Source organism: Battus philenor, unplaced genomic scaffold (genome assembly GCF_028537555.1).
Source record: "Battus philenor isolate CCGP_79_NKW_IND1 unplaced genomic scaffold, ilBatPhil1.0.hap1 SCAF_16, whole genome shotgun sequence".
Taxonomy (NCBI): domain Eukaryota; kingdom Metazoa; phylum Arthropoda; class Insecta; order Lepidoptera; family Papilionidae; genus Battus; species Battus philenor.
The window spans coordinates 9,222,913-9,344,808 of NW_027181678.1; the positions used below are offsets into that span (position 1 = coordinate 9,222,913).

Consider the following 121,896-nt stretch of genomic DNA (forward strand, 5'->3'; position numbering starts at 1 on the left):
CTAATACAACATCATTTTTAAAATGCTCAACACTCTTTGTTCATTATGATTTTATATTAAGGAATATTTTTCAAGTCAATATTCATATTCAGAAATTTGTTAGTGATAATACTTTAGGAATATGTTTAACCTTGAATATTCTGCAACAATTCAGTATTGTGCATAAAAAGTGTTAACATCGTTTCCCCTACTGGTTACGCTCTAGTGGCAATCAACATGTAACTCCATCGTCCATTTCTGAACGGAATGACCTAAATAATATCGAGACGAACAAAACAAAGAGAGAAAACAGGAAACTCAACAATGCCAAAAACTTTCGATTGTACCGTAGCATTTATATTCAAATTGTTACTCTCATCACAGAATTGCAGGTATTAAGGCTAAATAAATATTTGAAAGTTTGTCATTAAATCGAAAACTTTTAGTTTTACTACGTAATTATTTAATGGAGCATGAAAATGGTTTGGATAAGGTTTCTAGAAATAACTTTATTTCCGTTTTTAATACATTAGGCCAATCTATACAATAGACAGTGAATTTTCTTAAAGATATAAAATATGTATCTAATATTTAAAGCCCTTATATAGTATAAGAGTGCGTGTAACTGTTTATGTATCAAAATACATTCAAAAGGATGAACAGCTTTCTTTCCTCGTAATAATAAAAGAAAACAAGTTTAAATCTTATTGCGCCAAACCGTAACAAATCGATCGATGGCCCTTGCCGAAGAGTTCAACGCGTTGATGTCTTTGAAAATCAACTTGTATTCTAGATATTTTGAGTTCTGGACAATATATACTTTTTTATATCGTAGTATAAAAAACATAATAAGTATTTAAGGTAACAAAGGGCTGAGCCCGTAAACGTTAATCAAGATAAACGGAACATATTTCTTTAACAAAAGAACATGTAATGGTCCTACCATTTGTTCTCAAGGACCCACTCATTCCTTTTTAAAGCTTATCTTAGAAACCGCTTCAGGAATACAATGGAAGGGGGCGGGATTAGGCGCAAGTATTTACAACGCTACTGTAACTATTTCGCTCAACTTACATCCTTCTTAGTGATAGCTTCACTACCATTTAATGCACGTTGGAGATCTTAAAGCTAGATTTACGAACCACGTTAATTTAAGACATCGAAGTATTCTGTAAGCGTTGTTTACACCATTCTAAATAGCATGTTATTTCATTTAAATAAATATTGCATAAACGTGTAACATTATTAATAAGAACATGTCAGTACTTAATACTTAATAAATACTGGCTTCACAATTAATTAATAAATATATGTTTATGCACACATGTATATGTAATATAAACGTATATTAACAGAATTCCATAAATGCGCTACAATATTTTCTAAAATAAACACAATGTTATGAACTACATGGCAAAAAAATTGCTGGTAAAATAAAAAAACAGCATGCATCACATAAAATGTATTTGTAAACGAGCTGTGAACTGGAAAAACCGTTCTATAGAGAGCAACTACTAACCACTCAATTATTATTCAATGTAACAAGACGAGGAATTGAAGCGTGAATCACAGAACCGATTTGAATTGAATGATATGATGATGTAAATCGTTCGCAAGTCACGAAAGGATTTCGCTTATAAAGAATTAAAATAAGGCTAATGGATTCAGTGTTTGTTTCAACGAGTTTGGTGGAAGTCAAATAATTTAAGACTTTCTTATGGACGTTAAATAATTGCATCATAGACGCGGCGAGTGAAGGAGCGGCGCCTCGCCGACGGACGCAGCGGACACGCGGAGCCAAGATTCGGTGGCAACGCTCACACAGGAATTCATTTAGCTTCGAGAAGTGTCCGGTTTCAGTCTGGCACGACGAGCGTTCGTGTTGCATTTAGTATTTATCCATGTGTCGGGTGGGCGCAGGTTCTATCGGTGCGGGGTGAGGTGGATTCGGGCCGCGTTGTATGTGTGGGGGGAGGGAGGTAGACGGGAGGGAGGGGCATACTTACTACGTGATTAATCCGCTCCCCCCGGCCCGCGGGGCTGTCGCGCCGTACTCGCGCCGGGTTTCCTCGTCCCCGCGCCTCACGGCCACTCACTACGCACGGCGCTCCACGTAGTGCCGCCGTCAGTCGCGCTGCGACCCGCGCCGTCGTCGCATCGTGTTCGTGCTGCTCGTCCCCGACGCTGACCTATGATATCATTCATGCTAATCTCCGCCCGTTGATTTTCCTGCCGAGTGACCGCAGTGAGACAGCCGCGATATCGCGTGTGCCGAATGTACTCGGACGTCGCTCGTGTACTTTTCCATCGGATTCCGAGCGCGCCCACGAAACCAGTTCGGAGTGGCGGACGGCGCCTTCGGATGAGATCTCCGAGTGAGCGTCTGTGACCCGCGGCCTGAGATGCTGCGCCCGTGACCGTCTCGCGACAGTGCCACGAAACGTAAGGATCCTCGGACGGTTCGCGTTATATCCCCGGCCACCTTCCTATTTGCATGGCGCATACGAGTGAATTTTATTTTCGTCTGGCGGGTCGGCCGTGTGTGCGGCGGCGGTGTGCGCGGGCCGCGTGTGTGTGCGTTCCGCCCGCCGAGACGGCTATTCCCTGGCCCGCTTTATTTAGGTTGTTTCTGAGTGTGTCGGCAACATCGCCCGCCGCCCGTTCCATATTGTGATCACTACCTGCCAGCTACGTGTCGTTATTACCTAGGGCTGCCAGTGACAGACTACTGTACAAAAACAGGGCGGCTTTCGTGCCAGCTGTTTAATCATTTCCCTCATAAATTCATGTTGTTATACCTTACCATTTATAGTATTATTTTATTTATCAATTTAAACAAACATTATAATTTGTTATTGTTGTTTATAAGTTATATAAGCTTAACTTCAATCTGTAACCTTGATTTTAATAACAAATAATGTTAATGTGTATTTATTTTTTATAACATGATTAATAACAACGTACATATGAAAGGGTGTCTATGATTCGTATTAATAGAATACATGTTCATATCCATTGACACTATTTTACGTAAATAACTAACCTTCGAAACGTCCTTAGTGATTTGTTTGATAAGGAAACCGACAAGTATTCAAATTAGGCAAACAATTGAATGATAATGGCAGGTATTAGCCTACCGACTGCAAAAGTACGCCCAGAAGCATGCATTGACTAAACCACATCGCATGATGCGTTTGACAATCATGATTATTTATAAAAAAGTTCGTCATTCGTTCTTTACGTCATTGCTTCCAAACACAAAAAGCCTAGTTAAATTTTAATAACATCCATTTTTTTTTAAAATAAAACAATATTCTGAGTCTATTATGTTAAATTTTCATGATATTTTCATTACAATGATAATTTTGATATTAATTTCTGAACTGAAAAGAGACAACTCGATGATTTATAAACAGGCCAAACTTGTACAAAACATTGTTTCCAATAATTAATGTGATCAAATTATAACAAGGAAAAGCACAAAGACAATCGTCGGCGCATTCAGTTCGTCGCGATAAACTTCGACCCTAACGTACGCATGCCTAGGGTTACTGTGCTGAATTTTAAAAATGATGGAACCTCTATTTAAACTAGACGATTAAAAAAACGATTTGGCATTTTCCATTAAGTAATCTTTGGAAATATCACAATGTATTACAGCAGTGGGCATAAGTTTTTAACTATGCGTACTGCTGGTATCGTATAAGTTGCCGTATAAATAATAGGTCTGTTATGCGTTGTATAAAAATACATGAAATTTAAAATTAAAAAAAGAACATAAATATCCCGAAGGGTAATCGTATGTAAGAGCATCTGGTTTGCAACTTGCGTCAAAAATAACATATACATAAATAAATCAGACCAAAAATAAAACACTCATTCTTCTTGCCAATGTTAGCCATTTAAATAATGCATGTAAGGCTATGACTTTAGTTATTTGTAGTATACAAGCGTCTAGTAAAATGGGAAGACCACAAAAAATAATTGTTTCTAGAACAAACAAAACAGCATGGTCAACCTACACGCACTTGTTGAGACTTGTATCTTATATTGGCTCACGGTTCATTAGTTGCGGCATTTGTAGAAGACGTTTTGCTTTCATTTTCTTACTCACAGGAAATACCTTTACTCCTACATTTGTGATTAAAATATCTTTTTAGGCGATCCTCAAGAACTGTATTTAACATTTTTTTTAATAAATTGTCATATGATCGACGAACACACGCTATATTAAAAGAATATTCTCAGATTAATATCTGATGTGTAACACAAATGAAAAAGTTTTGAATCGTTCTCTTTTGAAATTTATATTCTCACTAATGTCACACCTGTTTTTTAAAGACCACAACTCATCGTATAACATTGTGCTTTGGAGTGTTATAGTATTTTCAATTTTCAATTTCAATCAAATTTTAATTTCAATAAGAAAATTAATGGTAATCGTCAAAATATCGAAATCATGCAAAGAGTGCAACTAGCAAAAGTCAAAAAATACGAAGAATGCAATTGAGGATTAAAAATATGGATACCGAACTGTCAGATGAATTTATAAAAGGAATATTTTCAGCAAGTACGAAATTAAAATTTTATGTCGGATCACAAAGTTATCAACGTAGCTCGTAGCCCCATCTGCCTCCCACCTCTCTTTTCATGACGCGGAACTTTCCATATGTTAATCCATTACGCCATTCAATATTTGACAGTTTATCGGATTATCGTTTACATCTCATATATAAAATATTTTATGAATCGATAGTACTTGTAAAACCGTATTCATTTTTATGTTATACAATATACAGGTGATTGAAAATAGGTGATAAAATCTTCAAAGGGGTGAAAGTATAACTTATTATCTGACAACAGGAACAATACATTCACCCATTAAAATATTTACCACTATTTCTAATCATCCTATATTAACTTAATTTATATTTCTATTTGTATGCGACAGGCCGGTAACTTCTGTAAGTGTAAAATCGACAAGGACAGATAATAAACAATAATTAACTTGAATATGTAGTAAACCGAATTTAGAAAACGCTTATTCTTACCATATTATCTATACACTTTTCAGGCGATAGACGCCCACAAGGCATTGGCCACATGCAAAGATATCTATATTTACCATAATTGCCACGTTTGGCAGACGGGTTGGCGATTGGGAGAGGTCGCTGATGCTGCCTATCCACTGGAAACTTGTGAACAGTGGCAAACTTACGTAATTAATGCATAAAGTGTAAATTCCATAAGATTGCATCTCGGGAATCGAACCCGTGGTCTATGATCATTACGTTATTTATTATTTTTAGCTTTTGATTTGTGTACATTCAATGATAGCTATACATTCATCCTTTTAAAGCTTTTACACCTATTTCCAATCAAACCATATAAATAACTAAAAAAGACGTAATCTTATCACAGACTTTATGTGTTAGTGGTTTAATGGATTAATTATGTTAACTGTAATTATTCATTACAAGATTTAAATATTAAATGCAAATGCACACGGCAAAGGATTGTTTCCGTAGCCGACTAGTACAGCTTAAACAGTTTTGCTTTGAACTGTGACATAACTTATTGGACATTATTGTGTATTATTCATGGTAAGATTTTAAATTCAAAAGTGACATTCACCGAAGCTTCGTTAGAGATTTGTGTTTCAATATTTTGTGCGGCATACAAAGTACGTATAGTGCTGATAAAATCCCTGCTCGATCTTATTATCTCCTTTTATATAAAACGTCTTGGAACCTGTTTATTTATTACGTAATTTTAATTAAATAACAATAATATTAAATGTTGCTAATTAATTACTTTACGTAGGTACTTAATTATTTCATATAAATACACATTCTCATTCCTATACTTTGCTAATTATAAAGGAAATAATTATTAATTAATTTAAGTTATTTTAACAAATAATTTAGCCTTTAAAAGTCGCATTAATTAATAACACAAAAAAGTATATAGCGGAAGACTAGCTATAAATATTGTTTAGTACCGCGCTGATGACCTCCGACATGGAAAATTATTAATATAATGAAAATTATCAGGATCGTCTGGATGCTTAACCATATCGAGACAACGGAACGAATCGCTACTTAGTCCATCTCGAACCGGTACTCTATTAATGCCTGTATTAAATCATATTATCATTAATATCTAAATAATTAAGTTAAAATGCAATTCTATTCGAATATAGGTAATATATATATATATATATATATATTGTTCACCCATTAAAAACTTTTACCACTATTTCTAATCATCCTGTATTAACTTAATTTATATTTAAATGCGACAGGCCGGTAACTTATATATATATATTTGACTAGACATTTACAGTCATTTCATATATAACAATAACGTAATGGTAATGAAGTAAGAAAAATCGTTTTCAAAATTACTATAAGAAGAAAGATCTCTAAGTATTTTAAAAACTTATGTATCGTATAACTCATAAAATCACTAGAGTTATTTTTATATAAGCTCTTGAGTCTATGTGTCTGTGAATACATCATTAGTTATGTTTTGATAATATTTTCATTCTTATTCATGTACACAAAAGAGATCAATTTTTTAACAGAGAAGAAAACACATAAGGGTAGGGTGGATAAGCTCCTAAACATTTTTGATGTTAGTATCCACGACATCTGTTATTGTAACATGTTACCAGTTCCATATATTAATTTACTTTGTACAAATATGTTCATTCAAAGAACTATTGCAAGGTATTGTTATCAGTTGATAAAATGTTTATTTTTGTGATATCAGGCTTGAAACCGATAAGAATAGATCGACATTGATAGTAAATCGCTAACCCAACACATATATAGTTTCTGTTTATGTAAGTTACAGATAATTCCTTTCGCCTTGTTTGCAGTTTTGAAGTAATCTATATCGAAACATGTTACAAATTGACGTTTGTTTAGGTCTATACGCAATTAAAGGAGTAATTTTAAAAATGCGTCATTAAATTTAGTTTTTGAGATGTATTTAGTTTCAAAAAATAATATTAGTTTACATTAGTTTCGTTGTACAAAGTACAAAATTATATATATTTGCCTTTTGTATAAGGCTGTTTACGCCCCTGGCTTTTTATTAAGCAATTTTATATCTAAACGTTCATAACTCAATAAAACAGAAAATAACATTAAACACCTTTCTAATTAATAATGAAACAAGGCACGATCAATTTTTATTTAGATTTTATGCTTTCGTCACATTGATGTTACCATATACAGTATATCGGTTATACATATACTTATTTGGAAAGCTATTTCTCTGATCTGCGTCGTACGTTTGGAACAATTATCATGTACTAATGGGAAAAACGTAAACATTGTACTTGAAACAAAAAAATATTTATTTCAGTCTACGACAAAACAAAATATTATGTTGGCAAAAAAATTACCATAGATTGAAAATTTACTGAGGACGTTAGTATCTAATCTTTGTTGTTTATGTGTTTTAAGCATACAAGCAATATTAGATAAGTTTTGGAATACAATGGCTTTGTAAATATACACGGTCACGCAATTTATCAATAAGATTACTTCTTGGTCATAACGGCTGTTTGTCGAGATAATTGTGTGCACAGCGTTACTAATTACTCCGAGTCATTTTGATTATATAACATTTATACCACACAAATATCTGCTATTTTTTTTACACTATTTTTACACTAATAATCGTAACAATTATTTAATTGATGTTATTACATCTTTACAATCTATTCCAAATATAAAATTTAGTTTTAGCTGCCCTAAGTAATGGGGCATTGTGACGTAATTCAAATTGGCTTAAATTTTAATTGTAAATTATATATTTTGTACTTTTGTCCAGTGTTACTGTTATTAAAGTGTAAAATAAGTAAAATATGTGTTATGATAAATTAAATAGAGGCTTTATTATGTATAGCTGTGAAGAAAATAAAAAGATGTATTGATTAATATCGATATTTCCGAAACAAATGAAAATGTTAAAAAAACTCACGTGAGTGTGCATTCATCGCACACATGTGGCCTCGGGTTATAACGGTTCGACTGTTATCAAGCATGCTACCGCCTACGTAGCGATATCTGGCTTTATCAGCGGCATTAGGCGCGATAATACTCGCATACCTGTATTTTTCAACTCGCGTATAATTTAACATACATGAATGAACGCTCCGCCCGACAATTGTTTTAAGGTATAAAAACACTTGAAACAATGTCATTAAGTAAATGAATATACTGGAGTGACGCAGTCAGCAGTTTCAACGACAAAACTTGAATGCACAAGAAAAAGTAAACATCAAATATATTGTTTTAGCAATGGAAACTATTAACTTTTATTAATTAAGTATAATAAGTAAAGGCGATACCTCGTTGTCAAAAAAATTTAAAATAAAATATTTTGAGGACATATAAATAAAAATTTCTACTATTAAATCAAGTTGAAGCTAAAAATTAATACAAATTTATTTACGTACACGTATTGTCGTTTTAAGAGTAAATTAAATTACATGATCATTACGCTCGTACAAACAATATGAGGAATGTTCATGAAGCCATTATGGAATTACGGTTCGGAACGTTGACTGACGAACAGCGGGTTGTAAGTTGCAAGATAAAAATAAAATACGATTACATTACGTCGAACATGCGATTCTTTGCAGCAGAACAAGCGTGTAACGTTCTCACGGCCAAAAGAACGGTATCCTATTGCAATGTGTCAACATTGAAAGTTCCGTAGTCGGCAGTTCACTGCTTCATATTACTGCAAATACAGGCGATGTTATCATTTTCCTTTCGACCCCACGCACACTCCGCTACATATTGATGAATACACGTAACCGGAGTGTACTTTAACCTTTGTCTCACATATTCAATTTCTAGCTTACAAAAATTTATTTATTTACTCTTATTACACATTATATACAAAGGTCTTTAATATAAAAAAAATGAAAAATAAATTAGAAGTATAAAAGTGTTGTCAAATGCGGACCGAATAACTATAAAACCAGTAATTACATCTATAAACATATGGTTTTTGACTACAGTCGCAGATACAACATAACATTGACTATTAATTTATAAAAGAACACATGACTATACATGGTCAAGTTCATGGGTTTGGACAAATCATACTCTATCAGACTAGTAATATACCTGAGAAATTCTATTGATTTATTAATTATAATAATGGTCGAAATTTTTGTACGATATAGCATCAGGAATGGTGTCAGTAAACGAACGAAAATAACTGATATAATCCAGCGGACTGGCAAGTTAAAGTGGAAGTAGGCAGACCTCATAGAGCGTAGATCTGATAGCCGCTGGAGTCTCAAGGTTCTGGAGTGGAGAATACAGACCGGCCAGTAGCATGTCCTCCCACAAGGTTATTGGATACACCTGTGGGGGAGGCCTGTATCTAACCATAGATGTGCTAGGACTAAAACGATACCAATGATAAACTCGTAATGCCTAAATTTTGTCTTCAAAAAGTTAACAAAGCCTTTATGGGTATATGGGTGTACGCATACACAATAAAGTTCCGCGAGATATCTCAGACCTCCCTTCTCAGTTTTAAATATAAAATTAAAATTATATTATTAAAAATGTTACTGCAGCGTTCAAGAGTTTTTAGTTGGTCGAAATGTGTGAAATTTGACTTGTTGATTCATTTACATGATTGATATTATAATGTATACAGGGAAAAAATTTTTTTAATCATCATTTAAAAGAGCAGCTGTTGAGTTTCTGTTCGACTCTTCTCAACAGATCAGCGTTCCGGACCGGTGATAGTTTGCTACTTATAGTGTTAAAATAATAGATTCAAAAGCACATGTAAATGCTACTTGAATAAATATGTTTTAAATTTTATTTTTACATTAACATAAAATAAGGTTCCACAGTTTTCAAGTTTTTATAGCTTTATTTCGTGACAGTTAATTCTGCCAAAGAAATGATTAATTTCTAAAGAAGCATAACGAACGAAGCTAGCTGTACGGAACTTAACAATTTTCTAGATCAATTCATATTTATAACTGTGACATTGTTGTTATAAACAATTACAGCTAGAAAGGACACCGTGTTTATCAACTCGGCCCTTAGACAGTAGGATGTTTGTATGACTCTTAGCTTCACTTCGTGTATAGGTTAATCAGACAAATAAACAAACAAATCTGAATCTTATGTCATGCTGTCAAAATTGTTACATAGACGCACAGAGTTTATATGTTTACAAGTAATGTTATGTAAATTACTGTGTGCTTTATTGGTTGCTAATATATTTGTCGCCTTTGATATTTATTATAAAAATATGTTTTTTCAAAATGATAATTATTTCATTTATATATCATACTTAAATATACCGTTAAAACGATACACTGAAAAGCTTTTTGGTGGCTATTAAAGTAAAAAAATTGTTAAGCTACGTATATCCTTTTTGAATATTTTTCAAGACTAATATTACATGTGATAAAATGAAGATTGAACGTATTTATGCACTGTTAACAAAACTAGGAAGAACATTTAGAATTCTAAAAGAATTTTTAAATGTTAATATAGTAAGTAGTACAAATAGCACAAGTGTAAAATAAAGGTTCCAAAAAATAAATTGTTAAAATTTCTTCAATCACTATTCTAGTGACATAAAAACAAACAGGTTGTTTAGAAGTTAGGTAATCCTGTAATAATGAACAATAATAGAATGGCTCTTGTAAACTGTTGCCGGTGAACGATTTCGAGTCTAAATGCTTTATCGCGAATTAAGAATAAGAATTGCTAGGATTAGGTAACAGTTTACATTCACGAGGCAGTCTAATCAATGGACTGCCTCGCCGGTGCGCTCGCGCATGTTACGTCACAGCTTTCGCAGCTATAATGTAGCGAGGTTTGCGAAACATCTTATGCAAGAAGAGTACAATACGCAAATTCGCAGCATGCTTGCTTGCTCTTTTTAATGACTGACTATCGGCAATGATTACTTATTTAAACTGGAATGTTTAAAAAAAGCTTTATTGGTTTATTTTCAATTTTGGCCTGAATATGTTCCAATATCATGTTTCTGTCAACATATTTAACGGTGGCCAATCAAAAATTATTAGTGTGATGTTTTCTATGTAACTACAATGTTATTTTGTTATTATCTGAACAAATATCTAGAAGGATTGACTAAATTCTACCTGACTTACACTTAATCTTATCACAAAGTTCACTTTTAGAGCATAATAGGTTAGGTCAAAGATAACCCAAAAGTTATGCATATTTTTTATTTATATATTATGAATAGAACAAATACTTAGCCATAATTAAATAATGAGAAATTTATTATATATTACATAAATTTAATATGTAAAAGGTTCTAGATTTTTAGAACAACACAATTGTTACGTTTCCTGATAGGTTTTATATTAAATTGATCATTTGTTCAATATTCCTATATACTTTTATTTTTTTGTTTTACTTTAGTTTAGCTAATGTCAATTATTATGGAACCTTAACGTTAACGTTAAGTTATAAAATAACTAATACAATCTTTATAAAAAAAAACTACAGTTATTACAAAAAAGTGCAACCCAATGTAACGTGTTGTTAGTAACGTTAAGAATAAAACAAATAATATAAACAAATGTTTTTTAAATAACACCATATTTTAAATAAGTAATGATTGAAAATAAGTAATAATGTATTAATTTATTCATCTTTTTTCTATGATATAACACAGTTATTGAAAGTGTAATTAATTCTAATATAACAAAAACAAAGTTTTTATTCTCTCTCTTTAATCATTAATTGTTATAATATTTGATAATTACTATATTTCGTCAGATCGTCATCATTTCAGCCCATAGGCGACCACTATAAGCCATAGGCCTCCCCCAAGGATATCTATGGGGTGAAAAATCACAATCGCCACGCTTGGCATTGGTTTTATGTCTTACATTTTTTCATATATCTTGCACATTTTACTTGGCATTATATCTATTCCATTTAATTTATAAAATCTCGGAGTTTTAATGGAAATTGCCTGGGACATTAACATTTTGGTCTGACCGAATTAAAATTTGATATTTATTATTTAATTTTAATGGTTTTTAATTAACCTATCAACTTTCAGTGGACATACGCAAGCTCCTCTAGTTGTTACGACAGTGTGCCGTTAGATAAACTTTAACCTTAGAAAGGTTGCTTCATGGAGTAAATAAGTGGCAAGTGGCAACACATTATCTACTTAACGTAAAGTGCATTGGCGTAATCCGATGCAGATTAGATAAATATCTTTTGATGTACATAATTTTTTTGTAAATTGATCAATGTGTTATGTTTATTATTCTGAAATCATGTGTCATTGTTATGTAACAATTTTTTTGACTCCATAAAAACAATAAATTTACCGACGAAAAGATATTTACGTAAATCATAATGTAATACTTTATACTGTATGGAAAAAAAGACAGACGAGATATAACTAAGTAAAGAAATTTATAGAGATCTCAACTGGAAAAATAGGTTAGTTTTTACCGCTGATAGCTAAAACATGTACGAGAAATGCCCGAAGGACTTGAATAGACAGTCGTCGTCTAAATCAAGTTGAATAATCATAAATTTATTATATTTACTGGAGGACTTATCAATAATCGTAATTTTAAAAAGTTTTGAAATCCACAGTTCATTATTATTATTTCGGCTATAGGACGTCAATTGCAGGTTATAAACGTCCCAATAGCTTTCGTAGATTGGTAGGCAGAAGCATTCAGCGTCGTTCGACGATCTTAGCTTTAAAGTTCACTTGACATATATACGAGTACATTGATAGTTGTCAAGCCCTTTTAAGTACATTGCTTACTATCAAATAAACTCTTGTACGCTTACTTATTTCTTTACATATTAAAACAAATGTTACCTCCTTTTGTTTAGAGATCATTGTTATATCGGTAGCAAGCTCCAGATTTCTTGTACCCCTGTAATCTAAATATATTGGAGACGATCGATATGTCTACTGGACTGCTCGGAACTCTGCATTTAGAATCGTTATATATGTAACTAGGTAATCCGAGTTACATTTATAACTGTGATCATACAGAGAAACCATGCAGACAGGTCGGATATTTAAAGATATATGAATATAACTTACGTGGTACATTGCCAGTTTAGTCTAGAGGCGAGGCCACTCAGTAATGGATTGAAATGTTATCTTTGGTTAATGGCCGACTAACGACGGTTCGGAATAAGCATCAACATTCTACTGAGTGTCCCAATATCGAATGTTTAACCTATACGCTTCTATAATAATAATCTCTCTTTTTTAGCCAAAATTGATAAATAAAGCAAATGATAACCTATATTAATATGCCCTAGATTTGTATTGTGACTATTTTCACGTGACAAATAGAAGATTTATAACATACAAATATTGAAAAATTTGCATTAAGAGTATGATAACATAGTACGTTAATGTATCCCTATATATATATATATATATATATATATATATATATATATATATATATATATATATTAATAACATTTGATAACTGAAAATTAATCCGCAAATTTATGTTTATTTCTTAGAGAATGTTAAATTCATCATCCTCATCATTATATGTTTTAATATCAGCCGATAGATGCCAACTGCAAGGAATAAGCGTCCTCCAAAAATCGCCAAGATGATCGGTCTAGAGCTGCCTGCATTCAGCGACCTTAGCTAAGTTGTCAATCCACTTAGTGGGGAACCAACCCACGCCGCGTCTACCGGTTTATGGCAGCTACTCGAGAACGGTATCAGCCATCGATTGTGTTAAATTAGTCAACAGTAATATTATTCTTACGTATTCAATATGTTCAAGGACCTACGATATACTTTAGAAAATAGTGAAATGTTACCAAAGGGGATAATCTTTTACGGTTTGTTTCGAGAAGCGAGGCGGCGTGGCCTTGCGGCGGTCGAGCGTCGCCCCGCGCCCGCACGTGTATGCGGTGACGTCACGAGCGCACGCACCGTTCAAGTTCAATGTTGCCTATTAATTCCACCGCACCAACCAGCACTAACTATATATATTCGTAAACATTCCTTTTCTAAATATCCAATAGCGAATGTTCTTTTTAATGAACCTCGCCCGTAAAAAATTCTTAGTTCCGCTACATAGTTATAAAATAATATTGAAACACATTGTTATTATTATTTTCTGTAACTATTTTGCGTTTGTTCATTATAAAAACGTAATAATTAATCAATAATCCAATATTTTAGCGTTATAATTTTAATCATCATTTTGGCTACAGGACGTCCACTAGTAATTGGACGTAGGCTCCGCCCAAATATTCCAATAAGACTGGGATGTGTCCTGCATTTAGCATCTTCTGAGGACCAAGTAGTCGTCGACTGTGCACCGTGTTGGCAGACTCACTACTTGCTTGCCAATCCGTAATCTCCAATGTAGAACGCGGTAACTGCCACTTCAACTAGCCAATCCGCTGGGCTTGGTCTGTTTGTTTAGTTTATCTACGGATCTCTTCATATCTAATTCGCATTTAATGCTAAGCATAATCCTCTACATGGCTTCTTGAGTAACCCTAAGTTTGTTTTTTTTGTAATGAAACACAAAGTGGGAGAATAGTTAATTTTAAACCTATTATTATATAGCAACGAAGAAAATCTTTTCATCATAATGAATTGTAATGTTATTAATTCATGTACCAAATTACAATAACAAATTTATTTCCACTACCCTTATGCTTATTTCCTTCCTTAATTGCGGTTATGTATTGTTTTTACGTATTAATATTAATTTAACATTTTGCTACTAGCGTTCTGGTTTTTCTATAGTACAAAGACCTCATCATCATATTTTTAGCCAGGCACTAGGAACTAAGTTAAGGATTGGCCCTCTTAGACGCCTTTATTTAGGAATGTGAAACGCATTTTGAGTAACAGCCCAAGCAGAGGTCACTCAAGTGATCTATGAGCTCGCGGCCGCCCAATCCGGTGATAAAGTAGTAAATAGTGACCCGAGCCGTGGCTCTTATATCCTAAACGACCATGCGCCTTTTACGCCCTGTCCCGCCAAACCCGCAGAATGTGTTAATACTAATAGAGCAAAACGGGCTATCCTTTACAAAAAAATCACACTTAATTTCTAAACTCAAAACATTGTATTTTTCTAGGACAGCCGTACCTAAAAATTAATTTAATTTTTTACATTAATATGCAGTTTCAAAAATATCGACAACGCTTGTTTATAAATAAATGCTGGTTCGTAAAATGGAGCAAAGTTAAAAGCTTGCTCTGTGTAGCAGTGATTTGTTTGATTTATAGTAAAATCTGCAACAAATCAAAGTCCAGGCGATAACTAAATAACATTAACAAACTGTTTATAAAGTTATACAATTTTACCCGAAAAACAATAACAATGACGTTATCTCTTAATTACGAAACTTGTTTACCTGCCGGTTACTGTTTTCTTGTGATAGAGGTGAAAATAGATTAAATTATGAAGCATACCGTTTTGTTAAATATAAATCACGTGATACATTGTTAATCTCTAAATCAGAGGTTCCTAGATTTTTTACTCAAAGATCGTTTAAAAAATTTCTCTATTTGCGGTGGACTCTCTAGATTTCTACCATATTTCCAAAACACGTCAAAAAATGTCAAAACTAGATCTGAATATAAAAAATTGCGTTGCGACTAAATTTCAACTAGAAATTATCGGTTTGCAAATACAGACACTACAAGTCCTATTTTGTCTCTTTACATGTCTAAAAAAGAATTGCCAATTTCGGCAGCGTTTTGCATGTTCTGACACGTTGTATTGAATATGGGATATGCAAGTTTTTACAAGTAACAGCCGCTGAGCTTCTTAAAATATTATTAGCTCATATTGATAGGTCCCAACAAAAACTTCAAGCCAACATTTTAGCATTAGGGGGACCGGAAAGTAATGTGGTTTCTGTAGACATATTTGACAGAAAAAACTATTGATTTTTACCGCTCCGGCATTGAAAATTTGTATACTGGATTTGATTGAAGGTTGTTGATAACGACGGTGGATAAGTAATTGATTAGAAATCAAAACTTTATAAAAATGTAGTCGTATGAATTTAACTTAAGAAAGCGGCATTACTTTCCGGTATTTCTAATACTTGACTATCGAAAACAAATAAACTTTCGTGGACCGCTTGCGCATCGCGAACTCCCATTATTTTGTCACGCCAACTTAGACCCTTGTCAGGACTCCCGTGAACCTCTGCGAGTCCACCTGGACCACTTGGGAATTAAGGCTCTTAATGTTTCCTATTTGACAAAAAATTTTTGTTTTATTCAATTTCTGGCAAAATCATATCGTCAAAATCATCATGAACTGTACTAGATGAGAAGGATGTAGGTATTGTTTAGAGGTATCTCTTCTTTGAAAGATACGTTTTGAAAACATTCGCATGCGTCTTCCTCGGGCCATTGACGGAGGCTTCCTCGAACCGCGCGTGCGCAACTGTCAACATACCAACATAAGTCAACTACGTCATGCTGTCTAGTTATGCGACAATTTTAAAATGGGGACTAATTTGGAATGTTGTTATTTTAGGTTTTATATTGAGTTTTTTTTATTGTATACAGAGTGATTGGATATAGATGTAAGAGCTAAAGAGATTATCACTCTGAAACTCTAACAAAATGCGACAGGTCCATAACTTCTGGCAGTGCAGTCTTCAGGGACAGATAATAATCCATTTTAATGTATAGTAATACGAATTTAGGAAACGATTTTTATACTTTACTATCCTAATGTTATTTCATCGTCACCATTATTTCAGACATAGACAGACCACTGGTCGGACGGACAGAGGCGTGTCCATAGATTTCAAATTATTATTATTATTATATCTGAAATCATTGATTTCTGTATAACGTAAATTGACAGCGAATGTAACTTTACACAGCTTTAAAGCTTTTACACCTACAATCAATGATCCTTTATAAAATTTACTAATTGTTATCCCTTTACATATTTTTTTTAAAGTATAATCATGTTTACTGAGATTTTGTGATTGAACATAGTTTTCAGCGTCCATGTTTACTTTCATACAGAGCTTATCCAAAAATAACCAATAACACGTCCCTGTGTGTGAAATGAATGTTACTTATTAATATTTAAATCCGGATTCCAATTCGGCAGCGCCGCAAGTCTGTTGCTAAAAGTAATCGAATTGGGCTCAATTTAGTGCAGGGGAATTTACAAATTTTACTACGTTGTATAAATAAATAAACTTCGCGAATACGAACTTTGCGAAATTGTAAAAAGAAAAAAAAAACAAATAAAACTGGCAAAGGCGCGGACGGCGTTGAGCCAGCGTTACACACCGCCGCCTGTGTTATTCCGAGTCCTAAATATTTATATTTGTTCCATCATTTATCAGTATACAATAGATACGTTTTAATTTTATTTCAAACTCCTTGCCGAACTACTATCTATATAAATATCATGCAGTTTTGTTAAAAACTCATTTTATACTTCGAAATTCGAAATTTACCACATGGGCTATTTTTTTTATCTTTATTAATTTTTTAAAATTTGTGTCAAATTGTAACGGTGCATGTTTCTTAATAACTTTATATGTTGTTAAATATTTCAAAATTAAAAAATTAATGAGACCTATTATAAAAAAATGACAAAGAGATTATTTATCAATGTTTATAAATAATTAACAAGTCTATGACATCTTAAGTTATCTCTTTTGGGAATTAAAGAAAATATAGTTAACAAATTATTTGAAATGTCTAAATAATGAAAACGTCGAAAAATGGTACCAGGAACCTATATGTACTATGAAATAAGTTGAGATGAGTAAAACAAATGTTTAGGAAAGGTAGTACCGTCAATAGAAACTAGGTTATCTTGAAATAGTTGGTATACCAAGATATATCTATTTAGGAAAATATACTAAATAAAAACATTTAATAATTGACACGCGTTACGAACGCTGCTAAAAATAGATTTATTTATACGTACCTAAAAAAACAAGTTTCTATAAGACGTGATCAGATTACGAATATTTTTTTTTTTAATTTTAAATGAACAGTTATCGTAACGAAAAGTATTTGTTGTATATTGGCTGTATAGCGCGCCGCTTCAAATCGCTGTGTACGTGACCAGTGATAACAGGAGCCGAGGTTTATCTTGCTAATATTTAATTACGAGTGGTTAGTATCAGGTCAGCCGGCGATAGGTTCAAGGATAATATTAGTTTTTCCAATACTGAATAGTATTGACTACTTAAGTGCACTGTTTATTTACACTTAAAACTTCAATAATAACTAAAGATTAGGTCCCCTCTTGGAATCCATGCACTTAGTAACCCCATGGAACATCCGTCTAACACGTTTTGCGATTTATAGTGCTACCGGAACCGCTGTACCGCGCGTTTGATACATGTGACGCGGCAGAGGAGATTTACGGCCGCTTCGTTCCGTCGCTTCTATTTTTTTCCTCGGACACCACCCTGCCGCTTTTTTCTAAGCATTATACTTAAGTTCACCGTGTATTTACATGTAAAACTAAAATGACAGCCCAAGATAAGACAGATCTGGCGTCCAATCCCTTCATAGAGCATACGAACTAAAAGTACAAAATTACCAAACAAATAAAATTATAATTGTAATGACCCGTACCAAACAGTCTTGTACCTAAAAGCATCTTTAATATTTAAAATAGTTTCCATAAAGCACTAATAAGTATGTTACGCTATTATTCCAACTTCTCGACTTCAAAGTTTTTTCTTAGCAACAAAAAATGATTTATTTACAGTTCCTGTTCTTTAATTACATTTAACCCGGGCCGTATCGTAACATAAACAGAGATAATACATATTGACTCGAATACTAATAAGCTATTTGACGGTAAGTATTTACTGATGTTTACATAACGATCGTATTAATGTAAATAATATATAATCGACTCTATACTTGGCACCAACATATTTACATTCAAAAGTTATCATCATACACGTGTCAGAGAAAACAAGTGGTCTATTATTAATTAAACGAATCTTCTCGTATTGATAATAGTGTTTGTATGCTTCGAAGTTAAACTCGTATCGGATAAATGTGTGATAACAAAGCAAAACAACTGTACGATTAATTTTGTTTTGTGCACTTGAAAAGTAAGTCATTAAATGAAAAACATTTCTATGGTATGAAGGTACAGGTCATCAAACGTTTAGTTGATACCTGCATCCCAAAAGGGTCTGCCGTCTGTGTCGGTAATAATACAGTGTTATAATGAAATTACACATTTAAAGTGACTTCTGCAGGCACAACACGGAATTCATCGCCGTTAAGAACAATTAAGGCTAAGGTGCGCATAAAATATCTGTTACCAATTGCGGTTTCATTAGCAAACTCAAATACGCTCCACAAGCCATAGAAAGGGCTATGGATCAGGAATAAGGTGATCCATAGATGATCCGTTGTAGTGGCAGTCGGCAGGCCACTAAGGGCACAGAGCTGATGCTCGCCGGGGCCTTAACTTACTGGAGTGAAACAACGGACCGACAAGCGCAGTGCAAAACGTCCGTTGACGACGTGAACAAGCGACCTTCTCAAGGTCATTGGAAGACGGTGCATGCACGTGGCTTCCATCCTGTTGTAAATGAAATTTGTGGCAGACCTATGTCCGGCAATAGAACTCCGACGACTGAAATGATGATGATGATTTAAATAATTTAAAAAATATAATTTTGAATCTAGATTTTCAAACATTTATTGGCTTTAGATAATCAATCTAAGTTCAAAACAAATATAAATCCAAAAATGTAACGGCTATAAAACACAATTCTTATATCATGCGAACTGGTATTATTTTCATTACGTAGGAATAATTTAGGTTATAAAACGATTTATTACAAAAAAAATGATAAGCAAAAGTCAATCTCAATAGGAACATTACAGAACCGGTTTCCATTTGAGATCTCTCCAATATATCAATGGCGGCGCAAGTGAGGCGTAATGATTGGTCGGATTAGCATACAATCGGTGGTAATTCCAGCAGGTGGGTTTCAGGTAGGCAGTCGCGGCGGCTTAGATCAGCACCTTAGTATTCTAGAGACGGCCTAGTCGCCTACGCGTGTCGCTGTCACCGGTCGAATCTAAATGGATACAATAACTGTTCACACGAGCACAACGACGATTTATTTGCAAATGCAATAAAATATAGCACGGTTTATATAGATAGCCTCCCCGCTTCTTCTAATAATAACATTCAAATCATATATAGAATACTAGTCCCCCGTCCGTTTCGCATAACCTGCACCGCGTTTTATTAGCGTAATTTCATAAAATCCATTCTTGGTAATTTTTTACAAGAACAAAAGGTTGAAAATATGCATTTTTTATGGATTCCACCTTACTTCCTTTTAGGTAAAATTTCGTCAATTCCGTTCTTAGGTGACCTCTGCTCGGCAAAAGGTATATTTCTACCAAGTTTTAAGTATCTAAGCCTTACAGTTTAAGAGATATCGTGGTGAGTCAATACATAGGTAGAAGTCTCAGTTAATTTTATATATCTTTACTATAAAAAGAGTTACGTATGCACAATGTTATTTCCGTTCGGTTTCTTTTTGTCAGACAAAAAAAACAACAGTCTGAAACGTCACTAATTATTATTCTTTCAATACCTAAAACTGACTGTTAGTACTCTATTATATATGATAAAAGTTTAACTAATTATGATTTAGTTTTTAATTGCCTTTTGTTAAAGTATTTTTAAAAGCGTTATTTCATTTATAAAACAATTCTAACATTGAGTATTACGTCCTGAACATTGGAAAACACTTCAACATTCATGATTAAAAATGTTCGCCGCCATGTTTTGAACATTGGCTATAATATTTCACATAAAACAACATCTAATCTTAAGCCGAAATAACAGTAAATAAAGGTAAATTTACCTTCGAAATTTTAAAAAAAAGGATTTTTTTTATTCTATTAAACTTTTCGCAGCAAAAAAAACTTTTTGGTATTGGTTGAATCTATGTACCATAGACTTCAAATCAATAAAATGAAGAGAGTGTACTGTAGCGAGCCAAGGTTATGCCAACGATGCTTTTACTAATTACAACTCTACGCAAACAGTGAACGATCAATCGGTCTCGTAAATAGACAGCGGCGAGCTTTGCCAAGTATTTCCCACGTCTCGCCAACCACGTTGCGTTCATTCTTTAACGCCGATCTCTTTCATTATGTCTAACAATAAGAGGTATGCTTTATGTACGAATGCTAAAAATATAATGATTATATTTATACTAATGGTAAATGTGCTCTTACACAATTCATATAAAATATATTAGTTGTAGTCTTTCACGATAAATTGGAAAAATTATGTTATTTTTATACAGAACACACTACACAAATAAACATTCTTTTTGTCAAAACAATTTGACTACATCATTATTGTATTTATTACACTAACGACATTAAATTGTAATTAATTTAATGTCGTTAGCGTTAAATTCGACATTACTCTACAACTTTTTACTTAATATATTTCCATTTCCAATACATATATATACGCATAACATTATCATAACATGTTAAATATTAATATTAATCTGTTATTTGCTACTCGTTAGCATTTTTTAATTGTCTAGGAATCTGTATTAGATTACTTCCCGTATATTAAAAAAAACTGATTATAAAAAAATAAAAACAAAAATTCAAATATGATTTATTAGTTAGTTATTCATTATCTTGGAGTATAATAATTTCTAATATAGATAAAATGATCAGTGTTAATATTTAAAAAATATTTAATCCTTTAATTTTAAGTACATTGGATATGCAGTAATTTCATAACATTGTATAATTAAAATGAGGTTAATTTTACAGTAGCTATTTTTAATGCTGGGCACTTGAATGCGTGGTTCACGGAGCGAGCAAGTGGTTTACGGTTCAATGTATTCATTTTAACGGTTATTAGACGGTCCAACGATAAAATAATTTTGTGTAAGCAGTTTTCCGTTTGATACCTTTCTTAAAATACGACACCGTGTTTAGATGAATTTGAATTAATTAAATTTAAGTGACTATATATACATAAATGAACTTTTACAGTGAACTATTTCGAAAAATTACTAAGATTATTACTATGACCGCGTGTTAAAGACCGCTTCAATAACGACAATATTAATAAAATGGCTGATGTATACATTTAAATTTAAATAAGAATTTATTATATATGTAAACGTTTAAATTTATAATGTAATAGGTGAAAAATTTAGTGTATCTAAATAATATTTTGTTGCTTTACGCTGTTAAAATATGATTAGTCGAAATTTTATTTTTAACAGCAAGTAATATGTAAATAAATTTTATTATACATAACTTATAATTTTTTTTTATGAAAATATATAATAAAGTCTTTAGCAATGCTAATTTTAACTGACGAATATTTTTATGGTGTCAATTTAACGATATATGTCGAACTTGCTATCTCTGACGTCATACCGAACATAACGAGGTATATTATCTTTAACAGCTTTCATTTACGTACCAGAGATATCTATGCTAGTACGCTATTCGTCATTTCCCATAAAAATTAAATAATGTGATACATTGGAAGTAGATTTTTAAACGTCTATTACTCCGTTCACAGTGCTTCGATGACGTTGAAAATTTTTAGAGTTGTTCGATATTTAAAAATGTAAGAATCGATCCAGTTTTTGTGTTTATGGCCAATTCGGTATAATGCAGTCACACTAAAATAGCATTCGTTTCACATCCAGCCGGCGTGGGCAGTCGCTGTCAGTTGCTTTGCACAGTTGCCTAAACTTTGTTTAATATATTTATTCTTGGTCTAAATAATTTATATTATTAATATCTAAAAACCAGCATTTAATAAGTGTAAAAGGAGTTTTGTTAAAATAGTCGTCTATAATGATATTTGTACTTTGTAGTATTGAAGACAATGTACCCCAGCTTTGTGCACATTTGTTATTAATTTTATCTTATTCAAATTATAACCCATTAACATTTAAACGAAGTCTTTGATTAGATGATCAATAAAATATATCGAATTGGGTTATTGATGTCGAATTCTTTATTTGAATTAATTGTTACGGATAATGTTTACGTGAATGAAAATATTATTTTACAGAAACAAATAATGTAGTTGACATTGTATTTTCTCGCGCTACGAGACCGGGGCCATGGAATCCGAGACTTCGGGCCAAGCCGCGTGGGTGTCGATAAGCCATTACGCCATACGCTCGATACTATGCAGCCGTAGTAATATCTCATGATTTATTGCTTACACTGACTATTTTGTAATTTGTCATTAATTGCACGAACCCAACTTATTGCACGTGTAAATTCGCGGATTTAGTCCATTGACCATTACACGAATTATACAACGTAAAAGCTGCAGCGTCATATACTTAGCGATGCATTACAATTAACTCGATTCAGGGGAATTAGCTAATAGCCATCGGTCAATGAACTCTTATTAATTTTAATGTAGTAAAAACTCGAATCTAATTCACATTATGCCAATAGGTCATTAAAGTATATTGAGGCTATTAAATTCATAATAAATATTATTATAATTATGCTATAATATCGGCTTTTGCTCTTCGCGATCGAATTAGGTATGAGAAGATCTGTAGACGAACCAAATAACCGAGATAGCCATGTGGATAGTCAAGCTGAAATGACAGTGCGCAGGCCAATTAGCACACATAACTAATGGCCGCTGGAGCCTTAATAGTCTGGAGCGGGGACCACGAAGCATCAAGTGCATCGAGAAACGTTTACCCACAATGTGCCTACATTGTGTCTTCCGACGACTTAAAAGTGTCGTCGGAAGACACTGAATGCCGGCCGCTTCAAACCAGTCCTAATGGAAATCTATTATAGAGGGCTCTTACTAAAAATGGATATCCTATGGCTGAAACAATGTTGAAATAATACATATCGGCTTTTAAGGAAAGAAAAACAAAGAAATCTTTACATTCTTTCTTCCAGCACTTTTGGTGTAAATCGTATATTTATTAACACTTATCATCTCACAATGCACAAAACTGTGAAACTTATGGGAGTATATGTTTCACACTTTTATGCATATGTAGATATAGGTATATCTACATATGGGCTTCCATAGACAATCATCTGATTGACCGACTAACAAATGTGCTGCATGTGTCGGCGTAGGCGGGGTTGTTTGCCTCGGCTCTCCTATTGCGTGATCCACTCAATAAAAGATGTTGTTAGATCTCAAATTAACCGTTTAGACGACTGCAATACCTTCTATAACTATTAAATAACGTGGACTCTGTGCAGATATCATTGTACATGTGTTTTAAAGATTTTTTTTTCTTTAAAGTTATTAACGTAAGAAACGATTCTATTTTTGCTATTAAAACTACATATAATAATGAGCACATCGTGGGAACAAGAAACCAATTGTGCACGTATTTTTTTTACACTTCTTTGGCAAGTTAAATAAAAGCAAGTGATATCTACGCGGTGTATATTATAAAGACTATTTACAATTATTGACCTAAACACATTAGCGGCGACTATTTGACAGCATCCGAATTCAAACCGGCGTTCGAATTTCAATTCGAACGAGCAATAATCAACACTAAAAAGTATCGATGACCGCAGTGGCCAGTAATATGGTGCATTTTCTCTTGAACACTACAACAGATGTTCAGAAAAACAACGATAGTTTTATCTTTAGACAATTCCAAGCTTAAATTTAAAGTGTTATTTATTTTGCTTTATATTAGAAAAAGAAAACATAACAAAACAGCAGTAATAATTTCATTACTGCAATACGATAATCACGTCATTAATCTTAATACTGCAAACAAGCAAGCTATGTGGCACTGTGGAAACTTTACGTAAGATCTGTCGCGTGACTTGAACGCCATTCATTCAGTCAATGCGAAGCTTGAAGTCGCTTCACAACTATTTATAAATGTAACATAATACATCAGCTGCGGCGAAAAACCTTGGTGTTTTCACTTTAATCGATCGAGAATTACCTATACTTGTCGTTATGTTTTTTTATCGCGTTCAATTAACACGAGGAAATAAAAGATTTCTTTTTTTAACTTCAACTAATTTTGTTCTAATATCGTTATAATCTATTACCATTTTCCTTATATTTTAAAATTCATTCGTTGTAATGTGCTTTGTAATGTGCCCAATACAATATTCTGACAAAGATCTACCTGTAGGAGCTATTTTGAAAATTTGCTTTGTTTGTAATAAACATTACTTTAATTAACCTACGCTCCGCGAAAGGAATATCCTTACCAAATTTCAAGTCTCTAAGCCATATTAGTTCTAGAGATATCGTGATGAATCAGTATATAGGTCGAATCTCTTCTATCTGTACATACAGGCTGGACTCAAAAATCCAATATACACTTAAAAATAACGTACGTATAAAATAATATCTGGTGTTTCATAAATAACATATTTTGGTATAAGTAGGCTAAATTTCAGTGCGAACACTTTCTATAGACGTCACTTATTTAGACAAGTACGCTAATTTATTGCATCTCACATTGAGACTTAAATTGAAGAAAATTGGCAAATTTAATGATAAATAAAAAAATGATTTATACAATATGTACGTTTCGAAATAATATTCAATAACGAAGAACTGTCTGTAAACAATTATAAAATAAAGTTAGAACAAGCCTTAAGTGATTTTAAACAGACTTTATATTTAAGTCCGGGGAAAGAAATGAAATATGAAATAAAGTGTTACCGCAGAAACGGACGCTTTGACCTGAACGTCCGTAGTAAATTCTGCGGCAGCTGAAAGTAACAGGTGCGGTTCTAATATCGCCAATGGTATCGTAACAATTTATCAACGAATATTTATATATTGGACTTTTATTTGAAAATATTACTTTCATATTATGCTTAAGGCGTTAGTTTATCATCTTTCTTTGTTATTCAATTTACTGCCGATGATCTTAACATTAAAAAAAATAGAATCGATAACTGTCCATCTGAGAATTGCATACATGCTTTGTAGTTATAGGTTTATACATGTAATTGCCAAAATAACCTGCGTTGCAAACCTCTTTCTCTGTTGTATCCCTAATGCTGAAGGTGGTAGCCTCAATCATGTTTTTATCATGTCTCTTGTGATGTTTCTCCATCTGTTTTGATTCTCCGCGACATGGATGGCCTCAAAAAAATTGACTGTTGAGACTGGTGCGGATTTAGTGAGACTGCCGATGAAAATAAGTTTTTCGAGACGATTGCTAGTTTTGTACTCAAAGAGCTCGAAGATCCTCCTCGAGCGAATGTTTGAGACGATATTTAACTACTGTATACATAATTAGTAAAAGCGCGTTTGGAACCTTGGTTCGGACCTGTTTGTTGTAGGTCCTCTATACAGTTCGATCTGATTTAAGTTTCTATCAAATTAGGCTCTTTTGGTATTCTTATAACGTCCACAAGTGGAATAAACGAGAGCTTGGTTTCTTATCCATTTTCTGGATTGCGCAGAAATTTCCACCAGTACCACGTGTCAAATGTGTCGATACGTTAGCGCCTTGAGCGTCCATGTCTTGGCACCGTACAAAAATGTGGAGAATACCAGGTTATTGACAAGTGCAATTTCCGTTGCGATATTTATATTTATAAATTAAATTAGTGAAATATGTTTCATAGTACTTGATTGTGAAAACTTGTTTGTTCGAGAACTATTGCAAAACACGCGGATGAAGAGCGTATAAATATACAAAACGTGAAACTTGAAGCCTTCGTGGAAGTTACACAAGTTGGAGTAGGGAACCGTGGCGTGAGGGCGCGGTGGGATGGGGCGATGGGGGCCGTAAGACGCGGCGTGAATGGCGGGGCAAGGTCACGGGCGCCGGAAGTGGGTTACGGGCGGCGCCATATCGACCGCCGCTCGCGCTTACCACCGACGAGCACCGGCCTACGGCTGACGTGTGTTTGTGCTACATTCTAATCTACTGCAAATACCTTAAATTTTTCTAAATGTATTTTGTAATAATTTGGAACGATACACGATAGTAGATCATACGTATTTTCTACAAAGTATGATTGGTTATAAATGTAAAAAGCTTAATACTGAATAGGACCGCTTGCACACACACACAAAAACACACGACATACACGTACTGTCTGTTTTTTATGAGTGTAATTTTTTTATCTACCTTATTTATACAGCATGCAATATAATTTGATATATTTTTATAGTACACTTTCTCCAAAAATCAATGCATTCAAGAATACAATAATGATTTATGCAATTACAATATAGTAGGAAAAAAGCGTTTAAAAAATTCGGATTACTATGTTACATTTAATTATTTTTTTGTTTGTGTCCCTGCAGCCTGCACTGCCAGAAGTTTACTAAACAGACTGTCGCATCTTAAGACAAAAATAAATCAATGTAACTTATGTTATACCTAAATTTTTTTGCTTATAAATAAGCTATTTATTTGCTCTTTTAAAAGCTTTTACACCTATCACCAATCATCTTATATAAGTAGACATTCATTGCCAAATGTGTTGCAAAAAAACTCAATTATAACTCAAATTCCTTATTATCAAGGGAAGATGCGTATTCAAAAAAATTAGGTAAAATGTGAGGAAAATATCTTTGAGTTAGTTAAGCAACCTGTAACCGGTTGTCAAATATTTGATGTCAATCAAAGCCTAAACCATGAATATAATACAACAAAAAATAAAGTCAAAGCAATGAAAATGACACCTTAGTTTTGTAGAAAAATAAAAAAGTTTTCTTTGGTAAATAATCCCGGATTATTAATTATTTATTAATAATTATATTATTAAGACATAGAATCATTTAAAGTGACCACTCTGAAATATGTTTTATTCTGTTGTTTTTTAGATTAGCCTGCCAAATAATTTTTGAAATGTTCACGTATGTCGGTGCTGTTAGTTTAATAAAAAAATGTGAAATATACATAAAATGCGATAATCGGTTTGATATGATCATAACAATTACTAAAATATCTTTTATTTACATTTGTCACCTACAATTAAATGGAGTGTAATTAATTTAAATTTAAAGATCTGTCCATTAATAGAACACAGAAACCCGAATACACATTTCTTACAATGACTTCTAAAGATGTATTAAAATTTCTTCTACTCTACTATAAAACCGAAAATAAGTGTAATCATAATATAAAGAGAGGACTTACTTTTTAATAAGTTTTATTTCTTTATTGTGCACATAACATCAGATAGAAAAACAGAGTTATAATGTCATAAAAAGGTACAATAGACGGTCTTATAACTCAAGGCAATTTCTTACAGACGTGTAGTCGATGTGTACTTTGTACGAGATAGTTTAGAATATTATAAATAAATAATACAGGCATATTTTCACCCAGACAGCAATGGGGAATGGTACATCATGGAGAATTAAAATTTAAGATAAGGAGTGAGAGTAAGTAATAAAGCATAGATAATATAAGATTATATCTTACATAAAAAATAAGTTACATAAAAATAAGAGGAATAACATGTGAACCCGTATTTCAGCGTAAATTAAAACAACTGAGGTCACATAGTATTTAATATATGAAAATTTGGTTTGTAACCATTCTTACCATTGAAGATGTGTGATGTCTTAATAAGCTCACAAAAGACATATTTTCCTTATGACATTTTAACTTGACACTGCCGCCATATTTGTTTTGGGCACTGCCTGCTTGCGCCGAACGATGTACGTTACCACGCAGTATGTCCGCGAATCTTGCCCGCCATTCATCAAGAATTTTTTTACCCGACAGACGGCGAACTCGCGGCCTTGCGCTGCCTACATCCCAACAATACAAGACAGTTCGTCTGACGCCAAACTTTCAAAATTAGAACATAATTAAATATAATTTTAGCTTACTTGTTACAAAACAAGTGTACTTCTTCGGGCCAATGGGACATAAATTTAATTAGTTGTTTCTCTGTCTGTAAATTTACGACTATGTACTTTATTTTTGATTAATTTAAAACATGTCTCAATGATATTAAATTTGAATTAATTTATCAAATTAAAAGATAGTATTAAGTTTGTTAAAGATGATTTTAATTAGACTCTTCTTTACCGTCAAGAATAAGGATAGTATTAAGTTTTCAAATTATTTCATTAAATCAAAGGAAGTGGAATAAATAACGCTTTTTAAGTTGTAGCAAAGGAAACGGAAGAAAATTATTCAGTCTGAATAATTAAAAGAAATTCAAAAGGATTTGAAACCTTAGGTGCCTATAGTAGAGGTATCTTTTCTTTATATCAATTTTAAGAAATAGGTAAATAAATGTTTATGTATAAGACGATAAATATAACAGTGAAGTTTCGTTGTATTTACTACAGTATGAAGGAGTTGAATGAAGTGATAATAAAGTTTGAAAATAAATTACTGTTATTGAATTGAGTTACAATTAACCATAAAAAAACTATATGTATGTTTTGTGCTCTTCTAAGATTTCGAAACCCTAACTTAACCTAACTTTAAATTGACAGATGCTATTACAGGAGAGCACGGTCTGATTCTATCGAGGTGGGCTTTTCTGGAATTCTTATGACGTATGCCACCAGTAAATTTGAATAATCATCAGTAGATAATATGATTTAATAAATAAAATAACTAAACCTTGGAATTAATTTAAAACAGTTGCGTTTTTTTTTTTTAAATACTCTTATTAGAAGCTATCTGGGAAAGCGACCATAATGTATTTTGATTTATGTGTCGCTATATTAAGTGAATGTTGCGTTGATTAGACCAATTTTTGTGTGTCCAGATGACAGGCACAGTCTTGTGCAAGACTTTGTATTTGAAAACGCTATTCCCTTCCACATTGTTATTAAAACCTTTATAGTTTAGACACAACAAATAATGTTCTAGCTGTTGTATGTTCATCTTTATGTTGTAGTACAAAAAGTTATGATCAACTAATCCTACACTGTTGTTCACTTGGCGAGTTCGTTTTGCTTTACAGGAGCAAAATAGCTTATCATTATTTTCCTTTGGGTACGCTTTTCAAATGAATATTGATGGATCATTATTTATTATCTTAAGTATTACATACTCCTCCCGTATAATTAATTACTGGAAATGTTACTTTTCCTAATCACATAAAATTTGTGAACATGTGTAAAAGAGACCGCTTTGATAAAACTGAATAATTGACTAAAATATTTTATCGCTTAGTCACTTTACAATCTCGACGTGCCTGATTCATGTATGCAAACATTAGAAGATATGCGCTGTGCATTAGGTTCTAGGTTATAAGATTCATAGCTTTTATATGCATTACAATGTAGTCATTACTATTCATAACTTTTTAGGAATACAAAATGTATTTACTCTTTTTAATTTAGGTTCTGTATAATCTGTATCACAATGTTACGCCATCGTCTGTCTAGTGCGTATAATTTAACATTTATGCATTAACGTGTTAGGCATTTCGTAAAGCAATTATATCGAGTGCTAATTAAATTAACGAAATTAGAGCATAAAAACTACAACAGTTAATGTAGCAAAACTTTTGCTCAAAGTAACGATCTATTAAATATGAACTGGATTAATGTTAATTATGATCGGTTTTTAATTGTATTGTATTATAAATGGCCGTTTACAAAATGACTCTCTACTTTATAATGTTAAATCGATTATTTTAGCCGTACAGATATTCGTACAATCTATGTTCTAGCAGTAAACAGGCCGGTCGATAAGAATCAGACATGCCCCACTTTAAGATTATTGACTACTGTTATCATCAAATAATTTGTTATAATCAAACATTCAATACAGTTTCACAGTGTAAAAGCTTATGTACCACGTATTCACAATAACTCTTACTTATTTTAGTTACTAAAATCTAATAGTTACCGTTATCTAAAAATCTACCGCAGAAGGAATATTTTTTAGTCACTGACACGAAGACGCAGTTAAATTACACATAGATTATCATCATTGAATTATATTACCTGATCCATAAAATACAGATAAACAAAGAAATTTGGCACGTGGAATTATCATCTGCATTGCTGTTTTTTGGATAGAATGCATTTTGTACAACTGATGTATTTATTACTCATTCAATGCACGACTTTTGTGTTCTATATTAAGAATCTGAAGTTTTTTCTGCTATAGCGTCTCAAATCCATAATAATCTCAGCCAGCATGCGGGATTTTCTGACCACTTTAAATTACGGTTACAGTATATTTGTTATACTTAAAAAGTCTAATAACTAGTATTACATGAACCAAATGTATCTGTAACTGGTCGTTGTTGTCGTTTCAGATCATAGACATCCACAGTAAGGCATAGGTCTGCCCCAAAGATATCTATGGGGGATATACTATAATCTTCACACTTGGCATGCGGGTGACTATCGCAGTGTGGTGTTATGGTACGCACAGGACGCTGCTGCCTAACGTCTGCAAACTTGTTTGTGAGCAGTGGCAATCCCATGACATTAAATGTGAGAATTATATAAGATTGTATCTCGGGAGTCGAAATGAAGTCTCTCTTCTGCAGCCATGCCACAACTAATCAGTAAGCTTACCAAACTCTGAAATGAAGAGACAAACCAGGCGTTCAACAATAAGCTATAAGATCTCGAACGACGCTGTCGAAGCGGTTGAAACACGAGAAACTACTTATACCTGGGTTTTTATTTACGGCTGTTGGACGCCTTATCTGCCTCGTAATTTTAGTACCACGTCGTCTTTCTACAGCTGTGGCGCCTAGGCCGTATCTTGCGAAAGTAACTATCCTTAAAGAATTCTTTAACGTAAACAGTAATAATAAAACAGTATTCAGCAGTCTTGATGTTTGACATGTAATGTGTGTGTATATATATATACACACGCATTACATGTTACACACACACACACACATATATATATATATATATATATATATATATATATATATATATATATATACATATATATACACTAATATATATATATATATATATATATATATATATATATATATATATATATATATATATATATATATTAGTGTACATTCTGCATGTGCTCCAACTCACTAACAGTAACGTCGTACTTTTGTCACGTAGCAACACCGCTTTTTGTGTTTGTAACATCCTGGATCCATACTACCTTTCAAATCAATGATTCACGTTTAAAATAGCATTACGAAACGATTGGTATTTTGTTCTTTATTCAACTAAGAAAGAGCTCATTTTTTTTGGTGAAATCAGCGTTACAATGAACTTCTAGTTAAATGCAACGAACCTAATAGATTTTTCACAGTTGATTAAAACGAAGGTCGCGGAGGCTCGTGTCTATCAATATTGAAAATACACCTCTATTGCAACATTACGATATCTAAAAGTATTTCTTACAATCTCAACTGATAAAGTTGCTTCATGACTCGTTCAGTGGTTGCGATATGGAAGATATCTACGGGTGTTTATTTTTTATATAATTGTGAATGAAATTAATTCCGTTTCCATATATACAACTTGCTTTAACATTTATCTACATTTATCCAGGTGAGTCCATTTGACATAGTATTTCTCACCTAAATCAATTATAGAATAAAAAAAACTATTCTTTTCTCTACTCGGCAAATTGCATTTTATTCCTTTACATAAAAGTTACTGATATGTACCAAAAAATGTATGCTCCTTCGAACCTTCACATAGAAGACACATGCTAATACGTAACATTGTGTCTGTCTGTTTGCGCAGGTGCCTCGGCGTATTCTTTGTTCTTAAAATTATCGCCTGCAGCACAAACATACACAATGTTGACTACCGCCACTATCGACTTTTTTTGAATTCCTTTCTAAAAAGTATTGACATTCCTATCACTATCTAAATGATAGGTTGAGTCACTTAGATGACCTCGTGGTGGGTTTGGGCCAAGGTCCTTTTGGTTTTTATTGTCTGCGTTATTTTGACACGTATGCTTGGAATATAAATAAACCCAATTTCATTTCTTATATCAATCACGTATATTTCGAAATGTAATCCCAATCTTACAAAATTACGGACATTTCGTATATTTTAACTACTTAAAAACATGTTTGTTTCTGTATTTTATGACAACATAATGTTATATAAGCAATTGGCATAGCATCTACAAAAATTCTAATTACCGTGTGATTGTTAATAACGTTTTACATCATCAACACGCGAACTAAACGCTCATATATGATAACGGCCACCTACGAAACATTTAGCCTTCGCCATAATAAATAATATTTAATAGAATATGTATTAATTAATCTAATTAATGACCAGGCGTGCTATTTATAACAATTTAGTTACTAATGTTATTTAATTTTATAGCGTGTCTTCAAAATGAATCGACATACGAAGATGCAATAAATGTTATTTAATATTAGACTTACAAGTCATTAACTACCACCCTTATCCTATTTCTTTTCAGTGAACCCTATTTCTTTTAAGTTTTTAAGAAATAAATACTGGTCAAAATCTTTACAAATCTGATTCCTGTGTAGTTTTTTTATAATAATGTCTAATAATAAATATCATAAATATAATATAATATGTTGCGTCTTGTCTTTAAAAACCGTCGTTGCGACGTTTTTAAAAAGGTTGATAAATATCTAGATATTAAATGCAAACATTACGTAATGAAATTTCTTAATATATCCTTAACGTGGGCGGATAACAAAGCCTTATAAGCAAGGCTCTCTTATCCTTGCTTATCGTCACGTTCCTTGATATGTTATATGTAAGTTAATTTCATTAAACCAATACAGGTACATAATCAATTTAATACAGTGCGCAAATGAAATGGACAATATTAAACATATGTCGACAAGAAGGCATTTATTAACTTTGCTAGATTTCATTTTTTTTTAAGTATGTTTATGTTCTAAGGGTCACCACAAATGATTTTATAAAAAATAGCAGACTTAGAGAATGATGTGTTCGTCATGAAACTATTTTAATTTTAATTAATAAACTAATTTTATGTTAATATATAAATAGTAGATCCGCTGAGTTTCGCTTGGTTTTTTTGGAGTCTAAGGTATTTGTTATCTGTTGATAGATTCATCTTGACGTCAATAAGAGTAGTAATTCACACTATGTTGAATAAAATAATTATTTAATTTGTACATAAATATAGATAAAAAAATATAAACACTCAAGAGCCTTGATACATACTCTCTACATAAATTGAATTATACAAATTACAAGTTGTAGATTTAAAAACTGCACAAGGTCATTTCTGTCAATCGGTCAGAAAAAAAATTGAGATCGATCAAAAAGCATTAACATATTCATTAAATACGACAGCCAGACTTTGAATGCTGTTCATAAGTTTAAAACTAAGGTTACATTTTGACATGTCAAAAAATATGCAATTTCTTTGGTCTAATACTAATCTGAAAGATGTAAACTAAATTGCCCATGTCCATTCGCTGGGACGTAGTGGGCATCATTAACAGACAAATAATTGTGTTTGAAATAAAAAACTGTATCGGATGCCCTCTTTTTATAACGGTCTTATTAATCATTATTCATTTATATCAAAGAATCTTAAAGAAAAAATGTTCGCAAAAATTAAAGGCTTGTTGGAGTCCAATAAGAAAAAAACGTATTTAAGAATGACCACTTTAATATCTAAATAATAAACAACAATTATAAACGTACAAAATAGAACTTGTATTACAAGACTTTAGTAATGATGTGAAGTTGTGTGGCCTTGGTTTGTAGGAAAAGAAAAAAAAATATTTATCCCGACATTTTTATCTGAAATAGGAAAAAAAAATTGTACCAATTAATACATTAGTTTGATGTCATTTAATATGAAAATTCGCCAAAAGAAAAAGAAGTGAAAAATAGCACAAAACAATTTTTTTATCTTAATTGTCTTACTTAACTGTCTGTGTGTAACAGCCAAATACAAATTGTACAGCCAAAGAAATTTTATTATAAATTTATACTAATTATGTATTTATATACATAAATACATTCACATACGTTTGCAGTATGTTAAGTAAAACAGGATGAAATGTTTCTAGCAATGAAACTTGTAATTTGAACGATGACAAGTGCGGCTTGTTTCTTTGTCGCGGTAACAGAGTCATTGCACTGCAGTTATCAATTTACTATCAGGTGAATTATGCGCCGTTTATCCTTTTAGGTTCCATAAAAATAATAATGGCCAGATGTCGTTCTTGTGTTACATTGAATATAGTAACCAGTTATGTTTAAAAACTTTTTTGTCTTTTATCCTTTGGGGTTGAGAAAATTGGACATTTCAATATACTATGACATTTAGTTTTTAGGTTACTTTTAAACTTGTTGACTGTCCAGAAACAGTCTTGATTTTGGACTAATAGTTTAAATAATTGTCTTCGTTTGTAAGTCGACTGCAAGAAATGTTCAAAAACAAAAAAAAAATCTCTACGAAATTTAACATTTAATTAAGAAATTACTATCCGTTGTAATATCAAATTTTTAAAAGTCAACCTGATCGAGAATACTGATCGGATGCAGTCTAGTTGCAACAAAGTCGAATGAGCCAGCCGTTTGATTTGTAATTAATCGAGTGTCCTAATACTCTATAATTGATTCATAGCAATGTCCTGCGGTTAATAAGGACTTGTTGTGTAATTCAACTTGCCAGACGTCCTTAGTTGAAGCAATCTCGTGCCACATACAAATCCGACATCTGCACTTCCTTGTGTGTGTAACTGTTGATCGGTGCATGCGTGTGTGCGATAAGAATGTAGGGCGACTACGTAAACTTTATAAATAGATTTTATTCTTAAACATAATCTACATGTAATTGGGTATACGCGCCGTCTGACAAGTTTAATTCCATTAAAAACACAGCGTAAACTAGATACGTAACACGTGTTCATTTTAAGCATATGTCGATAAACAGGCAGTGTTGTTGTGTTTAAATACAATAGGATTTATAGTATTTATAAAGATACATGTTCTACGCACAATTGTGTAAGCATAAATTTTCTAATTATTCTTTTAGCTTATAATGTACAATAAATGCTGTTCTCTTCAGAATTATCATGCTGACACATACAATATAATGTAATTCGTAATTGCTGAGGATTGAAAAAGATTTATCCGGTTTTGATATCAGTTTCATCATTTTCTACAACACTGCCAGTATCTTTAACACCCTACAAAAAAAAAATTAATTACTTTTCGTATATGTAAAAGTGATAATAACACAAAGATTCTGCACCATTACAAACTTATCTATTATTTTTTTCTCGTCGTCGTTTCAACCCATAGATGCCCACTACAAAGCAAAGGCGTCTCCCAAAGATATCTATAGGGGGATTTACATACCATAATTGCTACGCTTAGCAGGCGGGTTGGCGATCGCTGTGTGGTATTATTGTAGTGAACACTTCTGCCCATCCTCTGGTAACTTTTTTGTGAGCAGCGTGACCTATATAATTAACGCACTAAGTGTAAATTATATATGATTTTATTTTATGCACCACAGATGACCAAAATATCCTTTTTTTTTATTTAACCGAAATATAAACCTGTCACATAAATAAATGTATTTTATTATTGTTTTTGTTGGAAATTGTATGACAGATAATACATTTTTGGGTCCTTCAATTTGTTTATGTAGCACTATTCGCATAACAAATTCAACTTAATTAAAAGATTAACAATCCTTGCTATTACGTAGCTATAAATACCATCACAAGAGCTGTTAAATTGATCCTATTCACGAATTGAATTTATGAATAGCTTCTGATGAGAGTAATATTAATCAAACGCTTTTAGTAGTGTCTAACACTGTACGCCAATTTAAAGTCTAATTTAATATTTAATTTACTCTCCAAGACAGGCTGTGCCTAGTTGTGTTGTTTTATGCTCTTTTAATGTTAATTTTGGTTGTTGTGGAAACTAACTCGTGTATGTCTACTGCGATGTCTATGAAAATAAATAGTTATATTTACCGGAATCCCTTGTCTCAATTGAAACAAAATATTTATAACATTTTGATAAAGAAACTAATAATTCGTGAATAAAAAAATGATAAATAGATAATTACATTAAAATAATTACGGAATAACTTTCTTAAACTAGATTTAGGTATCTGGGTAAATAGATTTATCGAGTTGATTTTTTTTTCAAATATTCTTTTTTTGTTTAACTTGCGTATGTCGCAGTTGCTTGTTATTAAAACTGCACTTATTTCTTGTATTTTTATATTTCTTCGTCATTATTATTATCATCAGCCGATAGAAGCTTACTGCTAAGCATAGGCCTCGCCAAATAATCGCCACGATGACCTGCTTTGTGCTGCCTGTATCTACCGAGTACTCGTAACCTTAACTATGTCGGCGGGTCACCTGGTGGAGTAGCCGGTAGACGCGGCATAGATGATGTTCGCCACTCGAGAATCTTTCGGCTCTAATTGCTTTATATTTTCGTGCAATATTTTAAACTTTGACAATTTACAATGAATAATATTAAATAGAAAAAGATATTTATGATTATTTATAATTTTCCAGCGCATCCGATGATCTCGGCGAGCCACCCCGGTGAGGCGCTGGCCCAGCTGCAGTTGGGGCATCTGGGCCATCTGTACCCCGCGCCTCCGGCGGCCGCCATGACGCCTGAGTTCCTAACGCCGCCGCCGCGGCCCTACCCGCGGTACCCTGCGCGTCGGCCGCGGGAAACTCCAGCGCCGGCACCGTTCTCGGGCTATGCCCCTTTCCTCAACCACACGCCGTACGCGTACCTGTACGGTACGCGGCCACAACCGCCCGCTGCGTATCCGCTACGACCGCGCTCCTCTTCGGGCTTCGTCCCGCCCGCCCCCGCGCAATCGGCGCCCTTGGAACCGCCCGTGACCACGGTGGCGCCTGTGCCGCCCTCCATTGAGGTATACATACACACTTATTATAGAAATAATAACAATATACAACCAACTCTTTTATTACACCATCGTCCGTTCATTAGAAAAGTCATACGTCCGTTTATTAGAACAGAGTGCAAAAATATCATGTTAAAAAAACATGTGAAATATGGTTAATCGGGAAACATGTTCCACAGCTTCAAAAAATCTAGTTAAAAGAAAAAAATCCAATTTTTAGTACTACTAAAGCCGCGCAAAAGAGGAAATAATTAAATCATTTTACATAAGTGTTGTTCATAAAGCGAAAACAATAATCTTATTAGAGAAAATAATTAATTAGTGTATAATCAAAATTCAATCCATAAGAATAAAACATAAAAATACAAAATTTATAAGGAATTAAAATCTATTCTGTAACTATTTATTCATCGGTACTTGATAATAAGCATGCACGAACATTTATTACGAACTCTACCAAATATGTTATAAAGTACATAAAAATGCATAAAACAATACGATTATTATTATAATGAAAACAGGGAATAGTTGCTTGAATTAAAACAAAAGAAAACAGTTGTCACAAAAAAATCATAAAAATTGCAGGAGGCACCAATGTCACCGGAGCGAGGTGCGCCCGCACCGTACTTCTATCGCGGAGCGATGATCCGGCTCGAGGACGGGTCACTGAGACGCGTGGAGGAGATGAGGACAGAGGACTTCGTGAACAGCGCCAGCCGCAGTAGCGACCTCGCGCTCACCAAGTGCACGCTGCTGCGACTCGACGAGCGCGGCGACCAGCTCGCGCTTACGCTCACCTACGACAGAAACCGCACGCAGGTAATAACTTAGCTACACCAAAACAACCAAAACCCGCACATTTGAACCTATGCCAGAAAGAGCAGAGAAAATTAACTTTATGTTGTGCATTCATACGGGTCATATTAATCATAGTCATCATAACAGATACACGCCCACTATAAGCCAAGGACTCCCCCTAAGTTCGCAACGACGACCGGTCTCGCGCTGCGCATCTAGCGTCTTCCAATATAATTTAATTCGCCGTGTCAATACATGTCAAAATATTCTTGTATACTTATTGATCATAACTTCTTAAAACGTTCACTTATATGTTGTCTTTAACAGGACATTCACGTATGTGAAGTTAGTAAAGTTCCAATAGTTACCTTAAACCTTTTTTTTTTAGTTTTTTATTTAAAATTGTAAGTGTATTATTAATATAGTATTCCCGAGCTTTAAAAAAGAGCAACTAATGAGTATCTGAACGACTCTTCTCTACCTATCAGCAATCGGTACTTGACTACTTATTATATTAAAATATAATAATTGACGGATTAAATGTCCGTGTAAATGCCTACTTGAATAAAGGTATTTTGAATATTCAATACTCATATTGTGATGTTTTGCAACTGTGAACAAATAGTACGACCAATAATACAACCGACTTGTACATTCCAGGTGGAGTTAGATTGGACGGTCGACCGACCGTTCTTCGTGTACGGCAGAGGGTGGGCGTCGTGTAAACCGGAGCGTACGTTGGCGCGATATGGACTCCGAGTGCAGAGGCTGCAGGTTGGGGACGTGTGCGTGTCTCTTGTGGCGCGGAACCACGCTGCGGCGGTAAATGCAGGCGTCACCAGCAATCCGGTTGTTTCGAACAGCCTAAGTGTTACAAACAGTATAGGAGTCACGAGCAACCAGGGTGTGACAAGTTCCATCACCACCTGCCTGCCTGCACCACCACAAACACATCCCGAGAATCTAAGCGTGAAGGAAGATGCGCGCAAGCGACGCTGGTCCGCTTCCGATGTGAACGAAGACGACCGTCCGCCGCTGAAAAAACGTTGAGCGTTTTCAGCTTGAAATAGCTCGTTTGAAGAAGATCTAACTCGTGCGATTAATCTCTGTACGGACACTGACTTCGCGTTCCATTTGCAAGAGAATGGAGAAATTCTCTTACGTAAATGTATGGTGAGCTAGACTCATTGCATAGGTAATAGACCGCCCCAGTGAATGTCGCGCGTCTGTGCGTTTGATTCAAAAATGTAGTTTTCACAGCGACCGCTGTTTGTACGCTTATGTTCTATTGGGGAACTCCTGGTGCTTATTTCTATCGGGTGCTTCTATACGCGTTTGTGTATGATATTGTATATAGGATACATAAGTCTATTGTATGTTACACTCCATGACCAATGTTATGTCACAAAAGCGCTGGTAAATTCATATTACGAATGTACTTCGTAATGTGAAAACTTTCGACCACTTACAAAAACTTTAAAAAATATTTTAGTACAAAAAGGTCAGTTTCCTCTAAATCATAAAGTAACGTAACTCACAAAGAAATATTAGGCGGATGTATATAAGAGTAGAATTGAATATTGTTTATTAATAAGGCTTCTTCACATTAAGCATTAAAACATGGAGTATAAATTTTTTAAAGAGCACAAAATAACAACGCGTTAATTAATACCAGATCTTAAATGTAGGTTAGATATTGTGATAACTAATGAGATTTATATCGCCAGTCTACCGTGACACCTGGCAATGCTTGTTCTAAAGAAAAAGTTAAAGGTACAATGAATGTTAGTTAATAGTGCTGGGGTACCGTTCGCTTTTGGCTCGGAAAGATTATCAAAGATTCCGGGTTTCCGAATTACTGAGTTTGTTTCACGCGAGCAGTCTTCTATTTCATTCATCCCACATGGTTGTGACTGCGAACATATCCTGCGACGGCTTGTCGTATTAAATACGTTGCGTTAGATAAGGCGGGCGTTCATGTTAATCCATCTTCGCGCAACTTTCACCACACGGTAGATAATTATTCAGCGAGTACTTAGCGGAACAAATGTAAAACTCTTCTATGAAATAATTTGGTCATATATAATATAAAAGTTGTTGATACCTTTATTGTAAAATATTTATATATGTAATGGTCATGGTTATTAGATGCCATCTCTATTGGTTTTTGACGTCCATGTGTGATACACATAACTTTTCTATGAGAAGATGTATACATAATAAACACACCGTCTGTGATATTTTGTAGGTCAGAGTAGTATGAAGTATTGCTTGAATAAAGAAATATATGTTTTAGAATAATAAGTGCGTTATTGGTAAGAAGTTGTATAGTTACTTATACTCGGAAATAATACGCTGATAACAAAAGAAAAATTTAATACAAATTTAACAAGTAGCAACTGTGATTAATATACATATGTCGTTACGCAAATGACGACACGAGCATGGCCATATCAAAAGTAAATGATTTTTAAATATTATTAAGACATAAGAATGATCTTTAATTTGAAATTATACTTTAAACCTTTTTGTGAAAACGAAAACTGTAGACTCTTAATCGAATTATTATCAAATTAATATTGATTTTATCCACAATTTAATATTTTGCACATAAATTCAATTGGTAAAAGTATGCCATGTTTATGGCAAATGATATTTTTTAATGTAACTTTGAGAATTTTTAAAGTAATAGAATTATTTCACCTTTTGGAAATATGTAATGATCGCGTAGGTAAAAGTAATTGGGCGCGGATTGCACCTACCAAGTATTGTGATTAAACTTGCCAAACTCTAGTGCACTCAGCCCGGCCGATCACAGACACGACGCGGGAACGAACGTAGCTCGATTCGGAGAAGGTTGGTTTCATTGTACCGTAAAATGTTACATGCTTGTTAACTATGTGTTTAACAGTGAGCGACAATCGTGGAGTACGAAATCATCGCCGACGACGGACAGTGTTGTATAAAGTTAATAATTTGTTGTATAATGTATGTAATTCTAGTTTTATCGTTTTTATATTATTATTTGTAATTTTAATGAAAGATCTCATTTTATTAATCGGTATTTTCTAACAAGGCGCTTTCATTAGATCATGACTAAGCCTACCTCACAAACTTTAAGACTAGTGTCTCGCGGAACGACGCCAGGCCTCACGCTAGGCATCCTTCCCTTGAGCCGGTCTCAAACAAGTCGAAGCAAGATCTCAATTTGATGAAAATAAACTTTTGAAAAGACTGGGACGCTTTACTGAATGTTGTGGGATAGTAGTTTCTTCGAAGATATTACTTAAATTATGAGATAGGAGCATTTATTTTGTAAACGGATGCGAGCAGCTCCAGTTCGACAGGATGGACAATCGTTTAGTACAAAATTCGTTACAAAAAGTATTATTTCCCTAAATCCAAATTCAAAAAGTATTAATTTATTTTCGCCATTAAAGGCGATAAAATATTTTTGCGGAAGTTGTTCAAATGCAATAATAAATAGGATATTTTTCATATTATTAATCTTCTTTGCATCTTTATTTCAATAGTTGTTAGCGCAATCGACGATCTTCCGTGTTTTTGATATTAGGATAGATTAAAAATAAATTAAAATATATATATACTTGTCTTTATGACAACGAGATAGCATTTTTTAACTACGTTCTTTAATTGTACATTAATGTATTGTATCATTTCACTTATCTGTTTGGATAAAATTGGTTTTTACTCTAAACATTTTCAAGGGTATGAGAAAAAATTCACAGTGCACAGTTTTGGTACAATAAAGTGTACTTTTCATTATTACTATATTTTAAAGGAAATTTTGTATGAACGGGACATTTATAGTTGCAACATGTTTTACAATTTTCACATTTTCTTAATTTACATTATCGATTTACGACGTATCAATCAAGCAAAACTTAAACTTATATGCATGTTTTCTATTTTTAAAATGTTGAATATTTTATTGCACGTAATGTGGATGCGCGATACATGTTGTGAGTGACTGAAATAATTGCTTCGAATATAATTACATTAATAATAATACTTTGAATAAAGATTCACAATACGAGTATAATTGTTTTGATGTTGCCAATGTTAGGTACGGCCAGTTATGGTTTCCATAGTCCTTAATATTAGTTTACCAACACTAACATAATATACTTTGACACAAATGATTGTGCCATCCTTGCAAACGTCTAGGTAACATATAAGCGGTCAATGTTTATGGTAAGATACTTTATATAATCGCAACAGATTAAATAAGTTTTTCTGTTTGTTTGTATTCTGTATTTCATCATAAAGTAACTTTGATGCTATCTTGAAAACAGTTTTTTCCTATGGCTTCTCGTTTTAACGTATTTGATTCAATGGTTAACGCTGTTTTCAATATATAACCGCCGTAGTGAACAGGAAATGTTGTGTCATCTAATTAATAGATAAATAATTATAAAATTGTTATATGATTATATGACGAATATGGCAAATATATGTATATGTATATTTTATTGTATAGCGGAATGAGTAATATTTCCAAATAAATGTAAATGGAAAATGTGACCGAGATATGTTAAAACTAAGTTAACTGTTTGTAAAAAGAAAGAGAAAATATGTATAATGGAATATTTGCTACGTTATTGTTTTATTCACACTACCCATTTACTCCAAAAAAAAAATATAACGACGGGGGTTTTTCCCGGATAATTAAACTTTTCCAAGTGTTATAGTGATAGCCAGTGCTCATATCATCGGCACACAAATTCACACTTTGACACACGCACGTCTACTGCATTACATGAAGTAGCTTATTTGACAGCTAAGAGCGCCGCAATGCACTCTGCACCAGCGTACGCTTTATTCCCAGTGAGTTTCGTGAAGAGCGGAATCCGCGCAAAATACAACCGCATTTGGCAAGCTAGATACCAAAACTAAGCTAAAGATCGGCACACCAAAGGACTCTTTTAAAACATCTATTCATGATACGGGTACGGGTACTGTAAGTCGTAACTGCAGCGTGTTAAAATAATCGACAAAGACGCTACTCTTGTAACGCCACGACATTATTAGCTTTTTAATACTTACTTTCTTCCCGATTCGAAAAGAAAGACCACGTGGCTCTTTGCGAAAACCTAGTATTTACCACAGTTCAATCTATATGACCACCTCAAAAAAGAATCTAATTTGAATCTTTTGAAGAGCTAGCTCGGCACATTGTTTTAAACCTCAGCCAAAATGTATGAAATGTAATGTCAAATCAAAAGATATCAGTCCGATTAAGGATCGCGAAGTTCCCGTCAAAATATTCATCAAAAGCTAATGATTTTTTTGTCGAGTGGAAAGAATATGAACCATTTCAAGTTATCAGTACATATACTTCAAGTATACATTACTCTACCGTTATTCCCAACTTTTTAACTATAACCATACATAAATTTTATGACTACGACCCAGATTCTAATTACGACTGACTTTTTGGTAGCAACTTGCGTCAACAATTAGACTCAAAGGCAGGTATGGGAAACCAAAGTCTTACTACACAACTCGCCAGAACTCCCATAATTTATAGCTCTACTCGACAAAACGGTCATAATAAATTTAAACGACCTTTGGACTTCACACAGCCCCAATAATATGCCAATGAGCCGTGGATAACTTGCTGAGAGAATTAAGGGTTATATTGCCTGGCCTACCTTGACGATATTATTGTTTAATTAACAAGTCTAGAAGAACATTTACAAAAATTACGAATTGTTTTGGATAGACTCGGAAAAACAAATCTTAAAGTTACTTTAGACAATTGCGAATTTTTCAGAAAGGAAATACTTTTCTTTGGCCGTTTTAATTGTAAAAGGACTAAAATGTGATAACTATAAAATTAAATGTTCTAATTCCAAAACTTGCAACTGTAAAATTTTAAGGTTTTAGTTGGCTGTAACTGTAAATTTATTAAACATTTTGCTAAAATAACCCACCCATCCATTAACTATTTGTTTAATAAAACGAAGTAACACAATATTAACAGAGGAATACAAAAATGCAAAATATGTGAGGAACTCTTCGTTCTGTTTTACAGTTCAGGCTTAAAAAGCAACTCATACTTACTACCGACGCCTCTGACAACGCAATCGGAATGATCTTATCATAGGGTTCTCTGAAAAACGATAAGCCGGAGGCATAAACAAGTAGGACACTTAATGACGCAGCGTCTAGACATAGCACTATTGAAAAGGAGCCAGCAATAGCCAAGGCCGTTCCGTCTATTTATCTATTGGAGAGATTTTGTAATATATGCAGATCATCGCCCTTTGACATTGTTAAATAATATAAAAAATAGCAAATTACACTCACAAGAAGCTAAGACTTGCTGAGTATGATTAGATAGAATATAAAAATCGAAAACAAATCGTAGTTGCACTAGCCTATGCGAAATTAAATAACGTTTCAATAAAAGAAACCTTATTTCTGTATTATATATCTATTTCTATCAAATAGAGTTGCATATTGGTACTCCCCTTATCTCTGTGGGTATCGTAAAACGTCTCTATTCTACATTAATTGAAATTTATAGATAAACAAACTATAAAACAAGTATATAGACGCGGTTTTAGTTATAGCGTGCTCTCACGTATCATATAATCAAACAGTACATAGTACCACATGGTTAACACCTTTTGAAGCAGTATATGGTCATACCGAGGCAAATACTCCAATTAGCGTAAAATGTAATAAAGAATGTAAATAAAATTAGTTCAGGACCATAAAAAGCGTACCAAGTGTTAGATTAGTACATAACAAAAATAACTTTAGAAAAGAAAGAAAAACCTACGGGGTGAGAAGCACCTTAACATACAACTGCAAGATATGGCATATGTCAAGGACATAAATGAATTAAAAATGATGAATTAAATTAGCAAAGATAAACCACGGTTCGGGTTCGATCTAGTGATTCAGACATCAGCAGGCCTGGTCCTTCTACAATAAATTAACGAAAAGCAACAAGTGTCTCCTTAAACAGATTTACGCGGCCCGGCAAGCATTTCTAATCTTATTTTATCGACTTTCTTTCATTTTTTTCTCTCTCTCTCAACTCATTTTATTGAGTAATTAAACTAGTAAATACTAAGTAATTATCCTCGATAAAATGAATTCTAATTAAGGCTTCGGAGGAATCACTATTCAACAGACTTCTATACTTTAGTTTTTGAACTAAAAGGTTGGCTTGATTTCAACGGTATAGTCAGAAATTTTAAGAATCTCAGAGACTTACTTATTATTGCATATTTCATATTCAATGCGTGTACCGCCCTGCGAAGCACCGCCTCTGTACCCCGCAATAGCAAAGCGCAGCGAGGCGGGGCCAAGGAAAAACGAGCATAAACGCCACTGTAGAGTGTGTTGACGGAAAGGAGCGCCTGATACTCCCCCCGTCCCGCCGCGCAATTATCTAAGGCGCGGTATTGCTATCTCGGTAGCACTGTAGCACGTACCTGGATAAACTCACGTAATAGAATTTATCGACTGTCTTTCAGTTTAATTAAATAATGTTATTGTTTAATGACAGTGATATCAATTAAGTTTTAATTAAATAGCCTGTCCATGGCGTTCCATTCTTAAATATATATCCCTTATACTTACTGCATTACCTTTCAGTTAAGACATACATAGGAAAGAAATATATTCACGCGTGCCATAGAGATCGAGCGCTAACTTTTTTTTTATAGTTGTGGATTGTTTTTCATTATGAACATAATTATAACATTCTGTATTGGACTGCGCCTGGCTAATAACAGTTGACAGCGTAGTTTCAGCGTATTTCAGGGCAGTTAAAAATAAAAGGCACAAATGAAAGTAAACAAAAATTTATTATACCATGTGATCACAACATTGAATACTATTTAAATAAAGCCCTTTAGGCAAGTTTAGTGACGAATGTGAAAGCCCAAATCATCCCTTGTGCTATTATGAATTTCCGTAGTTCATATATCCGAGTTAAGATCGAGCATCACTTTTTCTCCTGGCTTGAAAGCTGGCATGCCAAGATACGGGCAGGTGGCACATCTAAACGCATCACCCAGGTAACACTGAAATTATTAAAAAAAAAGCACTTAAATAAGACATACTAGATTCAGCATATTTTTTTATTATTTTTCTACATAGATCTTGGATAGTTAATTTTTTTGCCAACATAACTTTTTTAACGTCAAATTATAATATCACGTATACAAGACAATGATGGTGTAGAAAAACTTGACTTAATAAAATTGTTCAAGAAACATTACATTTACTTAAACTATTGTTTTCCTACCGAGATGAAGAAAGGTCTAAAATTCACAGATAATCTAAAAATGTAATGTTATGATACACAATCGACAAGCTCTTTAGACTTTTACTATTTGTTTGATTGTGTTTGCAGTACCAATATAAAACATAACTTCTATGTGCACTTAAAGGCAACCGAAACATATTTTACTTTTTTTTTGTATTTAAGAAACAAAACATATCTAATTTACAATCCATTAACTTGATTTCTGTTAATTCCTTACAAGAAATAGTTTAATATACTTTCTCATAAAACGAAAATATTAACTCTAAATATAGCAGTATAAAATCCCTATGGATATTGCAATCCTTTACCGGACTTTTTCGTATTTACTTTACTTTGTTCCCTGGGACACAAATATACATCAAGCACACAAAACTAAGGTGAAAAATACTACAACCTGACCAACGAATTAAATAGGAATAAATTAATAGTGAATTTGTATGCTGCGGAGATAGAACTTCATTTCTTGACTTGGCTTTTAAACGAGCATTAGTAGGGTTATTCAAAATTTGGTTAAGTAGGGAAAGGAATTTGGTCGCCTAAGGTGAATACAATGAGATCTCCTTAAAACGGGATGGTTCCGACATTGGATATTAAGAAATTAAATCTTTCAAAAGGGAAACCTCATTTCAGAGATATAAATAGAATACGGATCGCAAAGCACCAACGTGAATCCAATCGGAAATTGTAGTCACATATTTTTTATATAAAAATCTATTATTACATTGTTCAGGGCACAGCTGATCGTTTATTTATTTGTTTATACTTTTTGCTACGCCATAGATAATAACTAAAAAAAAGAAAATTCATATAGGGGTACAAAAGTCGGTCTTATCGCTCGAAGCGATCTATACCAGACAACCTTTGGATGGAGATGAGAGACATGAAGGAGAGGGCATTTAAAACTTAAGGTCTCTAATCAGTGGGTAGCCGGTGATGGTATATGCGATCTGAGACGAGGTCGCTTACGACAGGCCTTATAAGAAGGCTCAAGGTGACCCAGAGCGTAATAGAACGGACTATGCACGGAGAAATCTAATCAGAAATGTGATCCGCAGAAGAACCAATGCCACCGATATGGCTCGAAGAAATGCTCGTTTGAAGCATGAAGCACATCGCTCGTAAAACCGATCGCCGTTGATTCAAACGGTTCTCGAGAGGCAACCACGACCCGGTACAGATAAGTTCTAGGGACGTCACAGGATGCGGGCAGCTCAAGACCGGTCATCGGGGCGATCTTGGAGGGGGGGGGGGGTTCAGTGGGCCTCTATCGCCTGATGATAACGATGAATGAAAATTCAATTCGTTGTAGAATAAATATATCACTCACGCTTCCGCAAGAAGATTTAGGTGTGTCTTTAGTTTCTCCTCTCAACTCTTCCGCCAGGCCGCAGCTGCAGTCCGCACACGCCTTTCGTTTCCCGGTTGTGGAGCAAACTGAAAAATACAATAATACACGTCCTTATTGTGGCGGTCCACTTTTTCATAATAAGTCCTTTAAAACATCAGGCCTGATACTGTAGATGTAAATCCTTTATAATCCTATGTAATCTTATATATTTAGGTGTAAAGCTATAAAATAGGTGAACGAATCGCTTATTTTGTGTCCATTAATTAATGGTACACCATATCCAAAAATCAATGTTCCAGAAATAACAAATAACGTTATTGAAATATAGAGTAGAAAAAACGGTTTAAAAATTAGTTATTATAAAATTATTTATTAAACATATTAAAATTAATTGTTGTTTACTGTGTTGCCGTGCAGATTTTGTACTGCCTGATGTTATGGACTTGCCGTATTCCAATAGAAATATTTCATATTGTATAGTGATCACTTTATAAAGAATGTAATGAAATAAATGTAAAAGTTTTTAAGCTTTTCGCTGACAATACCTATAAACACTCATCATATGAATTAATTATTTCGGTGTAGTAAAGCAGTACTAGTTAAAATGAATCCTTATGCATGCTTATTTTATGTATTTATTCAAAACCGTTACGTGACTCATTGTATTGTAGATAACAATGATACCAGGTTGTTACACGATTTTTAAACAGGTAATTATAATTAATGAAGCATTTAGTAAAGAGACAGGTATTTCAAAAATTTATTAAATCTATTTAAAATGTTATTACAAGAAATTTTAACACTTCTCATTTTACTTAAATATTGGTCGGCTACAAGCTTCAATTGACTTAAGTTAAAGTCAATATAGCTTTATTTTGTGATATCATTACAATCATGAAGAATTGTCTGCTTAAAATTAAGTTTACGTTAGTTCGCAAAGCGCCACCCACGGAGAGCTGAGATCTATATGGTGAACATACTTTGAAACAGAGTAATATGTCTCTTGGTTAAGCCTCTGCTTATAAATTTCTTAAATTTACTCACGACACCTGGGGGCTGTGTCAACCTAGCCGTCAGCAAGCGCGGGCGGTCAGGAGAAACCCGCGTCGCTCCCGACCGCCGAGTAGTCCTCGCTTCGCACAACTTACACTTCATTACAGTCACTACACTGTATACCTTACACGGGTACAGTCAGGGTACAGGGTACAGTCCCTCTTCACGCGTACGTCTGCGACGTATCTGGGATACGATCGCCTAGCTTAAATGTTTGACTCGCGGCCCTCCTATTTCCTCGGACTCAAAATCAATATAGCTGCACAAAACCTAAGCCGGCTACTAGCATAACGTCAATCACATCAAATGCAAATGATTGAGACACTTTATTGACCCTAATAGCGGGTAAAGCAAGTTTAATTTTATTCCTTAAATTACGTTGATGAAGATCAAAATTTCTTAATAATTTTTATGTACATGCATTGGGTATAAAGGTTACACGCACAATCAAGTTAAATTGTTCGGGGATTATTATCTTTCTTCTACTACTTCTCGTAATATGGTACGATTTGATGGAGAAAGATAATAATGGTTACTGGATATGTCGGGTAAAATATGACAACCATTAGTTTTTTTTTCTACGTATATTCAATCTTTAGTGATATCGGAATAAAAAAGCGCCGCGTAGGTCATGTACCCACAAGGTGGATCATCTACCCAGTTAAAATGGTCGAAAAAAGCGGTACGCAAGACGTTTCTAACCAGTCCTATCCAAAATCTATGGGAGAGGCCTAAGAGTGAACCTGCAACGGCAGGAATGATGGTATATAAGATGATCTATAATGAGCCAACACTTGAACTCTAGGCATCCGAACATCCGATACCTGCTTAACGTCTTTTATTGGTCATTATCGTCATAAATATTAGCAGCACCGAAACCAGTAAACAAAATGAACAATAAACTTAATAAAACAGTCAGTTAACGATGGCTTTAACCATATCAACGGCAGATATTATATCGCCCTGCGGTTGCGGTTAACAATTCGCCGGTTTCGGCCACAAACACCCACAACAAGGCATAGGCCTCCTCCAAAGATATATTATGGGGGATTATACTTTAATTGCCACACTCGACAGGCGGGTTGGCGATCAGTCTGGTATTATGAAACAAACAGGACACTCCGCTACCCATTGTCTAAAAACTTTTTAAAAAGCAGTGGCAACCCTATTTAATTAATGAACAAAATGTGAATTATATAAGTTTGTATCCTCGCAATCAAGCCCGCGACCTATGATCGCAAATCTCAATCCTTACCACTGCGCTGCCATTGCCATCATTAAATGAATAAATTTTAATAATAATATTTGTTATCACATTACATACTTAAAAGTTCGCATTAAAAATATAAACAATAGTTAGAAATATTATCTAGGTAAGTTTGGGCAAGAAGCTACTTTTTACTTTTAAGCAAAAAACATTACTCTTAAAACTCTAGTCGTAACTAATTATAAAAATGCAATTATAACGGCGAAAGAAAATAGTTCTGATTTCTATACACGCCATTATTTGAAACCACAGAGCACGCAATAGAGGCAAAGACGTTTAGCGACTATTATTCAATAAAGCCGTTGACCTTACACTGGCCACTGCCTCGTTCGTATTGGAACACAAAACCTTTACGTTCGCTACACAAAACGTCTAACTAAATAATAATCTAAAAAGGTGATATGACAAATACATTAAATGATAGCAATATAGATAGTGTAAAAATATGACAAATGTTATCTGCGCCAATGTTTTCTTAGTGTAAATTTTTTAATACGCTTTTAAATGTTACATTCATGACAAAATTAACAAAGTATTCCATAAATCAACGTCAAACCAAAATAATATGGTGAGTTTGATAATGGCAACCTCGGAAAATATAATTAATGAAAAAATCTTTAAACAACCATTTTTTTTAACAAAAAAAAAAAGAAATTGCTGAAGTCTAAAAATATTTTTCCTGAATGAGCAACTACTAGGTAGTATCATCATACTAAGGCCTGACATTGATTTATGGACAACTTACATTTATTAATAAACCATGTCATTCTTGGTATAAGAAATGAAAAAGAATAACAATTAGGATGCTTCACTCACCTCTTAGAGACTGCTTATCAGGTTTCTTTAAATCATCTTCATCTAAGAGTTGATCTGCATCAATAATGTCATCATCATTTGCTCCTGACCACACCTCTTCAACGGTGTCATCTAACTTCCAAACAGCTGGTTTTTGTCCAAGTTTAAGAGAGACTTTGGAACCCACCTGTAATGTAGCAAAATAATATTGTTATTATTTAGTTGTAAGAGTTGATTGAATATAGGTGTATTAGTTTTAAAGTGTATAATATATACCTTATTATTTAGTAAATAGTAAATTCCTGCTAACTAAATATTAAAATTAGATGTCATTTATTATCTTTCCCTGCAAATTTTGTACTGCCAGAAGTAATCGGCCCTTTGCATTCCAAAAAATAAATAAAATATTTATGAGTGAATATAGAATAATTTGAAATAGATACAAAATCTTTAAAGCTTTTTGCTGATAAATGCTATACCTTCAATCCTTCAAAGCCTTACACACATAAACAATCAGCCAGTATATGTACTATCAACTGAAAAGATAACTTTAAGCCTTTTATAGATTTATTATACTTATGGCCCTAAGGTTCCCAATGAAAAAACATTATTAAAGGCCATTAATATCTTAGAGAAAATAACAGATTAGAAAGGAAAATGTAGTGTGCAGTGTGTGTGTAGTGTGCATATTTTTCACTTATTTTTACTAATTGTCATGTTCCAACAGTGAAAATACACCACATACTTAATATCTTCAAGTTTATCAGAGTTAAAGTAACTAATGCTTAACTTGACAAGTAAAGCTCCTACTAGACTAGCCTACATAGACTTAACTTCTCCACATTTATCACAGAGAATACTTTCTTTGATGTCAAATAATACAACAGAATGACTACTTAAAAGAACTTTATCAAAAATACTATACACAGTTTTTTGAAATTACATACTTTATTTACCACTAACAATGGCGTACCTAGAACTTTTGCCGCCCGGGGCGATCTCCAGTTTGCCGCCCTTTCTGTTATAAGTCAATCAAATAGTGGTTTTTATAAATTAATAAACAAATAAATAATTTACACATAAATAAATTATTAAGTTATTTAATAAAAATTAATTAATACCAGAGTAAATTTTTTTGGACATATTTGTGTGCACTCGTAAATATATTTATATAATATCTACTCTTCTAGCTTTCATACTAGAAAAATCGAGTATAATGCTCTCAAAATTTATATTATTTGTAATTTCTTGTTCTATTGACAATATTACAAGATTTTGTAGTCTTAATTGACTCATTGTAGAACGAAGATAATTTTTTATCAACTTCAATTTTGAGAAGCTTCTTTCGCAACTAGCGACACTGATTAAAATTGTTAAAAAAATTCTTAACAAAATTACAATGTTGGGAACAGAATTTTCCAACCTATACTGCTGAATATATTTTAGCAGATCAAGAGGGCCCTTCTCACCGTTTTTCTAATGTTTTGCCTCTTTTTTTAGTGAAGGTACGGCCATAAAAACTGGATCCTTTTTCTTTCAATATGGAGCTGTTCTTTATCAATATAAATCAAGTCATTTATTTGACATTCAAATTCTTCATTTAGTACACATACACAAATATTTTCTTACAAGGCCATGCAACTGATCAAAGCGTTCTTTTATTTCCTTTATATTTCTGTCCATAGATGAAAACATTTCTCTTCGTACTTCTTCTTCTAAGGATAGCCCAACGTCTCGTGAATTTTCCCCACTCATATTTTTTCTCCTTCTAACTCGACGCTCAGTCGATATCTACAACTCTTACAAATTATTTTGGCTGCTATCATAGCGTTTTGTACCAGCGTATCTCTTTGTTCCATGAAATGTGTTTGCATAGAATTGAGTAATATTCCAGCATCTTATCTCGTTTTACTATTTTCTTCTTCTAATAATCATAATAATCATATATTATTCAAGAAAGAAAATAAATATGAAATGAATAAGTTGGTTTTTACAACTATAAGTAAATATAAAAAATGCCGCCCCTAGGTAAGTACCTCCCGGTGCGGACCCCCCCCCCCCCTAGGTACGCCACTGACCACTAATAAAGTTATCAATTATCACTACTCTGTTACGGGAAGTATTTAAAAAAAAATTCAATACCAATACAAAAAAAATTGTGAATCATCTAGACATTTGGAATGTATACACTTTTTATAGTGATATTTTTTTAAATGATTGCAATAATTAATGTGTAAACAATTTTATTTAAAAATTACATACCTCAAAATTAGGTTTGTCTGCAGTATATAGGTTGTCAGCGCCTTTTGTAACATTAACGAAACCATTGAGTTTTAATGCACTAGTGATGTCCAATTCGTCTTTTAAAATTAACCTACCACTGGGCTTTAAGATCTTTAAGAATTTGGCTAGTAAATTATCATTATGTGCGACTGAGTGTGGTGGAATAAAATTAGATAAAACAACATCAAGGGGTGACTTCGGACAGAAAGCTGAAACATAAAATGTTGTGTAATGTGCAAAATGATTGAAGAATCAACAATTTCTCATAGTTTTAAGTTATAACTTACAATCATTTATATTTGAGGAATCTTCATGAAATACATTCCCGTTTACAGTGAAAGTTTTAGTGTCGTTAACAAAATTTGTTATGTCATTTTCTTTACTGTGATTCGAAATTATTAAAACACAATCCCCCTTTTTTAAAAATTCCATGTTGAGGTTTTTTATTATTCCGCAATTATGAATCGTTATTAAGATAACTGCACAAACTAACTATCGAACAACAGTTTACACAACTGTGTACACACAAAACTTCACAATTAATGAATCACGGCACAGCAAAGAAAATTACAAGTTAATGAAGCGCAGTCTGCTGAAATAAGCAAAAATATGTCAGATTGACAACCTCCTTTAATAGACAATAAAGGATTTAAACACGGTTATTTTAAAGATAGTTACTTTTATTTATTATATAATTACAATACTTATCAATAAACCCTAATGTGTTTAATTTTATTTAATAGACTCTTTACAACATTTTTATTGTAAACATCAAGTAATATTTTTGTCATTCTGTGCACTGACATTTAAATTGGCATTGACATTGCATGATAAATTTTACAAAGATGATCTATTTCAAATGTATAATCTTTTGATTTGATTTCTAAATTTATAACACTTACAGCCATTTCGTATGTTTCTAAAAACTTATTAGATTTACAAAAATATGATATCTGAAGCTTTTGTAGCTGGCGTATGGGCGTCAATAGGCAGTTCCTTGGGTAAATTGTCTGGAACGCCAAATGTGGTAGTAAGTAACAAAAAAAAGAAACATAGTTTAAATTTGGTGCGGTGTTGTACACATCCAGTACTAATAGAATACCGTGAGATAAATCGAAAATATAGTCTGTAATATTTACATGCCGAGAAAGGGTAGGCTACGTTATCTACAGACAATTCGTTTCCTAGCAGTGTATATAACTGATCCACAAGTTTCAATAATAAATCTAGTTCTTTATAACCCCTAATGTACAGAACACAAAACTTCCATAATGTCCAAACAATTCTCATCTAGGCAAATAAAAGCACACTAATTTTTGAGACTGGGAAGCCCTACCCTTGACTTTAGAAAAGAACTATTTGTTTTCCTTTAACATGAACCTTGTTATGTTTATCTAATTTAGAAAATTAAGGATTATAACTTTCAAACCTTGAAAGTAAATTCATGAATTTTATTAGTTGAATAAAAAAAATAGAGTATGTCACTTTTCATATATATTCGCATATATTAAAAGGATTTTATAATAAAATACCGTTTAAACTTGAGATTAACTAGGTGATCAGTCACCATTATATCTTTACCTAATTCTTGTATTCCAACAGTATAATACAAGTATTAGGATATACAAGATGCATGAGCTAGAAGCTATTGATTATTGTTCTTATAAAGTGTACTAGCCAATATCTCAAGGTTAATAAACTAGTGGTACTTTAATATTGTGCACACTGGTTACTATTTATTTTTATATGAAACCTTGTAACAACTGCCTTAGACCCATAGCATTTAATATTTGTGTTAATTAAAAGAAACATGTCCCTTTCATATTTAAGATTTAAATAAATAGTACCAAAGCGAGTTTGTTTAAACTACAATATAAAGTCTAAAGCTCATCATAGTGACAATGCTAGTCATAGTCAAACCAAATCATACTTACATACAAACAATGATTTTAATGCATTTTTCTTTAGAAATTCTGAGTTTGTATTTATGTGATAAATAATAAATATTTAAAAGTGATCACTTTATTTACTGATTTATTATCTTAATAATATCATCTATTGGCTATAAAAAGAAGTTTTCTACACTGAAAGACTCAAAATGAATGTAGATTCATTGTAAAATATAACATGCTGGTAAAAAATATTTTATGTTTGTATATTTACAATAGCTAGACAAAGGTTAAAACTTACCTCATGATTTGTATAGGATAATTTTTCAAATCCTTTTTTTTCCCTTATAGAAAAAAGAGAACCCAATGATCATATTTTCATCATTTTGAAAAAAGTCTCCAAAAGTTTATTCTGTGCTTAGCAACACATTATGGCGATTATTTTTTATTTACACTATATATAGGTTGATTGGCTATAAATGTAAAACCGAAGATGTGAATCTATAGCTTATTTGCCATCAATTAAAGTATCGTAAAAACTTATGCAAGTATCATTGGTTTTAGAGACTGTATAACTTAATGATAATAAGGTAATAATTTGAATTTGAAGAATTGGAATTACTACACGTAAAAATTGATTATTGTTACTATATGTTTCTACAGACTGATAAAATAAAAGTAAATTAATGTAACTTGTGTGATCATTGAACAAATGTGTTACACATTCACCCCATTTCAAGTACATATAAGCAACCACCCTGTACGTAAATAAATTTAAATATGGGTATAAAATAGAACTTGTTCTGACTTGTTCAGGGTGACAGTTATGTGATATGGGCTTTGCTGCTAGTTGTAATGGTGATGTGCAACACAATGGGGGTGCCGTTATTATTTAAGATCTCTGGATGCATCCTCGAACTCTGTTGCGCCTACTGTCATATCATCAGCGACGAGCTACGTATTATCTGTAAGCATGAACTATAGTTTTGTTTTATTAATTGTTTAACGTTGTTAATGTAATACTTATGAAGTGAATTTATGTATTGTGTGTCACGTATTTTTTGTGCGTCTTTGTGGTTGCTATGAAACTCCAGAAATTACAGGCCTGTTGCTGTCCAATATCTATCATCTGTTTAATAATTTAAAGTCTACTATTTACTAGTGGTACTGGGCACATAGCGAGCAGAACAAAAGACCTTAAGGTTCTGAAGCGGAAACCACGGATCAGCAAGCGCAGCATAGGACGTCCTCCTCAAAAGTGAACAGACGTCCCTCTTAAGGTCGTCGGAAGTCCGCTTTCTACTGGTCCTATTGAAAATTGATGGAGAAAGCCATCAAATAGTAGACGTCATATAACTGAAATAATTAAGTAGATGATCCATAATAAGCAAGCATTTGAACTCTAGATATCTGAAGATCTTTACTTACCATCTTTCGTTGCTCATTTTTGATAAATGTATACAGCACCCAAATCCAACAACATCGTAAACAATAAACTAAAAAAAAACTTGATCAGATCGTTGGTAGACGCTGGATGCAGTGCGCTTCCAGCAGTGGACGTCCTACTAGCCTAGTAGAAAAGAACTGGTTTACGACTAAATATCGAAAGAATATGACCCTAACAAAACCGATGTCTTCTAGCCTATATAAGGTTGTGTGGTGTATATGACCACTGGGTTGTGGGTATGTACTGACTCACAGTGTGAAGAAGCTTACGTTTCAACAGTTGGAGTATTTCAAGGATAACAATAAATGTTTCATTTTGTATGTAAATATTAACGCAATGGTCCAGCTGGAACTGCAATATCTGACGTTGAGCACATGTAAATACTTTAAGCGCTGCATAACGGTTTCATCGAATTATAGCAGGATATATTGGTAAGAGTATTGAAATTGACAGACAAACAGTATACCCGAGTCACACAAACGCGCCACATAAAGTTCAATTGGCCCACGTGAACGGAGAGAACTGGTAGTGGGAGAATTTAACATTATAGCCAAGGCTAACAGCGCCAATGTCTAACAGATACTAGAGAGGATGAGTCTAGTAAAACCGAGCCCGGTAAAAGCAAAACATTGAGAATGTTTTTTTTTTCATTCTCCTCCGGGCAATACGGTATCTTGCGAAGATTAGATACCCTCGAATAACATAAAAAAAACACATTCAAATATTAATTATTAAAAACTTCATCTTCCGATTAAAACTGAAAACATAGTTTATAAAGTCCAACCCCGAAAGTTCCTGAAAGCATGTCTATCTTAAACTGTCTTTACTAATTGAAACATAGGGCTTGAAATAAGGAGCTGGAATGAGTAATATATATATATTTTTTATAAAACAAAATTTTCTTTCTGGTGACATGAAATACAAATAAATATATGCACTATACAAAAAGCATTGACCATACCGTAGACAGATAAAGTAATTATAGTGCTGCTGAAACCACCGTACCCCGCCTTACACTGACGCCGTTAGACGGCACGAATCCCTCCGTTTCGCCGCGCGCATACCTAAGGCGCGGCTCAGCGTTTTCGGTAACACTATATAAACTCACTTTGCCAATGTGAGAATTACCTTGCATTAAGGGGAGTACTTCAATTAATATAACCAGCATAGATAGTTTACAAAAATGTAACAAAATTTGAGGGAAACCTATTTTAAATTGTAGCGTAAATAAAATTAATGACGCAAATAACACGGAATTTTTTTCAGGGCGTCATTGGCGTTACTGTGTTCGACGAAGGCGCGACGATGCGGTGGTGGTTGGGTGTGTTTTTCATTGTGATGGGACTGGTATTAGTGGCACGCCCTCGCGGAAATAAAAAGCACGATGAATAATGAACGTATTTTTTAATATTAGTCAAGTGTTATTTGTAAATATTTAGATTATAATTTTAAAAATACCTTGTCCTGCTGAACGCCTTTCGCCTATTTTTTTTAAAGATCTGAGGCGTTTTATCCGAACAGAAAAAAACGCTTCAGACTTGATAAAAATCAACATTGACTCAACTGTCAATAAGAGAATTAAGTTGAATAAAGAAATATTGAATTTACTAACTCGCTGACTCGGCGAACTTCATTCCGCTTAGTAGTCAATGAATAAGTAGATTTCGAATTTAAAATTTAAACAAAATTTGTTCACGGTTCACAGTTTTGTACACGACTAGACTGTATTATTATGTTAAATTTTCTAATTGATGAACATCTAATTTTATATATTATAATATGTTATATGTATTTGTAGTCTTTATATCTAACTAAGCGAAAGTGTTAATAAAAATAAAATTTCTATTGTTAATAATGATAAATCACGGGGGAAAGAGGGTAATTCGAAATAAGACAAAACTTGTAAATGGTTAGGCCGTGGAATATCGGACGGGGATGTGATGTAACAGGTCTAAGATTAACTTCAATATTGTAATAATTTAATAAATAAATATATTTACGACTTAATTGCGATGTGATTAATTATTATGAATTTTAAACTAAGAAGACATCATCCGACAAAGGAGTCGCTAAAGTTATACGATATATAAGCCAAATAAAATACGTCTTACAGAAAATCTTATATGAATATCAAGGAATGTTGAGAATATAAATTTAAGAAGCTTATTTAAAAAATATTTACGTTTAAAAAAAAGTTATAAAAAACGTAAAAAGGCGTAGAGGTTTTAATTGATAACTGTGGAAATGAATTGCTTTACTACTGTATTATAAAATTATAAAAAATCCTTTTGAGTTTTTTGTTAATTCTTTCCAGATCTGGGCGCATTTGGAACCCTCGTAGATTTAAATTGGAAGAGGACAATATAGAGGAGCACAATCTGATTCTATTTTCTATTAAATTGGGCTTTCCTGACACTCTTTCATGATGTGTACAAATTCTCGCTGTAAACGATACTATGTGGGTAAAGATGTAAATAAATGACTTCAAGTCGAAGTCCCCCTGCATCACATGATGGTGCTTTCCGCTAAGTAATCTAATAATAATGCAGTAACATAAATAATTTAACGAGCCTAAAAAGCCCTCGAGCGTAGATACTTTAGAAACGTCAATACTCGGTGAAGTAGTCAAAACGTTCAAAGAGCATATTAATATAAAAGATGTAACAATACTATTTTTTTTCTTTACAATTACAACGTATGTGATAGACAAGAACTCCCAAGCATCTAAGACAAGTTAGGCTTAGTTTAGATACTACAGATAATACGATAAATTGTGGCCGAAAGTTTTGCGAGTGTCGAACACGAAAAGGTAGAACGCGGCGTGGGATTGCCCTCCACTAGGTAAATGGACGTCATCATCAATGTCGCTGGAAGTTGTTAGATGCGAGCATCGCAAAACCGATCATCGAGGCGATCTTTGGGGAAGGCCTTTACCTTACAGTGGACGTCTATCGGCTGACATATAATGATGATATAAGACGATAAAATAATACACGCTATTAGTATTTTATAACAGTAACAGCTAAGCTAGTATAATTGTCGTAATTTCAGCCCTTAGACGCCCAATGGGGTGCCTAGCATAATGCCTAATGCCTAGCATAGGCCTCCCCCAAAGATATGGAAGGGATTTACCATAATCGCCACAATTAGCTACGCAGAGAACAGAAGCGTTCTCCATCCTCTTGGAACTTGTTTGTAAATTTAGGCAAACCTATATAAATACATATAATATATATATATATACATAATTATAAACATATATATATATATATATACATATATATATTACGATCGCAAGTCTTAGTCCTCTACCGCTGGGATCCACACCATATAATATTTTTACAAAAAATATTTAGTTCTTCAAGAAATTTCAGTTGTATAAGTCAATTTCAACGCAACATTCATTTGTATATTTTTTGTTCTACCGTCATTAAATATCGATTCATTTTATCGAAAGTTTTTGTTAAAAATTAAGTATAAGATTGTCTTAGATATCAGAACCATAAGACCACCTTTTGTACCTGCCTCTGTATAAATGTTTAACTTTTTTTATTTTTTGGTATCACATTTCCTCTTCGATACTTTTTATTATCATTTTGATGTACAAGAAATATTAAATGAATCAATAGAGTTATTTGTTATATAGCATAAGTTGGAGGCAATAAAATAACTGTGAACTACATTTTTGTGTTTATTTTAAGAAAATTGCGAATTATGCCGGTCATGATCCATACACAGAATGTATTCATTTGTGGCAAGCGACGGCGTTCAGCGATAAGGCACGTGTTCCTAACACACAATAATCACTTGTTCAATAAAGTAGCAAAATGTATCATATCACCCGTTTGTTATTCTTATTCATGTATTTTAGTCAACTATGATTAACCTGTTTCAAAATAAATCTGAAAGATATGCAGACAATGTTTAAATACGATTTTACTAGCATCCCCCCTACCTTATTAAGTTTAAATACACATTCAAATACCTTTCTGCAGTTCTAATGCCGGACCCACGATAAATTAGTAGCGTCATCAATAAATATCGATTGTAATTTATCGACAATGTTGTCTTGTCTACAGAGTATAGGTATAATTTTAATTTTTAACAAAATGTTTAGATTATGGATTTTATTTTCATAATCTGTAACATATTTAATAAAGAAAAATGGATATTAATTGTAAAATATAAATAGTCGTATTTATAATTATTTAACAAATTTATTATATATAATTCATTTAAGAACATCGGTTGACGAATGTTAGTAACCGATTTAGCCCCGCGACTTGAAAAGACCAGCCCAGCGAAAAAAGCAGTAGGGCCTTAAGGTTCTGAAGTGGTCACTACGGATCGGTAAGCGCAGGGCAGGACGTCTATCGGCAAGCTGGAAAGATGATCTAGTTAAGGTTTCAGGACTGTATTCCAGATGATGCATCTGTTGTTAGCCGTGTAAGGCTGTTACAATTCCGTCGAATTCGCTAACATGATTTTCCTACTGCTACTACTTATAACTGGTTTCAGGACGATGAACTTTGCTGAATGTAGGCCGCTTCCAACCAGTCCTATTGGAAATCTATAGAGAGGTGGGGAGAGGGGCATGTCCAGCTGTGAAGGTCATACGCAGAAAATAATATATTATCTTTAATATCTAAGTAAGAAAATTACAAAGTATTTCTAAGTCATTTACACTTTAAGTAATCATATATAAATATTAATAGTTTAAATATGAACTGCTCTTTGCTGAGACTTTTGGATTAAAGTTTAATTACTTTGTGTAAAATATCGCAAAAACAAAAATCGTATTCTACAAATAGGTATATAAAAAATTTGATTTCATTTTAAATTCGACCTTTCAATATACATTATCGATATGTGTGACAGCCAATGAGCAACACTACAGGGACTTACAGACGCAGTGCCGCCCGGCAGTAGCGCGTCGTCTGTGAGGAGTGTTGTACGTTGTTAACGATTTTTTCACGTCGCGTCTTTCTCTATTTATATATCCGTTCATTTGAAGGATTTTTGTAATCGATCACAGAAAGTCGGTATTAAAATAAGATCATCAATAAAGACACCGTTCGCAAACAATTTTTAACATAAATATCTTCAAGATTATTCCGCATGTCAATGCAAATATCGATGGAATAGCAATCGCGTGTAATACCGGCGTCAACAATGTAGCCATAGTGACGTTAATGTTGATGATTTGACAGGGGGTAATTTTTATGAATCATTTTTCTTGCTAACGATTTTATGTTTGTTGTTAAAATATATCCAGTGTTGATATGTTGTAATATAGTTGTGTTTTGTGTACGATTACTTGGCAACAATAAAGATGGGGAATGGAATGAACAAGGTATTTTTATTATTTTAAATTTAATTTATGTAATTAATAAAGTAGATAGTAAACAAGCGTTAGCGGCATATTGCAGTTACGTAACGGTGCCGTAGCCGGTTGTAGCTCGTAGCGTTGAACGAGTCGTAAGCCAGAGGAAAAGTCGGTTTTTGTAAATTGTTCTTTTTGTAAATCTCTTGTATTCTCAGACTATGTATTTATCCATTATGAGATTTGTTTTAAAATTATAATAGCAGAAAATTTTATGCTATCATTCAAAATTGTAATGATTCGAAATTAAACATAATGTTATTTTTATACAGAAATAATTATATACTAATTTAGGACGTAAAACTTTTTTTAAAATGTTATATGCGGAGTTAATTCATAAATGGCACTGTAAATTCATCCTAGCGGTTTTAAGCTTTGCTGTTGCGATTCGAATGTATGTCTTTAAGAGTCACATAGGTGGTCTAACTTTTATTAAGACGATCTTTGATAATTGTATTTTTATGAATCCTTAAAACCAAACTTTTACTTTAGAATTAAAGAGGGAGACTAAAATATTTAAAGGATAAATAGAAGAAGTCTAGTCTTAGAAGCCTTAAGAGTGCTACTCATATTTCGTTACCTTTCAGTGTCCTTTGTATTCTTAGCGTTTTCGTGATTATTTACAAGTCGGTTTCCGTTTCTATCTCCTTATTAATAAAAATGGCAATCGACAAAATTTTCTCTTCTTTCGACTTACAATTAAACTTGCAAACTATATTGGGATAAAGAACGTAACTTTTTTTTTTTAAATTACTAATCCGATTCCAATAAAATCCATTCCGATTTAACAATAATTTGGTCACGTGTTTCATAACGACTTCATGTTCCTTTCAAGAAGAGGTCAATGAATTCATTACCCCATTTATAAAATTATAGTGGTAATTTTTTAATGCATCACGAACATTCACGAAATCGTGACACGATTTTATTTTCATAGTTTTTGGACTAATTAGTTGTTACATATTTTTACCTAGGAAGTTTTTATTACTTCACAGAAATAGCAATTATAATACGAATTGACTCAGCTTCTAGTACAGGATTAATTCGGTCAATTTTATTAACTATTATAAGAAGTAACTAATTAGTGTTATTCTATGAAATATTGCGACTATTTTACATTTTTAATGTATGTATATATCGTGTGTGATGTACCATTTTTATATTTGTTAGGAAGTTGAACGGATCTTTCAGAAACGTAAGCTGCAGTCCACATTAGTTAAATATAAACTGATTGTATACCTTGCAAAACTCTTAAAATTGATTGGTTATTACATATTATAGTTCCACTTACAACAGATAAACGTGGTCTATTAGTTCAGGCCTCATTAGTAAGTTCACGCTGAACGAGCTACGTAGTGTGCTATGCTCGGGATTTCTCTACGAGATCTAATCTGTAGACGAACAATAATAACCGACACGGCCCTTCGGATTGGCAAGTTGAAGTGGCAATTGGCAGGCCGTGTAACGCGCAGAGCAGATGGAACTAAAAATTCTGAAGTATTAAACGTCAAGATGGACAGTCTACCTAAAGGTCATCGGAAGACGCTAGATACAGATCGTTTTTCATCGGTCTTATTGGAAATCTATAGCATAGGCCAATGTTCAGCTGTGGTTGTCCTACGGCTGAGAAGGCAAGAGAATATCTTTACATTTTCAAATTAATATAATAGTTAATATATATAGTTATATAATATAGTATTACAAATAAAATGGTTTCGATCTAGAAATGCGTTGTATATACATCGTATAATTACATCTACATAAGGGTTGAACCCTTTTGCGGGCGATTTACAAATAGAATAAAGGGATACAATTTATTTCACGCTACATACCCTGGTATTCATAAGGTAAGTAGGATACTTAACTTGTATTAAGACCTTCATAAAAAGTCAAACGTGGTATCATTCGATCAACACATCATTCAACTAAAAAGGATGAAATAAAGTTAGAATGAAATGGTTCCTCTATAAACAAGAGCAGACAATTATATTAAAAAAATGTTACAATAAATCAATCTACATTTGATATTCTTTTTGATGCATTGCTAAAAATATTTCATAAATACCGTATGTACACTACTGTACAGACAAGGTAATGTTTGCAACGATCACTGTGTTGATTATTAGTTTTAATGGGCTGAATTATTTATTTCCGTTTCTATATTAAACCTAACACATCAACTAATTTTAACGTCGTGTTCGCTATACATGTAAAACATACATTTTTCATATTATAGATAATTCTATATTCTCAATAACTTTATTTAGGATGTCTATACTATTTAAATAACCTGTAATGAAATGTTTTCTCAATTATTATTATTACTTTGTTCTAGAGACAAGTTAAAAGATATTTTTGTAAACTCTTAAACACGGTAAAGTTAGTGTATAAGAAAATGTCAAGTATATTAACATTGAAACTTCTAGCTCACGTTATTTAGTTACAACCCATTCGAATACGTGAAAGTGGGTCAAAGTTGCCATGATCGGTTTCAACGTAATAAACTCTGTAATGAACAACTGGTAATATAATGCAACAACTTGATGCAACAACAAAAAAATTGTTACAGAACTAAAACTGTTTGATACCCTATTTATAAAATATTAAAAGTTACAATCTATTCGGAGTATGACTATACTATTATATATAAATTTCAAAGTTTTAATATTTTTGTAAATGCGAAACACATGCATTTAAAAAAAGGATAATTCCTTAGCATCTGTATATTAGATATGTAGAGTTACCTGATTTGTTTCACTCATTATATAGGATATTTAGTTGCCTATACTTTCTTCATGCTGTGAATAAATAGACGATTTCAATACAAATTTTCTTACTAAATTTGACCAGATAAATACTTACGTTAACTGAAAATACGTTAATTATTACCGTTGAAAAAAAAAAAAACTTAAAAAATGCCCGTCGTCTTTTTTAGTTATGTCATACGATCTGTTACGAAATGTTGTAGAAATCTGGAGCCTATACAGGGATTAGATATAATCCAGATATAATTTCAAATAACGTCGGCTACAGTATTTAAAGCTACGTGTCCAGACTTGACCGTCTTAAAATAACTTCTACTGAATGTAGAGGCAAGTTGGCAGATACCATTTGTTAACAGAAATATTGATGGCCTGGTCTGCTGAAAAAACTTAATTTTGCTGTGCCTCGTTTTAGTACCCATCTTTACAATGTGTTTCACCATGCCAACAATCCTTACGAATTGTGGTCACCACTCTTAAATACTATAACAATATGCTTCATTAATAGGTTAAGATGTTAGGCTAATTGTTAATTTATTGTTTGTACGAGTATATCTAGTATAGGTTCGTGAATTTATTAAAAAATACTAAACATCTTAACTCAATGCAACATTTATAGGTTTTTACACATTTTTTTATCAATATACCTTGTGGTATATTGGCCTGATGAACTATGTACCGTAGCTTCTCTCTTAAATGGAGGCTTTTGTTCTGTTAGAACATTATAGGCGTTACCAGAATACAAAACTAAGGTCGTCCTTCATTACGTTTTATCTCTTTATTACAAAAAAAGAAAAACCGTGCCTCGGTGCTCTGTGTCACATTCAGTCACGCAACGATAATTTATGTAAAGCATAATGCCATTTGAATAGTTCACTGAGACAACTTCTCTTGATAAATGACAAACATTGGCATTGTTACGTTTGGGGAAGTAAATGGCCTTCAATGTAACTTATGTCATTATCTTAACCTATATGGGTTAGTTTCTACAGGCTTAATGTATTTAAGCACACGATTACATCTAAGACTGTTATAATTTTTATTTACAAGTTGCTCCTTTTACACTTATATTTATAAAAATAAAAAATCGTAATTTTTAATACAATTGACGACTTTTAGTGTTACTTGCAAACTGTGTAGTAATTTAACCCTTAAATGCATAATGATGCAAATCGCAACATACCCCTTAAACGGTATAAGTAGCAGTAAATGCATAGTGTTGTATAGCTGCAACATAAGGTTTTGAAAAAAAAAAATAAGTATAAGAATATTATACATATGTAAAAATATTTTCCTCTGAATTGTAGTGTATCTATCTGCTAGATATATTTTTTAAAAGTATAAATAAAAGTCATGCATTTAAAGGTTAATAACATGTCAAGAACTATCTACACTTTCTTTACATTGACCACAGGGAGCATATGCAGATTTCGGGGGTTCGAGGCTCTAAGCCTCTTTGAAGGTAGCGAAACATGAGGGATCCAGGGGTAACCTCGGCTCGTAGAGGCGGTAGCTCTATGGAATACCTAGGTTTAAGAACCCATCGATAGGAACTCGGCCTGGGCATTCATTCATCTATAATATTCGTTTCGCATTCCGACAAATCCGCCTGAATTGGCTAAACCTCGGCTTGTCAGTTGCTATATCCTAGCAAAAATCACTACCACTTCAGTAAGCGTTCGCGCTGGAAGAAGCATTAGCGGAAAAAACTAGCAACATTTCTTTCTAGAATGACCGAGGATTAAAGTCTCCTGTGATACATGCGCTGACTTCTATTCCAGCGAAACCGCTTGTTTTTCGATCGGCTGTTAATTTTTTTATATCATGTCTGTCTAAATGTCGTCTGGAGACTCGATCACACGTCTCGGTCTCAGGATGGCGCAATGTCTGAATGTGCTGGGTGTAATTGTTTTGTAGGGGGCAGGCACTTATAAGATCACATTTCTTGATTTTAAAAAACTTTGGCTCAAAAATTAAACTTTGTAACGAGCTTCTCGGGATAGTTTTAAAAAAGTCGAATATCTTGTCTAGTATTTAAATATAATAAAGGGACGAGCAGAGTCCTCTTTTTACGTAATGTGGCGGAGAGTCGCTCAAAGCTTCCGCTATCTTCATGAACCCATGAATCATTCAGAATGAATTGAACAACTTTGCTTTCTGGTACATTAATTTAATGTAGTTCTCATCTTGGTTTTTCGAAAGAATATGAAGTTATAAAATTTTCTTCCTGTTTAATCGACGTGAAAGTGCAATAATTTAATTTTTAACACGGGAGAGTTTTTTTTATAGTTTGCATTTAACATCACGTGTCAATTTAAATACCTTGTCAATTACTAAATAAAGCTATTAACGTTTAAAAACTACAAAATCAGAGAATTGTACCGATTGCATATAGTATATTATAAGGTATGTTTTTTTTAATTTATTTAATTTTACTGTCCTATATTCATCGGAAGGAGTTAATACTAGAATATGCAAAACTTGCCTCACACCCTGCAACTTACCCATATTTTGGACATATAGCTAATTAATATGTGATTTGTCAATTGAAGCATTTTATATCAAGCGAAGTGGCCGGTCATATATTGGTGGACAGCAAATCTTTTCACAAAATTTACTTCTTTAAAGGTTTTACACCAATAATCCTGTATAGTATAGGATAAGATGAATATAGAATAAAATACACATGGCACATATTTCTCCATTTATATTCTGTTAAGAGCTAAGCCGATTAAAATGAAAACACGTGCGTTAAAAAAACTCATCTCTTTTTCACACATGTATTATCGACGGGATTATTGTAGCTTTTTAATTTAATATTCGGTTTAGTATAAAAATGTACATCAAATTATAAATAAAGAATTAAAGCTTTTGTAGGATAATTGTAACATTCGGAGTAAAATAATAACCAACAAGGAAATAGCTTATCATCATTTGTTTATAACGAATCAGAAAGGTAATATGGCTTCGTATTGTCGCAGAGAAATTGTCTTAAGCATCACGATCGTGAACGCAGTAAAATGTAGGAGAAAAATTATGAATGAAGTGCGAGTTAAAATTGAAGTTATTTTCAAGAGACATCGTCAAGTCGGCAAAGAAAAGAAATTAATGGGTAGGTAAAATACAAAAGCGTTCATTTCTAAAATGCTAAGTAAAAATAATAGCGCAGCCAACAAAAGAGGAATGTATGTGAAAAATGTAATGGAGGGAAACAGTCGCAATAATGTGAATTTTTTCCACTATGGAGCTGTTCATTGTTGTGGTTTTTTTTTTATTAAAATTGTGATTACTCACGTGAAGATAATTTTAGAAATTTTCGATTCTTTCTAAGAATTTGAATATACAGATTGGTTAAAAATGTAAAAACTTGAAATAGGTGAATATATGACTTGTTTATTGTCAATTAATGTAAGTTGCAACCTATCCAAAAATTAATGGTTTCAGACAATATACAAAGTAACGATCATATAATAAAAACAAAATTATTTTTTACTGTCTGTCCCTGCAGATAACTTATTGCCAGAAATTATTGGTCCGTCGCATTCTAACGGAAAAATAAATTAGTGTACATATTTCAGATTGATCACTATATACAGGGTGATTGGAAATACGACTTTTACCCAATCATCGTGTAAATTTCCAAAGAGAGAAAAAATTCGCAACTCGTTCTTTTTTTGAAGCTATTCGATACGTTCACCAGAGCATATAAAATAGTGCGATTCCCGATTTCCCGATGAAAAGAAATTTAACTAAAGAAATTATTCTGTCTACAATTTTTTAATTTAAGCATTTTGCTTTCTTGTTTAGTACCAATAGCCAACCACCAGATCTATGACTGCCTTAAAAAGTAGCATATTAGCATTGCGGTGGTAAAGTTTAAAGGCACTTTAGCTAGTGGACATATGGGCATATAGTGTCATCTCAACCGCTGCATTCGCAAGAAGTCGTTACTCATAATGCAAAGTTATTCTGCTTGGGGTTTGGGACATTATTTTCCATTATTACAGTAGTACATTTGGTATTAGTGAACCCTCTGTTTTGTGCGGTTTTTGGCGGCAATGGCAATAATCACCGTTTACCGTTATGACTAATAATTTCTTTATCTTTTTTTTAACAAACACACTCACTCTCGTCCATAACAGTTTCTTCGTTTCTTCCTTTTCGAAGGATGACATTATCCATTATTCTCACATCATCTATTTACATTTCATTCACGCATCGCTTCACAATTTTTTCCACACTTCTTGCACGCATTTTTCACTTCCTTTCCTTATTTTTGTTATTTACTTTTATATACATTTCCTTCAATATTAAATTTAGTGATACTCTATTTCTATATCACACTTCGAATCTTCTTACTTTGTCAGTTTTTTTGCTCTTTTTTACGCTTAATTTTATTGTGCATTAGAAAAGCGCGGTGAAGTAGCAGGGGCTGAAAAAAGCATGAACGTCGGCGCCGCTCATTTGTCTAAGGCGTGGTACAGCCGTTTCGGTAGCTTTCCAATATGATCGCTTGCGTCTAGGTGATGTGCATAAATTGAGTGATGTGAAGAATCCCCAATAATCAGATAATAACAACCTATGAAACCTAGGTAGGCCTACCTACGAGTATAATCCAATAATCTCAGGCACCTCGAATCGGAATACTAAATGCTTTTCGAGTGACAACCTAAGTCGTGGTCATTTCTCGGGGATCTTTACTCTACTAAGCGACCAAAAAAAAATTTTATTTCCTAATAACCTGGTGAAATAACCAAAAACTGGTAAAACCACCCGAGAGTAGTTTCAAAGTAGAGAACTTTAACCTAAGTTACTGGAAAGCACTCGGCTAAATACCTTCATCCTCAACTCCGGGAGAAATCGTTAATATTTACATGCAAACTGCCAATGAATAATAAAGCCGCAGGATACTTTATTTTACCTTTTGTATGCCTTTGTTTTATCGCATTGCTATTAATAGCCATATGGTTATAAGGTGAACACTAAAGTCTCGTCACGTTCTGGTACAAAAATTATCTTATTTAAATGATGATAAAATGTTTCCTGAATTATGAATTATGTATAATATTGTACCAATTCATTTGAAGAAAAAATATTTCCGTATTAAACAAACTGTTGTCATAAAAAGCTTTTGTGATTAAAATAGTAACGTGAAATTTCACTCGGAAAATAACAGAAAAGCGCTCATTATTTCGCTAAAGGTAAAACCATGTAGTTGAAAAGTGACAATGACGAACGAAACCACACTTTGTGTTAGGTAAGTGACGGAACATATACTACTGAATGAGAGGTAATTTTAATGACAGTTTTTTAAGTTCTTTTACATTTTGTACCTCCATCATTTTTATCTCCTATATTAAACGATGAGACTGCCTCATGTACCATATGAATTGTTTCTTTTCTTTTATTTTATTTTCTATTTATTGCCTATGGTGTACAAAAAAGTGTAAATGAATTGGTAAATAAATAAAAATTATATGTATAACAATTATACATGGCGATTGGTTAAAGGTGTAAAACTAAAATGGTGAATATATAGTAGATTTGTCAACAAAAAGCTTTAAAGCTCTTCCACCCATTTTCAATCTGTATCAAGTGTATAAATTGATCACTCTAAAATGTGTTACATTAATTTATTTATTTTTCTTTGGAATGAAACAGGGCAATAACTTTTGTCAGTATAAAGTCTGGCGATCAGATAGTAAACAATAACATATTTTTTTTATACTATGTTACATTACATTATTTATTATTTCTAAAACCTTTGGATTTTGGATATGCTGTACCATACTTTTATTAACAGCAAATGCATTTTAGCATTTTTTACGGTTCATACCACAAATTTTACTGAACTGAATAGCAACTTTTAGATAACAAAAATGTAGCAATAGGCTTTTTATGTAACTACCATATTATTTTATGGTGAGTGAAAGAAAAGCGAACCTTTTTACATGTTTGGAAATCCTTGTACTAAAAATACCACATCTAAAATCGCTCGCTAGACCGAAGAAAGGCTCCATGTTCTTATATAATCAATATTTATGTGCTAAAATTAATATTGTTACCTTTGAACCTCTAAGCCAAATTAGTCGGATAGCGTTTGCATTTTTAAATTTCTACGATGAGTTGCGACACGTCGGAACACAAATGCATTTAGTTAATAGAACCAGTAAATATGTAGAGAATGAAAATATACACAATTTAAGGTATAAACTTTTTGACCTAGATATTTGTATTAATCGGACCGTGTCATTCAAAAAATAATCCGGGTTTTAATACAGGTTGACCAGTTATACGTGCGAAAGCTTTGAAGACGTGAATGTATAGCTCATTTTCTGATAATGTGTACTATGCATTAAACATCTATCAGAAAAAAAATGTTGCTCTTACACAATTTTCTTGTTTTGTTTGTTGATGATTGATTATTATGTCAGGAAAAATTATACAACTTACCTGAAAGAATATTAATCTTAAAGAACATACACTATGGGTTACAGATGTAAAACCTTTAAATAAGTATAATTCACTTGCAGCACAGCACCCTTTCTAAAAATCATTAGTTTCAGGAATAATATATTATGTAATCATAATATGGTAAGAAAGTTTTCAAAATTCAATTTCTGACAGCATTGTCTAAACTTATTAGCCTTTCGCATTCCAATAGAAAAAATAATTTAATGTAATATATTTCAAAGTGATCACTTTATAGGTGATTTGAAATAAATGTAAAAGCTTTTAAAGTCATTGCTTAAAAATAAGCAAAACCAATCTTGTATAGTTCCTATTGCATATATTATGGGCACTTTATGTTTTGCTGCAATATTTTAGTTTTGTTTTTCTTATAGATTCAATAAGGATAATTGTTGTGTTGTACACTAGACCAGTTTTTCCCAACGTGGGGGTCTACGTTCCACAGGGGACTCCACACGCGTTTAACCCTATCGATTTAACTTAAAAATGATGTATGGTTACATTGTATGTCACGTAATAATTTTAGAACGGCTTTGGTGGGCTTGGCATAAAAAGGTTTTTGTTAATGATAAAATTGTTACTGTACTTTAAAAATTAACATAAGAATATAAATGAAATGTACGTGGTGAAAACAAGATAACTATTTTCTTTAAACAACCAGTTTTTAATATAATGGTGAGTTGTTTATTCAAAAATTGCTTAATAAGGTAAATTCAACAAGAAAATCTATCAACTCTAATTGTTTCGACAAGAATGTCCAGCTATGAACTTTAGTAAATATTTTATTTATTTATAGGACACCTTAGGTCTTAAGACTTGTATTTAATTAAAAAAATATCAAATAACTTTGTACAACAAATAATGAATCCGCATTATTCTGTCTCTATTATACTCCATAAAAATGATTATAAATTATTTCCATTGGCAGTCCAAACAATAACGTTTTATTAATAAAAAAATCAGATTATTGACTTAATTTTTTCTGGTCACTCAACTTCTTTGATGCCTTCCTTGATGGATAAGAATTTTTTTTTATTTTATTGATAATGAAACTGAAAAATAATGACAATTATCAAGTGATTCATGCTTAAATAAACATTATTTATTATTCAAAGTGTAATTAAATATTGTTCAAAAGTAATAGCTATTTTTAAATGAATAAACAAAACTTGCGCGATACTTTGATTGACGTAAATTGTAATAGCAACACAAGACAATTTTTGCCACTATTTTTTTATAGTTACGTAGAAATCTCAGCTCATTAGCAAACCAGAGAAAAGGACTATCGCTAGTGTGATCTTGAACAGATTGCATATTTGTGTGAATTTATTTATTGAGTCATCTTCAATTTGTTGATTATAGATTAACATCGGATTAGTTAACTCAGTCGCTAAACGTGCCATTGGAAGGGCTATGCTCGGGATTTCTCTACGAGATTAAATCAAGAATGAGGAGATGCGTAGACGAAAGTACGTAACCAACACAGCCTAGTGGATTGGCAAGTTGAAGTGACAGTGGGCAAGCTGGGCAGAGGCTTTAAGGTTCTGTAGTGGAGCCTGGCAAGTGCAGTTTAGTCGTCCACTCGGAAGATTGAGGCATGCCAGGTTGCTTTCATTTAGAACTTGTAAATCTATAAAGTAGGCCTGTATCTAGCAGTTGACGTTCCACGACTGAAATAATGATTATAAGATTAATAAACTAAAAGAACTACCAAACTATCGAAGCCTATCCGCGACCAAGCTAGTGTAGCATTATATTACCTCATACGTCCATTCGCCCGTCACGACATTGTTTCGACATAACAGTAATTCAAAATTAGCTTTGATTTCATTTTCAGGTAATGACACATTCGAATATCCTATTTCTAACATTCAATTATTGAAATATTATATGTATTTGCTTCGATAAAATTAAAACATAGGAACTTTAATTTCAATTAATTACAAAGATTATCCACCTCCAGTATAAAATTATTCTAAATTCAAAAGTTAAACTGATTACTCATCGCCGTTGATAATTGCCGTGAAACATAAATCTTTTTTGCTCGTTAACTACTCCGAACCGCCTTTAACTAAACAAAGGAGTGCCGCTTTATAGCTAATTAAAAAGGACCTCTCCGCTTTCTGTTCTTTGCTTGAATCTTAATAGTCTTATTTTTCTATTATAGTCTATAATGACCATTCTTATTATACTGACTGACTCAACTTATCAACTCCCCTTGTCCAATTAGATCATCATTAGGGCCGTATTTCTTATAAGACAAGTTGCAAGCGACCTGCATGTTCCAATTATATATTAACAAATTCGTATTGTGGTTGGAAGACCTGCACTGCGCTTGACGATCCGTGATCACCATTTCGAAACCTTACCAACTAACCTGCCAACCCACAGGGTTATTATTGTCTATAAATCTCCTGATTCGATCTGGTAGATAAATCGTGTGTGCACTTGCCAGTGAAGCCGGAATCGAGTGACCGCCTAGAAAGCCGTATTTATCATGACTAGTTGAAGAATGCCCCTTAAATGTTATGGACGACGTATATTTTAAGGTATTTTATTTAATAGAACAACAGTGTAAGTCATGTATAACGCTGAATTAGAACATGCGTATATGATTCCTGGTTACTTCTAAGCCTCTCACGTAGTGGAAACGTTTCTAATAATTTTAATCCTGCAAATCCAAAAAGTACAACACATGTGTGATATTCAGTATTTGGCACCACGTTTTAATCTCTGAAATAAGCTGTATTACAACAATAGCAAAATTATAATAATTCATTAGAAGTATTGCATAGGTACATGAAAGAATTTTATTTCAGAGATTGAAATATTGTTAGATAATAGGCATAAGCTGTATTATTGCTTTCAAGAACATTAATGCTTAAAACAATTGTTTTGTGTTTACCATGACGTCAAAAAACTTAAACGTAAAATTAAATAAAAAAATATTGAAAATTTATTTATATTTGTAATTTAAATAGCATTGTAACATCAATGGTAATTAATAACTTACAAGTATAATATATCTTTATAAAATAGGTTATAATTGTTCTTCTTCCTTTAATTTTATTTATTATGTAATCTTTTTTGGACACTGCATTGGTATTATATCGGTACCACGATCTTTATTTTATTCTTTGTGTATCATCAACACTCCACATCAGTCTAAAATGTTATGCAAATCGCTCTACGCGACAGGCTGTCACCAATGTACAGTGTTTTTAAGCAAAAAATGGTATTGTACAATAATTCTCATATTAGGAAAATAAAAATTATTATTACCATAATATGTCTATAGGTATCTTATATGTGTTATTTGTTTGTTCTATAGTATTACGTAGAAGCGCTGGGCTGCAAGAAGTTGTCGCTATCGGATTTCAATAGGAAAAAATCACTACATATGATGATTGAAAATATGTGCAATAGCACTACAAGTTACAGCTGTCAAAGGAGCTATACATTCACCCCTTTAAAGCTATTACACCTATAAACAATTATTTTGTATACAAGTATGTTGACTCTCTAATTAAGAGAAGGCTTTTGTTTCGAAGTGAGACGTCTTGGATAGGAAAAAAAATAAAATAAAATTGGATATAACATAAAAACTAATAACTGTGACGCGTAAATGTTATATAAATGCAATTTATTGTTATAATTTTAAGAATCGTTTACTTTTTACAAGCACGTAAATTCAATGCGATAATTTTTTGTTTAAATATCAAAAAGCTCATTCTTACAATAACATGTATCGGATATTAGGTTCGTAGTGTTATTAAGAATATATGCCGCCCTTTAACCTTTTCAAAATATATATTTATATGTGCATAAAGTAAATAACAAAGAAAACACAACGGGCCACATCCGGAACTTTGTTCCTGAACAACTTGGCATCAAAGATGTTTAACAATAACTTTTATAACAATAGAACAATAAAACTCTGAGGCTAAGAGCGATCTCGAATGCACGCTGTATTAATATACACAGCAGCCTTAAGAACGTATAAAATATATGATAAAAATACATTTTTCATCAATGTTTTTTGTAGACCAGTGTTGGACTACATTTTTAAATTTTATGACAACTTACATATACACTGCATGGCTAAAATAGATGTCCAGGATGCACGGCTTTATACGGCCTTCTATTTATGCTTTTATTTCCTTCAAAAGTTTTTAAACATAAAATACAAACTAAATGTGTTTAGAATATTGAAATATTAATCATTATCTATTTAAGTATTATAAGTTTTAACCTAACGAAATAATAAGAAATCGCTAAAACGTGTAACCATTATCCTTCGTAGTCTGACAATACATGAACTTTCTTGAGAAAAACAGGTTCGAAATCGTTTTCGTCACTTGAATATACTAGCGCGCACTTGTTTAGAGTTGACTTTTTTTCAGTGACCATGTAATCCGTAACTGAAAAGAGCAGTGGTATACCAATAGTATAGAACTGAAACTTGCAATCGTAGATAGCAGGTTCGATTTTCGCCAAACAATCATATATTATTCAAACTTTGTGCACTCATTTATTTGGGATTACCATTGCTTACTAACAAATTTCCATAGTATGGGCAGCAGCTTCTTCTGCGTAACATCTTACCTCAATGCGACCGCCAACCCGCCTGCCACGGGTGTGTATTATGGTATATTCCCCCACAGATATCTTTGGGGAAGGCCTTGCTGTGGGGTGAATTAATTTACACAAAATTAAAATTCATTTTCAGAATATAATCTACTTTGATTTTTTTTATTATTCATTTTTATCATTCATTTATTCATTAATCTATAATAGTAATTTTTAATTCAAAATAAAATCAAGTATTGATAATTGATGTTAATAAAACCAGATGTTGTTATTATTAATTTTAGATTACTTATTTTAGAAATAATTGTAAGCATTCATTTGAATTAAAAGTATAAACGTGAACTTTTTACGAAGTCTACATACTAGTGTAGTTTTTAGTTTTATTGGCATTTCTTCTACACAGTGGTCTCTTTCCGGTGTCTATCTTGCAACGCCTTAAAGGAATCGATGACAAGCTCTTTCCGTACTACCCTCTCTCTTTTCTCAGGGCGATAGTAATGGAGAGTCCAGCTATTGAATTATACTAACATACAGTTCATCGTCCACATGACCTTTTACCTGCGTGTTCTGCGGGCGATATCGCAAAGATAACTTAGATCAAAATAATTCATTCGCACAAACAGCTATAATTATTCCTCTCACTTGCCCATACGCATCCTGAGATATTTATGGTGCAAAAGAGATTTCCGTAATTCGATTTATTTAGAAAAACACTTTTGTCAATGCTCTTCACTTGAAAATCACTTTTCATACAACTTGAGTCATATTCGTTGCCTATCGATTAATTTATTGCGTGTCACCGGCTTACTGTACTGGGGCGATAGAAACGACTGGTTGAATTACGTTGAATCTCAATCGAAACTCACTATTACTGGTTCGCACGAAGGCTTTATAGTGTCACTTTTGATATAAGATTCAATGGAAAAATCTGTTTGTAATATGAAGTTTTTTAAAAATGAAAAAAAAAGTTATTTATAACAAAAAAGATTTTTCTGTACAGTAATTTCACCATCAACCGTTACTTTTTGTATTCAGTAATTTTTTTTTGTCGGAAGCCCAGTGTTGCCTTATATTAACTGATTTCGCGGGCGTGTACGTGGGAATAACTCACTCATAGTTCTCATATTAGAATCACTAAATATAATTTTCATTACTAGTTTGGAATATTAAACACCAGATTGGCTTGCAATAAAACGAGCATTATTTTAACATTTTTTTAACTTTCATATAATCATCATCATTACTTTTGCCGTAGGTTGTCCACTGGTAGACATATGCTTCCCCTTTAAATGGTAGAGTCTGGATTCCTCATAAGCTGCCTGCATCTAGCCTCTTCCAATGATCGTAAGCTCCCAGCGTTCATCTCATTTGTGCGGCCGGCCCCATCACACTTCAACTTACCAATTCACCTGCATAGAGGTGTATGTTATAATAAACCATGTCGATGTAGATTGATACCGGCTAAAGGATTAATAGTCACCCTATTAATACATTACACGCTAGATATAAGTTGGAAAGAGAAATTTATTTCGATAAATAAATGAAAATATATACGAGTATAGTGGCAACGAAAACATTTCTTTACGAGAAGACTACTTAACCGGGAAAATGTATTTGTTTTTTAAATATCGCTTTTTTAATTACTTTTTTTATTTGATTTTTTCATAAAAGATAGTACAGTTTTTTTAGAATTTAATTTATAGATATCTTTAATATATATTTTTAACCTTTACTGTTTTCTCATTTCATAACGCTACGTAATTCTTTTTCTTATACTGGAGGTTGTATTAAAAATGTGCCAAAGTTTATTTGTGTATTGGATAGTAAACGGTTGGAAATAAAAGGCTAATATTATAAATATTTTTCCAAAGATCTCATGACTCTTTGGAAAGCAGATTACAGTCTTTTTTTCCTCAAATAAATAAATACTAGCCATTTAAAAAACCAACCGGTCCCGGAAACAAAGCTCGGACGTATATCACAGGGGACGATTTTATTAAATAGAAGCGTGGCATTAGTTTCTTCCGTCACTTCTCCCAGCGTTAACGGTTTCTGTAATGATAGTAATGTTAGCTAGGAAGTAGCAATCCACCAAGTTGAGGTTCAGCCCTGCCTGACGCTCTGGAGTTGTAATGCTATATAGAAATTTAATGATATGTCAAGCCAATTTTTTGGGCGGGTCGTTACAATCTAATTTGTAATATATAATATCATTCATTAATATACTTAGTTAATTTCACATTAAATCATAATTAAATAATTTTTGCTCATGTACATAACTTTCTGTTTTATTTATTTTCTCTTTATTTATTTCACATTACTGTTTTACTTTTCCTTATATTCTTTTAATTCTTACCCGACCTGTACTATTTTCATCTTTATTCCTGAGTGGCTTCTTTTGCACCAGCCCACTCTATTAATGTTTTGTCTGCGCGAACCAAGACAAAATAATCTAATATAGGCCTTATTTTTATTTTTTGATTGTGTCGGTCTTGCACTGACCAAGATCACATAATGTTCTTCTAACATCACTATATGGTAGTCACAGGAATGCACACTAATGATCTTCGGGGTGCACTTACAAATGCCCTTCTTAGCCTTTTTCAGAGGATCTGTTCCTTGTCCCCATTGCCAACTTTTCGACAATGGACAACATCTACAACTCTTTTAACTTAACTCTTTTTCCTTAGCCCTACCGACACAATACCCACGATGCGACTTCGCTAAGAAAATTACATATTTTAGATGTATCAACAATGAAATAATTAAATAGATATTTATTCTTTCGAACAGGCTTTGCTCAGCACTTTCGAAAATTCAAGCCAAATATGTTATATAATCTATATGTATTTACACATAGACTACTGCCAGGTTCAAAATGTTCATTCTATCGAAAACAACGTGACAAGAGACTAGATAGTTACTATCTTAACGCCAATTTTACAATTTTTTCCTGTTATAGTTGATCTGATTGTGACGTGAAAATCAGCATGATACTAAACCAGGCATGTATATATAATATTTTATACAATAATAGGGTTTATTAATTAATCTTACTTCAATATAAGCTTTGCATTTAGCATTAATTTTTCCACGAATATATTTAAAACTCTTTCAAGGATTTTATTAGAGAGGTGTACACATTGTCTCAGTAAGGAATGATTAAATTAAACTTTACCTATACGAATACGTTAAATTCGTCATTGTCAATCATTAATATGTCCAAATTTAATTGTAACTTTGTATACATATATAAATACATTGCTATTTCACTTGTCACATTATTACCATCAGTTCTTATTGTATTTACAATATAGTTGATGTCAACAACTACGAAAGTTTTAACATAGAAAATTTGCATTTTATTTTACTTAAAATTAACCTTAAATAGAATTTATAAATGCGCCTTAAAGTATAATTATGTTGCCTTGTTATAGAGGCATTGTGTCTGCTCTATGTGGAAAGCGGTTTACGCCCATTATTATTCTCGGTTCCTACGAGAGGGCTCTCGCTTTCTCCGCAATAATTACAGCTAAGTACGACCGAAACTTGAAAATATTCGTTAAATTTTGCAACAAAAACATTGTGGTATCGTTTTGCTCGGTTTTAACATTGTTTATGATTGTTACGTAGTTAATAATTTTGTCATTCCCTTCTCCGTCCCTCTTTATTCGTATCTTTTTTCTTGCCTCCCCTCTTAGTTTAACAATTTATTTATATCAATTATGCACTCCAAGGGTGAAATATTATATATACTTACAAAAGTTTAATACTACTTGACTTTTAGTATGTATGCCTATTGCAGGTGTACATAGCCCTGGCAGTAATTATACTAGCCTTTAACATTAACAGATAAAAAAAAGTAATAAAAAATTGAAAAATCTAGAAATTGTCATTAATGAAATTGTTCCTAATAACCGCATGACTTTTGAGAATCTAATCGGCTAGATATGGACAACGTTAAAGTCAATTATAAACCGATCCAGCATGAGAAATTCAGGCGTCGTGCTTTTTGGAGACAGACATTAAAACTCTACCTTCAAAACCGACAACAATATGCAACAGCTAAAGCACAGAACCGAATTAAACGCCAGATGACAATAAGTTGTAAAAGTTTTTTCGACCACTTCTGCTCCCAGCTCTAACGCTTTCGAAAGTGGTAGCTTTAGAAATTCACCGGGTGTTTCATGGCAGCTTGGATGACCTTGGTTCCTCGGTTGATCGAGTCAAAGTAGGCCTTCTCAGGCACGAAATAGACAGCCTAAGCCGATGTAGGGAAAAGGTAGATTCTTAAGGCCAGCACTCTATGGAGCGTCTGCTTTGACGACTTAAGATAATTACGACCTCACAATCTGGTAAAACAATTATTGTAATGCCGTTCCGTGCCTTCCGAGGAATTTTATTCATCTTATAAAGAGGTCTTTGCCAAGTACCCTCCATGCTCTGCTACTTTAAAACCGATGAAGCTGTTCTTGCCAAGGTTTTTTTTTTACCTGGTTAACTGACATTTGTAGATTCCGCGGATTTGAGATGGCAGGGCGCAGAGGACTTTTCTTTTAATATACCTTTGAAGGTAGCGAAACACGATGTGAATGAAAAAGAAGTAGTGGACAAACTGGTACTATAGCGCTTCCGAAATTGCTCCACCGTGTCTTAGGTACGTTTATGTCGAGATGTGGAAGCGTCGACCATTCCGTTTCCTCTGACTGTCGTCAACGCTCACGGCAATGGCGTTAACATTCGATTTTCTTCGACCCCCGCCTCGCCACGCTTTCCTAAGGCGCGGTCTACCGGTTTCGGTAGCATTACAACAAACTGCGTTTTGTTAACTTTACTCACTCGCTACTGTTATCTTGAAAACGCAAATAATAATTGATTGATTTATGACATATTTGAAGCCCTGTAGATAAGTAAATGAGGTTTACGATTGATGATATTACTATCATACTTAAGTAATAATAAATTATGTAGGGATATTACTCTATGTATCTAATTTGTCCACGTAATAGAGTTTATGTGAAAACAAATTCCTGCAACGTAGTGTGTAAACAAGTTATACTCATTTTTTAATCACTTTGTATCACGTCAAAAGCTGTTTTCATATTCAATGAGCTTAAAGAACGTATTAAAAGCGAACCAACGCAAATATAGCTCAGAAAAATTTTCGCTGTCAGTAATCGCAAAAGCCAACGTTCGGTCATGAATCAAAGTAATCCATTAGTCGATCTTTCATGAATAAGTTCCATAGCAAATCCTTTAATCTTTTGCCATATTCCTTTTCCGATGTACGCTAAGCTATTTATTTTAATAATTAAAAAATATCTGATGATATGTGACACGGCCTAATCAGTGATACACTAATTATCATTCCATTTGTAGGATGTCCACTGGGAGACGTAAATCTCCCCCATAGACCGGTTAGAAGCGACCTGCATCTAATCTTCCGATAAACTTTACAAGGTCGTTTGTCATTGTCAGGTAGACATTCAGCGCTGCTTAGTTTTTGATTAAGTAATAATTAATGATTAACCTAAATAGCAGGATGGATTTATGTCCCCGAGAAGTCTTGTCTCGTTAAGATGGTGATATTTATTCAAAATGTCCGTTACACTAATTAATCCGTACTTTATTTTAAAGTTCCCTCAAGAACCTGTCTTCTAAAATTAAACAGGACTATATTCGATTGTTGTGGGGAGCTGTTAGCTTTTCTGGCTTTTACAGGTTCTTCGGACTCAGGGTACGCGGATCCGAAATCCGCAAGTTTATGAATTTAAAAAAGATCTATGTGAGATGTGACGTCTAGTATATTGTATTGACGAATTCATATCTACTTAGATGTCGGAGGGTAGTTTATGTTCCCCTAAACTACCTCTTCTTTAAAATTAAACAGGGCTATAGTGTAATAACAAATAGATATTTGTAATACCGGTGGCTCTTTTTAATCACCGTCTGCCTTTTTTCTTCGTAGCTATATAATTTGTAAGACACCCTTTCGCTGCAAGTGCAAATAAAACTCCGTGGTTTTGTTTTGACATCTGTTGTCAAAAACAGGGGAATGCGCTTGCATTTTACTGTAGTCTTAAAGGCACTATTCTTGTGCCGTAACCACTTGGACGTTAGAGCTTTCATACAATAGACCTTTACATACGTAGTCAACTCTTACTCCGTCGCTTACGCCGTGTTATCAGAGGTGGAGGAGGGCGTGATATATCCTTCTCTGATGCTCAAGTTTCCTGGCATCCCAATATAAGTTGTATATTATTAAATCTCAGGTTACTTTCAATTACAATCACAATCAAACTCTGCGTAGGAGTAGGATAGGAATCGATTTAGATAGTTTATCATAAAGTACGCTTAATAAAATACATTGTTTGCTTACAGGTCCTGCCGGGACTCTACGTGGGCAACTACAGAGACTCTAAGGATCCGGTGCAGTTGGACAAATATAAGATTACGCATATATTGTCCATACACGATGCAGCAAGAAGGATACACTCGGTGAGTAGTAAAATAAACGTCAATTAAATATCAAAAGCTAAAAAAGGATAAAGAAAATGTGTTTCTGTAGGTAGGTAGAGTGTAAAGACAATGTTGATTTGTCTAGACCCCTATTTCTAGACATCATCTAACAAGGCATTGCAAATTCCATTATTATGTTTTCAGCCGTAGGTATCCTCTGGCATAAGTGTTCCCCATAAACTTTTAGACCTCAGAAGACGACTTTAATAAGGTAACCTTATAGATTGACCTCCTGCGCTGCGCTTGCTTGTCCGTCTCCACTTCAGAATCTTAAGGCCCTTGTGACCAGTTATTGTACGCGCCATGTGTTTCATTTAGTTTCTAATAAAGTCGTTCTAAATCGTGTACAGGGTTGTTAATATTTTGCACTAAATTAATGTAATTTTTATTAGACTAGCCTAAAACAACGATTTTTCATAATACCTTTGAGTAATTTAAATGGTTTGTTGTTTTATGTTCCATTTTCGTTATAATAATTTATTGATTAGCATATCGAAGCGTCTGTAACCACTCTCTGTCGAGCGCGTTAAGTCCCGCTTTGTTGACACTCGATTCTTTAGCGTTCCAGTAGAAGTCAAGTTGCGACGAGCTATCGTGTCAACGAGAAATCCTCAACTGATTTAATCGTGGTAGTCGGCTCCTAACGCTTTTATTAAATTCTTTATATTTTTTAGTATTACTTAAATATTTAAAATGAAAATCATTGGTCACTAAAAATACTCCAGTCGCAAAGCAGCACAAGAACCTCAATTTATAATTGTAAAATCATTTGTTATTTCTCTTTATTATATTTATTTTCTCATCCTCCCTGCCTTGCGACAGATTTGGAACAGTGCCAGCTCGCTGCGGCGCAAAATTAGGAATAGATTTTTCAATTACAATGTAACCAACTAATGAGTACAGCGTCTATTGTTATTATGAACCTACATAAGTGCACGCATTTTTAATTTATAGAACTAAAATTAAGGCGTTAATCTTACGCTTTAATGTATTACATTAATAACGTAACTTTATTTTAAAAACTAATTCCATATATACGTATTTATCGAATTAGTTTTAGAAGACACCTATATTTTTTTATTCGGATTTATGTATGTGTAAAGATTTTTGTTTTTAAATTTTGAGCGATCACTTTTTTGCCAATAATAAAGAAAGAAAACATCTGTGTTAACAGACTTTTATTTATAAATTCTTTATAAGGTTTGTTACACATTTATAGAAATAAAAGAATTTTTAAATCTTTCCCTTTTAACTTTTCCTTTTGTCGTCCGTACCGGTCGCATTGTGAGTCGGCTCCCCGGCAAACGAGGCGTCGTTTGCACTCGTGAGGAATGATTTATACACCCACCTGGCGTTCATAAACTTGTCAGGCTGCCATCGTATGTAATACAATTTTCCGAGTACTCAATTTATTCACTTTATCATTATCCATCATGGTTATATGTTGATATAATCTATAAAATATTTTCAAATACGTTGTTTTATAACTGAAAAGTTTAATAAATTAACATTTTCATGTTATTTCATCATCATCATACCAGCTCTAAACTACCTATAGTTGGACCGAGGACTGCCACGTAGATTTCCGATAAGACCGATTAAAAGTCGTCTGTGCATCTTGTAGATCGACGTCCAACGTTTCGGTTGCCGTTCAGTGCCATCTGTTTTGGGCAGTACGTGACCTGTTCACTGCGGATACTTTCGTTCGTCATGAATCTTCTTATTCCTGATTCAATCTTGAAAAGAAATGACGAGCATAGCCCTTTCTTTTATCTACACAGCTACTCGCTAATGAGGCCCGGAGTGACACATTTCAATTTTGCAAGTCATCACTGTAAGTCTATAAGCGCTGAGGTAATCAGGATATTTAACAAGATGATAAATAAGTTTAATGTATATTTCAGTTGAAACCATTTAGTGATTTATCTTAGCGTATGAGAAAGTGCCTGCTAACGAACTTAGTCGCGTTGTTAAAATAGGTAAAGAATCTATATATTTAGATTACACTGGGAAGAACCTTCGTCCTTCTTCACTTGTTATAAATATTTCCGCGTAAAATGGATAATTGAGGATGGATGAATATTTGTACATCGTGTTGTGTTGGTCATTAATGACAACGCACCGAAGGAAAGGAGTGAGTTGTAACTTGAACCGCCAGAGTTCTCATAATTCTTAGGACGTTGTTACACTGTTGGTTTATTTTTACTTTTTTTTCATTTCTTTCATCTGAGACTACAAATAATTATTTAAAAAGAAAAAAGCTATTAACAATGGTAAAAAAACTTAACAATAACCCAACCAATTATATTTTTATTTATCTATAATTATATATTTATTTATCCAATATGATAGTAAATGTTTTGTATGGAAAGTGTGTTTTATTAAAGATGAGTGTGTTTTACTCCCCAAAATTATATTAGATTACCTGTTAAGCTGACGCGCTGTTTTTAAAACGCTATTAAGGTTATATGTCGGACGTATGCAGTCATAGATGTAAAAGCTTTAAAATAATGAATATCTAGCTCATTTTGCTGTTAATTAATGTACCATATACTCTGTTCAAAAACTAAAGGTTTCAGAAATTATAAATAAAGTGATGATAATATAGTAAGAAAATGAGTTTTCAAAATTATGATTGATTAATTTTATAAATAATTATTTTTTACCTATCTGCCAAAAATCTGCCTGTTCACCTATATAAAAAAAATTGTAACGTTTTTCAGAGTGACCAGTTTACACAGGATGATCGAAAATGGTGTAAAAGCTTTAATTTTTTTGACAAATGAGCTTTACATTAACTCTTTCAAAGCTATTACATTTGTAACCAATCAACTTGTTTATCTACACCGAGTAAATGTTTTCAGTGCTTTGTGAGTTAGGAAATGCAACATGATTGTGTTTGGCACATTTTTATGTTTAAAAGGTTTTAAAATGATTGACTTCATTTGTACCCTGATAAAATCTGCTGTAATTGTTATCTATTGCTAATATTCTATAGGTAGTTCTAGAGTGGTGTTATATTATTTATTTGTAAAAGTTCAAAAAAATTCGCCGCGGTTTAAATCGGTCAAGGGCATGCATCATGTCTGAAAACCTCGATATCTGACACTCTTCACAATATTATGAAGTTTTAAATTGACTTGATTTAAATAAGAAAGTTGTTTTTAGACCTTTATTAATATTTCATGTATTGTAAAGTAAAATAATTTACTTTGTATGGCATCGTCGTCTTTTTTCCTTGAATAATTAAATAAAGTGATAACTGTTTTTCATAGTTGTTAATTTACATCTAAAAATCGTCTTTTCACATTTATATCTATCTAACAAACGTAAAGTAATTATTCGATCATAATACATGTGGGGTGTCTTGTGGCAAATTTATAAAAAAATATTAAGCGGTGCGGGGAGACGATTGTTCCGTAACTGACCGTGCGGATTTTTCTATTAAGTTTTTGGAGTGGTCGAGTGAGCAATGCGCGTTAGCCATCGAGGCATTTTTTAAGAGACTAAGACTCTTCGATTCTTCGAGAGTATTCAACGGATAAGCGATGAACTCAGTGTAAATTTAATTCGTTCTTGGGTGCAGACATTACGCGCAACTGCTTCGGCTTCATTCAACTTCATTTATTTCGCCAGGGTCCAGAAGGCAGGCGAGAATGTAAATAGTGAAAATTATCGACGTATGATTACGGATATATTTATTTGCCTCGTACTCGTCACATACGGTTCAAAAGGATGGTGCAACTATACACACGGCCTGAACATCAATGAATTTGTTTCGAGAAGCTTTCCGACAAAAGCTGACAGTCGTTTTAGGGATACCCGTGGCCATCGTGTTCACCAGAAGTAGAACACAAGGCTTATAAAATGTTACAGTATTCGGAGGGAAGACGAAGGAAAAGGAAAAGAGATGGAAGGGGCGTGAAAAAAACACAAAAAAAATTGTGAAAATTTTGGTGTAAATAATGTCCCTGCTTACACGTGGCAGGGAAGTACGAGGAGTCCTCAAAATGAGAGCCACAAAAAAGAAAAAAGTACAAGGCTTCATCTTAAGAATATTTGGATAACACACCCTTTAAATAAAATCCGCATTTCTATTTCATCTTTCAATGCTGTTATTTGAACCATGAGCACAATATTACATTTATTATTTACGTTTTAAAATATAAATATGCCACTGGACATCCTGTACATTGCCAATAAAACGTAATTTAAAATTGTCAAGGATTGGTGGAATTTTTTGCTGGATTTAATTTCTTTTCAATATTACTTCATGATTTATACATTATAAATATGTTCAATAATAATTAATCTTATACATTATATATGTAATAAATAACACTTTTTCTTATTTACTGAAACAATGGAATGAAGGAACAAAATGATGTATTTCATCAGATGTTGAAAGCTAACACATGTATTTAATAAGCTAAAACGTAGCCCACACGGTTGTGTTTAATCAAACTCCGAACCATTCAATAATTAAGATGTGATTAAAATTTATAGAAGAAAACCTGTTTTATTTCGGTTTTATTTCAAATAATAAAGACACTATAATCTTACGCTGAAATATTTTTTAAAAATACTTTTGCATTTTTTCTCTTAAAAAGGCTTTTGTATGAACGATATGAACATTAGAAGGCTGGAATAATAGACGGATAAAATTAAAGCGAGATTTACTGTTTACAATTTGTCCCCGTGTAGACTTAGTACTGACAGAAGTCATTGGCTTGTCGCATTCCAATAGGAAAAAAATAAATTTAACATTTTAAAGTGATCACTTTATACAGGTGATTATAAATCGATGTAAAAAGCTTTCATTAAGTTGACATCATGCTTTTTAAAAACATTTCTTCGGGTTTATTTCTGAGCATTTTTTTGTCTTTTGAAAATTAAATCGTGTAATGAAACCTCGATTATAAGATTGAGTTTCTGCTTAGCGGTGTTTGATAAATGCTATGAGAGTTTTTATCTAAATATACTAGAAGAGCGAAATGCACTGAATTACTTTTGTACTCTATGAAACACAAAATAGTACACCTCTGGTGGGAATTATAACTATAGTACATTATTTATTCAATCGGCTTATTGATTCGCTTTGAGCGCGTCTACCTCATAATATTTTATTACGGGATGTTAAAGCATACGATGCAGGAAGTAGTCTATTTTAATGCGAAACATTTTCGTTCGCCACAGACGCATACTGCAGAGCATAGCCCCAAACGATAATTACGAGTATGTACGATATAATATTATCGCCACGCTTGGCAAGCTGGTTGGCTATCGCAGTATGGTATTATGGTACGCAGAAGGCACTCTAACTCATCCTCTTGAATTTTTTTGTGAGCAATAGCAATCCTGTATAATTATTGCACAAAGTGTGAATTATATAAGAATGTAACCCGCGAATCGAACTTCAACTTACGATCACATGTCTCAGTTCTTTACAGCTGGGCTACCATAGCCCGTTCCGTATCGTTATGGATTTAGATTGTGAAGATAGTACTAATGTAATAGTTTTGATATTTAATAAACATTATGAGTAAAAATATGTCTTGAATGGTTAAATTAGAAAATTACTTGGATACTATGTGTAATTATTTATTATACATCAAAAGATTCATTGAGCAAAATGATGCAACCTAACCGAAAAAAAATTATTGTTAAAGGATAAATCAACCTGGATTGGTTATAGCTGCAAAAGCTTTAGAGACGTGAATGAATATCTCATTTGCCGTCAATTAACGTATGGTACACCCTATACAAATCAATGGTTTCAGAAATATTAAATAACGTAATGATTACTACTACATTTAAAAATGAATTATTGTTTACTATCTGTCTTTGCAATTTATGTACTGCAAGAGACTATTGAACTGTAACATTTCAATAGAAAAAAGTAAATTGATGTAACATATTCCAAAGTGATCACAGGATACAGGATGATTGTACATACAAAGGCTAATACTTATAAGTTAAAGTTTTTTGCAGACAAATGAACTATACATTCACTCATTTAAAGCTTTTACATCTATAATCAATCATCTTGTATAACAGTTTCAGAAAACTCGGACAATGGAATTATATATTTGGATAATCAATACAAGAGGCATTTTTTTAATTATTTAGATATATTAAGATCTTTAGTATTCTATTTAAAAATTGTTATATTATATGTGATATTGTGATATTAAGAATCTGATCAAGAATATGTCATATATTCCTATAATGTAACTCATGCTTATAAGATTTTTTTTATTTTGTATTAAAAATAATAATGAATAATGAAATAGAAAATTAAATGCATGAAGTGTTTATATGTCGATACAAAACCACTCTGCGAAAATGTGTCGAAAATTCGTCAATAAATATTTCACAATATTAAATGCATAAAGAGGCTTTTCGTTTGCAGAGAGTCAATTAAATGTCGTGACATTTAATAACAGTTCTAATATTGCTTCAAATATTTTAGAATACAAGGGCAAGTATTAGTTACGTAGCAATGTTACTAAATAACAATAAAACCTAATCGAATCGGACCTCTTTCATTCATCACGTTTATCACTAGAAAAAGAGCTCGGCTGAATGTGAACCGTTTCAAACGAAAGGGTTATTTCGCTTTCGAATGCTCTTTGAAAACTATATAGTTTAAAGAAAGTTCAACTTTAAATGTATACCAATCGTTTGTAGATATAAAACTTAAACCGATTTTGTATCCGATAAAGATACGGCCAACGCCCGCCTTTATCGCTCCGAAGGCTATAGGATTAATAGAACTAAAATTCAATTGTTTACATTCTCTTATGGTTTTATTTTAGATTTCCGTAACAAAGAGGCTGTTTAGGTAGCTGCCTCTTTACCATGCTGAAAATCAACAGCGGAATTTTTAAACGCATATTAAAATTATTATCTTATCTATTTTTCTTGGTTACTTATGGTTATTCATAAATATTAAATAGTACATATTAATTTATATACTACATAAACAAATTGACAATTTCGTACATATCATATGGTTAAGCAGTAACAAAGAAAATAGGAAAAAAAAAACATAGAACACTTTTCCAGTTTAGCGATAAGAAAGACGTTTGGCATTTATTTTTTTTTAACGTCATTGCTTTTAGGAATACTGAATAACTTAATAAAAGTATAATAAAAAAGAGTCAAAATTCGGATTACTGTCTATTAAAATTTGTTATTGTTTTCTATCTATAGGTACAGATATTGTACTCCCAAAAATTATAAACCAGTCGCATACCAATTGAAAAAATAAATATTGTAACATATTGATTGTAATAGGTGTGAATCACATGTAGCTTTAAAGCTTTTTGCTCATGTTTACTAATCATAATAACTTGTGTCAGATTAGTGAAGATTGTACAATCAGAACACTTCACACACCGGGGCAAACATCACAAATTTCCCCAAGCGCAGCAAGTAATTTAGAAGCTCTGAGTAAGCTCAATGAATATTCAGTGAGGACCGACCTCCACCTAGAATAAATGAAATATAGTATCTAGCACTACCCTCTTCAAAATTTATTCCGGGGACATTTTTTGAATGCTTACTATTCACGCTGCTGGCTATTGATTACAACTGAATTTTTCTCACCGGGAATAAACCAAAATACTCGTAGTTCTGATTTATTATTTGAGCATTTTATTAATCACAAGTCAAATTTTATCTAAACAGTTCCGTTATTATTGCACTTCCGATATTTATCACACATACGTATTCCGTACTTGAATCATACTAAACTAAAACTTTCATTCTTTGACATAAAAACGGACACGTTTACAATGTTGGCGACTGACTGGATCATTTAAAACCTCTATATATGTTTATTTGTCATTTATACTTTTTATATTGACAGTTTGTGTCGCGATGCAGTTGTGCATGTTCGTTTGTTTTGTCAGTCTATTCTTACGTATTATTTTACTGTTGTAAAATTATGATTAAATTACCATTATTATTGTCATATATTTAATCCGTTTATACTATCCTCACGCTTGGCTCAAACTGAACCATTTATAAAACATTCTTTTATAATATTTAAATGCGTTTTCACAATTTTATCATGCATTTATATAACTTTTTATGTTCATATTTTATCTACACAACGTCATGTTCAATGAGCATCGATGTACGTCATGAGAAGACCCAAAAGAGCCCAATTTGACAAAAATGAGAATCAGATTAAGCTTCCCCTGTGAGGTCTTGAGTTACTTTTAACTTGAAGCTACGATGTTTTCAAATATGTCCTTATCTAAGTAGAATTTACAACTAACTCACAGGGTTTTTGTGGCCATTTTTACAATTTATTTAATACAGTATTTGGAGATTCATTCTCAAGCTTTATTATCGGTTTACAAAAGCTTTTGTATTATAACAGGATTTTTAACAAGTGTTTATTTAATGAACTTCTTAAATTCTTATTTGATAAACATAATAATTCAGAGACATTGCACGGAAGCAACTGTTTTAACGTAAAACGTATTACATCACATTGCTAACATCATACCTAGTTGAATACGCCGGTTCTAGTCTGAGATCAAGTATGGAAACTTTTTATTAATTTCTAAATTAGCGCGCAGAATGTTATCCGATATTTTTCTGATGACACTAGAAATTACTTGGTAATCGAGAATCTTGTTCCTGTTCAAGAGTGTCACTTGACTTTTACTTCCTTTGTTTGAGCAAAGATAAGAAATTTTCTTATACCCTAGTTAAAGAAGAAAGAAAAATTTGTTTCAAGGAATTTCAAAATGATACTTATGGAAGGAGATGCATGCAGCACCTATGATGTTGATGAAGTTACAAAAAAACTAAACATTAGAAACATACAGTGAAAATAAATAAAGCGATAGATAGATTATTCATTGAAATCATGAATATTAATTTTTTACGATGTCACGGTTGAAACGAACGCTTACATTTATTCCTCTTTTAGTATCTCAGATTATGAAAATATGTTTAAAGATGAGATCATTTCCAGAACATTGAATTGATCTTTCGACATAATCATTTTTTTATTTGATTATAACCTGTAGAAATAACAAAAATATCAATTATTCGAAAAAAATTGTGTCGACACATTTTATTATAGAATTGCTATTTATAGAAACATGACTAGTGAGAAACAGACTCTGAGCTTCAACTCCCAAAGACGGTGGAAGTTTCCTTTTATTCAAACTAAGCACGTCGTTTGTAGCCAATGAGTTTGCTATTTTATAGAATTACGACTATCTGGTAAAAGTAGTTTAACATAAAGTGTATTTAAAAAAATAATAATAAATGTTCGTGATGATATCTGAATTTCGATTTTACTTTCTGACATAAACAGACAATTTGAAACATACGCTCATTAGTTTACACAAAATCAACAGCCTTTGAACTACATTCGAAATATATGTGCTCCACTCTATCATAGGTCCCTCGGGTGACCGCAGCTTGTAAATGCATTGTTCCGTCTATCACATATGAAAAATTATTAATATGCTCACAAAATCTTTGTTGTTATTAACAAACTGATTTATGTAACAGATTATATTTGTTTTAACCAATTGAAAAAAAATTCCTTCGTCGCATTAGATATTTTGATGTTAATAAATGAAACTGCAAACTTTAACATATAATGATACGTTATAATGTCTTGTGGCATATATAGGTAAAAAATTTCGCTCTTGCGCAATTAAATTATAGTTGATTAATTTTAAAAATGTTTAGTTCTATTTCATAACGAAATTAATGCTGAGTAGTACAGGTGTGTAATAAATAAAAATTATACAGTTTTAAGCCCTTTATTCATTACATATTTAGAATAACCAATAATATCGCATATCATTTGGGTTTCTTTTTGTGGAGATAATTTATGATGTTTCCTTGTTTTCTCTGAATGTGTGAAGCAAAAAGGTTGTTATACAATTCATACAGTGTATACGTGAATTAATCTTGTATTACTATCATAAACTGTACACCTTAACCATTTGGTAACATTGTTCAATGAAACATAAAAAAATGTTTCAATTTAAAAAGTTTTATTTTCAATTTTATAGCACATTTAATGTAAGCCTAAATATATTAAACGACCTTCTCAAACAGACATTAATTTCGTCTCCTTCATAAAGTTCTGGGATATTTCTGCGCCTATCAATTTTAGATGGTTCACTTGGATGTTTTAATAAGGGTCCAAACGCGCTTAATGGGCTATTTATTACACACTATTTATAGAAAAGTAATATACACATTAAATTCGCAGTTTAATATTAAAACACAGTTATTGTATTAATAACTAGTTGCCTCAAAAGATTTCATACTCTCAAAATTTCCTGGCCGTTTGCAATATCTAAATTAAAAAAATAATTAAATATCTCTTCAAGTTTGTCACTTTATTTATTGATTTAATGTTCCAATAGAATAAGACAAAGATTGTTAAAAACAATAAGTTTTAACTTTCGTATACAACAAGACTAATTATAACACGCCTTTAACATATGTTTTAATTTACTTTGTGGTATGTCCGAACCGTGAAAGCGACATGCTTGTAAACGCATCCTTGTCTTGTTAATACAAATGAATGAGATAAGTTGTACGTTTTGGGGTATTAACTCTGTCTAGCGAATTTAGTATACGAGTAATTACCTGAATTTCGTGCGGAAAATAGCCGCTAGGGCTTTATGGTTCTGATGTGGAACCAACGGGTAGATAAGGCCCTTGTTAGGGCCCTTGGAAGACGCTGTATGCAAGTCGCTTCTCATCGGTGCTATTGGACATTCATAACCTAAATTTCCGCAAGCTTTGTTAAATAGTTCTAAATTTCCTTTCTTATCTTCTTTTGTCTCTGTAGGCTTTCAGCAACCAAGTGATACTGCGCTCATTTTGCGTCGGGGTTATCTTTACTCAGGCCAACCCAACTTCTGAAGATATTCCAGCAAACCCTTGATGTCGTCGACGATGTCGGCCTCTCCGACTTCGATGACCCGAGATGGGTAGCTCAGTCCTCGAGGGTAAACTGTTATAAATGTACCTGTTTTCTCTACAAGAGAGAACAGGTGTTTTTACACATTAAGTAAAAAAAATGTTTGATGTTTTCAATAATATCTTTGTAAATATAATAATACTCGGTATTTACGTTGTATAAATTAAGGTTCCCTTGGTCGTATTTTAAGAAAATAAATCAGATTACATATAATCCCGAGTCTAATCGTCATATGAAGCAAACGAATCGTAAAATAAGTTTAACGACTTTCCATTAAGCCTCGGTTGTGCGAACGCCAAAGTAAGTAACGCTGAAGTTATAACCTTCATGTACAATTTTGCTATTTAAGGATTTGTGCCTATGTATATTTCATTTTATTTAATTTAACAAGTATGTTCAGAAATATTTATTTACTTACTTTTTATAGAACTTGTGGGACTGCGAACTTAATATTTTATAGTATAGGCTTCTATACCAGTCAACATAAGCAGGCGGGTATGTAAATGTTGTAAAAAAAATGATTCATTTATGTCAGTCGATAGATTCCCACTTCTAATCATATTTGTCCCCTAAAGATCGCTATAATGATCGGTCTTGTGTTGCTCGAATTCGGCGATTTCTCGCGACCATGGCTGTCATGTTTCACGTGGGGAAAAGTCTATCCATGCCGCTTCTCTCGGTTCGTGGTGACCACTATAGAACTTTCGGCCCTAACAGTCGTCGGATGTAAAAGCGATGTGCCCCACCTACTGCCACTCCAGACGATTACTTCTTCGGCCAGTTTAAAATTGGAATCCGTTTTGAAGTTAGAACACCTAAAAATAAATATTATTTGTGTTTTTCAAGCTATTATACGGTGTGCATTGAGTTTGACGTTAGAACACGAATAACTTAAATATTAAGGTCGAGAAAAAAAAATAGTTTGACTGGGAGATAGTTGTACATCCGCCTTGCAGCCAAAACCTTGCGCCTTCAGATTTCCACCTGTTTCGGTCTCTTCAGAATTTTTTTGGTAATGTTAAGTTAATATCAAGAAAGGACTACTCAAATAATGTTATATATATATATATATATATATATATATATATATATATATATACATACTATTGATACTGAACTAAAGTTAGTTCAATGTAAATAAGCGATTCATCAAAGATCAAATATCATAACCTTTACAATTTCTGTGAAATAGCTCCACACGGCAACATGTTCCAAGTTTACTGCAGCAAAAATTAGGAACGACGAGAAATTGAAGTATTATATAAAAATGCTTTACTTAAGAGACAATTTGCAGCAGAAAACTTGACCTACACCCAGAGGCAATTTTTGAGTCTATGTGACTATTTCAATTGATAGAACACATTGTACAGTTAGGTATAAACAAACAATTACACACATGCATTGCGCGAATTTCACTATTGTAAGGTTTCGATAGTTATCTGAGTGAACATTACTTGTGTAAAAAAGGAACGAACTAGTTTTATTATTTATATAATATTTATTTATGATAGATCAAGATTCTCTAAATTTTTAAATTTTCCACACATATTCAAATACCACTTGTGATCACTTCGAAATATATTACATTAATTTTTTTTTTTTTCAATTAGAATGCGAGTCTGCAGGGACAAATAGTAAACAATAATTAATTATTAATATGTACTTATCCAAATTTTTAAAAAGCTTTTTCTTACTACAGTGTCATTAGGTTAATTATTATTTATGAAACCATAGATATTTATTAGGTGTAAACTATAAGAAAATGCGTATGTGTACTATAAATTAATTGAGAGTAAATGACCTATACATTTACCTCTTTAAAATTTTTACACTTATTACGAATTATCCTGTATAAATGTAATATGTCTAACGAAATAAGGCAATGTTTTAAGACTAAAGTCGTGTGATAGCACACAGATCCGAAACGTGTTCGCGAGCAATGGAAAGGGCTGGGAGTTTCGCTGCGACGAAATCTGCGTATGAAACAAAGTGGCCGACGTTGCTTTATGAATTGCTCATCTTAAATGTCAGCGGGTGTGGTACGCTCGTACAGCCGATGGCCGTTGGGGCCGAAAGGTTTACTAGTCGTAACCAAGACAAAGTCAAGATCATAGTCATTGTGCTTATTTTTGGAGTTGTCAACAGCTGACATAAGTGAATGAATGAAAGAATATTTAAAATTACAGTCTCAAGAAATTCATATCCACAAAATAAATTGTGTACATACAGACGTGATGAAGTGTCCATACATTGTTAAATGCGGTGAACTCGACGTACTAAAATTTAACGTTCAGGAGCTACAATCTAAATTAATTAATTTCCGGCAGCCCGAATGGCGTAACCAACTTCATTACTGTATGTTCATCAACCGCACAAACCTGTTACCTCTAAATTTACTTAAGTACTAACATACATACACTGCTTTGTCCCCTTGGCCTATAATTAGGTCCTATTCAAACAAACATCATATAGTTATCGACAACATTACGTCTATATAAATTTGAAAATAGCTTAAACAAATGAGACGTGTATTAATGAAATATCCCGTTTTCTTATTATTTTTTATGTTTTCTTTTTAATATAAATAGCTGCTCTTTATACAAACTTTGAAATTTTATTGAAAATGTGAAATTTATAGCTCAATTGATATCAACAAATGTACGGTATCCAAGAGTTAATAGTTTAAATAATAATAAATAACGTAATATTAATGCAGCGAAAAAAGTGTCTTTAAAATACGAATTACTATTTTTATTTTTTAAAGGTGATTACAGTTTACTATTTGTCCCTACATACTTTGTACTATCAGAAGTAATTAGCCTGCCGCAAACGAATGGAAAAAATAAAGTAATGTAACGTATTTCAGAGATATCGTTTTTGATAGGATGAGTGAAAATAGGTGTAAAAGCTTTAAAGATTTATGATGAGTGATGAGCAATATTCACCACTTAACCTATCACTCTTAATATGAAGAAAACGTGGCGCCGTATAACCAAATGATGATAGTACATAGCGCCATCTGTATATACGCTATCTTTTAAAATTACCTTAGATTAATTTAGTTCATATGTACCCAATTTTATGAACTATGCTTTAATCAAAAGTAAAAAATATTTCAACACTTCCTTTTACAAAATAATTCATTATACTAATATTATACTACTGTATATTGTCTATTAACAATCACAAATAAGTATTTTAATCTCTCTCTCGCTTTCTCTCTCTAATAATATGGTTTTTTCGGTGTGATAGTATTTTGATAATAACAAAGATATTTTACTACCCTACCGTTTGCATTTGGACTAGCAGATGACATAAAATTTTACGCTCATTAAAACTCACTAGATGGCGGTTCCATTTCCTTGGAAAACCATGATTTAGACCATGTTTTATATTGAATTTATTAACGAAAATTTTTTTGTTACATCTGATAGTTCTATCAATAAATGTTGATCTCAAATAACAATGATAGTAGTCGCAAGACGCTGCATGCCAACCGATTACATTGGAAGCTTCTAGGGGAGGCTAATGTCAAACTGTGAACGTCTTACAGCTGAAATGGTGATGGTTAGAAATACCTAATGATTTTTGTAATATTAGTAAAAGTGGTTTTATGAACTTAGTATATACTTAAAAATGTTTAATATTACCTATAAAGAAAATAATTACCAATTGTTAAGTTGATTAAAAACAGAAAATTTGCATATCAAATCACGAAAAGGATTTATCTTCCAATAAAGCGCTAGTAACAGCTGTTCACAAAAAAGGCGCTAAGGGACTATCCTCGCTGAATATTCATGAAGGCCTAGCAGTACAGTTTATTGCTATCTTTATTTGAAACATTTTCAATTGTTGAATGAGTTTTCGCTATTTTCTTGCTTTTATAACCCATAAATATTTAACTTTTTTATACATTTCCACGTACCCAGGGTTTTTTTTTTTTAAACAAAAATGTAATATAAATTTGGCTGACCATAAACACATACATTGTTATACGATAAATATACATTTTAAATGAAGTTTGATCTATGTAAACTAAACTAAAATTACTTTCATTTAATAATTATCAGATCCTATTATCCAGTACTTTACGAAAGTGGCAGATTGCTGCGAGTGGATTTTAATTTTGACACTTCTTCTAAATCAACTTCCAACAAAAATACATATAATTATACTGCTAGTGTAAAAGTAGGTTATCTGATCGCTAGGAAAATTCTCTTTTCGACATCCATATGAAGGAATCACAACTGTAGAAAAGTGGGAGAGTGGGTGTGCTTACTAATATTTCGTCGTCTCAGCTTTTAGGCGCCCACTGGAAGGCGTAGACCTCTCTCAAAGATGTCTATGAGGAAATATATCACATTCGTCACGCTTAGCAGGCGTGATGACGATCACAGTGTCGTATTATGGTACATAGAGGAGGCTAATGTCGTGACAATCTTATATGAACAATGAAGAAAGTGTGAATTTTTTAAGATTTTATCTGGAAGTCGAACCTACGATCGAAGCTTTTCTACTGCTGGGCTACCAGGCTTACTAATATTTATTAAATAAAATAAATATATGTAAAATGTAAACAATACTGACTTTTTAAATACATTAATAATCATACACATAAATACAAAGAAACAAGACAATACTTATAGTAAAAAGAAGTATTGCCTAAATCAATGTGTACTTCGTGTATTTATTTTTGTTACAAATATTATTTGTACAACATAAAGTTCATCTATAAAGTTGCCATTTTATATTACTTATTCTCTATAATTATTGCATGTGAGAACTTTTGTGTAGTTTGGATTTCAGCTTTGTGTAATAGGTATTCAGACTAGTCATCTGAATTATTATACTATTTACGAGGTAAGATTCTCAAGGTGCAAGCGACCTCCTTTATACTCGTGACACACATTTTTAATTTATCGTCTATTCACGCTCAGCTTTCAAAACTTTTGGAAACCTCATACATGCTGTTATTACCGATTAGTACAATGCATAAGTTTCATTAGAAGGTTTTTTGCTGTTTATCTAACACAAGGTTAGAAAAGCAACAAAAAAACATTTCGTGCATAAACTAAAAAAGTCAAGAATATTTTTTGAATAGTTCTTTGAAAGGTCGACCGTAATGCCCCCGTACTCTGTAGAATGATGCTTTTGAAATAGGCGAGGTAGATAAATGAATGCATCATTCATGAATGTAAAATCAATGTGAAATTGTTTGTCTAAAAACTTGATTATTATTCCACTAGTTCTCCGTTAGCAGTTTGTAGATAAATGAAAATTTTATAACAAATATTTATAGTCTTTTGAGAATTGGGCTTATTTTTATTATTACTATCTTCTGGCTTCGAGGATCGCACTGCCATTTGTAGATGTAATTTCATTAAAACCCTTCTTAGATATTTTTAATTAAAAATCTATAGTTTGAAATAAAATGGTTTTTTTTAATGAAAGCGTCTTCAACCCTCCTCGTCAGTACAATTTCATAAAATTCATTCTTAGCTGACTTCTACACGGCAATAGTAATATTCTTACCAAATTACAAACCTTTAAACATTATGGTTCCAGAAATATCGTGATGAATCTACTCTTATGATAAATCTTTTATGTATACGTATAGTGTATGTAAAATTTAATTGACTTAAGTATAATACAATTAATATTACATGCGCATTAGCAACTTCTAGCTGTGTAGTCGAGACAAGAGGCATTAAGTGTCTCTTTATCAAGCCCGTCACTGGAGTTGCATCCACGCGGTAATTCAAGCGAATAACTTACACTAATGTGAGTGATTTGCAGGGATTAAATTCTAACTAGGATGGCATTTTTGAGGTTTTCTGGGATTATTATCTAAATAGGTATATTGATTTTTAATACTCTACTTTCACTTTCGTTTCATAATCATCGTTTTTTCAGCCATAAGATGTCTATGCTGGAAATAGACCTCACTCATAGAACATATCCAATAGCATTTGTTGGAAATGTGCGTGTCCACCTTTTGAGCGAATATCCTACACTACGCTTGCCAGTCCGTGGTACCTTAACTTTGAGCACCAGCGACCATTTGTTCTACGCGGTATGGGCCTGCCTACTGCCACTTCAATGTTGCCATTTACTTATAAATTTATAATATGCTTACCAGCATTTGCTAGTCAATATTATTTAGTTGAGATGTGTTCATAGCATTGTAAGGCAATTCTAACAGTTTCAATAAGAGATTTGCTTATATATGTTAAAAATAGTACTTTGTTTTCTGTGTAAAATATCGTTAGCCGACTTCCAATGAAACAAAATATATAAAGACACCAACTAACAAATATTGAGTGTAGTATAGCGCGCTAAATATAAAAATCTCTGTGTTAAGCAAAACTGTGTATTGATTGCCCTGTCGAAGAGACCACAATTTTAGCAATTTCCGCCTGACGGAAAAGCAATTTGCCAATGTTGAACGGAAATTATTTTAAAGGAGTTATTATATTTTTATCGAAACGACGTTTATGGCATCGGACAACCTAATGGTTTCAGTCTCGAGTGTTTACGAGATTATTTTTAAATTTGAGTAATTTTTATGTCTATAAAACGCCAAACGTTTCATTTTTTTTAATTTATATTTTATAAATCAGGCCAAAAGCAGCCAAAAGATAATGACAAACAGTATTATTTTTTAAAATTATAAGGTAATGAATCTAAGATGCATATATATTATAGAAAAATCACAATGTATTCTTTAATACATTATACAATTTTATAAGGTTACAGAATTAAAATCTAATTTAATTTTTATTTTATTTGAGAATAAAAGTATCTATTATTAACATTTTTAATAATGTTATTGTATATCTTACACATATTTGTTACAAGACAGTAAAAATCATATAATTTTTATAAATCCGTAACATAACGATAGGTTTGCGTATAAGCGATTATAGCAACATTTACAAAATACAAGTCTGCACGAAAATCATTCATACACGGTTACTCATTTCTTATATTCAATGGAACAATTTTTCTTAAGTCAGTTTTACATTAATTCTTCTTAGTATTGTAAAAATGTTTGGAAACCAGCGAAAACTCGTCCACCTGTCTGTTTCAGCTCGAGCAGTGCATTCAATCAATAAAAGCGCTTCGCCAGTCGCATCCTCCGGGGGATCGGCCTTGCTGCGCTTCTACTGCCAAACCAAATTTACATTCTGTGCCAATTTTCTGATTGCATAAATTTTACGGAAATTAACGTTCTTATAAAATATAAAGCGAATGTTAAAGTATAAACCGACAGACGTACGTCAAACGTAATGGGCCGTACACAGATTGATTACCTATACGTGTAAAAGCTTTAACATTCATTACCAAATATTCTGTGTAAAGTTATCACTCTAAAATATTATTAATTTATTATTATCTATAATCATGCAACTTCTCCCCTCCCACCGACGCGACCGGTCTCCCAGAAAGAGTCGAGATGGAAGTTCGCGAGGTATGGCGGAGTTTCCGCATTTCCTGACGAGACCACAGAAAAAATCTGACATTTGCAAAATTCAAGATCGCCATCTGGAATTTTGCAAATGTCAGATTGTCGGCATAGGTTGCATCTAAAAGTAGAAAAAAAAATTAGTTGTCATACAAAAATCCAAAGTATTCATTCAAAAGCATGAAAAAAAGAACCGAAAAATATTTTCAAAAATCCTCATAGTGTATAGTCAAAAAGTGTAGTTTAAACGAAACACCAAATATATATTTTTTCACGAATCTTTTTAAAAATTCTTCACATGTTTCTTTTTATATTGATTTTTAAAGCTAAAACTATTTTAAAAAAATTAATATCTTTAACGTAACATATATATTTATGTTTACGTATTTTATATTTAATGTTTAATACATAATAAACAGCAATTACGTATAAAAATAAGTTTTCTATTTCGTTTGCTGCAATACTTTAATAATAATGTTATATTTTCATTGTTATGCTTTGTATGTACATGATATTTGATAGCTAAGGTCAGTGTTTTAATATACTCTGTCGTTTGTACAAGGAAACTATGGTATTGTTTTTATTACTTTCCTCGTAGTTTATTCATTTCGTCTCCCATTAAGAAATTTATTAGCGCTTTACACATTTGGCGATGAATTTTTATTTACGTGCTACATACAGACTTAAAAAAGTGTCTTTTTTAACTTTTTGCTTAAACATTTAACAGTTTTTTGTCATTTAAATAAATTTGAAGCTATTTTTATGAACTTATATTTGAATTACGAACCAACTTATGAAATGATTACAATTCATACCTGACTATTTTATTAATTTGTTAAAAATAAACCAAATTCATCAACATTTTACCACTGACATATCTAAAAACTCTCTTTCATTATTTAGCTGAAATGTGTAGTATACTCGTATTAAGAGAACGATAAAATCGGACTGAATATAACAATAACGACTCCGGACCGTTAAGTACACAAAAGAAATGTTGAAATGCTCCGTCAATTTCCGTCGTCGCAGTTCTCTTTGTTAATTTCCGGACCTCATCAACCAATTTTTCTCGGCAAAAATGTTCCGTTGAATTCAAAAGACGTACTTATTCCACATAGCAAGTTAGAGGACCATGGTACCCTTTGAATTAGTTCCAGTCTTCTCATGGTGGATGAACTCAGTAGCCGTGACCTGGCCATTCATGGTGAAGCTAAGTATTGCAATTCAATGCCTATCTGGCATACATTCTGCCACCGTTTTCACAACGGAGTCATGGAGAAAGAAAAGTATTTGTATAACGATATACCGGCTGACGCGGTGACGTTGCGGCTATGAGGAATGACATAATCAACCCTTACGAATTACTTATGGTAGGAAAATCAAACTTAAATGAATGCCATAACTTGAGAACAACTTTACCGGTTTCAGTTTTTTAACAACCTTTTTAATGTTGTTAATAGGCGCAAAAGGTTCTTATGGAATTACGATTTCCAGTGTGGCTTGCTTAGGGAATGCCGAAAGATAAATCACAAAGACAGTCGTTTAGTGTTTGTGACATCAAACTTAAAAATTCATGTTTATCATAACCAATTGTACGTCGCGTGTATCCGTGTTGGAAAAGTTTTATTATTATTTAATACTCCAAAAAATAGAACTAAAAATGTGGGTTATCAAAAAACTTAATAAACGCCATGTTAATTATACATTTTTTTAAATAAAGGTTCAAATTGGCAGCTAAGACAGAACCACGTCTGACGGGTTATTTAATATTATGATAAATATTCAAATTGATCGCCAGTAAACTTAGTAAATCGCTGTTCTATTCGACGTCTTTGTGTTTTCTAATTTTATTAAGTTTTTTTAATAGGGTGACATCTAGATATTGATCGTACGATAATGTATCTTTCGTTATGTTCTTGTTTCTCTACAACCAATGTCGATCCTGAATAAATAAATTACGGTGAAATTAGAATTATTGTATTGGCCAAAATAGACCCTCCACGGGACCGACAACGAATGAACAACGCAAGAACGGTCATCATGGCAGACTGGTAAAGGCCTATGCCCTGCAGTGGGCGTCTATTGGCTGATAAGGTGATGATGATGATAATTAATCGAAATTATAGCAACGACAAGTGATAAAGACAAGTAGACAAGTAAATCGAGTTTAAGTTTACTTTAACAAATGACGTAACTTGAACAAAGAGCTCCCTAAGCGCATTAAGAATCTTCAAACTTTGATTAAGCTACACATACTTAACTATGAGACCATCAAATACAAACTTTGTAACTGTGTCGCCGCTTTTATTATTTAATTACATTTTTTAATACCATAAGTTAATTACTGTGTAAATATATAGAAACGTTTTGACCTATATTCATTTGACAACAGACAGCCCTTGTAACTGTTATAGTCAAATGTTACTTTCGACCATGTCATGTTTTGTACATGAAAAGCTTAAATTTTTAATCAAATTTATTACGTATGTTATACGTTGTACTGATAGATTTTATAGTCTTGTCAAATAGAAAAAGTAAATTCATGTAACATATTTCTAAGTGATAACTTTATACATAGTTAACCATCTTGTGTGTTGTAACTATTGGGATATTTTTACTGGTCATCGGCTTTGTTATTCGGCTGTTATGAAGTACGCAAACCTAGTACGGATTAGTTGATATCAAATGCTAGTACTACCATTGAGATGTTTTACTTCAGTGTGTAAACATTTCTGGAATTAATTTTAAAACTGCGATTAGGCTGTCATTGCTTAAATTAGAAAAATATAAACGTCACTGGGAGATATGCAACGGAATTATCGTGAACTACTTTCAATTATTCCTATATTAATGAGATTAGTTAAAGGTTTACAATCTTCTAGCTAATTTGTTAGCATAAAGCTTATACATCTCTTCCCAATCAACCTATATAAATTGATCACTCTGAAATAAGTTATGTCACTTAATTTTTTTTCTATTGGAAAACGACACGCCAATAATTTCTGACAGTACATACTCTACAGGGACATAAAGTTAGCAGTAATTAATTTGGACATATAATAATCCGAATTTTTAAAACGATTTTCCTTACTAGATTATCCTTGCGTTATTTATTTTCCTGTTACCATTGATTTCAAGATAGGGTGTACCGCACATTAATTGAAAATAAATGAGCTATACGTTCACCGCTTTAAAGCGTGTATATCGATTAATAATCACCCTTTAGATTAAATTACATTTAGTGTAAAACCGAAAGATTCGCAAGTCATAATTATAATTTTATGACTGCAGACGTATGACAGCTTCATGACTGAGACTCGGCTGTTATCGGCAGCGGATTGTTCGAGCATTCATTATGCAAATGGAGTTTGCTACTGTTCGCTTGATTTAATGCGGTGTCATCAATCAATTCGTTTCAATGCTTTTAATTAATATGGGTTCATATTGAAAAGTTAAATCCTTTATGATTATTAAATAGAGTTATATTTGCTTTAGTTACAGTGCGCTTTCATTTAGACAATTAAACTCTAGACACACAACCTACGGAAGAATTTCAATTGTCATCATAATCATTATCATCATGCCACGGTGATCTAAATTGCGCTGCTCGCATCCAGTCACTTCCCGCGACCTATGTTGTCGGAACCATATTTAACTGTATTTAAACAAAATTTGTTCAATTTTCAATTTACGCATTCTGTTTCACAGTAATGCAGTTCTTTTTGTAGTTATTTCCTCTTTAATATACTGTATTTAGCCAATATTACGTTTATATATCACAATTTAAAAGAGACATCATCATTTCAGAAATTCTATTCTGGGTATACTTCTTCCCGATACTTGCTGTTGGGAGGAACTATTATCCAGCTACTCTCGACGATCTTCATAAGGTTGTTTGTCGATCTTGTTCACAGCTAACATCTTTATCCGTAAACGGTACAACGGATTGTCATTAAGGATCCTTAACTTGGGTAGTAAGAAAAAAATAAACGGACGACATTAAAGTCGATGAAAGAGAGAACTTGGAATACTGATAGATGGTTGTATTATGAATCTGTCACGTACAGAAACCTTTAGTTAAGCTATCGTTGCCATTGCGGGTATCTCCCAGCCAATTTCCGGACGACAGAAAACCGATTTAAGCCAATGGCGAATAAGAATTTATTTAATTTCCTGTTTTAAATTTGGGTTCTTAATTGATTTCAGATATATTAATATTTCCTTTATATTTTCTTGTTTAATTTTTTAAATAATTTTCATTAAATTGTCACGATATAATTGTGAGATTTCTTTTATTGTACTCGGATATTTAACCTGTACAGTATAAAAATGTTTACAAATTATAAAATGTAGAAACTATAGGCTTATAAAAAATTACGAAAACTTTGTCATTAATAAAAGTAAAATAATACTAAGTATGTTGTTTGTATCTGCCCCGTTTTTTATGTTTTTACCGTATACCTTCAATATATTTAATAGATTGATCCTCTGCAACGTCAATCATGTAAGCTATTGCCAAGTTCTTAATTTCAGATATCTAATTATAATCGCCCGATTATATTCTATATTGAATTTTTACCGGTACATAATATTATAGACTAATTTATTTTAACCTATATTATAGATTATTTAGGCGACTATGAAAAGTCTTATATCCGGTTTATATCCGCTCGTAAATAGTCCTATAAAATATATTAACTTTCCTAATAAAACATATTACGCGATTAGAAATCCTTGGTAATATGAAATTTTTCATTTATTTACGCTACCACCTACGAATCTATCAAGAAATATTGTGTGATATCTATTGTTTAGTATCTGTTTCAGTTTTAAAACAAATAAAATACACCAGAGAAAATGTGGAGAAAAATACAGTACGAAGCAGCGTTGAGTAACAATCTCTTTATTTTCTTTCGCAGGACAAACACTACCTTTGTATAATGGCATCGGATTCCCCGGATCAAAATCTCACACAGTATTTCAGTTTGTGCAACGACTTTATACATGCGGCGCGTTTACGCGATGGAAATGTGCTTATACACTGGTGAGTATTCAAGCGTTATTTATTCTTTCGTTAGCATAGATTTTTTTTATTTACTGACCAGTATTTTTTTGATATCCAATAAGACCGTCTGGAAGTCGATCCAGAGTCTTCGAACTACTTAAATAAAGTTGTCTATTCACCTTACGAGGGTACGTCCTTCGCTGCGCTTGTTTGTCCGTGGACAGTTCAAAATCTTAAGCTTCCAGCGGCCAAACAGCAAACATCACATAGTCATGTTTAATAATGAATAAAGAAAGAAGAAAACTGACAAAAATAATAAAACCTTTAAGTTTTCTAGAAGCTTACTAAGCAATACAAATCACGATATACTAAAGCAATTAGAAGCAAACAGATTTCAACCAAAGTGATTTTGAGCCAACAAAACCTGTAATCATATGTCAAATATTAAAAACCGAGGAAACGATTACGTCTTTTAATCAGTTTATCGGAGGTCCACAATTTGTAATTAAGAGTTGAATCTAACCGACCTTACCAATTCTAACAACAATGAACCTCAAACATAAATACGCAGCCTGACAAAAGGCTGGGTGCGTTTAATATTCATTGACATTTAAGAAACAACACCTTTCCCATTATCAACGTTCTGTAGTTTACCAAGATTCGTGTTTGATCTAAGAGCTCTAAGGCTTAGTTTTACGTTAAAGGAGGCTGCTAACTAAGTTATGCATGTCACGAAATATTTCTCTCAATTATTTCAATAAAACGCTTTGCATGGTCTTAAATTATAAGAAAAGCAAGAGGGCATATATTACCAAGTCATATTCACGTTCGATTAGCTATCACGAGTAAGGCGCATATTCGTTTAGTATATCTTCTTACAGATATGTTACAGATATTTTAATTTATAGTAAATACGATCATACTTTTTCAAGCGCTTATTTTAACTGGTTGATGTGAACACGGTTTTATACAAGGTTAGTATTAATGTAATTGGTTAAGAGGTTATACAATAAATGCTATATATTGTATTCATTCCATTTGTTGACATTTTTATTATAAACTAGTCGACCTGATAGATATTGTCCTGTCTTAGCTATGAATAATCAATTTGAACTTTAATCAATAACATAAAGGTTATTTTAAAAACACAGTTAATTGTAATGGCTTTTAATACATAACATTGTTGGTACTATTTTACTGTTGCTGTTATAAATAATGTTGTAGCTTTAAGAACACAGAAACAGGCTACAAACAATAGATCATGTGAAAAACACAAATTTTGAAGATTAATGCCACAAATACTCAACGATATTTTCGTTGTCTTGTTATTCATTAAACGTCATGGCTAAAGCAAATCGCACTTGTAATTGTATTTTTTTCCATAAAAATCTTATACGAATTATTAGGAAACTCATAATAAAGATAAATGATTTCGGTAAATTCGTTCCTCGATAACTTTACGCAGTGAAAATGCGACAAAATAATAGAAATATAGAGAATAGTGACCAAAAGAGAGAATATGAATCACTTAGGAAACGCTTACAAATTGTTATTGGGTATCGATAGCGAGAAAGAATTTTTTTAGCGTTTTATTAGCAACGTCATCCCTTAAACATGGTCTTTCGGTTTAACATCTGATAATAAAGAATTATTTCGCTTGTGTAGTCCGCAATATAACACTAAGAGATAATCATTTGGAAGCCATTAAATAAAAAAACTATGTTAACATATAACGACATTTTAAAAAAATATTTATTCGAGTAGACATTTACGCGCATTTTTGATCGGTGTAGTCACTCTGAGAGTATGTTATTACTAGCTCGGAATGCTAATCCGTTGAGAAGAGCCGGGAAAGTACTCAGTCAACTCCTTTTAAATAAAATTTAACAATGTTTGATTTATATTTATTTGATGCCAATCAAAAAAGTGAGCACTTTAATATCAAAGATCGACGTATTTTACTTTCGCCTCTACAGACATCCTCATGAATATCAGCTATACATTTTTTTATTTGTTTTATAATAACGTTTCTGTGTATCCAGCTTAGCGGGCATGTCACGGAGCGTCACCGTAGCTGTCGCATACATAATGTCCGTGACTCCTCTAACGTGGAGGGAGGCTTTGAAGGTAGTGCGAGCTGGCCGAGCCGTCGCCAACCCTAACCTCGGCTTCCAACGACAGTTGCAAGACTTTGAGACTTACAAACTCGTCGAGGTAATTTTTTCTTATATTTAACAAAATATTTAAAATTCTTATAGATGTCTTTATCCAAATAAAGATCTTTTTGTCCATATATGTTTTTGTACTTTAAAATATTTGATCTAGTCTTTCTTTAAGTTTGAATAGTATATATTTTTATAAATTATTTATTTCATTTTCAAACTGTTACAGGAAGTCTGTTTGCAGATTAGTGTCTTCAAATTTAAATTAACAATGTAATATTTTTTACTTATTTCTTATAAAACCATTGGAACATAGTATAGAAATGCAGATTTTATTTTTCAAGAGTATGTCATCCAGATGTCCTTCGACGAGTTGCACACTCTGTTCAAAACAGAATCTTGTGTTCTACGCCACATGCCGAAGTAAACGAAAAAGATTCAATTAAACTGTTTTCTTGGAACATAGTATAGAAATGCGGGTTTTATTTTTCAAGAGTATGTCATCCAAATATCCTTCGACGAGTTGCACACTCTGTTCAAAACAAAATCTTGTGTTCTACGCCACATGCCGAAGTAAACGAAAAAGATTCAATTAAACTGTTTTCTTGGAACATAGTATAGAAATGCGGATTTTATTTTTCAAGAGTATGTCATCCAAATGTCCTTCGACGGTTGCACACTCTGTTCAAAACAGAATTTTGTGTTCTAAGCCACATGCCGAAGTAAACGAAAAAGATTTAAGAGTATAGGAATTATTATTGTTATTTTTTTCTTTGAGCTAGCTCCATATAAAGCCACTGGAAAGTTAAGTCAGGTGTCCTCGGTGGCCACGAGATATCTCTAAAGCGACTGATTAGTTTTTCATAAAAAGCTTTCTGAAGCTAATTCACCGGAGGTCGGCCGTTTGTGCAGTCGCATTATGCTGTTGAAACCACGTGTGATGAGCTCAATGAATGAGCTCGCAGGCTCAGCAAAAGTCTTTGAAATCCGAAATCATGCTTCGATAACTCTCACCGCTGACACTCGACAAAAGATGATCTATTTGTCCCTTTTGTGAATGAGGACCAAACAATTACCTTGGGGCAACGCGAAGGTGGCAGGTTCTTAGAGACTAGTTACGACAGTTTCGCTAATTGAAGTGGCAATTTAAATGAAAACAAGGCTAGTCGTTCCAATAAAAAGGAATTTACAGAGCGAAAAACCCGAACATCTTTGTATATTTTTTTTTCAAATCAGACAATTTGAATTAAAAAAGAATTAACGATTGAACTCCCTTTAAAATTTCATGATAATAAATGCTCATTTTCAAATTAAGAGCGATTTTTACGTAAACTGCTTTCAACCAGTTTAATGCTTTGGGGAATTCTTGAAAATCAATTGGATCCTAACCGTGGGGTGTTTATAGCCAAAGCAGCGGAATCCCTGCATCCAGGAACGAATATAATTTACACTCGATCCATCACTTATCCCTCGTATACCAAATAATATATATGTATGAGATATGAACAAAATTTAAAAAAAATGCCTCGACGGCGAACGGACAATACTTACTCGACCACTGCAACGTCGTGACTGAGAAATCCGCACAGACAGTGATTCCAACGGCACTACACCCCCCCCCCCCGTACCGTTTAACAATTTTTCAAATAATTGTAATTATAAACAAACTTGTTTATTTATTTTTTATTTATTTAATATTCTTTATTGTACACGATAACATACATAATATACAGATACAATAATATACAGAAAAGTACAATGGGCGGTCTTATCACACAAGGCAATCTCTTACAGACAACCATAGTAAGGAAAAGATAATAGTACTTATAAAGGGTAGTTCACGTGTAAAAAAAAAACTTATTCACAAAGAAATCAACATAAATATACATAAACATACATAGACATACATACTTAAACATACATACATACATAACATATATACTTATAATAAAAAAGGTTTAATACAAACAAACGTGCAACTGGAGCAGCAGTATAATCCAAAATTTTGTCATTTATGGTATTTAAAATTATAACTCGTCTTTGTTAGGATAACTTTTCTATGTAATAGTATATAAATAACAATTTCTTAATTCTAGAGTGTAGTGCTTTCTCTGAGTAAGTTATTTAAAGCATGCGTGCGTGGGTACGTAGCAAGCTTTTTAAAAGAATAGAAGGTGCGAGGGTAGAATGGGAAAACTTATACTAAAACCAACGTATTTATGCGAGAAAGTTGAGGGGCAAACTGACATGCGCTCCGCGTCAAAATCGTACCGAGACTGGATCCCGCGCCGGCGCAGCCGCTGCACTGAGTGAGCGGGGGTTGCGCGGGCGACGGCGGGCCATGACCTACATAGCCGGCCGGCAAGCAAATGTCGCAGCTAGACTGCTAAAATAAACGTTGCGTACAATGTCAGTTTGACCCTAGAATATTTATTTATTGAATACACATAAACAATTACAAGTAGATATAATTTAAATTAATTTAGGTGTTTAGGTTTATGTAAATAAAATCTTTTGTATTAAAATAAATGTAAATAAAAATTTTGACAAATAACAATTTAAATAAAGTGACTAGTGTTAGTGAGATCACTACATATTTATTCACCTTCTGCTATATAAATGTATGAACATTGTATTTGCTGCAAGTTTTCCTTGTTAAAACATTAAAAAAAATTGAATTGTTTATTCGCGGAATTATTACCCATAATTTGATAAACGTTATACGGCTTATCCATATATACATCTCAATATCTACCATATATATTCATATCTAATACATGATATCTATATGTCACAAACATCAGTAATGGAAAACGTTTAATGCTTGCTAAAGTGAGAGCTCTTGACATTTGTTACTCTTTTTGATAAAATGTAGAACAACTGTAATACTTGTCGCGAAAGAACAATTTCCATTTTTATATTTTTAATTACCACTTCTTTGTTCTTTCCATCATAAAAATATATGTATCTTCCAGTCGCCTTCTTTATATTAGAGTGACAAGTTTTAATCAAAACTATACTTTCCTAATGGAAACGCTTGCTTAATAGCAATACGTCTTTTTTGTCGCATTGTTTACGTGTATTATTATTTATTTTTCTGATTTGTTTATTCATTAAATAAGCACACCAGAAGCGGATGCATTGCAATGACGGAATTAAGCTATATAATTATTAAACTTTCTAATGCACCTGATTATTTAAGATGTGTACTACATTCACGATATTTATCATGTACAATAGAAATTGAAATTAAGAAATGTGGGTTAAGATGTATTAATTATACACACACCCACATATATATACACGAACAAAATAAAATAAATCATCAGTTCATTATTTATTACATGCAAATGCATAGGTAAAGTCTCAAGCCCAATTTACTATTCATACTTCTGTTCGTTTTCATACAAACAAATAATGTGCGGATTAACCGGCGACGAACAATTATGCAATGCCGGTAATGCCACTCTTATTATATACGATTCGACGTATTATAATTGTTGCACTATAATATAAAATTATATAATTTTAATTTTAACTATTATTCTTGGTACTTATTTCTAATGTTACCTTTAAACGTTCTTATAAGCGCGTCAGAGGAGCAATGCTCTACTATATTCTATTGATGTTGGGCACTGTTAGCCTATCTGGATTTTATAGCTTCGTTGAACTCAATGCCCTATTACGTATCTGGATTGCGTTAAATACCGCTTGTCGTTGGACGCCGCCTTAATGAAATTCCAAAAGGATTGCCATATATTTTTGTAAGAACTTACAGATATAATAATACTGGCTTGTAATAAATAAAAAATAATAACTGTTTTCTTTACTTTTTACCTGACAATTGTGTGTCTATAGGAAAGAAGACGCCTGAAGGAGAGATACCCGTCCTTAGCACTGGCGGATAGTGATCTTGCGGAATGCCGTGTGATGTTGGACTCTTACCAAGTCATGCTGAGACAGAAGACGATCTGCGAGGGCAAATGCGCTATGGGCCGCCAGTGTCCTACCGGTAACATCGTTTGCTTTTTAAAAGCAACTACTTCTTACATTATAAACCCGCTGTTCTCTGCCTCCTTAGCATATTCAATATATACCTCCTTAACCCCATGCAGTAGAAATTTCATTAAGTCTGTTCTTAGTTGACCTCTTCTCGACAAAAGGAATGTCTCTACTAAATCTCAAATATTCTAAGCCTTATGGTTTAAGAGATATCGTGATGAGTTTGTATCTATGTGGAAATCTCATATTTATACATATTGATTAGTTATAGGTAGGTATTGTGAAAGCTTTGCTCATTTGCTGTCTCTCATGTACGGTGTAGCAAATCTAAAAATCAATAGCACCAGAAAATAACGTAATGATGATATAGTAAAAAAAGCATTTTCAAAAATCGAATTATTATGTATTAAAAGTAATTGCTGTTTACTACCTGCCGGCCATACTTTTGTACTGTCAGAAGTAATTAGCCTGCCGCATTCCAATTGCAAAAATAAAATAATGAAACGTGTTTCAGAGTTATCACATCTTATAAGATAATTGGAAATAGGTGTAAAAGCTTTAAAGGTTTTTGATGATTTTGTTTTTTTTTGATGATATTGCCACATTCACCAACCTTTAAAGAATTACTTTAAATATGAAGAAAAAATGCTGGCATGTATCCTAATAAGACAGTATATAGTGGCATCTACGACACGCTATATTTTTCTATTAAATATTTTTTTTTTTACTGTTCACTGTCTCAGCAGAATTTGTACTTCCAGAAGCTATTGGCCTTTTGCATTCCAATAGAAAAAATAATGTGACATATATTAGAGTGATCATTTTAAATAGGGCGGTTTAAATATTTTTAATGTCCAATGGTATATTCACCTCCTTAAAAGTTTTACGTATGTAAGCAATATTCTTATATATAAATAAATAACGTTATTTTTCGTTACCATTACAAAATACTTTAAAAGCAATGTATGTATTTAATCTAACTTGAAAAAATTTAAGGATTTTCAGAAAAAAAAAATCTATTATGTGTTGACTGCTGTAATTTCTTTCACATTCATGTTTTAATAGAATTGTATACGACAACGTATATTGCACAGGGAGAAAGAAAAACAAATGATGTAATTACACGGAGCAGATGCTATTCCAGATTGTATATGCGTGTAACGTATGGGGACACTGGAGCAAAAATGGGTCGGACAACAAAACCGCTCTAGGGAGGAAAAACAACGCCTTTTTGACTACAAATAAGACTGGATTTTGTAAAGAATTAACCAAACAATTTAATATTCTATGAATATATCAGAAATATGTAATACTAATAATAATTAAGCCCCTATAATCCATTATTTACATTTTTTACATTTCAAATGTTTGTTAGTCGTGTTTCTATAATTTACTTACGAATCTAACCATTAGTATCTTCATGTGATGTGAATTCCGTTAGATCGAAGGCCTCCTATTTTCTCTTCTAAAACTCTTCATCTTTATCGAGAGCCACCTATTTTTGTATTTGTTCTACTATATCATCAGCCTCAATAGGTAAGACAAATGTCGGTAGACCAAATTTTGACAATTTTTCGAGCAGACTGAAGATTTTAGTTTATAAAAGTTAATTATCAATATTAAACTTGAAATCAGCAAATTGAATTTTAACACCTAAAAGATTTGTGTAACGTGGGTGTGACTAGGCCGACGGTCAATAATAATTCACCACTGCATTTCTAATGCGAACGAACTGATATTTAGATTTTTAAAGTAAATTATCAGAAGTTTTAAATCGCTCACTTTTAACTTACTTAAAGCCTTCGTTATGTTCTCGGGCTGAAAATAAACGAGTACTGTGAAATTTCGTATAAAGGATGCGTGTATATTTGTAACGGCGTGGTTAGACCGACGGACAATGATAAATCTTAACGCCAATGGATATTAGTTAACCCTTTCTATTTTTTTTTTGTAATATTAGACGTATCACGATGAATGTTTTCATCGCTCGAACAACTTTGTCGTTATGTAATTACAATTACATCGAACAAAAGTTTTTAGGCCTTCTGGATGAAAATTAATGTTGTAATGAGAGATTTTACACGCAAATATAACTTTTACAGCTACAAGGGTGGACAAGACTACGTGTGTGTAATTTAAAAAAGTGATATGATAAATCTCATCATTCTGCTAAAAGATTAAATGTTACGATGGCATCAGGTGTATGCAGAACTGGGTCAAAACGGCAACCGCGACCTCGGAGGCCGTCGGGAGCCGCGGGAGCAGAAGCAGGGTCGGCAGGGCTGAAGCGCTCTCCGTCCACGTTGTCTACTACGTCCACCGCCTCTGGCTACAGACCTAGGTCTTCACCTGCTGGACTTTACAGTTACACCGGTCGTAAGTAAAAGTTGACTTTTTTCTCAAGCTCCATCATTAAATACAATTGATAAAATTGTACAGCAATATAAAGAGGTAATTTACTGTAGTATTTTAGGTGAGGAAGAGAAAGAAGGAAGGTGGTGCGTATAAAGAGACAAGTAAGGTAGGAGAGTATAAGATATGACGAAAATACGACGAAAAATATATGACGACTGGAAGAAATAATGAAGAACGTAAGGATGGCAAGAAAATAAAAATAGAAACGTGAAAAATAATTTAACACAATTAAAAGGCCCCGTCTGTCCCTAGATAGGGGCGAAAGAGTATTGATTGAAAAAAGCTCCATCATTCGTCTATTAAAAATGACAAACAAGTCATATTTCAAAAATCCATACGAAAATTTATCTTTTATTTTGATGACAAAAATCTTTAAATGCATGGATAAGATGCTGACAAACACCCGTGGCGTGCCCTCCCCAATATAATTTGCAAGTTCAATTCTTGAAGTTGTTGACTCATGCGTGAAGTCTAGTTTTAATAAAGGTCCAATAATCGTATTCAACTCGGCAGTACGGATCATCTTCTAGTCCAATATCTCTTAGTACTTTTATGTAATGATATTTTTTATTTCGGTGATACAGTAACTACTATTACCTAATTTGTCTGTCAGTGATGACTTACGGTACAGTAATGTGGTCTCCCACGCATTGGCAAGCTCACAATAGCTCAACAAACCTTGAAATGACTATCATCGGAATTTCTCTATGAGATCGTATCAATAAAAAGGAGAACCGTAATCGAAGGAATGTTACGAATAAGGATATAAGGAATGTAGCCTACTGTATTTTCAAGTTGAAGTGGCCACATGGCGCACAGAACAGGTGATCGCTGCCTTAAAATTCTGGAGCGGAGTTCACGAACCGACCTGCGCCACGAAGAAATTCGACTTACAAGGTGAACAGATGACCTTGTTGGGATCGTCGCAAACCGTTGGATGTAGGCAACTTCCAACTAGTGTTGGGAGGTGACCTATATCTACCAGTAAACATCTTGCTGCTGAAATGATAAAGAATGATAAACAAAGTAGTTACAACGTACGAAAGAGCAGTGATATTCCAGCGGTAGACTGAGACTTACGATCGTTGGTCGCATGTTTGATTTCTGAACTTGGATACTTTATAATTCACACTTTAAGCATTAATTATATAGGATTGCTACTGCTCATAAACAAGTTTCCGGAGGATGATGCATGAGCAGCGTCCACAGCATTCACTGCTATCGCCAACTCGTTCGCAAGTGCAACGATTACGGTATATCCCCCATAGATATCTTTAGGATAGGCCTATGCCTTGCAGTGGGCGCTTGAGCGACGATGTACGAATCAATTTATTGTACGTATAAATTATTTCGGAGTAATTTTATAACGAATCAAATCAGCCAATTGTGGCAACAGAGGCTCAAATAATCCTTTAATTTCAATCAGCACTGTTTGGTTCAATTACTGCCGCGCTTCAATCAAAGTAATTAATACGGCGTAAGTGAGCTTAAAAGTACATAGTTAACTGTGAGAAGTTTTCGACACTCCGTAGGTGGTTTAATAAATAAAACATTTTATGGAATTTATACAAAATTCTCATAAATTGTTTTAACAATTTTGTTCTTATGCTATAAAATGATTCAAGCATTAATTGTATATAGGATAATAGGGCTATTGCAAAAAAAATAATAAAAAAAACAAAGAATTAAATAAATTTATTACTACACAGACTAAAATTCATATTTGCCTATGTATGTCTTGAAAATAATGACAGAAGACCATAATTTGATAGGAACTAGAGTCAAATTGAGCTCCCTACAAAGATATACTTCAACTTAAAGCTACGAAGGTTTCGAACGCACACTGTATCTTAGATGTGCCCACAATTCAGTTGATTTTTTGTGGTTACTTATCACAATAATCTTATAACAGTAATGTAGTAATTCCCAAACTTTATTAAAACTTCAAAAAATCCTTCACAATATTATAGGTCATCATACAATCATACAATATATGTACATTTATGTATCTCCTACAAATACAGATCTACTCCACGTTAACAAGCCAAACCGCCGTTACTGGTCGCCAAGAATCCGCAACCATTTCATTGCTCTAATAACTGTTTGGTGTGACTTATCCACAAATGGTACGATTGGACAATTTTTTTCGGCCATGTGACTAATGTCAGCAGAGAGAATTACCGACGCATGATTACGGATTTCTTTTTGCCGGACTTGCGAGCTCATCGCAATCATCACACACGTGATTCCACTAGATTGGTGCGAATGCATACGCGGCCTGAGCTTCGATGAATTTACTCCAGAAAGCTTCCTCAAGAAATCGCTTTAGGGATACCTCGTAGTTTGTTTGAGTCTACCTCTTAGAGAGAATTTAAAATGACGATCCCCGAACTTTCGTGAATTTAAAAGATAATATTCGTTGAAAAATCAACTCGGCGTGAGGCTCCATTTTGAACAGTGTATGGAATTCGACGAAAGGGATTTTGATGACACATTCTTTAAAAATCAAATCCGCATTTTTAACCTATCATTTCATTTTTTTTTCATAACTCTGTGTCAAATATTACATTTTTTATTTAAGGCTGAAAATATAAAACTGACATCGGACACTCTGTATGGGGAATACAGAGGTTTGAGGTTGCCGAGGTTTTACCGCCTTTTTCTTAGGTTTGAGATATTTGTCACCCGAACAGGAAGAATCAACTTAAAATCAATAAGAGATGTAATTCATCGTATGTTAAATAAAGAATATTTGAATTTGAATTAGGTTTCTTATGCGTTGGATTGATTGAACTACGGCATGAGTTGACACTATAGCTTTGCAATGCAATTCGAGAATACATATCCTATGTGAAAAAAAAAAATAACTTTAACACTTTTATCGATGATGAAGAACATGTATTGTTTGTTATAATGCGATGTATTTTATGTGTCTTATCGACCATAACGCTTTACAGCAACGTCTAGACCCACCCGGTCGACGTCAGGGCTGAGCGTGACGCGAGTAACGGACCCGGTGAGCGGAGGCTCAGCGATGGCGGTCGGCGGCACAGAGTACTCTCGAAGGCGAGCAGCCTCTGCGCCTGCGACTCCCGCTCTCTCCCCCGCCTCCTCACCGCCCGGCTCCCCACACAGAGCTCCACACAGGTCAGTTTGAATAACAGCCTTACTACATATAACTAGACGTGTGCTCGAGTCTCCGGACAACACGACGACGGCTTATGCTTAAGAAAAGCAACTTACAAAACATTTCACAACCATTCGTAAACCAACATTTTAATTCTATAACTAAGACCTTCTTTATAATCAAATTAAATCAAGCATAACCTAGGGTATCAATTTATTTTTTTATTGATCTTGACCTACTTATTTAACTATCATTAATCCATTGCATGATATTTACTTTTACAGATTAGGTAACTGCATTTTAATTTATTTTGCGTTATACATTTGTTAGAAAACCCTGCGCCTGGATAATACCTTCAGTAAAATGGGACGACATCGAGGATTCAGGCAACACCGCGTGATCGGCAAAGCGTGACATCTTCATAAGCAATGTGTTAACGGTCTTCTTAAAGATATCCTATGTAGATTCTTTAATGCCATTTTCACTATTCGTCATTATCGTTTGGTAAATATTATTTCATATTTCTTGGAGTTTGATTAAGTGTAGTAATTTGTAATCATCATTATCATTTCAGCCGTAACACGTCCACAGCTGGACATAGATATCCTTTACAGATTTCTAATAAGACCGATTGAAAAGGAGCTGTATCCAGTGTTTTCCAACCACCCTTACAATGTCGTCTGTAATTGACGTAATTTACATCATAATTATTCAGCATCCTAATTTTTCCACCGCTAGGATACAAACCTTTTATCACAAAGGATGATGCAGAAGTCTTCTATATGACGATACAATGCCCCACTAAGGTGACCACAAAAGAAGGACTCCTCGGAAAATTCCTTCTTTTGTGGTCACCTTATAACTTGTGGTGTTGTGAGCTCTTCTCAAGTTAGAGCGACTTTAAAGAATTTCAACGTAGGGAAACTCAATTTGATTCTAGTTTGGACTCTTCTGGTATTCTTCTCATGGCTTATATAAGAGGTTACATCTAAGTAAATTTCTATCAAGAATTTTGCGGAATCCTATTTACTAAAAGTCAGCCATATAAATAATAAAAAAAATCACTGGAGGAATTATTACGTATTCTTTTTATTTGCATTAGCACAGAGATATGATCTAAATGACAATTAATTTGTGTAGATTATATGAAATTAAATGTATTCGGACGTCGTTAATATTAACTATTTATAATTAAACTATTTACATTAAACTAATCGTGTCGTTATCTATTTACCAAGTAACAATCTTCCATGAACTTTGGCAAAGATTTCTTTAACAAAACTGTCCACATTTCGTACAGTAGAACAAAATACTAATTGAATTTAAGTGCCCACTTATAGTGTTACATCTGATATCTACTCTTTTTAATGTATTTCTCCGAAATTTATTATTATTTTTGCTTACATCCATCTAAAATTTATAAAAGGGAAACTCGCAGCTCCCATCAAACACTTCGTCTAATATGCTAATCTTAAAGTCGTAATCTGATTTACATTATTTAAACAGAATTATAATGGAACAAGTATGTGTGTGTGTTGTTGTTAAGTGCCAAAATTGTTTTATTATAAATCATTCTCGCTTTACCCATGAAAGTTTAGAATAAATTCCATGTTTACTTTTTTGTCGCCTTTAACTTTATTTATAAAAACATCTATTACTCACCATATTTCTTAATCGGTGAAGTTTCAAAGACAAATTCTATTTTATTTTACAGCAAAACAGTAATAAAATTATACGTATCTGTAAATATAGAGTAAAATAGTACAGAATTAGTTTATTTGTCAAAGCCGAAGTTTATTTTACTATAAATAGACGGTGTATTTATTTGTATACACTATAAAATTTACAGGATGATTAATTACAGGTGTAAAAGCCTTAAAGGGGGTGAATGCTCATTTGTCAGCAAACAGCTTGAAAGCTATTTCTAACTACGTGAGAGTGTGTGAGTACGGGTGCGACTGGCTATAATTGGGCTTGTCATAGCTATATGGGGTGTTCCATAGATTAATTGGCAATAAAAGAGCCACACATTTACCCTTTGAAATCACATCTATAATCAATCATCCTGTATAGACATGGGATACTCCAAAAATTTAGAGAAAAAAATTCTGTACGTTATATAATTTTTATTTAACCTTTTATCCAATAGTATTTGCGCAAGGTTTTATTGAGTTTGATTTCTCAGCACATTTTACACATTGAGCACATCTATAGATAAAAGATAGTTGCCTGGGGTAATTTTAGTAAATAAGCAGAAGTCAAGCCATGCTAAATCCGAGCTGTAAGCTAGGTGAGATAAAAGTTTCATCGTTGTGATATCAAGGAAGTCTCTCGTTTTGATTTTTTTGATTGACGCAAAGATTTTTAGAGTCAATTAAACCAGTCATCAGGCTAAAAATTAGACGACGTCGAACCAAAACTATACGATATTTTAACAACATTCTTTCTTTTTCAACTATTTTACCAGCACTGTAAAACGTAAGAAGGAAATTTGTTAGTAAAAATAATAATTCGCAAACGTTCTGCATAAAACTTCGTTTCACTAAAGTTTCTGAGTCACCTGATATATACAAGAGCGAAAATGTTAAAAGTCGAATATGTGTTACCACTGAAGTGCATCACTCTGCGCTTTCTATAACAGCTGATTCGATTTTCGTACCACTTCACTTCTTGAATTGCTTTTAAATTAAGTACAAATAAAATAATTTTTAACTTTACAGGTCTCGTGCCACGCAACGGTGTTCGTAGCAGGCAACTTATCATCGTCCTTCGTCCGCCCAGTGTAATCCGCACAATTCGGTCAAACGTGTATAATGTAAATAGTACAGCAAATAAAACTTTTTATTTTATATTATTAACGCACTGGCATGAACAAACGTATTACCAGTTTCTAGCTATGTAGTCATACAATATGATTTGGACACTATATTCTAAATTTAGTGCAGGGCTTCAGGCAAGCTCATTAATCGTAATATTCATCAAATTAAACATGAGAACATTATAAATTTTGTAATCGGTCAAATAAGTTTTTAATCAGTTATTATTAAGTAATCTCTCTTCCTGATGGTGAACTACGCAATTTATTGAAAATAAGCACAAATTATAATGTTGTTCAGTGTCGACTAAAAATGATCATATTTGTGCAAGTAACTCTTAAATTATTTAGGATTATTTATCTGTATATTTACTTAAATTGGTTGTGTCTATGTACAATGGAACGTGTCTGCGTAAAATCGATTCTCTGCCTTGTCTGTCATATCCAATCATCGAATGAATTAGTTTAACTCATTCCTCTTGTGAATTAAGTATTATGATATTAAGTAATTAAGGTGCAAATCTCCTTGAAGACGACTTGTGAGGGCTGATGTTTTCTTGATAACTTGATATGTCTCCAATTTAGATTATTTCAAACTTTACTCTTTAAGCTAACTTTTTTCCTATAAATCTAGTTATCTGATCGGTCAGCATAAATATATCCTAAGAACTTAACCGGGCTAACTTCACTTAGAATAAAGTTTTTGCTAACTAGTTTCCTTTAAAATTACGCTTTAAATTTAAATGCACTGCTCTATTTAATAATTATAAGACTTGTATTTTCTATTAATACGATTTAAACTTTATTGTTAAGAAACTTTCAAAGACCAACTTTATTAATGAAAAGGATGAGTACAATGATGAAATTATATGACTATTATTATACTTGTAACGAAAAACAAATTCAATTGTATGTTAATAACCTACATCACATATGTATTTTTCTGTTTTTAATATTATTAAGTTGGAAAAGTAATTTAAATCAAACATCTTTGGTAATTTATGAAACTATTTTCCTTTTTATTCAATATTGCTTCAATTAATATTCGTTGGAAATTAATACAAGTAATAAATTAGAACATTTTATATATGACAGCAATTACATTTGCCATTTCCATATCGTGTGAAGAAAAAGAAATTTTCAGAA

At 32.9% G+C, this 121,896-nt stretch overlaps 4 protein-coding genes across 4 annotated transcripts; 3 read left to right on the forward strand and 1 right to left on the reverse strand.

Moving 5' to 3' along the window:
* Positions 1-2,107: 2,107 nt before the first annotated feature.
* Atx-1 (Ataxin 1) lies at positions 2,108-43,288 on the forward strand. The gene is made up of 4 exons (XM_068762384.1): positions 2,108-2,421; positions 37,501-37,874; positions 38,451-38,684; positions 39,324-43,288. Exons 2-4 carry the CDS (start codon positions 37,509-37,511, stop codon positions 39,711-39,713), a joined length of 990 nt encoding a protein of 329 aa, XP_068618485.1. The 5' UTR covers positions 2,108-2,421; positions 37,501-37,508; the 3' UTR covers positions 39,714-43,288.
* A 3,267-nt stretch (positions 43,289-46,555) lies between these two features.
* CIAPIN1 (cytokine induced apoptosis inhibitor 1) lies at positions 46,556-54,302 on the reverse strand. The gene is made up of 5 exons (XM_068762493.1): positions 54,008-54,302; positions 53,700-53,929; positions 51,459-51,624; positions 48,302-48,408; positions 46,556-46,729 (listed from the first exon to the last, which is right to left on the reverse strand). The coding sequence occupies exons 1-5, from the start codon at positions 54,150-54,152 to the stop codon at positions 46,625-46,627; spliced, it is 753 nt and encodes a 250-aa protein (XP_068618594.1). The 5' UTR covers positions 54,153-54,302; the 3' UTR covers positions 46,556-46,624.
* A 282-nt stretch (positions 54,303-54,584) lies between these two features.
* Positions 54,585-58,556, forward strand: LOC137919442 (transmembrane protein 42). The gene is given in 4 exon segments (XM_068762521.1): positions 54,585-54,750; positions 56,426-56,482; positions 56,484-56,576; positions 58,323-58,556. Coding segments are annotated over 4 exon segments (360 nt in total). The 5' UTR covers positions 54,585-54,666; the 3' UTR covers positions 58,449-58,556.
* A 3,474-nt stretch (positions 58,557-62,030) lies between these two features.
* Positions 62,031-120,923, forward strand: LOC137919429 (dual specificity protein phosphatase 22-like). The gene is made up of 9 exons (XM_068762503.1): positions 62,031-62,409; positions 82,644-82,760; positions 106,144-106,268; positions 108,272-108,443; positions 112,250-112,403; positions 114,593-114,769; positions 117,766-117,955; positions 118,266-118,439; positions 120,656-120,923. Exons 1-8 carry the CDS (start codon positions 62,389-62,391, stop codon positions 118,333-118,335), a joined length of 1,026 nt encoding a protein of 341 aa, XP_068618604.1. The 5' UTR covers positions 62,031-62,388; the 3' UTR covers positions 118,336-118,439; positions 120,656-120,923.
* Positions 120,924-121,896: the final 973 nt, after the last annotated feature.

What these genes read in the sequence shown, in the direction of transcription:
- Atx-1 (XM_068762384.1), top strand. Translation starts at nt 37,509, where the DNA reads ATGATCTCGGCGAGCCACCCCGGTGAGGCGCTGGCCCAGCTGCAGTTG. An exon ending in CTGTGCCGCCCTCCATTGAG is followed by an intron (nt 37,875 to 38,450) that starts GTATACATACAC and finishes TAAAAATTGCAG; the next exon opens with GAGGCACCAATGTCACCGGA. An exon ending in ACGACAGAAACCGCACGCAG is followed by an intron (nt 38,685 to 39,323) that starts GTAATAACTTAG and finishes TGTACATTCCAG; the next exon opens with GTGGAGTTAGATTGGACGGT.
- CIAPIN1 (XM_068762493.1), bottom strand. Translation starts at nt 54,152, where the DNA reads ATGGAATTTTTAAAAAAGGGGGATTGTGTTTTAATAATTTCGAATCAC. An exon ending in CAGACAAACCTAATTTTGAG is followed by an intron (nt 51,625 to 53,699) that starts GTATGTAATTTT and finishes GCTACATTACAG; the next exon opens with GTGGGTTCCAAAGTCTCTCT. An exon ending in CTAAATCTTCTTGCGGAAGC is followed by an intron (nt 46,730 to 48,301) that starts GTGAGTGATATA and finishes TAATAATTTCAG; the next exon opens with TGTTACCTGGGTGATGCGTT.
- LOC137919429 (XM_068762503.1), top strand. Translation starts at nt 62,389, where the DNA reads ATGGGGAATGGAATGAACAAG. An exon ending in CAGCAAGAAGGATACACTCG is followed by an intron (nt 82,761 to 106,143) that starts GTGAGTAGTAAA and finishes TTTCTTTCGCAG; the next exon opens with GACAAACACTACCTTTGTAT. An exon ending in ACTTTACAGTTACACCGGTC is followed by an intron (nt 114,770 to 117,765) that starts GTAAGTAAAAGT and finishes AACGCTTTACAG; the next exon opens with CAACGTCTAGACCCACCCGG.